This window comes from Eptesicus fuscus, chromosome 1, assembly GCF_027574615.1.
Source record: "Eptesicus fuscus isolate TK198812 chromosome 1, DD_ASM_mEF_20220401, whole genome shotgun sequence".
Lineage (NCBI taxonomy): Eukaryota > Metazoa > Chordata > Mammalia > Chiroptera > Vespertilionidae > Eptesicus > Eptesicus fuscus.
The window spans coordinates 53,624,458-53,768,636 of record NC_072473.1 but is presented as its reverse complement, the minus strand read 5'-3'; the positions used below and the strand labels follow the sequence as shown (position 1 = coordinate 53,768,636).

Genomic DNA, 144,179 nt, shown 5'->3' with positions numbered 1-144,179 from the left:
GAGACTAGGATCCTACCTTGCCACCACCCAGTCTGGTCTCGGTAGCAAACCAGGACCTTACAGCTGCTCTGGTAGAATACCTGCGACCACAGCTGCAGACCCAGGGACACCAAGACTCCAGGCACCTGGCTGCAGATTTCTGTGAGTCACAAAGCCAACCCCCCTCCCCCACTGCCCCCGCAGCAGTGGCATAGGAATCGCCAGACCCCGGCCGCACAATAGGGCTTTCTGCACACATACAGCAGCGGCAGCTCTACCTGACTTTGAGCCTTGGTGTCAGACACGGGAAGTTTGTTTCCTCTGACCAGCCTCCGCGCCCAGGCAGGGAGACTGTGCTGAATTTGAGCCTAAGTGTGCATCATTGGTGAGATTGTTTTCTGCAACCAGATCCCGTGCCCACGCAGGACAAGGAGACAGCACTGAATTTGAGCCTGGACATGCAAACTCGGGGAATTTGTTTCCTGTGACTAGGCTCTGTGCACAGGCAGGGAGACTGTGCTGAATTTGACCCTAGGTGTGCATCCTTGGGGAGACTGTTTTCTGCAACCAGATCCCATGCCCACACAAGGCAGGGAGACAGCACTGAATTTGAGCCTGGGGAGTTTGTTTCCCAAGACCAGACCCTGCACCCAAGCAGGAAGACTGCGCTGAATTTGAACCTGAACGTGCGAACCCGGGGAGTTTGTTCTCCACAACCAGAGCCTGTGCCCACACAGGGGGGCAGTGCTGAATTTGAGCCTGGGTGCATGGACACAGAGAGTTGTTTCCCGCAGTGCACACCCACATGCCAGACCCCACACCCACACTGAGCGGCAGTGCCACCTGACTATGATTCAGGGCAAGCAGAAGGCTGTTTTCCGCAGGGCAGGAGTGGAACTCCTGCCAACACAGTGTGACTGTGCAACCCGGTCTCCCAAGCAGATCGGGGATTCTGAATCTCCATGCAAGAGGCAGCAATGAGCACCAGTGACTAGACTGTTTCTCATTGTGTGCGCCTGGGATCCCTGATTCCTAGTACATTCACACTAAGAGCCAGCGACTCCAATTCTTGCACATGTGCACACAGAGACCCTGATTCTCGGTGCGAGGTAGCACCAAGCAACAGAGACTCTGATATTCGATTCTCAGGCAGACACAGGGAGCCTCTGTCTCCTGACACGCACTAGAGAACTTTGATTTTTGCCAGACCCCAGCAGGTTCTCTGTTTCAACATGACGCAGCCAGGGCCCCTGATTCTAGGTGCACACACGAGGCCACACTGAGTGCCTATGACTCTGACCCAGGGCGAGTGTGGCTCCCATAAACCCACAGCAGCTCTTCAGTGACACTTGGGGGAGGTGCAAAATTCCCACTGCACACGGCCCAGGGCCCTACAACTCGATATTTGAACTTTCTGGTGATAGTCAGAATGGAGAAAACAACGAAACAATCCCCAGAGGAAAGAAAAGGAGGAATCACCAAGAAAGGAAATAAGTGAAACAGAAGCATGCAACATGACAGAAAAAGAATTCAGAGTAATGGTCATACAGTTCATACACCAGATGGACAAGAAAATCAGCAACCTATACAAAAATCAGGAAGAAATGAAAAATTATATAGCTACAATCAAAACACCATGGAAGGCTTCAACAGTAGACTAGAAGAAGCAGAGAACCAATTTAGTGAATTAGAAGATAAAGTACAGAAACAAGCCTAATCTGAACAGCAACTAGAGAAAAAAATAAAAAGCTGGAGGAGAGCCTAAGGCAGCTTTGGGACAATGCAAAACGAAATAACATACATATAATAGCGTTGCCAGAAGGCCATGAAGAGCAGCAAGGGTTATAAAATTTATTTGAAGAAATAATGACAGAAAACTTCCCTGATATGGGGAAGAAAAAAGTTACACAAGTTACACAGAGTCCTAAGCAAGATGAATCCCAAAAGACCCACACCAAGACACACCATAATTACAATGGCAAATGTTAACGACAAAGAGAGAATCTTAAAGGATGCAAGAGAGAGACAGAGAGTTACCTACAAAGGATCCCACATCAGATTATCAAATGATTTCCCAAGAGAAACACATCAAGCTAGAAGGGAATGGAAGGAGATATACAAAGTAATGCAAAGTAAGGGACTGAATCCAAGCACACTCTATCCAGCAAGACTATCAATAAAAATTGAAGGGGAAATCAGGGACTTTGAAGACAAAAAAGGCTACGGGAGTTTATCACTACCAAGCCAGCAATGCAAGAAATGCTAGAGGGAATGCTGTAAAAAGAATAAATAAAAAGGTAAGAAAGAACACAGGCTCAAAAAAATAAAAATGACTACAAACAAGTATCTTTCAATAATAACTTTAAATGCAAACGGACTAAATGCTCCAACCAAAAGACATTGAGTGGCTGAATGGATTAAAAAAATATGACCCATATATATGCTGTCTACAAAAGACCCACCTCAGAACAAGGGACTCACACAGACTGAAAGTGAAGGAATGGAAACATATCTTTCAGGCAAATGGAGATAAAAAAAAGAGCTGGGGTAGCAATACTTATATCAGACAAAATAGACCTCAAAGTGAAGGCCATAACAGGAGATATGGAAGGCCACTACATAATACTAAAGGGATAGAAACAACAAGAGGATATAACCCTGACAAACATATATGCACCCAATGCAGGAGCACCCAAATACATAAAAATAACTCCTGGAAGATATTAAGGGAGAGATCGACAACAATACAATCATAATAGGGGACTTTAATACATCACTGACTTCACTGGATAAATCCTCCAGACAAAAAATCAGCAAAGAAACAGCAATCCTAAATGACTCACTAGATCAGATGGACTTAATTGACATCTTCAGAACATTTCACGCCAAAGCCATGGAATATACATTCTTCTCAAGTGCACATGGGCATTTTAAAAAATAGACCACATATTGGGTCACAAGCAAAGTCTCCCAAAATTCAAGAAGAGTGAAATCATACCAAGCATCTTCTCAGACAACAATGGCATAATATTAGAAATAAACTACAATAAAAACAATCCAAAACACTCAAACACTTGGAAGGTGAATAGCATGTTATTGAATATTGATTGGGTTACCAGTAAGATCAAAGAAGAAATTGAAAACATCCTGGAAACTAATGACAATAAAAACAAAACAATCCAAACCTATGGGACACACTGAAAGCAGTCCTGAGAGAGAAGTTTATAGCTCTACAGGCCTACCTCAAAAGACAAGAAAAAAATGGTAGTGAATCATCTAACTCTACAACTCAAAGAATTAGAAAGAGAGCAACAAGGAAAGACCAGAGTGACCAGAAGGAAGGAGATAATAAAGATTAGAGCAGAAATAAATGACATAGAGACAAAAAAAAATACAAAATATCAATGAAACCAAGAGCTGGTTCTTTGAAAGGATAAACAAGATTGATGAACCTCTATCCAGGCTCACCAAGAAGCAAAGAGAGAGGACCCAAATACACAAAATCAGAAATGATAGAGGCGAAATACAAAGGATTGTTAAAAAATACTATGAACAACTCTATTCCAACAAACTAGACAACCTGGAGGAAATGGACATATTCCTAGAAAAATACAACCTTCCAAAACTCAATCAGGAAGATTCTAAAAATCTCAATAGGCCGATAACTATGGAAGAAATTGAAGCAGTCATCAAAAAGCTTCCAGCAAACAACAGCCCAGGGCCAGACGGCTTCACAGGAGAGTTATACCAAACATTCAAGGAAGAAATAAAACCTATCGTCCTCAGACTATTCCAAATAATTCAAGAGGAAAGAACACTTCCAAGCTCCTTCTATGAAGCCAGCATCACCCTAATACCAAAACCAGATAAAGACAACACAAAGAAAGAGAATTATAGGCCAATATCCCTCATGAAAATAGATGCCAAAATCCTCAACAAAATTCTAGCAAATCGGATCCAACAGTACATCAGAAAGATCATACACCATGACCAAGTAGGATTTATCTCAGGGATGCAAGGATGGTACAATATGCGCAAATCAATAAACGTGATACATCACATAAACAAATTGAAGGATAAAAATCACATAGTCATATCAATTGATGCAGAAAAAGCATTTTACAAAATCCAACACCCTTTCTTGATAAAAATTCTCAGCAAGGTGGGAATATAAAGGATCATACCTCACCATAATAAAAGCCATATATGGTAAACCCACAGCCAACATCACACTCAATGGACAAAAACTAAAACCATTTTCCCTAAGAACAGGAACAAGACAGGGATGCCCACTCTCACCACTCCTGTTCAACATAGTACTGGAAGTACTGGCCATTGCGATCAGACAAGAAGAAGAAATAAAAGGCATCCAAATTGGAAAAGAAGAAGTAAAACTGTCCTTATTTGCAGATGACATAATATTGTACATAGAAAACCCTAAGGCAGTGATGGCGAACCTATCACACGCGTGTCAGCACTGACACGCGTAGCCATTTCTGATGACACACGGCCGCATGCCGAGGATGAAACATTTGCTGCTCCTGAGGATGAAACATATGCAACTAGAGTCTTGGAGTTAGTTTTTTCCTCAAAGTGACACACTACCCGAGTTATGCTCAGTTTTTTGGCGAAGTTTGACACACCAAGCTCAAAAGGTTGCCCATCACTACCCTAAGGACTCCATCAAAAAATTATTAGACTTAATAAATAAATTCGGCAATGTAGCAGGATACAAAATTAATGCCAAGAAATCTATGGCATTCTTATACACCAATAGTGAACTTACAGAAAGAGAGACTACAAAAGCAATCCCATTTACCATCGCACCAAAAAAATTAAGATATCTAGGAATAAACTTAACTAAGGAGGTAAAAGACCTATATGCAAAAAATTACAGGACACTGAAAAAAGAGATAGAGGAAGACATAAACAGATGGAAGAACATACCACATTCATGGATTGGTATAATCAACATCATCACAATGTCCATACTACCCAAAGCAATCTATAGATTCAATGCACTCCCATTAAAATACCAATGGCATATTTCACAGACTTAGAAAAAAAACTCTCCAAAAATTCATCTGGATTAAAAAAAGACCCCGAATAGCTGTAGCAATCCTGAGAAAGAACAAAGTAGGTGGGATCTCAGTACCAGATTTCAAGCTGTATTACAAAGCCACTGTTCTCAAAACAGCCTGGTACTGGCACAAGAACAGACATATAGATCAATGGAATAGAGTAGAGAACCCAGATATCGACCCAAACCACGATGCCCAATTAATATTTGACAAAGGAGGCATGAACATACAATGGAGTCAAGACAGTCTCTTCAACAAATGGTGTTGGGAAAATTGGACAGATACATGCAAAAAAAATGAAACTAGACCACCAACTTACACCATACACAAAAATAAACTCAAAATGGATAAAGGACTTAAACATAAGATGGAAAAACATTAAAGTACTAGAGGAATCCACAGGCAGCAAAATCTCAGACATAGGCCGAAGGAACTTCTTCACTGATACTGCTCCTAGGGAAATGGAAAATAAACAAATGGGACTACATCAAAATAAAAAGCTTTTTCAGAGCAAAAGAAACTATCAACAAAACAACAAGAAAGCCTACTATATGGGAGAACATATTTGCCAATGTTATCACCGAAAAGGGTTTAATCTTCAACATCTACAGGGAACTCATACAACTTAACCCTTTGCACTCACTTGCTTTTTTCTTGATTCCTTTATTCTACTCGGGATTTAATTTTTTAAATACCCCAGATTTTACAAACACGGCAGTAGAATAAAAAACTGGAGTTTCTTTTCATACAAACTTATTTATTTGGATTTTTTTATATTTCAAATTATTGATACATTCCAAGAGTATAAAAAGAGCTGCTACCGATGCTAACCGTGTCGAGTCACACTCAACATCCGAGTGCAAAAGGTTAAAAAAAGGAAGATAATCCAATCAAAAAATTGGCAATGGACCTAAATAGAAACTTTTCGAAAGAAGACAGAAGGAAGGCCAAGAAATATATGAAAACATGCTCAAAGTCACCAATTATCCGAGAGATGCAAATCAAAACGACAATGCTGTACCATCTCATACCTGTCAGAATGGCTATCATCAACAAATCAATAAACAACAAGTGTTGGTGAGGATGCAGAGAAAAAAGAACCCCCATGCACTGCTGGTGGGAATGCAGATTGGTGCAGCCACTGTGGAGAACAGTATGGAGTTTCCTCAAAAAACTAAAAATGGAACTCCCATTTAACCCAGTGATCCCACTTCTAGGAATATATCCCAAGAATCTAGAAACATCAATCAGAAAGGATATATGCGCTCCTATGTTCATAACAGCACAATTTACCATAGCTAAGATTTGGAAACAGCCTAAGTGCCCATCAGCAGATGAGTGGATTAAAAAACTGTGGTACATCTACACAATCGAATACTATGCTTTGCTAAAAAAAAAAAGGAATTCCTACCATTTGCAACAACATGGATGGAACTGGAGAGCATTATGCTAAGTGAAATAAGTCAGTCAGAGAAAGATAAATATCACATGATCTCACTCATTTGTGGAATATAATGAACAACATAAACTGATGAACAAAAACAGATCCAGAGACAGGGATGCATCGATCAGACTGTCAAACCTCAGAAGGAAGGTAGGGGAGGGTGGGGGTAAGGGGAAGAGATCAACCAAAGGACTTGTATGCATGCATATAAGCCTAACCATTGGACACAGACAACAGGGGGGTGAAGGCATGAGTGGGGGGAGTTTGGGAAGGTAATGGGGGGATGAGGACAAATATGTAACACCTTAATCAATAAAGAAATTTTAAAAAAATCTTCCAGCAAACAAAAGCCTTTGTCCGGACAGCTTTACAGAGGAGTTATACCAAGCATTCAAAGAAGAACTAAAACCTATCCTCCTCAACTATTCCCAAAAATTCAAGAGGAAGGCACACTTCCAAGCTCTTTCTATGAAGCCAGCATTACCCTAATTCCAAAACCAGATAAAGACACCACAAAAAAAGAGAACTACAGGCCAATATCTTTGATGAACATAGATGCTAAAATCGTCATCAAAATTCGAGCAAATTGGATTTAGCATTACATTAGAAAGATGGTACACTATGACCAAGTGGGATTTATTCCGGGAATACAAGGATGGTACAATATCCGCAAATCAATAACTGTGATACATCACATAAACAAACTGAGAGATAAAAATCACATAATCATATCAATCGATGCTGAAAAAGCATTTGACAAAATCTAACACCCTTTCTTAATAAAAACTCTCAGCAAAGTGGGAATACAGGGATCATAACACAACATAAACTAAACTCATTTCCCCTAAGAACGGGAACAAGACAGGGATGCCCACTTTCACCACTCCTGTTCAATATAGTACTGGAAGTGCTAGCCATAGGGATCAGACAAGAAGAAGAAATAAAAGGCATCCAAATTGGAAAAGAAGAAGTAAAACTGTCCTTGTTCGCAGATGACATGATAGTATACATAGAAAACCCCAAAGACTCCATCAAAAAACTACTGGACCTAATAAATGTATTTGGCAATGTACCAGGATACAAAATTAACACCCAGAAATCTATGGCCTTTTTATACACTAATAATGAACTCACAGAAAGAGAAGCGAAAAAAACAATCTTATTTACCATTACACCAAAAAAGTTAAGGTACCTAGCAATAAACCTAACTAAGGACGTAAAAGACCTGTACTCAGAAAACTATAAGACATAGAAAAAAGAGATAGAGGAAGACATAAACAAATGGAAGAACATACCATGTTCATGGATTGGCAGAATCAACATCATTAAAATGTCCATACTACTCAAAGCAATCTACATATTCAATGCAATACCCATTAAAATACCAACGGCATATTTCAAAGATCTAGAACAAACTCTCCAAAAATTCATCTGGAATAAAAAAAGACCCCAAACAGCCACAGCAATCCTAAGAAAGAAGGACAAAGTTGGAGGGATCACAATATCAGATATTAAGCTATATTACCAAGCCATGGTTCTCAAAACTGCCTGGTACTGGCACAAGAACAGACATATAGACCAATGGAACAGAACAGAGAACCCAGAAATTGACACAAGTCATTATGCTCAATTAATATTTGACAAGGAGGCAAGAGCATACAATGGAGTCAAGACAGTCTCTTCAATAAATGATGCTGGGAAATTTGGTCAGATACATGCAAAAAAATGAAACTAAATCACCAACTTATACCATACACAAAAACAAACTCAAAATGGCTAAAGGACTTAAATGTAAGATGGGAAGCCATAAAAATACTACAAGACTCCATAGACAGCAAAATAGCAGACATATGTCGTAGCAGTATCTTTACAGACACAGCTCCTACGGCAATGGAGACTAAGGAGAAAATAAACAAATGGGACTACATCAAAATAAAAAGCTTCTGCACAGCAAAAGAAACCATCAACAAAACAATAAGAAATTCCACTGTATGGGAGAACATATTTGCCAATGATATTTCTGATAAGGGTTAATCTCCAACATTTACAGAGAACTCATACAACTTAATAAAAGGAAGAGAAACGATCCAATCAAAAAATGGGCAAAGGATCTAAATAGACACTTTTCAAAAGAGGACATACAGAAAGCCCAGAGACATACGAAAACATGCTCATAGTCACTAATCATCCAAGAGATGCAAATCAAAACGAGATATCATCTCACACCTGCCAGAATGGCTATCATCAACAAATCAACAAATGACAAGTGCTGGTGAGGATGTGGAGAAAAAGGATCCCTTGTGCACTGCTGGTGGGAATGCAGACTGGTGCAGCCACTGTGGAGAACAGTATGGAGTTTCCTGAAAAAGTTAAAAATGGTACTCCCATTTGACCCAGTGATCCCACTTCTAGGAATATATCCCAAGAAACTAGAAACACCAATCAGAAAGGATATATGCACCCCTATGTTCATAGCAGCACAATTTACAATAGCTAAGATTTGGAAACAGCCTAAATGCCCTGATGACTGGATCAGAAAACTGTGGTACATCTACACAATGGAATACTATGCTGCCATAAAAAAGAAGGAATTCTTACTATTTGCAGCAACCTGGATGGAACTGGAGAACATCATGCTAAGTGAAATAAGCCAGTCAATGAAAGAAAAATTCCACATGATCTCACTCATTTGTGGATAATAAAGAACATTATAAACGGATGAACAAAAAGATAGATACAGAGGCAGTAAAGCATCATACAGACTGTCAAATTACAACGGGAAGGTTAGGGAGAGGTGGGGGAGATAAGAGATCAACTGAAGGACTTGTATGCATGCATATAAGTATAACCAATGGACACAAAACACTGAGGGGTGAGGGCATGTATGGGAGTGGGGTGGGGTGGGGGCAATGTTAAGATATGTACACATATAATACCTTAATAAAAAAAATGGAAAAAAATATAAAGAGGGAATATGCTAATTGAGCCTCACACCATTGCAAAGATGGCGGCGCCCACAGCCAGTAAGGAGGGTATATGCTAATTGACTGCCCTGCCCTCAAAGATGGTGGCGCCCACAGCCAATAAGGAGGGAATATGCTAATTAACTGCCACGCCCTCAAAGATGGTGGCGCCCACAGCCACAAGATGGTGGTGCCCAATCCCCTCAGCCCCGACGGGGCAATAGGCACGTGGCAAGGCTGGGTCCACCCCCAGGCAGGCCCGGCCGCTCTGCGCGCCTGCCTCCGGAGTCCTTTCAGCCCCCCAGCCACCCAGGGCAAGCCTGAGTTGCAGGCAATCCTCAGATGGTTGCTGCCCAGCTGCCCAGGGCTGCCCAAGGCTCAGGTAACCAGCGCCGGCTGAGGCTTGTGCTGCTGGCAGTGGCAGCAGCAGAGGTGTGATGGGGTGTCGCCTTCCCCTGATCGCCGGGTCGCCTCCCGCCCCTGAGGGTTCCCGGACTGTGAGAGGGGGCAGGACGGGCTGAGGGACCCCCCCTTCCAGTGCATGAATTTTCATGCACTGGGCCTCTAGTGCGGGGGCCTGATGCGGCGGGGGCCAGACATGGCAGGGATCTCCCTTTTCCGAGTCCCGTGCAGAAAGAGAGATGAACGAACCGGTTCTAAATGGAGGTGGCCAGGGATTGAGAAATATTAGAAATAAAGAAAACAAGATGCAGAAATAGATTCATGAAGCTGGGAGCTGGGTGGATCTTTCTGTGCCTGGCTGAGGCCACAGAACAGATCCAGACTGAAAAGCTGACGCTTTATTTATAATCAGGGACAAACAAGGCAATTAACAATGTTCTTGTAAGTTTCACTTGTTTTGGCAGCACTTGCTGCCCCTCCCACAGCCCACTAGCTACCCAGGAAGGATCTAGGGATCAGTTACAGGATTAGGCTTAATTATGCTGGGAGGGGTCTGCCCTCCAAACGAACTTGTTTGTGACCCTGCCACAGGTCAGTCAGAGGTTTAACCCTATAACCGCTTCCTACACTCTAGTAAATAAATAAAATACCTAGGAATAAATTTAACCAAGAATATAAAAGACCTGTACTCAAAAATTATAAGACACTGAAGAAAGATATTGAAGAAGATACAAAAAAGCATATATTGTGTTCATGAACAGGAAGAATTAATATAATTAAAATGTCCATACTACTCAAACCAATCTAGATTCAACACAATTCCTATCAAGGTACCAGTAGCATATTCACAGAACAGGAACAAATATTTCAAAAAATCTATATGGAACCACAAAAGACCTCGTAGAGCCATAGCAATCTTAAAAATCAAACAATCCAACTAAAAATGGGCAAGGATCCTGAATAGATACTTCTTCAAAGAGGACATACAGATGGCCAAAAAACATGTGAAAAGATGTTCAATGTCAGTAATCATCAGAAAAATGTAAATTAAAACCACAATGAGGTATCACCCCACACCTGTCAGAATGGCTATCATCAATTAATCAACAAATAAATGTTGGTGAGGATGTGGAGAAAAGGGAACCCATTGTGCACTGTTGGTGGGAATGCAGATTGGTGTAGCCACTGTGGAAAGCAATATGGAGTTATCTAGAAAAGTTTAAAAGTTGAACTGCCATGTGAATATATACGAAGAAATGTGAAACACCAATTCAAAGGAATATATGAACCCCTATGCTCATTGCAGCATTATTTACAATAGCCACGATTAAGAGGCAGCCCAAATGTCCATCAGTAGATGAGTGGATAAAAAAGCTGTGGTACAGCCCTGGCCAGGTAGTCAGTTAGTTAGAGCATTATCCCAATGTGCTAAGGTTTCAGGTTTGATCACCAGTCAGGGCACATACAAGAATTAACTAATAAATGCATAAATGAGTGGAACCACAAATTGATGTTTCTCTCTCTGGCTCAATTGGTTGGAGCATCATCCTATACACCGAAAGGTTACCAGCTTGATTCCCAGTCGGGGCATATATCTAGGTCCTCGATTGGGGCAAATATTCCAAAAATCTATATGGAACCACAAAAGACCCCAAAGAGCCATAGCAATCTTGGGGTATGTCTGAGAGGCAACCAATCAATGTTTCTCTCTATCTCTCTCTCTACCTATCAAATCACTAAACATATTTATCCTTGGGTAAGGATTGAAAAAAAAAAAAAAGAAGTAAATCATATCCTTTGCAACAGTATGGATGGACCTGGAGAGTTTTATGCTAAGTGAAATAAGCCAGTCAAAGAAGGACAAGTACTAAATGTTTTTACTTATATGTGGAATCTAATGAACAAAATAAACCAGCAAACAAAGTGGAGATAGACTCATGGATACAGAGAACAGACTGACAGCTGTTGGCGGGGGGGGGGGGGGGGGGCAGGGGGAGAGTGGGCACTGGATGAAAAAGGTGAAGTGATTAAGCAAAAAACACACAAAACAAACAGCTCATAGCCCTGGTCAGTGTGGCTCAGTTGGTTGGAGTATCATCCTGTGCACGGAAGGGTTGTGGGTTCAGTTCCCCGTCAAGGCCCATACCCAGGTTGTGGGTTCAATCCCTGTTTGGGGTACGTACAGGAGGCAACCAATTAATATTTCTCGCATTAGTGTTTCTCTCTCTCCCTCTCGTCTCCTTTCCTATCTAAAATAAATAAAAAACATACCCTTGGGTGAGGATTAAAAAACAACACCTCATAGACAGAGGGGGATGGGAAAGGTAGGAGAGGGTAAAAGTCGGATAAATGGTGATGGAAGGAGACTTGACTTGGGGTGGTGAAACACAATACAATATACAGATGATGTATTATAGAATTGTACACCTGAAACCTATATAATTTTATTAACCCTTGTCACTCCAATAAATTCAATTTAAAAAAAGAGATTTCACCTCACACCTGTCAGAATGGCTATCATCAATAAATCCACACACAGTAAGTGTTGGTGAGGATGTGGAGAACAGGGAACCCTCGTGCACTGTTGGTGGGAATACACACTAGTGCAGCCACTGTGGAACACAGTATGGAGGGTCCTCAAAAAATTAAGCATGGAACTGTCTTATACCCCAATGATGATTCCATTTCTGGGCATATATCCAAAGAAACCCGAAACACTAATTTGAAAGAATAGATATACCCCTATGTTCATTACACCATTATTTATAATATATAAGATATGGAAGCAGCCCAGGTGTTCATCAATAGATGAGTGCATAAAAATGTGGTAATACATACATACAATGGAATATTATGCAGCCATAACAAGAATGAAATCTTACCATTTGCAATAGCACTGATGGATTTAGAGGGTGTTAATTAGGCTAAATGAAATCTAAAAGATGAAAATAACAAACAAAATTGAAACAGACTCACAGACAGAAAACAGATTGATTGTTGCCAAAGGGGAGATGGTTGGGGGACTAGGTGAAAAAAGTGAAAGGATTAAGAAGTATAAGCTGGTAGTTACAAAATAGTTATGGGGATCTAAAGTAAAGCATAGGGTAGAGAGTCAATAATATTGCAATAACTATGTATGGTGCCAAGTGGGTACTAGAAATATAGGGGGGAACACTTGGTAAAGTATGATTGTCTAACCTGAAACTAATACAAAATAATATTGAATGTAAACTGTAATTGAAAAATAAAGTTCTTTTAGAAAAAGAGAGATTTTATTGTAAGAAATAGGCTTATATAGTTGTGGGGACTGGCTAACCAAGTCCAAAATTCATAGCGCAGTCTCTCAAAAAGGGCAGGCCGGAACTCTTTAAACACAGACCAAAGCTACTTACTATTCACAGGAGGAATTTCTTCTTCATCAGGGAAGCCTCAGCTCTGCTCTTAAGGCCTTTCAACTGATTGGATCAGGCCCACCCAGATTATCTAGAATCATCTCCCTTACTTAAAGTCAACTGGTTATGGATTTTAATCACATTGACAAAATATCTACCTGCACATGAAAATTAGTTTGATTCAATAACTGAGGACTAAGTGAAGTTTCAAAAGAGTTTTATTGTAAATAAATATCTAACAATAAAAAAATAACTATAGCCTAGCCAAACTGACATATCAAAATAACATCACAAAGTAGGAGGAGGAAGAGGGGATAGGGAAAGGAAAATAAGAAGGGGGAGAGGGAGAAAGAGGTGTAGTAAAAAGGGGTTTAGGAAAAAGGAGAGGGAAGATGCTAGAAAGTTAGCAGAGGGTTTCCATAACCAAGGTTATGATGATAAGTAAAAGAATGTGAAAAGAATAACAAGTTGAACCAGACACATTACACCACAGATATGAAGCATAAGCATTCTCCATAAAGATATTATACAGAACCACTAGACAAAATGTTTTATCACATACTCTGCAGAAGAGGAAGGATTCTGTAAGTAAAACAAAAAGAAGTGGAAACAGTTGCCCTTGGCAGCAGTAGCAGAAGTGGATGTGGAAGTGGATGACTTGCTGCCACGGTGTTCAATAATCACTGGACAGAGCCTCCTCATGGCCAATCAAAAGTCATAGTGCCACTATGCTGTACACCTGAAACTAATACAAAATAATATTGAATGTAAACTGTAATTGAAAATTTTTTTTAATTTTAAAAAGTCATCGTGCTATAGTCTTTGATCTAGAATTCCACTTCAAGGGATGTATTCTATATTTAATTTCTTTATAATCTATATATTATTCTATATATAGCCTATAAATACATGTTTGAAATGACACACGTACAAAAAGTATTCACTAAAACAACTGTTTGCAAGAGCTAAAAGTTGGAAGTAACCTAAAAGTCTACCAGTAAGAAATTGATTAAATAAACCATGGTACAGCTAGCAGTGTAATACTATGCAGTCACAAAAATGATGAGCAACTCTATATGGACTTACTTGGGAAGAGCTCCAGCGCATGCTGTTAAGTGAAAAAAAGCAAGGTGCTGCCCTGGCCAGTGTGGCTCAGTTGGTTGAGTGTCAACCCATGCACCAAAAGGTCACCGGTAAAATTCCATGTCCAGGTTGATACCTGGTGGGGGGCATGTGGGAGGCAACTGATAGATGTTTCTCTCTCTTGCTCCATCTCCCTTCCTCTCTAAAAATCAATGAAAAAAAAAGCAAGGTGCAAAACAGTGGGCATATAATGCTACAATTTGTGGGTTTTTTTTAAGGAATATATAAATATATGTTGATAAATGAATATTTCTGGAAGAATATTACAAACTGATAACTGTGGTTGCCTACAGGGAGAGGAAGTGAATTGAGGGATAGAAAGGGGAGGAAAACTTACTCTTTACCACATACCTTTCTGTAGATTTTATTTTTTTGTACTATACATTATGTATATAAAAATTAAATACTCTATGTAATGTTAAAAGGGGATGAGGTTGCTGTAAATACTGTGAATCTGCAGGATGTTATAGAATCAACCAAACTTTCTGACCTCTATCTGCTCCAAGTGCCTCATACACGATTGAATAGCACTTCTACAAGTAAGTTGCAAAGCACTTCTATGGAATGATGCCTGGACAAAAGTTGAAAACTAGGGAGCATATGAGGGCATTTCCATTTTCTCCTCCAACTGAAATCAGGGGTTCTGGGAGAGCAGGGAGGATATGAGCAGTAGTGAACGCAGAGCTATTTGATAGTGTCAGAGAGAACAATTTAGCCTCCTAAGATATTAGAATGAGAGGGTTTTTCTGTTACAGAGAGAGCACAATTCATAAGGGCTAGAGAGATTATTTACTTAGAGACATTCTAATCTGATTATATGGATTTTAGACAGAAAACAAAGAGTTAGAAATATGTTCAAGTGAAACTAAAATTGATTGTTATAGAGCACATTAAGAATGGCATTAAAGCCGAAACCAGTTTGGCTCGGTGGATAGAGCGTCGGCCTGCGGACTCAAGGGTCCCAGGTTCGATTCCGGTCAAGGGCATGTACCTTGGTTGTGGGCACATCCCCAGTAGGGCGTGTGTAAGAGGCAGCTGATCAATGTTTCTCTCTCATCGATGTTTCTAACTCTCTATCCCTCTCTCTTCCTCTCTGTAAAAAAATCAATAAAATATATTATATAAAAAAAAAAAGAATGGCATTAAAGCCCTAGCTGGTTTGGCTCAATGGATAGAGCATCAGTCTGAGGACTGAAAGGTCCCAGGTTCGATTCCGGCCAAGGGCACATGACTGGGTTGCAGGCTTGATCCCCAGTGTGGGACGTGGAAGAGGCAGCCGATCGGTGATTCTCTCTCATCATTGATGTTTCTATCTCTCTCTCCCTCTCCCTTCCTCTCTAAAATCAATAAAATATATTTTTTTAAAAAGAAAACATCACTATAGTAAAACATCATTAAAACACACACACACACAAAAAAAAAAACAAAAATGGCATTAAAGCCCGGGTCAGTAGCTCAGTTGATTAGAGCATCATCCTGGTACGCCATGGTTGTGGGTTTGGGTCAAGGTATATACAAGAAGCAACCAATAAAATGCATAAATAAGTGGAACAACAAATTATGTTTCTCTCTCTTAAAAAAAAACAAAACACAACACAACAAAAACCATCAATTAAGCCCTGGCCTGTGTGACTCAGTAGTTGGAGTGTTGGCCAGCACACCAGTCAAGGGCATGTACCTGGGTTGTGGGTTTGATCCCCGGCCCTGGGTAGAGCGCATGCGGGAGGCAACCAATCTATGTGTCTCTTTCACATCAAAGTTTCTTCCCTCCCTCTCTCTGCTTCTCTCATACCCTTCCACTCTGAAAAATCAATGGAAAAAATATCCTCAGGTGAGGATTAACAAAAAAATTTTTAGTCAATTAAAATAAATAAATAAATAAATAAATAAATAAATAAATAGAATGGCATTAAAGAAAGAGTGACAATACAGTAGTCCCCCATTATCTGAGGGGGTATGTTCCAAGACCCGCAGAGGATACCTGAAACCGCAGATAGTACTGAACTTTATATTCAGGGTGAGGCAAAAGTAGGTTGGTAATTGTGAGTAAAACACAATTTATTCTTGTATTATTATTTATTAATTATTGTATTATTTTCCATACAAACAACTGTAAACCTACTTTTGCCCCACCCTGTATACTATGTTTTTTCCTATACATACATGCCTATGATAAAGTTAAATTTATAAATTAGGCACAGCAAAAGATTAACAATAACTAATAAGAAAATAGAATAGTTATAACAATATACTGTAATAAAAGTTATGTAAATGTGGCCTCTCTCTCCCTTTGATCATCGATCTTATAATGGAGAGGGCTACTACATGTTAATAGGCTGAGAGCGTATACAGCGTATTTATGCTGGACAAAGGGATAATTCATGTCCTGGGTGGGACAGAGTGAGATGGCTTGAGATTTCATCACCCTACTCAGAACAGCAAACAATTTAAAAATTATGAATTGCTTATTTCTGGAATTTTCCATTTAATATTTTCAAACCATGGTTGGTCGCAGGTAACTGAAACCTCAAAAAGTGAAGCTACGGATAAGGGAAGACTGCTATAGAGAAGGTGTTGCCACCTTCACAAGACTGGAAAAGAAGTGAAAACTAATATTAGAGTCCAAGATGCTCTTTTTCCTCCACAAACACCCTCAACTTGTTTTTCTTACTGTTTGCTTTTCTCAGAGCCCTTTACACTACACTCTCTGGAGCTCCTGTTCCATGGGAAACAAACTATCCTACACCCTGATTTTCTCCATTGAACTTTACCTTCCATCCCTTGCTTTAACTGAACTGGGGTCCTCTCCTGAAGCTCCTGCTTTCCTGCATCTCCTCCAGGAGATTGCTTCTTCTCTCACACTGACTACTACAAAGACGGCAGTGGGGGTGGACAGATGAGGAAAGCTTTCTCCTCGCTCCTTGTTGCCAAGTCCATCACTCATGGGTAAATAATTTTTGTTCCTTTGAGGCTCATGGTACCTGGCTTCGTAACTGCCTACACAACTTTAAAACTATCATCCCAACCTCCTTGAATTTTTAAATCTAGCTTTCAGTTTTCCTTTCTGCCCTGTGTCCTGTCATCAGCTAAGACTCCAGAATTAATCTAGGTGACCATCTGACTCCTAGCTTCCCAATTTCTTTTCTTTTTTTTTTATTATTTTATTATTTTATTTTTTAATAAATCTTTATTGTTCGGATTATTACAATTGTTTCTCCTTTTTCCCCCCCATATCTCCCCATCACCCGGTTCCCTCCCCCCCGTTGTCCTTATCCATAGGTGTATGATTTTTGTCCAGTCTCTTCCCATACCCCCCACACAGACACCCCTTTCCCCCTGAGAATTATCAATCCACTCCCATTCTATGCCTCTAATTCTATTATGTTCACCAGTTTATTCTGTTCCTCAGATTTTTAATTCACTTGATTTTTAGAATCACTTGTTGATAGATGTTTGTTGTTCATAATTTTTATCTTTACTTTTTTCTTCTTTTTCCTCTTTTTAAAGAATACCTTTCAGCATTTCATATAATACTGGTTTGGTGGTGATGAACTCCTTTAGCTTTTTCTTATCTGTGAAGCTCTTTATCTGCCTTTCAATTCTGAATGATAACTTTGCTGGGTAGAGTAGTCTTGGTTGTAGGTTCTTGCTATTCATCACTTTGAATATTTCTTGCCATTCCCGTCTGGCCTGCATAGTTTCTGTTGAGAAATCAGCTGACAGTCGTATGGGTGCTCCCTTGTAGGTAATTAACTGTTTTTCTCTTGCTGCTTGTAAGATTCTCTCTTTGTCTTTTGCCCTTGGCATTTTAATTATGATGTGTCTTGGTGTGGTCCTCTTTGGATTCCTCTTGTTTGGAGTTCTGCGCGCTTCCTGAACTTGTAAGTCCATTTCTTTCACCAGGTGGGGGAAGTTTTCTGTCATTATTTCTTCAAATAGGTTTTCAGTATCTTGCTCTCTCTCGTCTGGCACCCCAAAAATTTGGATATTGGTACGCTTAAAGCCATCCTGGAGGCTCCTTATGCTATCCTCACACTTTTGGATTCTTCTTTCTTTCCGCCTCTCTGGTTGGGTGTTTTTTTCTTCCTCATATTCCAGCTCTTTGGTTTGACTCTTCGGGTGCGGTGGTCTACTCTGTATATTCTTTATTTCAGACAGTGTATGCATAATTTCCTACTGGTCCTTTTCCATTTTTTTAGTATTCTCATTTAGGTCCTTGAAGGTCTCTTCAAGTTCCTCAGCGGTTTTTAGAAGATTCTTGAGTAACCTTATAACTATGGTTCTGAACACTGTGTCATCCATTAGTTTGCTTTCATCTATCTCTCCTACTTGTGACATACTCCTATGTCTCCACATTTTGGCTGCCTCCCTGTGTTGATGGAGTGGCTTTGTGTGGTCGGTGACCTCTAGGGCCCGGTAGCTCAGCTTCCCCAATCACCCTAGGTGGTCGCTCTTGGTACTCCCCTTTGTGGGCTGAGTGGAAAGTCTTGGTGAAGTTAAAAGCCCTGATTGCTGTTGGTACACTGGGAGGAATTGACCTCCGGTCCAATTGGCTGTGAGGGCCTGCTGTCTATATAACGGAAGAATTGCTGTGCTGGAGACACAGTAGGGCTTTGGTGCTCACGACAGAAAAGTCACTCTCACTCTCCGACCGGCCGAGAGTCCCTCCCATAGTCGTCTGATTCCCCCGCGTGTCCCCAGAAACTGGAGTTCAGAGTGGTTGGGATTGTTGGTATCACTGGCGGGAGTTGATCTCCAAGCCAGTTGGCTGTGAGGATCAGCAGTGTCTCCACTGGGAGAGCTTCTGTGCTCAGCTTGGATGGGGCGGAGTCCCCCAATTTCTTAACTTTTTCAATTGCCATCAAGAAAATATCCAAATTCCTTAGTATGACAGACAGCATTTATTTCCTGACATGGCTTCTTAGGTACTGTATATTCCAGCTTTAGAAAATACTTCACAGTTCTCCAAAACCACTGTTAATTTATTCCTCGAAGCCTTTTATCATTCTCATGCCCCTGTAATGACAGTTTCCACCCCCACTTAATTTGTGTGTTGAGTAGAAATATGAATGATGCATTTAACAATCTAGCTTTCCATTTCCTACTCTGCCTTTACTCCAGGAACTTTGTTCTCCATTCCATTTCAGCCTCCACTCTCGGAGCCACATCCTGGACTTCATTGCCCAGAAAAATATGACATCTAAAATTTTAAACCCCCATCTCACAAAAAGCCAGAGAAGACTTTCAATTATGGCCAAGATTGACTAATTTATCCTCCTACCTAAAACAACAACAAATGGGCAAAGTATATGAAACAATAGTTTTCAGACATTCCACATCAGGCAGCACATAATAATGGTCACAGAAAGAGGAGAAACAAACAAGATAAGTCATATGATTGTCCTAGCATACTATCTGGAGATAGAGTTTAAGCCACAGGACAGATAAGTGAAACCCAAGTGGAGCCCAGCAGTCTCTCTGAGTTGAGAAGACATAGTTGGGAGTCCAGGGAGGGAAAGGTAGCTCAAGTTCACAGGACAGACTAATAGAGAGCAGAGAGATGTACAAAGAGAAAGCTCTGGAGATTTGCAGAGGATTCCCCTTGAGTATTGAGTAGCGAATGAAAGTAAAGAAACTACCTAAAGTTGGAGAAAGAACCACCTGAAAGTATTAGAGAGAAAAATACTCAAAGCTCACACAGGAACTAGATGGCTTGTGTTCCCACCAGTCCAAGTGAAAAAACTTACATAATTCACAAGACACTGGGTGGAATACTGAGAAGGGCTTTGCCTCAGTAGTGGAACAAAGTTAGCCTGAGACTAAAAGGCTGCTTTGATTCTGGATTTTTAGTCTCCATGTGTTTGATTTCTTTGGATTGTATTTATTGTAGTTGATTTCCAGTTTTATTCCACTGTGATCTGAGAAGATGCTTGATATAATTTCTATCTTCTTGAATTTGAAGAGACTTTGCCTGTGACCCAGCATATGGTCTATCTTTTAAAATGACCCATGTGCACTTGAGAAGAATGTATATTCTGTGGCTTTGGCGTGAAATGATCTGAAGATGTCAATTAATTCCATCTGGTCTAGTGATTCATTTAGGATTGCTGTTTCTTTGCTGATTTTTTGTTTAGAGGATTTGTCCAGTGGTGATAGTGGGGTATTAAAATCTCCTACTATGATTGTATTGCTATTAATCTCCCTTGAAATCCTCCAGGAGTTTTTTTAAGTATTTGGGTGCTCCTATATTGGGAGCGTATATGTTTACCAGAATTATTTCTTCTTGTTGGATTTCTCCCTTTAATATTATGAAGTGGCCTTCCTTATCTCTTGTTATGGCATTTACTTTGAGGTCTATTTTGTCAGATATAAGTATTGCTACCCCAGCTTTTTTTTCATTTCCATTTGCCTGAAAGATATTTTTCCATCCCTTCACTTTCAATCTGTGTGAGTCTCTTGTTCTGAGGTGGGTCTCTTGTAGACAGCATATATATTTTTTATCCATTCAGCTACTCGATATCTTTTGATTGGAGCATTTAGTCCGTTTACATTTAAAGTTATTACTGAAAGGTATTTGTTTGTAGTCATATCTATTTTTGTGTCTGTATTCCTTCTTACCTGTTTATTTCTTCTTTTTACAGTATTCCCTTTAGCAATTCTTGCATTGCTGGTTTGGTGGTGATAAACTCAAGGTGATAAACTCCTTGAGCCTTTTTTTGTCTGCAAAGCTCCTGATTTCCCCTTCAATTTTGATTGATAGTCTTGCTGGATATAGTATTCTTGGATTCAGTCCTTTGCTTTGCAACACTTTGTATACCTCCTTCCATTCACTTCTAGCTTGTGTTTCTGTTGAGTAATCATTTGACAATCTGATGGGTGTTCCTTTGTAGGTAACTCTCTGTCTCTCTCTTGCCGCCTTTAAGATTCTCTCTTTATCATTTATATTTGCCATTGAAATTATGACATGTCTTGGTGTGGGTCTTTTGGGGTTGATCCTGCTTGGGACTCTCTGTACTTGCGTAACTTTTATCTTTCTCATATCCGGGAAGTTTTCTGTCATTATTTCTTCGAATAGATTTTCTAATCCCTGCTGCTCTTCTTGTCCTTCTGGCAGCCCTATTACACATATGTTACTTCATTTCATGTTGTCCCGAAGCTCCCTTAGGCTTTCCTCCTGCTTTTTAATTCTTTTCTCCAATTGCTGTTCAGATTGAGCTTGTTTCTGTACCTGATCTTTTAACTCACTAATTCGGTCCTCTGCTTCTTGTAGTCTACTGTTGAAACTTTCCATGGTGTTTTTTATTGTAGCTATATCACTTTTCATTTCTTCCTGATTCTTGCATAAGTTGTTGATTTTCTCATCCATCCGATGTATAAATTCCACGACCATTACTCTAAACTCCTTTTCGGTCATGTTGCAAGCTTCAGTTTCACTGATTTCCTTTCTTGGCGACTCCACATTTTCTTTCCTCTGTGAGTTATTTCGTTTCCCCATTCTGGCTATCACCAGAAAGCTCAAGCTTCCGTTTGTGTGGACCTGGGGCGTGTGCTGTGGGGACTTCACTCCACCCGAGTTTCACTGAAGTGCTCTGACACTAGGATGTGTGGCTGCCTTTGGTTGGTGGGAACCAGACTTGCCCAGGGTCAGTGTCCCCAGTGTTCCGTGTGGTCTCATGTGCACACTTAGAATCAGGGGCCCTGTCTGCACCACACTGTTGGTATGTGCCGAAAATGAGATCCTTAGCATGTGCCAGGAGTCAGAGTTTCCCTGTGTCTGCACCAAGACTCGAGTGTCAGAGTCTCTGTTGCCTTGTGCGGTTTCTCGTTGAGAATCAGGGTCCCTGTGTGTGCATGCACCAACAATTGGGGTCGCTGGCTCTTAGTGTGAATGCGCTGTGAGTCAGGGATCACAGGCAGCTGTGTCCGGCATGCCAAATTCCCTGAAGTGGAGCTGCGTCCTGTGTGTGCTCTCTCTAATGAGCCAAACTGGCTAGGGCGCACACTCTTAATTTCCTGAAGGTGAGCTGGCTCCGTGCACTCTACCAGAGTCCCGGAAGGGGGGCGGAGTCTGTCCTGCGCGCCAAATTCCCCAAAGGGGAAGCCCCTCTGTGCAAGCTCTAAGATTCCCCGAAGGGGGAGCTGTGACCCGCAAGCCAAATTCCCCCAAATTCTCCGAAGGGGAGCCCTCTGTGCACACTGACAGATTTCCCCAACAGGGAGCTGCTTCTGTCCCGCGCGCGCCAAATTCCCTGAGGGGGAACGAGTCCCTGCGCAAAGTTCTGAGGCTTGGGCGAGGGGCAGGTCTATCAGTTAAAATGGCGCTGTCTGCGCGCCTGCGGGGAGGGGGATAGGCTCTTTGACTCACGGAATTCTGCCGGGACGTCTGGATTCTTGTTGTTTGTTGGTCTGAAGCTGTGATAGCAGTTCTCTGTCCCCAGTGGCTGCAGGGTCCTGGTTTGTGTCAGAAGCCAGGATCTGAGTCTCAGGCAGCTCTGTTTCTCAAGATGGCGTGGTCTCCGCCTCCGCACCAGCCACCGAGAAGTGTCCGCTTTGTGCGCGGGGCTCCGCCGTCTAGGACTGCCCGGTTAGGCAGCCCCTTGGAAGCCCTGCAGAATCTAACTGACCCTAGCTCATACACACACACACCACACACGTCTACACTCTCCTCTATGGGTTCCTCACTCACACTCTCTCTCTCCCTACCTTCCTGCCGGTCGCCATCTTCTTTCCTCCCTGTTCAGTCTTAAATAAGGTGGTTAGGGAAGGCCCTAAAAGGAGACATTTGACATTTGCACAAAGACATGAATGAGGTGAAGAGTGAGCCAAGTGTATGTCAGAGGAAAGAGGATCCTTCAAGGCAGAAGGAACAGCAAATGCAGAGGGGCATGGCGACGGTGGGCCTGGTGGGTTTAAGGAATATCACTGTGACGGGAGGGAAATGATAGGGGGAGGAGGGTGGGAGGGGATAAGGTTTGAGTAGTAGAGGGTGTGTGTGTGGGGGGGGGGGCCCTAAGGGTGATTCTGGATTTTTAAAAAAGCTTAAAAGCTAGCCTCAGATAAAATTGGCCTGACTGGCATGGCTCAGTGGTTGAGTGTCAACCTATGAGCCCGGTCAGGGCATATGCCCAGGTTGTGCGCTCGATCTCCAGTGTAGGGTGTGATGAGGTAGCCGATCAATGATTCTCTCTCATCATTGATGTTTCTATCTTTTTATCCCTCTCCCTTCCTCTCTAAAATTAATAAAAATATATTTCAAACAAACAAAAACTAGGTATGCCTGTAACCATGTTCAGACTTACTACATGTCAAAATGTATCCAAAGTGATGGTACACTTCTGTAGCAAGATTTCTATTGCACAACCTCAACAACACTGGTGTTACCAGACTTTGTAATATTTGTCAGTCTGATAAGTATAAATGATCTCATTGTGGTTGGACTTTGCATTTCCCTGATTACTGATGAGATCGCTCATTTTTTCAATATATATATATATATATATATATATATATATATATATATATATATACATATATATATATATATATATATATATATATATATATCTTTTGGTCAACTTTCTATTGGGTGGCTTGTCTTTTTCTTATTGATGTACAATAGTTTATATATATCCTGAATATATATATATACTCAGGATAGTTATCCTTTATCAGTTATATGAATTGCAAATACCTTTTGCCAGACCATGCAGCCTGTTTGTCTTTTTAAAAAATATATATTTATTGATCAATGATGTCTTCTAACAGAAGTTGGTTTTTTAACACCGTCACAAATATATCAAACTTTCTTTTATGGTTTGTGCTTTTAAGGTTTTGTCTAAGAAATCCTTCCCTAAACTGGGGTTACAGAAATATGCTCTCATATTTTTGTCTAAAAAGTAAAAAAAAAAAAATTTGCCCTAGCAAGTTTGGCTCAGTGAATAGAGCGTCGGGCTACAGACCAAAGGGTCCCGGGTTCCATTCCGGTCAAGGGCACATACCTTGGTTGCAGGCTCCTCCCTGGTCAGAGCTCGTGCAGGAGACAACCAATTGATGTGTGTTTCTCTCACATTGATGTTTCTCTCTGTCTTTCCCTCTCTCTTCCACTCTCCCTAAAAATCAATGGAAAAATATCCTCAGGTGAGGATTAACAAAAAAACAAAGTAAAAAAATTTTGCTTAGCATATCGAAGTCCTTAATCTATTCAGAATTGATCTATTTCCTATTCCTACCACTCCATTGATCTCCCAATTGCCAAATTCAATGGATACTTTTCAGTTCTTACTTGACTTCTCTGTTGCATTTTAAATACTGATTATTCCTTCATTTCTCACATTCTCTTCCACCTCTGGCTTCTGGTCAGTACACTCTGAGGTACTCTAGCTCCAGTTTTTCCAACACACCAACCTCTTTTCTGCCCGAGTCTTTGATTTTGCTGTTTCTCTTTGCCTAGAACAGTGATGGGCAACCTTTTGAGCTTGGTGTGTCAAACTTCGCCAAAAAACTGAGCATAACTCGGGTAGTGTGTCACTTTGAGGAAAAAACATTATTTCGCAAATGTTTCATCCTCAGGAGCAGCAAATGTTTCATCCTCGGCATGCGGCTGCTTCAACGGCCGCATGTCATCAGAAATGGCTACGCGTGTCAGTGCTGACACACGTGTCATAGGTTCGCCATCACTGGCCTAGAACGACCTTCCTTTGGCTCGATAAAAAGCTGGCTCTTTCTCATTTTCAAGTCTTAGCTAAGATGCTACCACCTCATTAGAGACCTTCCTGTATATCCTATCTAAAACAGGACCATCCCCAAAACAACAATGTGGTACCATCTCACACCTGTCAGAATGGCTATCATCAACAAACCAACAAATGACAAGTGCTGGCGAGGATGCGGAGAAAAAGGAACCCTCGAGCACTGCTGGTGGGAATGCAGACTGGTGCAGCCACTGTGGAGAACAGTATGGAGTTTCCTCAAAAAACTAAAAATGGAACTCCCATTTGACCCAGTGATCCCACTTCTAGGAATATATCCCAAGAAACTAGAAACATGAATCAGAAAGGATATATGCACCCCTATGTTCATGGCAGCACAATTCACCATAGCTAAGATTTGGAAACAGCCTAAGTGCCCATCAGCAGATGAGTGGATTAAAAAACGGTGGTAAATACTACGCTTTGGTAAAAAAGAAGTTCTTACCATTTGCAACAACATGGATGGAGCTGGAGAGCATTATGCTAAGTGAAATAAGCCAGGCAGAGAAAGAAAAATAACACATGATCTCACTCATTTATGGAATATAATGAACAACATAAACTGATGAACAAAAACAGATAAGAGACAGAGAAACATCGATCAGAACGTCAAACCTAAGGCAAGGTAGGGGAGGATGGGGGTAAGGGGGAGAGGTCAACCAAACGACTTGTATGCATGCATATAAGCCTAACCAATGGACACAGACAACAGGGGGGTAAGGGCATGAATGGGGGGGGTGGGGGAGGGTAAAGGGTGAATAAGGACACATGTAATACCTTAATTAATAAATAAATTAAAAATAAATAAATAAAACAGGACCATCCCCACCCTAAACCAGCTACAACTACTAATATATCACCTTCTTTTATTTTTAATATATATATATTTTTTATTTCAGAGAGGGAGAGGGAGAGAGATAGAAACATCAGTCTTGAGGGAGAATCATTGATTGGCTATCTCTTGCACGCCTCCTACTGGGGATCAAGCCCGAAACCCAGGCATGTGCCCTTGATCAGAATCAAACCTGGGACCCTTCATTCCGCAGTCCGACGCTCTATCCACTGAGCCAAACCGGCTAGGGCTCACCTTCTTTTATTTCTAATCTAGTATGTGTTGTTTGTTGTGTGTTTTTATAAAATATGTTTTTATTTATTTCAGAGAGGAAGGGAGAGGGAGAGATAGAAACATCAATGATTAGAGAGAATCATTGGTTGGTTGCCTCCTGCACGCCCCTCACTGGGGATGGAGCCCACAACCAGGGCATGTGCCCTGACCAGGAATCGAACCATGACCTCCTGGTTCAAAGGTCAACGCTCAACCACTGAGCCACGCCAGTGGGGCAGTTTGCTGTTGTTTTTTTAATCCTTACTGGAGGATATGTCTTATTGTTTGTTTTAGAGAGAGGAAGGGGGGCGAGGGAGAGATACCATTAATGTGAGGAACTTCAAATGGTTGCCTCACATACACTCCCTGACGGGGAATCAAACCTGCAACCTAGGTATGTGCCTTAACCAGAAATCAAACCCACAACCTTGTGATGCACGGTACAACGCTCTGACCAATTGAGCCACCCAGCCAGGGCTATGTTTATTTGTTTACTGTATGTCTCTTTTCCACTAGGGTAGAAACTCCATGAGAAGAAAAATTTTTAGCCATGTTTGTCACTGCTATGTCCCAGTGCCTGGCACTTGGTAGGCACACTATAAATATTTATTGACTGCATGACTGAATCCTATATGCCTCCTTATTTCTTGCCTCCTATAACAATTAAGTCACCAAGCATGGTTGAGTGTACTTCCTACATATCTCCCAAATATATCCCATCTTCTTCAACCCAAGTATCATTGCTTTACTTAAAGTCCTCATCACTTCTCACCTGAGCTAATGCCATAGCCTTGTAACAAGGTAACAATGATTTTCTCTGGTGGTGGGATTACAGGTTTATACCACCTTTTTGCTTATTTATAATTTTCTACAATGAGCAATAACACTTGAACAATACTAATTTTTAAATAAAAAAACATATACTTTGTACAACATCACTACTATCAGGAGAAATTATGCAATTGTGAGAAAGAAAAAGACTTGGAGGTAATATGAAAAAATAAAAATGGTTGTTGTATGTGAGAGGAGGCAGGGGGAAGGCAGTGCCGCTGAAGTGCAGGGACCCATTTGCCCTCCCTGCATCCTCTAGTCCCTGCTCCAGCCCTCCGGCACCACCTATCCAGGATGCAGGATGTGAGCACCGTGGCCTCACCACTGACCCACCCGCTGGAGGAGAATGAGAGTCTGAAGGGGTGTGAGCTGTACGTCCAGAAGCACGGTGTTCAGCAGGTACTCAAGAACTGCATTGTGCATCTCCAAGCCTGAGCACCCCATGAAGTTTCTCTGTGAGCACTTCTAAAAGCTGGAGAAGAGGCCTCCTGTGGACACAGAACCTTGACCCATAGGAATGAGTTTATTTCTTCCCTTTAAAGCAAGTTCTTAAAAAACATTTTTGAGCAATGCATACCTTTTAAAGAAAAAAGTTTCAGAAGTAGAAAGGAGAAACAAAATTAATTTGACGCCCTCTTAAAAAAGAAACAGTTATTGTGTTAGAGTAGTGGGATTATAACTGACTTTTTCTTTTACCAAAATTTATTTTCAGTATTTTTATGATAAAAGTATGTTTTTTATAGAAAATTCTCCACAGAAAAATTTATAAAATGAAAACCACCTTCATCCCATTGTGAAGATATAACTATTATAAGTTTCCTGTATTTCCTCCTAGACTTTTTCTATATTTATTTAATTTTTTAAATCCTCACCAGAGGATATATTTCCACTTTTTTTTTTTTTGAGAGAGAGAGAGAGAAAGAGAGAGAGAGAGAGAGAGAGAGAGAAAAGGAGGGGGTGAGACAGAGAGAAACAGTTATGTGAGAGAGACACATCAATTGGTTGCCTCCCATATGCACCCTGACCAGGGCCAGGGATTGACCTTGCAACCTAGGTACATGCCCTTGACTGGAATCGAACCTGGGACCCTTCAGTCCACAGGCCAATGCTCCAACCACTGAGCAAAACCAGCTAGGGCTATATTTTTTTAAACAAAAAACATGGTCATCCTTAATTCTGTATACTGCTTGTTTCACTTGACATTGTATCATTTGAGCATTTTTCCATGTCCATCTTGTGGCTGTACCGTAATTCTTTATTGTAATTTAATCTTTTATTGTTGAAGACTCATTGTTTCCAATTTTTAATACTAAAAATAGAGTACTTTGATGAGCATATATTATTTCTTAGAATGTTTTTATAGAAATGAAGTTACTTAAGATGAAAATTTTTTTAAAATATTTTTTTATTGATTTCAGAGAGGAAGGGAGAGGGAGAAAGAGATAGAAACATCAATGATGAGAATCACTGACTGGCTGCTTCCTGCACAACCCCCACTGGGGATCAAACCCGAAACCCAGGCATGTGCCCTTTGTTGGGATCGAACCTGGGACTCTTCATCCACTGAGCCAAACCAGCTGGGGCAAGATGAAAATTCTTTTTTAAAAAAAATATATTTCATTGATTTTTTTACAGAGAGGAAGGGAGAGGGATAGAGAGTTAGAAACATCGATCAGCTGCCTCCTGCACACTCCCCACTGGGTATGTGCCCGCAACCAAGGTATATGCCCTTGACCAGAATCAAACCTGGGACCCTTGAGTGCAGGCCAACGCTCCTGAGCCAAACCGGTTAGGGCAAGATGAAAATTCTTAATGCTCTTGATGCACAGGGTCAAATACCTTTCATCAAAGTCATACTAAGTTACACTCCCACACACCGTGTGTCAGTCAGTGCCTGCTTTATCACATCCTCATCACGACATTTTTTAAAATCAGTATTGTGTTGGAGACTTCCATTCAAGATGTTGGCATAGGTAAATGCAATATTCACCTCTTCCCACAACCACATCAAAACCACACTATAGAATAATCACCATGCAGAACCACCTGAAATCTAGATGAATGAAAGTCCTACAACTAGGGAATTAAAGAAGAAGCCAGTCCTAGCCGGTCTGGCTCCCTGGATAGAGCGTAGGCCTGTGGACTGAAGGGTCCCGGGTTAAATTCCTAGTCAAGGGCACATGCCCAGGTTGCGGGCTTGATTCCCAGTGGGGGGCGTGCAGAAGGCAGCTGATCAATGATTCTCTTTCATCATTGATGTTTCTATCTCTTTCTCCCTCTTCCTTCCTCTCTGAAATCAATAAAAATATATTTAAAGAAAAAAAAAGAAGCCATATGGAGACTGGTAGGAGGGGCGGACACACAGAGCGGGCTGGCCCCACACCCACATGTGGCAGATAAAAATCAGACGGACATCTCAGCTACAGAGGTCCCCCCTGAGGAATGAGGAGTCCCAGCCCCATACCAGGCTTCCCAGCATAGGGTTCCAGTGCCAGGAAGAAAAGTCCCCATAGCTTCTGGCTGTATTGAAGCTGAGGGAGATGGAGGGCTTCTGGAGTCCCAGGCAGTTTCTCTTACATGGCCCATGCACAAGACATACTCGGGACTTACTCAGACTCACTCTCTCTGAATTCCAGTGATGGGGCAGCAGCCTCAAGGGCACCAGAGACATACAGGGAGGAACTGGATTGTTTGGCAGCAGGGCGAGAGCTGGAGGGGCAGCTTTCTCCTAGACAGAAGTGCTGGCAGAGAGACTCTCCTTTGATGAGACTCCTCCCAACAGAGCCAGCAGGTGGGTGCCATATATGACACTCCATCAACCTGGTTCACACTGTTTGCCCCACCCTGATGATCCCTGCGGCCCAGCCCCACCCAAATTTTGGGCCAACCCAAGCTGTTTCCAGTGGCTTTCCCATACAAATGGCCTGTCTTGGCTCAGGCTTCAGGTTTTCCTAAAATCTCTCAAACAAGCAGCATCTGGCCTCAGCATGCCTCATACCTCTCGATAAGTGGTCCCAGGCCCAGCACTAGCAGCAGCCAGCCAGCCTTGGTTCCCAGCGTGGCCTCATCTAGGCACCTCCAAGTCTAGTGCAAGTAGCAGCCATCTGCAAATCGTTTTGTAGTGCATGCTGGGTGGCCCTGGACAGAACGCAGGTGGTAGTTGACCTTGGCCTGCACCTCCCAGGAAGCCCCAGAGCCAGCATACTCAGTGGACAGCTTAAGACCATGTCGAAGCACCACCACCTAACTACCTCCACAAGCAACACGCCCAAAGGGCAGACTCAGTGGGCACCAGAGCCCCAATGAAGTAAGTCCTGTTCTGTGGGGTGGGTCCTTCACAGCTGATCCTCCACAGTGGTCAGAGGTTGGTGGTCCTTGCAGCTGATTGGCCTGGGGGTAAATCTCTCTCATTGACTTGCCAACAGTACTCAAGGCTCAACTACAAGAGGAAGGTGTACACAGCCCACACAAGGGGTTTGGGGGGCACAGGTGCACTTTAAGTGCCCAGCTTGGGTGATTGGGGAGACTGTGCCACTGAACCCTTACATAACATCTACTACATTAGGCCACTCTACCAAGGCTGGAAGATGTAGCAGCTGTACCTAATACATAGAACAAAATACAGAGAGGCTGACAAAATGTGGAGACAAAGAAATATGTTCCAAATGAAAGAGAAGAAAGCACCAGAAAAAAATTACAAAATGGAGACAAGCAATTTACTAGATGCAGAGTTCTAAACAATGATTATAAGGATGCTCAATGAACTCAGTGAGAACCTCAACAGCATGAAAAAGGACCAGTCAGAAATGAAGGCTACACTAACTAAAATGAAGGATAATTAACAGGGAATCAACAGTAGAGTAGATGAAGCCAAGAATCAAATCAGCGATTCGGAATATAAGGCAGTAAAAAGGACCCAATCAGAACAACAAAAAGAATTCAAAATGAGGGTAGTGTAAGGAGCCTCTGAGGGTGCCAGAAGGAGAAGAAAGAGAACAATAAATTGAAAATCTATTTGAAAAAATTACAGAAAACTTCCCTAACTTGGTAAAGGAAATAGACATGAAAGTCCAAAAGCGCAGAGTCCCAAACAAGATGAACCCAAGAGGACCACACCAAGACACATCATAATTACAATGCAAAATTTTAAAGACAGAGAATCTTAAAAGCAGCAAAAGACAAGCAGTTAGTTACCTAAAAAGGAGCACCCACACGACTGTCAGCTGATTTTTCTTTTTGTTTTTAATTTCTTTATTGATTAAGGTGTCACATATTTGTCCTCATCCCCCCATTCCCATCCCCCACCCCTCCCCATGGATGCCCTCACCCCTCTGTTGTTTAGGCTCGTATGCATGCACACAAGTCCCTTGGTTGATCTCTCCCCCCTACCCCCACCCTCTCCTACCCTCCCTCTGAGGCCCGACAGTCCGATTGATGCCTCCTTGTTTCTGGGTCTGTTCTTTTTTTTTTCTTCATTTGATGCTTTTATTTTATTTATTTATTTTTTAATTTCTTATTGATTAAGGTGTCACATATTTGTCCTCATCCCCCCATTCCCATGCCACACCCCTCCCCATGGATGCCCCAACCCCCTGCTGAACTTAACCATTGGTTAGGCTCATATGCATGCACACAAGTCCTTTGGTTGATCTCTCCCCCCTCCCCCCACCCTCCCCTATCCTCCCTCTGAGGCCCGATAGTCCGATCGATGCCTCCTTGTTGCTGGTTCTGTTCTTGTTCATCAGTCTATGTTGTTCATCATTTCCCCTAGATGAGCGAGATCATGTGTCACTAGAGATATACTTATAAGAACCGAATGTGAGACGAGCAATAATAGTTATGCTGACAGGCAAATGAATCAGTCTGTAGTGAGTTTCTTTCTGGACCAACAGTTCTTTTGAGACCCAATATCAATGTCCACCAGTTCCTTATGTGTACATGTCGGCACTGACCCCTCAGCTCTGGATGGTGGACAAATGGTGGTAATGCAGGTCCGACTCCCTCTGGTTTGGTCTCGGCCGGACCCAGGGGCACGGCTTCACCCGGACTCAGGGGCATGTGGCCTCACCTGGACCCAGGGGGCGCGTGGCCTCACCTGGACCCAGGTGCGCACGGCCTCACCTGGACCCGGGACGCAGCCTCACCCGAACCCAGGGGCGCGTGGCCTCTCCCAGACCCAGGGGCGCGTGGCCTCACCTGGACCCAGGGGCGAGTGGCCTCTCCCAGACCCAGGGTCACGTGGCCTCACCCTCTGGGTCTGTTCTTGTTCATCAGTCTATGTTGTTCATCATTTCCCCTACATGAGTGAGATCATGTGTTACTAGAAATATACTTATAAGAACCGAATGTGAGACGAGCAAGTAATTATGCTGACAGGCAAATGAATTAGTCTGTAGTGAGTTTCTTTCTGGACCAACAGTTCTTTTGAGACCTAATTTCAATGTCCTCCAGTTCTTTATGTGTACATGTCGGCACTGACTTTTCAGCTCTGGATGGTGGACAAAAGGTCCGACTCCTTCTGGTTTGGTCTTGCCCGGACGCAGGGGCGTGGCTTCACCCGGACTCAGGGGCACGTGGCCTCACCCGGACCTGGGACCCAGCATCACCCAGGCCCCGGGGCACGTGGCCTCACCAGGACCCAGGTGGGTGCGGCCTCACCCGGTCCCGGGATCCAGCCTCACCCGGACCCAGGGGAGCGTGGCCTCACCCAGACCCAGGGGCGCGTGGCCTCTCCCGGACTCAGGGGCGTGGCCTCTCCCGGACCTGGGACCCAGCCTCACCCGGATCCAGGGGCGCACCGCCTCACCCGGACCCGGGATCCAGCTTCACCCGGACCCAGGGGCGCGTGGCCTCACCCAGACCCGGGACCCAGCTTCACCCGGACCCAGGGGGCGCGCGGCCTCACCCGGACCCAGGGGCGCGCGGCCTCACCCGGACCCGGGATCCAGCTACACCCAGACCCAGGGTCGTGTCAGCTGATTTTTCAACAGAAACTTTGAGGCCACAAGGGAGTGGCAAGAAATACTCAAAGTGATGAAAAGCAAGGACCTACAACCAAGATTACTTAATCCAGCAAAGCTATCATTTAGAATCTAAAGACTATATATAGCGAGTTTACAGAGCGGAGAGAGTGAGGAGGCTGTGTCTGGCTCCTGCTCTCACAGCCATTGCAGTACAATGAGCTCCATAGAGACAGTGCCGGGGCAAGTGTGAGCCGGCCGGGCACTGGGTGAATGTGTGCTCACTGAGGGAAAGTAATTAAACATGGGCAAAGGAGATCCTAAGAAGCCAAGAGGCAAAATGTAATCATATGCTTTCTTTGTGCAAACTTGCCAGGAGGAACACAAGAAGCACCCAGATGCTTCATTCAACTTCTGAGTTTTCTTAGAAGTGCTCAGAGAGGTGGAAGACCATGTCTGCTAAGGAGAAAGGGAAATTTGAAGACATGGCAAAGGCAGACAAGGCTCATTATGAGAGAGAAATGAAAACTTATATTCCTCCTAAAGGGGAAACAAAAAAGAAATTCAAGGATCCCAATGCACCCAAGAGGCCTCCTTCGGCCTTTTTCTTGTTTTGTTCTGAGTATCGCCCAAAAATCAAAGGAGAGCATCCTGGCCTATCCATTGGTGATGTTGCAAAGAAGCTGGGACAGATGTGGAATAACACTGCTACAGATGACAAGCAGCCTTATGAAAAGAAGGCTGCTAAGCTGAAGGAGAAATATGAAAAGGATATTGCTGCCTACTGAGCTAAAGGAAAGCCTGATGCTGCCAAAAAGGGAGTTGTCAAGGCTGAAAAAAGCAAGAAAAAGAAGGAAGAGGAAGAAGATGAGGAAGATGAGGAGGAGGAGGAGGAAGATGAGGAAGAAGATGATGATGATGAATAAGTTGATTCTAGCGCAGTTTTTTTTCTTGTCTATAAAGCATTTAACACCCCCACCCTATACACAACTCACTCCTTTTAAAGAAAAAAATTGAAATGTAAGGCTGTGTAAGATTTGTTTTTAAACTGTACAGTGTCTTTTTTTGTATAGTTAACACACTACCGAATGTGTCTTTAGATAGCCCTGACCTGGTGGTATTTTCAATAGCCACTAACCTTGCCTGGTACAGTATGGGGGTTGTAAATTGGCATGGAAATTTAAAGCAGGTTCTTGTTGATGCACAGCACAAATTAGTTATATATGGGGATGGTAGTGTTTTCATCTTCAGTTGTCTCTGATGCAGCTTATACAAAATAATTGTTGTTCTGTTAACTGAATACCACTCTCTAATTGCAAAAAAAAAGTTGCAGCTGTTTTGTTGACATTCTGAATGCTTCTAAGTAAATACAATTTTTTTAAAAAGACTATATATATAGAGTTTCCCAGACAAAAAAGGCTAAAAGAGTTAATCACTACCAAACCACTATTACATGAAATGTTAACCCTTTGTATGCCATAAGCGTCTATAGACACAAGCAGCAGACCTTACCCACACACCACGTGTGTCTATAGCCGCAAACCTCGCATATCAACTCTGGTCGCCCAATTTTAAAATCAGACTTGTTAGTGACATCTCTGGGTTTGTAAAGAAAATTATGGTAACTTAAGTTCGTAAATATTCCAGCACATATGGAAGAAACAGGGATGGTTTCCATTTTGGACGCATGGCAGTTAACTGATTGAAGGGTCTTCTTTAAGAAAAGGGGAAAGAAAGATTAAAAATATTAAGAATTAAATGGCAATAAATACATATCTATCAAAAATTGAATCTAAAAAACAAAATAAATGGTGGGGCCGGTGGGGCTCAGTGGTTGAGTGTTGGCCCATGCAACAAGAAGTCACTGGTTCGATTCCTATTCAGGGCACTAGCCTGGATTGTGGGCTCAGTCCCCAGTAGTGAGCCTGCAGGAGGCAGCCAATCAATGTTTCTCTCTCACTGATGTTTCCATCTATCTCTCCCTTCTCCCTTTCCCTTCTTGTTTCTCTAAAAATCAATAAAAACATTTTAAAAATCTACAGACAAGCAGAACAGAAAGAGACAGATAGAGAGAACATTTTGACATTTGCCAGATGGGATGGGAGTTGGATGGATGGGTAAAAAAAGGTGAAGTGATTAAGAAGTACAAATTGGCCTGGCTGGTGTGGTTCCATGGTTGAGCTTTGACCTATGAACCAGGAGGTCATGGTTCAATTCCCTGTCAGGGCATATGGCCAGGTTGTGGACTAGGTCCCAAGTGTGGGGCCTGCAGGAGGCAGCCCATCAATGATTCTCTAATCATTAATGTTTCCCCCTCTCTCTTCCTCTCCCTTCTCCTCTGAAATCAATAAAAAAAAATATTTTTTTAAAAAGTACAAATTGGTTGTCACAGAACAGTCATAGGAATGTATAGTACAACAGAGGGAATATAGTCAGTAATCCTACATAATAATCCTATATAATAAAAGGGTAATATGCAAATCGATCAAATGGTGGAACAACAGGTCGCTATGATGCAGGAGCTGCCCCCTGGTGGTCAGTGCGCTCCCATAGGGGGAGCTCCGCTCAGCAAGAATCGGGCTCACAGCTGGTGAGCACAGCGGCAGTGGCGGTGGCGGGAGCCTCTCCCACCTCTGCAGCAGCGCTAAGGGCTCCTAAATGGAGAAGCAGGCCTAAGCCAGCAGGTGGACATCCCCTGAGGGGTCCCGGACTGCGAGAGGGCGCAGGCCAGGCTGAGAACCCACCCCCCCACCCCCCACCCCTCCCCCTACATAAATGTCATGCACAGGGTGGAATGACTGGTCGCTATGAACTGACCACCAGGGGGCAGATGCTCAACATAAGAGCTGCCCCTGGTGGTCAGTGCGCTCCCACAGGGGGAGAGCCACTCAGCCAGAAGCCAGGCTCACGGCTGGTGAGTGCAGCAGCAGCGGCAGGAGCCTCCGCAGCAACACTAAGGAGCAGCGAGCCAAGAGGTAGGAAGCAGCAAGCAGGTGGATAGTAAGGAGCAAGCTGTCCTGGACTGCAAGAAGGCACAGGCCGGGCTGAGGGACCTACCCCCACCCCCAGTGCACTATTTCATGCACCGGGCCTCTAGTATTCTAATAACTATGTATGGTGTCAGATATGTACGAGATTCATTGGGATGATCATTTAGTAAGTTAAGTAATGCCTAATCACTGGGGTGTATACCTGAAACTAATATAATAATTGTATCAACTGTAATGGAAAAAAATGATTTAAAATAAAAGCAGTATTGTGTTAAAACATATGGGTTTTAGAAACAGATAGACCTATATCCAAATCCTGGTTTTACCATTTATAAATGTGACTTTAGGAAAGTCAATTATTCTCATCTGTAAAAATGGGCATAAAGCCCTGGCTGGTTTGGCTCAGTGGACAGAGCGTTGGCCTGCGGACTGAAGGGTCCTGGTTTCGATTCTGGTCAGGGGCACATGCCTGAGCTGTGGGCTTGGTCCCTGGTGGGGGCTGTGCAGGAGGCAGCCTATCAATGATTCTCTCTCATCACTGATGTTTCTATCTCTCTCTCCCTCTCCTTTCCTCTCTGAAATCAATAAAAATATATTTAAAAAAAATATGGGCATACTACCACCTACCCTCAGGGTTATTGAGAGATTAAAGAAGATAATGTATTAAGCTGAACCATATGAAATTGCCTATATTCAATCTCATTTTTAAAAAATATATTTTTATTGAGTTCATAGAGGAAGGGAGAGGGAGAAAGAGAAACATCAGCAATGAGAGTCATTGATTGGCTGCCTCCTGCATTCACTCCCCACACTGGGGATTCAAGCCCACAACCCGGGGATGTGCCCTGACTGGGAATCAAACCATGACCTTCTGGTTCATGGGTCGATGCTCAACCACTGAGCAACACTGGCCGGGCTCATCTGATGTACAAAAATGTTTTCATATGGTTCAATCTAATACATAAAACATGATATCTGTCATATTACATGGTCAATAAATGGTAACTATTTAAATTATTATGAAAGCGGAATAATAGAAATGAATGGTATCCTTATGGAAATTCCCAACACTTAGAAGAAATGAGAAGAAATAAACTCTTGAAGAAAAACTTCAAGAGGCTTCAAATATACGATAAAGGTAGAGGAGTTATTTATATTTGGGTTTTATCCATAATAGTTACACACTGAAGAATTTACTGGTAAAATGCGATGTCTGGGATTTGTTTTGTTGTTTTTTAAAACAATTTTACTTTATTATTATTATTTTAAATTTTTTTTATTGATTTCAGAAAGGAAGGGAGAGCGAGAGCTAGAAACATCAATGATGAGAATCATTGATAGGCTGCTTCCTGCACGCCCCCTATGGGGATTGAGCCCGCAACCTGGGCATGTGTCTCTGACTGGAATTGGACCCGGGACCCTTCAGTCCAGAGGCTGACGCTCTATCCACTGAGCCAAACCAGCCAGGGCTGGGATTTGTTTAAATACTACAGCCCCTCTTACCTCCCCCACAAGAAAGGGGATAGGACAGGTGAAAGGACTGACAAAATGTTGATCATTGTTAAAACCAGCTGAGGGGTTCTTTACTTTTAAGCATGTTTTTTTAAAACATGATGAGAATCATTGATTGGCTGCTTCCTGCACGCCCCCTACTGTGGATCGAGCCCAAAACTTGAGCCTGTGCCCTTGACCAGAATCGAACCTGGGACCCTTCAGCCCACAGGCTGACGCTATCCACTGAGCCAAACCAGCGAGGGCTACTTTTAAGCATGTTTGAAATTTTCCATAGTAAAAAGTTAAAAGTAAAAATCTAGCTTACTGTCCTGGTTCTAATTTTCTCCTCCCTGACTGAGCAACATTCTTATTACAATGACTTCTCATGTAGATCTGTCAACTAGTAGAGAATGCACTAATGAGCAAATATAAGTACTTGCCTACTTGTTAAATTTCTCATTGTTGATCAATGAATTAGTAATTGTTCATTTCAGTTTGATTTAAGGTATGGACACAACTGATTGTTGAGACTGAGACCATGGTTGGGATGAAGGTCAACTAACTAGGTGGTCAACTGGTCTTCCTGGAGTGGACATACTTACTTCTAATAGTTTTGCATTCACTGATTTAGCAGCATGCTTACTTTTCTACTTGAAGTAGAACACTGACAGACTGTGATTTAGGAACTGGAGAACTGTGTAATTAGAACACCTTCCCTTTACTGAGTGCTTACTACGTGCCAGATATTATTCTAAACACTTCACAATATATTTCATTTAATTTTTATGATGATCCTACTATCCTATATTTACAAATGAGGAGACTAAGGCCCAGGCAACTTGCCTAAAGAGCCAGTTGAGCATAGGAGTTTGGCTTCAAATCCATAATTCTTAAGCACTATGACATATTATTTTAATTTGAAAACAATATCAGAAGTCTATTTTGTAAATCCTGCACATGAGCATTTCTGAACTGTATCTAGACTCCGAAGCACCGTATTACAGACTGGTGGTAAGCATGTCCCTGGAAAAATGCACAAAGATAGCAAATGTTGGAGAACAAAGGAGTTCATGGAAATTCAGTTATTATTTTGTAATGAGTACTGGAGGGATGAGAACTGAGCAGCATAGCCTTTTTGACCTATATGTTGAGAGACTATCTTCCAAGTCTTGGGACCCTGTCTATAGTAAGATTTGACACCTAGGGAAAGCTCCAGGCAGTCCTCTTTACACAGCTCCTACTGACATAAAAAGCAGCTTAAGTGCTTAAAATTTTATTAGAAGTTTGCATGAAAAAAAGACATCGAATTTATGTTATAAAATGAGGAGCCCTTGGAAACTAGAAGTCAATTAACTAAACTGAGATATAAAATGTGTATTAATTGAATGGATGTATTACTATGTAATAACTTCTAAATAATGATTTAAAAAGTCATCATGCTAGGATGGAGTCAAAGAGAAACTTCTGGTTTTATTGTAAGAAATTTCATCTTTCCTTTTTAAGAATTTACATTACATTTTCTGGTAAACAAATTCTGCCCAGTTTGATATTTATTGCTCAAAGTTAGGAGAAGCCATACTTATTTGGTGATCTAAGAGTTAAATCTGATAACTTTTAATTTTAAAAAAAGAAAAAAGAAATCTTACAATGAAAATATGAGAAGCAAACCTTTTAAAACCCAAAATTTGTATTCTAAACTTGAATTTTGGAAACACATCAAGAAACTTGGAACAAACGCTAAAATATTTAAATTACAAAACTTAGTGCTAAACAAATTCTTATGGCTTTTTCACATCTGCAATACAGTTTGTATTATAGTATTTGGAGCTGTAAATCATACACGGAGCTGTCTAGAGCCTTCAAGTATTTGTTTTACTTTTATTTGTGTCATAAAGTTTATTTTAAATAAAGGAGTGCCAAGTAAACTGAAAGGTTCTGTTTTCTAGCCATCCCAGGATGGGAGATGAAGTCAACGTGTGGTTCTGAAGCTTTCCCCCTCCCTTTCCATATTTTCACCTGTAGCAGTGCCACCCCCCCTCCCCCCAAAACCAGGGCACTGGCTTTCAGCCAAGGGGATAATATAACACTGGGTGGTAGTAGAAGCAAATCTGAATTCGGGGAAGAAGATTAATGAGGATAATGGGAGTTCAAAAAGTTTCTCAGGTAATTCTGACAAACCCTCCTATCTTGAGGATTTCTACTGAGTCAGGAATGCAAAAAGACTAACTGGTATTTGGAATTTAACATTAAGGTTTCACTTCCAGGAGTTAGAACAACTTAAATTGGTCTGAACTATGAACTACTGTTTATTCAAAATAGCTAACATTTACTGGGTGTTAGGTACTGTGCTAAGCAATTCATATGGTAAATTTCCTTTATTCTCATTACAACCCTGTCAGATAGCTGAGAAAACAGAACCTTAGTTAACTGCTCAAGGTCTCATACTAAGTTGTGGAAGCCACAGTATGACACTCATGCCTGTATTTGAAACCACCACACTACTTTCTTAAAACACTTGGATCTGAAATGTGAGCTTTTGTTTAAATGATTTTTTCCTCCACAAAGAGATTCTACTGTAATCTGGGAGTTACAACTGGCATTTAGAAGGTTGGAGTAAGTGCAATGAATTGTAAATTCACCACAAAAGAGTGAAAATGTGCTACCCCAACTTTTCTACTGGAAACAGACAATCCCACCTGTAACTTGCTTATGATTTTTTTCTTAAGATTTAGAAGTATTTAAATTGGGCTCTATTGTGCCCTGGTCGGGTACTCAGTTGGTTAGAGCATCATCCCCATACGCCAAACTTGTGAGTTCAATCCCTGGTCAGGGCACATACAAAAATCAACCAATGAATGCATAAATAAATAGAACAACAAATTGACGTCTCTCAAATCAATAAAATAAAATTATGCTGTATTATTTGAGACTTAGACACCTTTCAAGAGAGAGTTACTTTAAACCTCTCTTTTAAAATGTGTTTAACGAGTCCAAGAAACACTTGATATTATAAACAATACTTTTATGTATTTATATTTTTTTTTCTGGAGGGAGAATTCACAGCTTTTACCATGTTTTCAAAATTGTCCCTTCCATGTGCACCACGCTCTAACCATCCCTAACTATTTAGTCACATGCTCTTTTCTCTGCCTGGAATGATGCCCATTGCCTACCACTAATGCCTTCTTTGTCTGATTAACTCACACTAGTCATCTCTGAGTCGTTCTGTCTCTGGTAGTTCCAGACTTGGGGGTACATGCCCTCCTCTGTACCTTTACAGGAAATTGCATTTACCATTTCACTTATCGCACTCGTGTGGACTTGTCCATCTCCAACACTGTATTCACAGCACCCATCAGTGTGCTTGGTACAGAGTAGTCACGAAATGGTTATTGAGGAGAGATTAAAAAATGGCAGCAGAGCCCTAACTGCTTTGGCTCAGTGGATAGAGCGTCGGTCTGCGGACTCAAGGGTCCCAGGTTCGATTCTGGTCAAGGGCATGTACCTTGGTTGCGGGCACATCCCCAGTAGGGGGTGTGCAGGATGCAGCTGATCCATGTTTCTCTCTCATCAATGTTTCTAACTCTCTATCCCTCTCCCTTCCTCTCTGTAAAAAAAATCAATAAAATATCTATTTTAAAAAAAAGAAAAGAAAAAACACCCAACCAGAGAGGCGGAAAGAAAGAAGAATCCAAAAGTGTGAGGATAGCGTAAGAAGCCTCTGGGATGGCTTTAAGCGTACCAATATCCGAATTTTTGGGGTGCCAAAAGAAGAGAGAGAGCAAGATACTGAAAACCTATTTGAAGAAATAATGACCAAAACCTTCCCCCACCTGGTGAAAGAAATACACTTACAAGTTCAGGAAGCGCACAGAACCCCAAAAAGGGGAATCCAAAGAGGACCACACCAAGACACATCATAATTAAAATGCCAAGGGCAAAGACAAAGAGAGAATCTTACAAACAGCAAGAGAAAAACAGTTAGTTACCTACAAGGGAGCACCCATACGACTGTCAGCTGATTTCTCAACAGAAACTACGCAGGCCAGACGGGAATGGCAAGAAATATTCAAAGTGATGACTAGCAAGAACCTACAACCAAGACTACTCTACCCAGCAAAGTTATCATTCAGAATTGAAGGGCAGATAAAGAGCTTCACAGATAAGAAAAAGCTAAAGGAGTTCATCACCACCAAACCAGTATTATATGAAATGCTGAAAGGTATTCTTTAAAAAGAGGAAAAAGAAGAAAAAGGTAAAGATAAAAATTATGAACAACAAATACATATCTATCAACAAGTGATCCTAAAAATCAAGTGAATTAAAAATCTGAGGAACAGAATAAACTGGTGAACATAATAGAATCAGAGGCATAGAATGGGAGTGGATTGATAATTCTCAGGGGGAAAGGGATGTCTGTGTGGGGGGTATGGGAAGAGACTGGACAAAAATCATACACCTATGGATAAGGACAACGGGGGGGGGGGGAGGTAAGGGTAGGGGGAGGTGGGAACCGGGTGGTGGGGAGATATGGGGGGGGAGGAGAAACAATTGTAATAATCTGAACAATAAAGATTTATTAAAAAAATAACTCCCTCTTTTAGCTCATATAGATTTTCCTCACGATTTATAACAACTGCATTTTTTTTTTTTTTTTTACTGAATGGATGTACCATAATTCAACATCTCTGCTACTGAGGGACATTTAGCTGGTTTCCAGTTTTTCTTTATCTTCCTCAGTATTCAAGCTGCCATCCCACTTTCACTTTTCTCACAAGGATGATCTTATCTATTTCACACAGGAAACTGAAGCTATGAACTATGAACTTCTTTGACTTCCTATCTCCCTTAGCTACACACTGAATTATAACTACTTCCATCCTTTCCTCTATCTCAGGGAAAGATCTCTTCTCCTACAGGAAGGAACAGTAACTAACATGCCCTCCTGTTTTCACAAAGGTCTTTCCCACAATTGTCCTCTCTTGCTTTTTTCTAACCTTTTCTCTATTGTGTTAAATCCTAAGCCGATGTAAGCAGGCTTATTTATCTTCCATCTTAAAACTCTCCCTCTTTTATTCCTCACAGCCTAGCTTCTTGAAAGAGTAGAGTATGATCTCTGTTGTCATTTCATCTTCCACCTGTTCCTCACCCTGCTTCTGGTTGATTCCAGTCACTATGACTCTACAGCTGCTTTTGCTAACTAAGCTCACCAGGGACTTCCTAGTTACCAAAACCCAAAGGCTGTCTCTCAGGATTCATTGTATTTCACCTCTCTGCGGAATATGTTGTCTTTCTTATGCTTTAAAACTCCTTTCTTGGGTTGAGAGCACTCTTCAGGTTTTCCTTCCATTTCTCACCACCCATAAATATTGGTCTTCTACAGGATTCTGTCCTCCATGCTCTTCTGACTCTACACATGCATCCTGGGTGATCTCACCTACTCCCAAGGTTGCACAAACTCTAAATTTTATACCTATCACTAGAGACCGGGTGCACGAGATTCGTGTACTCAGGGGAGGGGAGGGGTACCTCAGCCCAGCAGTCCGGGAGCCCTCGGAGCCCTCGGGGAGATGTCCGGGGATGGGGCCTAAGCTGGCAGTTAAGACTTCGATCTCGCAGTCCCGGACCCCTCTTCTTACACCTGCCTGCAGCAGAGGTGGGAGAGGCTCCTGCCACTGCCCCTGTGCTCGCCAGCCATGAGCCAGCTCAGGGCTTCTCGCTGTGTGGTGCACCCCCTGTGGGAGCGCACTGACCACCAGGAGGCAGCTCCTGTGTTTAGGGTCTGCCCCCTGGTGGTCAGTGCGCATCATAGCAATAAGTCGTTCCGCTGTTCAGTCGACTTGCATATTGGCATTTTATTATATAGGATACTTTAAACCTACAAGCATTCAATCAGGCTTAACTATTTCTCCACCTTCCACCCTCACCCTGCTCAGAGAATGGCACCACCATTTACCTAGTCACCTAAGTCAGAAACTTAAGATTCTGTTTACTTTCCATTATCCAATCAGTCACCAAGATATACTTCTCATTCCCCCTACTGCCAATGCCTCAGCCAGTTTAAGTTTCTGTTATCTTTCCTCCAGCATCACTCCTCCCCAGTCCACCCATTTTCACACTGCTGCCAGAGTAATCTCTCTAAAATGAGGATTTGATCCTGAGCCTTGTAATCACCATGCTACATATGTTCTCTATATTCCACATCCAAAACTACTTGTCCCATGAACAGACCATGTAGTTTCTTGCCCCTAAGCACTGTTCCCTCTGTCTGGAATGCCCTCTTCCCTTCCCTCCTTCCTATTCTTCATAATCCATCTCAAAAGTCTCCTTTTGAAGACTTCCCATTCTTACTCCATAAGCAGTTGGTAATTACTTCCTCTCACCACAGAACCTTGTAAATATGTATCGCAATGATCACTTTTTATTACTTGTTTACATATCTACCTCTTATTCTAGACATAAGTTCTCTGCAATTAGAAACTATATTTTACTTCTGTATCAGCATCTAGCAGATTGCTTGATAAAAATAGGTGGGTTGATAAATGTTGAATGTATGAATACCCTGAACCTACTCACTCTCCCAAACCAAAATTCTAAAAGCCACCTTACACTCCTTGTCTTCTTCCACCCCCAGTGCTAATTGGTCATCAAGTTCTACTGATTTTACCCCCTAAAGATCTCTCGAATTCATCCTGATCCTCCCATCTTAATGCCAAAGCCTTAGTTTGGGCCCCATTACTCATTACTTGAACTAGATTTGCTCCCCTCCAAACCACTCTCCACACTACTGCTTCATTTTTTAAAAAACATTTTTATTACAAAAATAATACATACTTGTAAAAAATTCAAACAATACAGAAATAAAAGCACAGTACCCAACCCAGCATACATACAACCATATATACCCCCTCACCTCCAATCTCATTCCCCAGGTTATCACTGTGAACAGTTTTAGCAAATATCCTTTTAGACCCTTTCCTTTGCACACACAAATATATATAAACACATATAAATATACACACGATTTTGTCTTTTACAAAAATGGGACCACACTTGTTACATGATTCTTCAATTTCTTTCTTCATTCAATATACAGAAAATTTCTAAAACACAAACCTGATTATATCACTCCACTAGAGCTCCTCATTTCCTATAAAATTCATATTCATTAGCATCAAAATCAAAGCTCTCAATATGCTTACTGCCCATCTTTTAGTCTCCTCTCTAGCCAATCCAGCATTAAAGGACTGGAACTAAACCATCTTAAATCCTTTCTGGAACAAGGCAGGTACAAACAAACAAACAAACAAACTAGGAACACACTCTGCCATTTCTAGACTTCAGCCTTTTCACTTCATGTTACATTCTGCCTGGACTTTCCCATCTGGCAAGCTCCTACTAATTCTTCAACAATCAGCTTATAAATTACCTCTAGGAAGACTTCCCTGACTTTTTCAGACATGATCACTCCTCTATTTCCTCCTATACTTTATATCTAGCTCTTGCACTTCTCTCGAAGAACTGTAATGCTTTATTAACATGTTTTGAATTTCACTCCCCTTCCCCCAACTTGATGGTGAGCTCTTTGGGTAAAAGGAATGTGTCTTATTTAGCTTTGCATCCCAAGGATCTGATAGAGTGCTTATGATGGAGCAGATGTTTAATAACAAATCTGTTGAGAATTTTATGATTCTAAGAACATTTACGGAGTACCTACTATGCACAGAACCATATCCTAAGCATGAAAAGAAACAGAAGACACAGTCTTTGCCCCAAGGAACTTACCATTTTCCTATCATTTCATGTGGGGGTGGGGGACAGAACACATTTACATGGCAACATATCATTTCTGACATACAGGCTGTTTCAAAGATTTATAATCATTTGCCTCAAAACCCATTTAGGAATAAGGCATTGCATAATCAAATAAATAATAAAATAATGGGCAGTTTGTTCAATAGGTTTATGTTTTCAGTGTGGCATAGAGACCACCAGAAAGAACCCAATTCCCTGTCCCAGCAGGGGGGCTGTCACCTGTTCCAGCCTGCTAGAAAACTGAAATGATACCATGCTTGGAAAATTTCTAATATACCAAGAGGACATAAAGCTATTAGTCCTTTTATAATTTCTCCTCCTTCCCCAGGGAAAAATAATACAAAGAGAAATAAATGAAGTTAAAGGCAGGCACTGAAGGAGGAGGAGATTGCTCTATTTTTATCAGTGGAAGGGGGAAGGGAGTTGCTTGATTTTAATTCAAAGGGTGACATTGCCCCAGGAAGATCAGGAGAGGCGATTAGTTCATTATTATTTACTTACTATTTTTTAAAGGCTAAGGTGTTAATCTGGTGATTTCAGGATCAGACACTGTACAAATATAAACAAATTGAATCACCTAGGCTGGAGAACAGGGAAGGCTGACCAAGGAGGCCCAAAGGAAGCCTCATTCATCAGAGTCCAAGTCACTGTCCCCAGCAATGGAGTGGAAATCCTCACTGTCCTCCTCGTCCTCTGACAGCTGGACCTGGCTTAGCACGCTCGGCCCAGAGCGCTGCTCTTCCTCCTCATCTTCTTCCTCCTCTGATACCTCATACCCACCGATGCTGCTGAAGCTTGTGTCTTGGGTGTTCGACTTGGGATCAGGCTCCTCATAGCTCCCATAACTGAGAAGAGAAACATGTCATCTCTCAAGCTCGGGCATAATCCTCTAGCTGACCAGTCCCGTTCTTGGTGCTACCAAGGGATCAGCCCATCTCACCTCCCATGGACACTAAAATGACTAGTTCTGGACTGTTCTACTTGTCCCTAAGAGAAAAGTGATCCTGTTCAAAAACGTCAACTTGCCAACTGCATATACATAAGAACCTGAATGAAAGAAACTCCCCTATGCCTGAACAACACACTGCCAGCTTATGTGACCATAAATGCTCTGATAGCCTCATAGTTTCATCTACCACTTATTGCTTCACTCATATACATTTCCAATTAATCAACAGTCCTAAAGAGTCTACCTTTTCAATATATCTTGTCTTTATCCCCTTCTTCCCATCCCTACTCTGCATGCCTTGCCTTAATCCTTTGTTATCTCTGGCCACCACCACTGAAAACAGTCTTTATGCCTCTAGTCTTACTTTCCTCCATTTAATCACACTTCTGCCAGAGTGTGCTTTATTTTTTGTTTGTTTGTTTATTCTTAATTTTACTTTTTTAAAAAATCACATAAATAATTCACGTTCACTGGTTTAAAAAAAATTAGAATACACAACCAGAAAAAAAGAAGAAGAAATCACCAATAACTCCACTACCCAGAGGTAATCTTTTGGTATATGATCTTCCAATTTTTTTTCTATGCACTTCACTTAAATGTTTAAACATTTTTTATTTACAAAATTAAAATACTCTATATACTCTTTAGGAATCTGTTTTCACTAATGATTATAATGAACATTTTTATAAACATACATCTACAGAATCATTTTTATAGATGCAAGGTATTCCACTGTATGGCTGTGACAGGATTTATTTAACAGTCACTCACTAAGACATTTAAGCTGTCTCTAATTTTCCCACTATTAGAAACAATGCTGTGATAGACATCCTTGTACAAACATCCTGATGGTGTTTAATTATTCCAGTAGCATTTCCTAGACATTAAATTTTGGGGCCAAAATGGATGCATACTTTCAAAATTTTTTATTTCTGATTCAGCTCAGTTTCCTTCTCTAACCAGCTTCCCTATCCCACTTCTCCCCAAGTCCCAGAAAAATCCTGTGGTTGCCTATCACAGCACTTTCCATGTCAGTCATCTGTTGACCTGTTTTAGGTTCCCCATGAACTCCACAGAGGAAGGGATCACATCATAGTGACTTTTGTACTTGTGATAAATATTTGCTAACTGAATAAATTAAGACTCTACCGGCTTCCTGGCTACCTCTGACTAGATGTATAATATGTATGTATCTTAAATCCAACATGTCCAAACACTAATTTTTTCCTCCTTTCCCACCCCACCTTATATGCCTGTTCTTCCTCTTTCCCATCTCAGTGACATACCCATTCATTATATACCTGATGTCCTAAATCCAGTCCATCTACCCTCTAAATAGCTCTTGAATATGTCCCTTCCTCCCCTGTCTCTAACAGATCCCAGTTGAGATCCTTATCATTGTCATAGAGTTATTTAACACACAAAGTTGATGTTACTTCCTTTTCTATAAATGAATCCCATTACACCAAATCCAAATGTTTTAGCAAGCCATTTAAGGTCTCCTGCAATATAAAATGTTGCTACTTTTAGAGCCACATCTCCCAACAACCTCCCTTCACTCTGGAACATACTTTGTTACATTTCTGTGCCTTTGAACATATTACAATGCTAAGGATCTCCTCACCTGCTGCGACTTATCTACTTAGTAGACTATTATTCATCTTGTAAGGCCCAGTTCAAATGTTCCCTGTCTGTGAAACTTTCCCTGATTACTCCCAAGCAGGGTGAGACACCTCCTCCTCACGGGTGACTTGACACTTTGTACTTAAATTATGTTATAGCACTTATCACAATGTATTTGTAATGATTTTGTTTGTATCAGTCTCTTCCACTAGACTGTGAGCTCCTCAAGGGCAGGATAAATCTTGCTCCTCTGTGTATTTCCAAGGGCCTACCACAGTGCCTGGCCCTTGTAGGCGCTCAGGAAATGTTTGATAGATGAAAGTAATCTGACGCTGGGCCCTTTGACATCATAGCTGGGCACTGATGCCACAGCCCTGTAGCATGTTGCTGTCGATTACCTGATGTTGCTATCCTCCAAACCATGAGAAGCCTCCCCACCGTCTCCCTCATAGGACATCATGCTTTCTTCATTTTCCATGCCCATCCTTGTGTTCTCCTGAAGCATTCGGGGCTGTTTGGATATTATCCCACCAGATCCCACATCAGAGTCACTTCCACTTTCACTCAGTTGGATAGCTGTGAAAAGAGATTCTGAGATAAGCTTGACAGAATTAACATCTTTGGCTTGGTCTTCCAAAACTAGTTACCCCACACATCTATATAGGCATCTTGCCTGGACTTCTCACCTCACCTAGGGTCAACAATGGCAAGATCTGTAGTTTAGAAACTGAATCCAAATAACCTTTTCTCTTTTCCATCTCAGTCCAATCTATCTGTTTTACTCCTGTCTTGTTCTCCTATACTTTTCTCTTGCCATTGCCACTGACACACAAAACATCTCAAAATGGGATCTTTTTTCTTAATTTTCCTTCCCTATTGCTACATATAACACTTGTTTTCTGTTTTTATCAAGTATTCAAATAAAAGGTGCTACTTAGGCACTGTCATCTTTTGTATCTCCTGTGTTTTATTTCTTCACTTCCTCTAAGGATCAGCCTACAACTGAGTGCTCTGTACTCTGAGGTTTATTAGAACTTCATTAAAAGAGCATATGTGGCCAAGAGCTTCTTATCCAGTCCTGAGGGTGCTATGGTGAGCTACCCAGTTACAAAAGCAAAGGAGCAAGACTTACCAGAGAAAGGATTATCTCCTTCTTCATCACTCCCAGCATCTTCCTCATCATCTTCTCCTTCAGACATAAGCAAATCCTCATACAGGACACTGGCTTGAGGCTGTTGCACGGTTCCTTCCTCTTCATCTGCAAGATCACCATCTGCATCTTCACCTTCCTGAAAAGGACCAGTTGGGGGTTCAAAATCCAATTAATCACCCAAGTAAGAGACTAGATGCCATCAGCCCCCCTAGCTGCCTCACAAGAATTAAAGTCAGACCGAGACTCTGATATTGCCTTGGGATTTGGCCTGCCCTCTACTGGTTGGGCTCCTACCATATAAAGGTATAATATAACCATAAGCTTTCTGTAAGCATACTCACTGGGGCTGGAGTCTTAGGTTTCCCATCCTCCTCCTCATCATCATCATACCCTTCAATATCTACATCAGAGTCTTCCTCGCCCAGCCTACCTCGGCCCTGGCGCATCTGAGTAAGGAACACAAATAGCACATCATTGAGGGACGTGCCTGTAGGAGGAGTTAATGAGGGCTCTCACCCTGGATGGATGCTCCTCCCTGATATCCTAGCCAATCCCACAGCTAGTGGGGGCTGTTAACACAGCTCAAGACATATGCATTTCCCCCCATTCATTCTTTGGAAATCGCAGATAGGGTAAAAAAAACAATGAATAGGAAGGTCCTTGGTCTACTCTTACTATATCATCAAAAGGAGACTCTTCCATTCTAATCCAAACTTTCCTTAGCTTGAGTTGAACTCGTTGAGATAGAAAAAAATCCTTTTGGGTTTTGCACTCTCCAGTAGAACCCTGACTGAGATCAGCTGATAGGATTTCTGGCTTCAGATCAGAAGTATCTTCTGCCCTGGCCAATTTGCTCAGTGGATAGTGTCGGCCCATGGACCAAAGGGTCTCTGGTTTGATTCCTGGTCAAGGGCACGTACCTTAGTTGCAGGTTCTATGCCCGACCTCGGTCAAGCGGGAGGCAACCAATTAATGTGTCTCTCACGTTGATTTTTTTTTCTCTCCCCCTCCTCCCTCCCTTCTATTCTCTCTCTAAATCTCAATGAAAAAAATATCCTCATGGTTAAGATTTTTAAAAATTAATAAAAATAAAGGAGTATCTTCTGATACCATTAGAAACGGCCAATTTTAAAAATTTAATCTAATTTCATAAATAATTTTAATTTAGATTATAGCATACATACAGTAGAGTAGCAGAGCAATTATTTTGAACTCTGTCTCTGAATACAGCTGCTCTTTTTAGTCACCTGTCAGGTTGCTCTGATGTATCATATACTTTTGACACCTGTGCCTTCCCTGAAGTTCTGCTGTCTGTCCCCTGGGGACACAGTAGAGAGTAATTTTGGTGGATAGACTTACTTATCTAGTTTGAAGGATTAAAGTCAGATTGGGACTCACTATGGAAACTCTCTGATATTGCCTTGGGATTTGGCCTGCCCTGTACTGGTGAGGCTCCTATATCATATAAAGGTATAATGTAACCAATAGGGAATCTTAGGTTTCCCATCCTCCTCCTCATCAACATTATACCCTTCAATATCTATATCAGAGTCTTCCTCAACCAGCCTACCTCAGCCCTGGAGCATCATGCGACCTACTACCTTCCCACCTTGAAAGCACATTCTTAACCTGCATTCCCAGGGCCAAGGAGCTCAATTATCCTTGACACATGTCATATATCACCACCACCACTCCCCCACACTGAACTATACTACCAATCTCACAAAGAGAAAAAGAATATCCTACCTGTATCGCCTGCTTTTCTGGAGTGGTAGTGGGAATATCCAGGACAGACATACTGCTCTCATCTTGAAATACAGAGGCATCTCGAGACATACTGAGAGATGTGTTGGTATCATATAAATCAGGTGGCTGTGGCACAAATCATATAACTTAGCTTCTATTTAGGAAAGGGAGTAAGAACTACAGAGAACTGCCCTTTAGAGCACTCACTGAATAAAAAGGTCATGCAGACCAATCCATTTATTGAGAAAACACAGCTTGAAACAACTTTATCAACAGGTTTTGGGGAATCTTACAAATGTTACTCTTTCTAATAAAGAGGCATCTAATGTGTATGCTCATTAGATGCCTGAAGCAGAAAGTATCAAAGTTATGGGACAATTCTATGTCCTCACAGCCTTTCTGATCAACAACCTAGTTTCTTCTAAGCCTTGTCTTATTGCTTTTAGGGCCAGGGCTTCATACCAGTGCTATTTTGATTGGTTTAGAGATATCTAATAGGAAATGGGATTAAGAAATTTCAATACCAATAAGAGCTCATCAGAGGATGCTATGAGGCAAAATGGTATGAAAAATCATGAACTCTGAAGTAAACTGCCCTGGGTTTGAGTCCTGGCTCCATCACTTGCTGAGTAACTTTAACAAATTACTCAATCTCTCTAAATCTTGGTTTCCTCAATTGTAAAACATGGTTGTTGGAAGATTTAAGAGATATGTATAAGCTCCTTACCCAATGCCTGGTATTCAATAAATTATAGATACCTTCTTCCCTCTCCTGAAGAGAACAAGGATTTAGCAAATAGACTTATTCAGTGACGTTAGGGCAGGAAGGACCAATAATGAACAGGCTGGAGAAATAGGGAAGCGTTCTCTGAGGGTAAAAATATTATGCTATTAAAAAAATCATTTTTTCAAAGACTAGTTAATAAAATAATGTATTTGTAATATAATGTGAAGTGAAAACAACAAAAGCCAAAACCATCTTGACCAATTTTATTTTAAAAGTTTGTCTATAGGCCTGGTTCGTGTGCTCAGTGATTGAGTATCATCCATGAACCAAGAGGTCACTGGTTCAATTCATGGTCAGGGCACATGTCCAGCTTATGGGCTGGATCCCCAAATAGGGGGTGTATAGGAGGCAGCTGATCGATGTTTCTCTCTCAACGATGTTTCTATCTCTCTATCCCTCTCCCTTTCTCTCTAAAATCAATAAAAACATTTTTTTACAGTTGTCTATAGCCCTAGCCAGTTTGGCTCAGTGGATAGTGTCGGCCTGCAGACCGAAGGGTCCTGGGTTCCATTCCAGTCGAGGGCACGTACCTCGGTTGCGGGTTCCTTAGAGGCCCAGGCCCTGGTCAGGGCACGTGCAGGAGGCAACCAATCAATGTGTTTCTCTCACATCAATGTTCTCTCTGCCTTTCCCTCTCTTCCACTCTCCCTAAAAATCAATGGAAAAATATCCTCAGGTGAGGGTTTAAAAAAAATGTTTGTCTATAAACACACACAAGTGCATGTACACACACATATCACAGATTTGAAAGAAACACACCAAATGTGCACAGTGGTTAGCTCTGAGTAGTGAACTTTATTTTAGGGAACTTATTCTTTATATTTTCTAATTTTTTCCCAATGAACATGTTAATTTTATTTAACAAACCAATATGTTACTTTGTGGTGGTGTTTTTTTTTTAACAAGCAAGGCTGACTGAGAAGAGGGTTTTGGAGAAAGGTAGGCCAAACAGAATTTAAAGGATTACAGAGCAGATAAACTAATTATGGAACAGAAGAGAAAATCAAGAAATGAAAAGTAAGCAGTTTTAAATAAAGCATTAAGCTGAATGTATGATGCAATACAAGCTAGGCAGAAATGGCTGAGTGAAAATAAATTATTGACTATCACCATTTAGAGCTGGAAGTAAAGTATGATTACTACAGCCATAATTGTATTATGACAGGTTAAACTTATGCAACACTCTAATAACACTTGGGTTTAAGAATAGTAATGAGTAAGGACAATCACTCATGTGCATCTTCCTGAGGTAATGAACTGGGCTTATTATTTTAAAATTTGTATATATGAGTAAAGGCAATGATGAGAGGGTGAACTGGAATAATGAAGAGGAACTATCTATACCCTATTCTTCATAGAAGACCCTCTAATTGCACCAAACTACAACTACTGCTCAGGAGGGAGAATAGTTGCCAGGTTTTCTTTAGTCATTTGAGATAGGGTGGGAGGGGTAGAGAAGAAAGGAAGACTTTCATGTCTAAGGCTCTGACTCACCAAAGAACTAGGCCCATGCTGTCATACACTAGGCAAACCATGTGCCACTTTGTGGCTAGAATATCCTGGGGAAGGATGGCTAAAACCCAGGCTTTAACTTACCAGAAAGCACCTGTGGAAGCTGTAGGCCTATTAGCAAATAAGGCCTTCCTGGGCAACCTCACTCACCCAAGCCCCCTTGACCCAATCTGCCCAACACACTTCAAAAGCCTTTTCTTGTTCTGGGCCTGGAAGAAATATCTTAGAAGTCTTTATACATGACCCCTCAGTAACCTATGTTTTGGAATGAAAGAGAGTAAAAGATAGATAGGACAAGTGCATGAATGATATAGACAGCAATAATCCAACAGAAATCATTTAGGTTGCATTATCAGTAATTAGCAAAATCTGAGTAGAATGAAAAAAAGTTTTTCAATGGGAATTGAGAAAATTTTGCATTAAAATATTTGGTTAGCCCAGCCAGCGTGGCTCTGTGGTTGAACTTCGACCTATGAACCAGGAGGTCAACAGTTCGATTCCTGGTCAGGGCACATGCCTGGGTTACAGGCTTGGTCCCCAGTGGGGGGCGTGCAGGAGGTAGCCAATCAATGATTTTCTGTCATCATTGATGTTTCTATCTATTTCTCCCTTTCCCTTCCTCTCTGAAATCAATAAAATTATTAAAAAAATAAATTTGGTTAAATTTGAAAGGGCCTTTGAAAACTTTGTAGACAACTTTTGTAAAGATAAGAAAATAAACATTTACTGAATGTTTACTTAATGTGCCAGGCCAAAATTAATTCATTTCATATTTATAATAATCTGGAAAAGTACATTATAGAGAAAAGGAAACTGAGTTAGGAGATTAAGTTAACTTCCCAAGTTCACAAAGCTAAAAAGTAGCAGAGCTAAGATTCAAACCCAGGCCTACTTTATGTCAAACTGCATGTACTTTCCACTTTACCTTAGTGCATCCAATATAGTAAGCAAGTTATATTCTGGGTAAGTTCTATTCTTCAAATATGCCATCTCTCTAAGAGTATAGTATTGATGAAATATACTTATTATATTCAAGGGTAAGAACACAATCACTAAAATTTCTTATTAATCCTACTCTCTAGTCTTTGGGCTTATAATTTAAGATGATAAATATTACCTGTCTCATTTACGAAGAGTGGGAATCAATCCAGGAAAATGGGTGACATCTAAGCTACACTAAGATACTTTTGAAGGAATGAGTAATCAGGCATATATAAGGCATAGGAACAATGTGGCCCACATTTATAATTGAGAAGTTTATACTCTAGGGATGTGCCAAAGCCCCAATTCATAGGTAAGGGAGCTCCAGAGACTCAAGAGGAAGGCCTCTGGCCACAGTAGTCAGGAATCTGGTATTCCTTAATACTGCTTAAACAACTAAAGACCCACCCCACTCATTCATCTGACACCTGCCTCTTCTGAATTCAGTAAGGCCACCAAGACCCATGGCCCTCACTCACCTTAGCCTTTGAGAAGACAAGAAAGCACACGAAAGGCATATGAAGAGGAAGGACAGAGAAGAAGGGTATCTCAGTAAATACAGCTGTTAACATGCTCCCAATTTCCCAAACCAATAGAACTATAAGAGGAGGTTCCTACAAGTATCACATGATCTCACTTATATGTAGAATCTAATTAACAAAATAAACTGATAAACAAAACAGAACCAGAGACATTGAAGCATGCAATAGACTGACGTATTTCAGAGGGAAGGAGGTGCAGGTGGGAAGAGATTAAACAAAAAAATTTATATGCATAACCCATGGCCACAGACAATAGTGCAGTGAAGGCATGGGGAGGGGGCGGGAGCAGGGTGGAAGGGGCCAAGGGGAGAAAAAAAGGAGACATCTGTAATATTTTCAACAATAAAGATAAATTAAAAATAAAAAAAGAGGTTCCTAGTCCTCAGACTCACCTGAGGTGTATAAGGCCCTGGGGTCATTGGGTCCAAACTGTCTAGTTCTGCTTCTTCCAAAGCTGCTTCTTTAGCTGTACAAATATCCTTCTCAAGTTGAGTCAAATGCTCATCATACTGAGAAATAAAATGAATTCATTCAAAATATGTTTTAGGCACTAGGGATACAAAAGTAAACAAAAGGAGTCTTTATACATGGCCCCTCAGTAACCTATGTTTTGGAATGACAGAGGGAGTAAAAGATAGATAGGACAAGTGCATGAATGATATAGACAGCAATAATCTGTCTATATCAGACAAAAATAGCAGACAAAAATTTGTCTTCATGGAGCTTCTATTCTAGAGGTAGGACACATGACAATTAAATAGTTATAGGGTGTCCCAAAAAATGTATACCCACTTTAATAGCTGATAGCTCAATTTTTAAAATGAAATGTATTTTAATAAACACTGCCTTTATAATTATTTCAAGTGTGTGTACATGTTTTTTTGGGACACCCTATATATAGTTTATTAAAAAAGACATTTAGTTCTAGGTAGGAAAATAAAGCAGGGAAGGAAGTGACGGCTATGGGGTGAGGGTGGGGGGAGCATGATGTTACATTTTAAAATAGGATAGGCAGAGAGCCTGCTCACTCAAGGGAACAGTGGGATTCCATAAAGCTAAATCCCAAGGGGACCTCCTCTTTACCACCTACCTCAGTCAATGTCTGGTAACAGACATTCACAATCTCCTGAGCAGTCTTAGTATACTGACTTTCAGGCCCTATAAATGAAAAATGAAAATGCCATTACCTTTATAGACTTCAGTTCCAGAAATTTACATTCTTTCACCAACATTGGTATTCCATTATTATCTTAGACCAGTGGTCGGCAAACCGCGGCTCGCGAGCCACATGCGGCTCTTTGGCCCCTTGAGTGTGGCTCTTCCACAAAATATCACGTACCTTAATTAAGTTAATAACAATGTACCTACCTATATAGTTTAAGTTTAAAAAATTTGGCTCTCAAAAGATGTTGACTAATGAGTTTGCCGACCACTGTCTTAGACCCCAAATATCATGCTTCAGCCTTAACTTGGACTCTTGCTTTACTTTTGGAGGTAGAAAATTTCAAACGTGTTAAAAAACAAAGATTCTGCTTGCCAGCGTGGCTCTATGGTTATGTCAACCTATGAACCGGAGGTCACTGTTTGATTCCTGGTCAGGGCACATGCCCTGGTGACAGGCTCGAGCCCCAATGTGGGGCGTGCAGGAGGCAGCCAATCAATGATTCTCTCTCATCACTGATGTTTTCTCTCTCTCTCTCTCTCTCTCTCTCCCCCTTCCACTCTGAAATCAATAAATATATACATAGACATTAAAAAAAAGATTCTAATATAATGAACTACCATGTACCCACTACTCAGCTTCAATGATTATCAACACATGGTAAATCTTGTTTCATTTAAACCTGAACTTTCACACTCCTCCCAAATTATTTTAAAGCAAATTCCAGTATCATTTCATTACATCCATAAATTGTTAAGTATGCATCTTTAAGGACTCTTTTTAAAAATAGGTATGTATAGCCCTGGCTGGTGTTTCACAGTGGTTAGAGCATAGATTCCTGGTCCCAGTTGGGGCACTGGTGGGAGGCAACCAATCGATGTCTCTCTCTCACATCAATGTATGTCTCTCTTTCTCTCCCACTCCCTCCCTTCTTTCACTCTCTCTAAAAATTAATGGAAAAATATCCTTGGGTGAGGATTAACAACAAAGAAAGTATGAATGATACTATAATGCTGTCAAAACCCATAGAATGTACACCACCAAGATGTAAACTATAGGCTTTGGGTGGTACAGATGTATTAATATAGGTTCATCGATCATAACAAATGTACCACTCTAATGCAGGACGTTGATAATTGGGGAAGCTGTGCATGTGTTGGGACATATGATATATAGGAAGTGGCATATAGGAACTCTCTATACCTTTAACTCAATTTTGCTCTTAAACTGCTTGAAAAAAATAAAGTCAATTAAAAAATCCAACTATATTACATCTAAAATAATGAACAATTCTTTAACTTTTTTAAACAGCCAATCAATATTCAAATTTCCTATAATTTAATAAATGTTCACTTATATTTGATTTCTTTGAATCGTAATCCAAATAAGGCCCACACATTACATTTGTTTGATGTGTCTCTTTAAGACACTTACTTATTAGGTGATTTTTAAAAAATCTTTATTGTTGAAAGTATTACATATGTCCATTTTCCCCCCCATTAACCTCCCAGTCCGCCCCTGCCCTTATAAGGTGATTCTTTTTTAAAAATATATATATTTTTATTGATTTTTACAAAAAGGAAGGGAGGATAGAAAGTTAGAAACATCAATGAGAGAGAAGCATCAATTAGCTGCCTCCTGCACGATCCCCACTGAGGATCCAGCCCATAACCAAGGTACATGCCCTTAGCTAGAATCGAACTTGAGACCCTTCAGTCTGCAGGCCGATGCTCTACCACTGAGCCAAACCAGTTAGGGCAGGCGTCCTCAAACTACGGCCCGCAGGCCACATGCAGGTATTTTTGCCGTTTTGTTTTTTTTACTTCAAAATAAGATATGTGCAGTGTGCACAGGAATTTGTTCATAGTTTTTTTTCAACTATAGTCTGGCCCTCCAACGGTCTGAGGGACAGTTAACTAGCCCCCTGTTTAAAAAGTTTGAGGACCCCTGAGTTAGGGCTATTAAGGTGATTCTTAACTAAATTACAGTTTCCTATATGGCCTTTGTCATAAGTGCAAACTGGTGGCTTACAGGTCAATCCAGTTTTGTTTGGCCCATAAAAAAAACTGTCCAGTTTGTGAAAATGGGTTGATCTATACACCCATTATATATACACTTTTTGTATGTAAATTATACCTCAATAAAGTTTATCAACAATAAAGAATTATTTTAAAAAACAGTTTTTTTAAAATCTGAATTTGCAACATTTAACAATAGAAAGATTTCAAATAAAAACACAAATATCTAATTCCTCTTAAAAACTGAAAAGATCTGGCAACACAGGGTCAGCATGACCACAAGGCACCAATTGGCTGGAATTGAGTAACAGCTGCCCTACCAAGTCTGCTTAACTCATTTATGTCTGGATCCTGAAGGCATCTGAGTTTTTAATCCCTGCCTTGAGCACTTTATAATATATTTTTTTTAAATATATTTTATTGCTTTTTCACAGAGATGAAGGGAGAGGGTTAGAAAGCTAGAAACATCGATGAGAGAGAGACATCGACCAGCTGCCTCCTGCACACCCCCTACCTGGGGATGTGCCCACAACCAATGTATATGCCCTTGACCGGAATCGAACCTGGGACCTTCCAGTCCGCAGACCGACGCTCTATCCACTGAGCCAAACCGGTTTCGGCTACATAATATTCTTTAATAAACTGTTTACTTACCCATTCATAAAACATTCTGAGTACCTCCTATGTGCCAGGCATTATACACAAAAATGAGTAAGATATAGACCATATCTCTTCAATGGTATGGGACTTAACCTTTATATAAGAATATTTATATCTTGGCCCCAATCTCAGAAAAGACATTGACAGAAAAAAAGAATCTTATTATTAATGGACAGAGAGTAGTCGCATAGGATAGACTTAGAAACTAATATAGTCATGTGCTGCATAACATTTTGGTCAATGATGGACTGAATATATGATGGTGGTCCCATTAAGATTATAAAGGAAATGAAAATTCCTATCAACTAGTAACGTAGCATGACGCATTACTCATGCATCATAAACAGCTTGGCAATACTTATTGGTACAGACTATGCAGTTCATTTAAAATCCAATCAAACATTTAATTAGTAAGGTCTCTCTCTCTGCCTACTTAATCCTATGGCTTTGTCAAAACTGGCAAAAAGTTTGGGTTGTGTTTTTCAGAAGGAATTTATTTACCTGTATGACTCTCCTTTCACCCACATGGAGTACTGTGTGCCTTTTGCAACTATTACAAATAGCTTCAATCCCAAGTTTTGGGTTTCCCTGATTATTAATGTTCTTTTGAAACATTATCCTATCTAATAAAGAGGGGATGTGCAAATGGACCATCACACCATAACAAGATGGCTGCACCCACAGCCGAGGCAGGGATCCCGTAACACAAGATGGCTGTGCCCACAGCGGAGGCCGAGTTCCCCTAAAGAGCCTTAACGAACAATCAGCAGGGACCTGAGGCTGCGTGGTGCTGGGCTGGGGCTTGACGGGGGACCTTAAGGCACGGCCCCCCGCCCCAGAACTGGGCCGGGGGACCTGAGGCTGCACTCCCAACCTGGTGGGGCTTGACGGGGGACCTCAGGCCGCATCCCCTGGCCCAGGCCAGGGGATCTCAAGATGCGCCTCGGCCCAGGGACCACGGGCTGCACGCCGCCCCCCGGGCCCCAGTGCCAGGCCAGGCAAACTGAGGCTGCGCCCACCACCCAGCAGGGCTTGATGGAGGTGGGGCCGGCCGGGCCTGGATCTAGCCCAATGGGGGTGGGGCCAGCCAGGTCTGGGTCTCGCATGATTTCGAGGCACACGTGGGTGGGCGGGGACTTGACTCTGGTTCCCATGGCATGTCCCAGACTCCGAAAGGAAGATTTTCATATACATTTTACTAATTTTCTTTCATCTGTGACACTTCTATTATAGACAAAGGGCAAGTAGCAGTATTAAAATATTTCATCTAGTTAATTCCCTTTTAATGTGCACGAATTTCATGCACCAGGTCACTAGTTTGAACATAAACAGAAGCTCTGAGATTGATTCAGTACCTATGTGGTAGCTGGAAAGCATAAGGGCTTGAACTCTATTATAGTGTGCAGTCCCACCACCACCACTTAAGTACTAGACCAGTGATGGGCAACCTTTTGAGCTTGGTGTGTCAAACTTCGCCAAAAAACTGAGCATAACTCGGGTAGCTAATGTTTCATCCTCAGGAGCACCAAATGTTTCATCCTCGGCATGCGGCCGCCTCAGTGGCTGCGTGTCATCAGAAATGGCTACGCGTGTCACTGCTGACACGCGTGTCATAGGTTCGCCATCACTGTACTAGACTGAGTCCTCTAATATGTACTGCATACTTCCAGGTGAAGTTTTATATGCAGTGTTCCTTATCTTCCACTTGTTGCCTAAGGACCCTAATCTTAGTGCTAGGAATCTTGGCTATCCTATATAATAAAGAGGTAATATCCAAATTAACCCTCACACCATCACAAGATGGCTGTGCCCACAGCGGAGGCGGGGTTCCTGTAACAAGCAATCAGCAGGGACCCGAGGCTGCATGGCGCCTGGCCGGGGGACTGGAGGCTGCGCCCCCCGCCTGGCAGGGCTTGATGGGGGTGGGGCTGGCCAGGTCTGGATCTCGCCCAATGCGGGTGGGGCCAGCCGGTTCTGGGTCTCACGCAATTTCGAGGTGCGCACAGGTAGGCGGGGACCTGACTCTGGGTCCTGCAGCGCGCCCCAGACTCTGACAGGAGTAAGATTTTCATATACATTTTACTAATTTTCTTTCATCTCTGACACTTCTATTAAAAAGGGCAAATAGCAATATTAAAATATTTCCTCTAATTAATTCTTTTAAAAAATATATTTTATTGATTTTTTACAGAGAGGAAGGGAGAAGGATAGAGAGCCAGAAACACTGATGAGAGAGAAACATCGATCAGCTGTCTCCTGCACACCTCCTACTGGGGATGTGCCCACAGCCAAGGTACGTGCTCCTGACCAGAATCAAACCTGGGACCTTTCAGTCCACAGGCTGACGCTCCATCCACTGAGCCAAACCGGTTTTGGCAAATTAATTCCCTTTTAATGTTCACGAATTTCGTGCACCAGGCCACTAGTATATAATATACTTCATGGGCTACATATGTGATAATACAGGTAAGTCAATGAAGGTATGCTATGGAAATACTGTAATATTATACATGAAGTATCAGAGTCAAAATAATGTTAACTAGAGATACAATTCCACTAATTTTTGTCAGTAAAATTGGGAATAAACTCTACATGGACTTTGTTACTATTAATTAAAAACAGAGATAGGCTCATATCTGGCCAAATCAATAAAGTCTGAAGCAAAAGTATTATTTTGTGGCGCGGCCGGTATGGCTCATTGGTTGAGTGTTGATCCATGAACCAGGAGGTTATAGTTTCGATTCTGGTCAGGGCACATGCCCAGGTTGTGGCTCGATCCCCAGTAGGGGGCGTGCTGTAGATGCTTCTCTCTCACCATTGATGTTTCTATCTCCCAGTCCCTCTCCCTTCCTCTCTCTGAAGTCAATTTTTCAAAAGCTTATAAAAAATATATTTAAAAAATATTTTTATATATTATTTTGTATATAGTACTTAATATTAAGAAACATCTCATATGCACGTTCAATTCCACAATGGATGCCCCTTCAATACAAAAGATGTCACATTTCATATCATATGACACCACTAATACAGCCCTATTCAGTCAGAAGTTTCTTATACCCCTATCCACTGGTTAAGGAAGGGCAATTTCAGCCTTACAGGCTCTCCACTGCTGCAACCAAATCATTATTTACTTTCCCTTGGAGAAAAAGAATATCTCTACTTTGAGGATCATTTTCTACTATGCTAGAGGTTGATAACCAGCTTCCTTGGAGCCAGATTTGGCCTCTAGATAGATGTTTTTATTTGGCTCACAGAGTTTAAAATTTTTTTTAATGTTTTTTTTTTTTTATTTTAGAGAAAGAGGAAGGGAAAGGGATAGAGAGATAGAAACATCAATGAGAGAGAAACATCAATAGGCTGCCTCCTGCATGACCCTACTGGGAATGGAGCCGGCAATCCAGGTATGTACCCTGACCAGGAATCAAACCAGTGACCTCTTGATTCATGAGTTGACGCTCAACCACTGAGCCACAATGGCCTGGCTAAAAACTTTTAAAAACTATTAGCAAATGTGTAAACACTGGAATGAAAAAAAATGTCACAAAAAATTCAGATTTCCAGCTTCACTTGAAAAATTAAGAGCTATCAACACTGGATAGTCATTTCCTTAGGACAACAATCAGATTGAAGTACATGTCACTTTAAATGGAATATATACTGTTACAGGTTACTATGGCCCACTTCACTCATTTATAGTATTACCTGCCTGGCCCCTCCCTAAAGACCACTTAAGTTTGAGATCTCTGCTCTTCACCTTTACTCACTACCAATCCACTCACATTCACCAAGGACTTTTGCACCTAGTATAATCTTCCTTTTGGCTCCAAATCCCTCTAGTCATGGTGGGTTACTCTAAGGTTCATATGTACTACCTATCCAAAATCCTTACAAATCTTCATGATAATGGTTTGCACCTTTTACTCCCAGGCAAACATACCCCTGGCTATATCCAGAATGTTGTCTTTACTGCAAACTGCTTTGCCTCTGATGTTTCAATTCCGATATCCTTCTTTCCCATCAGTCTTGTATCTGTCCACGCTTTTTGCTCTCTCTCTGACCTCAAGGACACTTACAGGCCCATTAATTTGGGTTTCTCAGTCTATCAAGCCTCTCCTGGTTTTAGTTTCTTCCCTAAATAACCCCTATGCTTTGAAAAGTAAGGTAATGTGCAGTAGTATGCCAAAGTTAAGATATAAGATCATTGTAATATTTTTTCCTTCATCAGCGATTTTACTTGAAGATGGAGGTTGGGGGATATAAAATAGCGTAACAAATCTGAAACAGGACAAAATATAAACAGAGAAGCCTAATACTAATTTGCAAGATAAAACATGAATTACCAAAGAAATTACAAGCTTTTGTAGAGCTGCTTTGGATACTCTTCCAAACTAGAGACTATGCAAGTGGCAATCTTCTGCTACAAAGAGTTCTTTGGTGACAAAGTTTGAGAAGTTCAAACTTTTCCTTCTTGTTAACACCTTCAATTCTCGATCTTTCTCACATCCAGAAAGCAAAATCCCAATCCTGAATCAATGATGTAATCTGCTTTCTCAGTTCCCTAACTTGGTTTGATGAATACTGACAAAGAAAATTACACAACTGTGCCAACTGATGTTGCTATAAAAATTAAGTCTCCAATTTCAGCTGGACCCTCAAAGGCTGCTCAACATTTCTAAAATGTCCCCAAGTCAGCTCCATTTCAAATTTCCTACAACAGATAATTCAACCCCTAACCTACATCTCTCTTCAAATTCTCTCTCCCACCATCTCACCCACTCTTAGCGTAAGACCCTGTTTGCTACTCTAGAGAGAAAATGAGAAGCAGAAACTTTTCTCTTTGTCTATCTTGTCACTTCTACAGGAACCTTATCTCATCTAATTTTTCCTTCTCTTTCACCTATACAAAGTTCCCCTCTGTCCAACATATTGATTACAGTCTTCCTTCTTCCTGTCACAGGCAAATTTCAATTTCCACTTTCTTACTTCCTATTCATTCATATCCAAGTCTGGCTTCTGATTCCACCAGTTTACTGAAATAGTTCTTCTAATGACCATTCTCTTTGGTCTCCTCTATAGCACTTGACCTCTTCTTATAGCCATTTTCCTCTTCTGTTGGTTTCCAGGACATTGCTCTCTTCTTGTTTTCCTTCTTTCATTCTGGCCACTCCTTAGTAGTCTCCACCTGACCCCTTAGATGTTGGAATTTGTTATTCTCTTCTCATCCTACATTCTATCTTAACTAAACAGTGGCTCTTAACTTTTTTGGGTCACGTACAGCTTTGATAATCTGATCAAGTTTTGGTCTTTCTATCCAGAAAAACATACAGCCCTATTTTATTACAGCATCAGGGTGTTCAAGAAATGCACCCTTGGCCGACACCGGTTTGGCTCAGTGGATAGAGCATCGGTCTGCGGACTGGAAGGTCCCAGGTTCGATTCCGGTCGAGGGCATATACATTGGTTGCTGGCACATCCCCGGTAGGGGGCGTGCAGGAGGCAGCTGGTCGATGTTTCCCATCGATGTTTCTAGCTCTCTATCCCTCTCCCTTCCTCTCTGTGAAAAATCAATAAAATATATTTTAAAAAAAATGCACCCTATTCCCTATTTGAGCTCATCTACTTATATTTTCATATGCTGATAATTTGAAAAAATATCCATATTTACAGTACAAACTTCTCTTTTGAGCTCTAAACCTGTTATGTAGCTAGCTATCTCCTAAAAATATTCACTCAGATGTCCTACCCTCAATACAAAACAATTCTTCTCCAAAACCACTTCTCCTATACTTTCTATGTTAGTCTATGGCACCACCAGTTGCCCAGGTCAGAATTCTGGATGTCATCTGATTTATCCATCCTTCCAAAAGTGGAAACTTGTTTTTTAATTACAAAAGTATTGTGTGCTCAATTTGAATAATTCAAATACCTATATACAAAAAAAGTATAAAGAAAAAACTATCCTCATCTCTCCTTTTAGTAATCCTACTCTACGGCAACAATTGAGCTAAACAGTGACTGATCCCTTTAGGTGGGTTGTGTGTTCATCAGTCTCTATATTGAGCCCATTTCACTCATTTATGTCTGGCCTCTATAGTATCTGAACTTACAACCCCTTCTGTATATACTGTTGCGTAATCTAGTTTCCAATAATACATATACTATATCTATATATCTATGTATCTATATATCTATATAAAATATAGATATAAAATATATGTAAAGTAACTTTGATTTTTTTATTCTCACACGAGGATGTTTGATTTGAGAGGGAGAGAAAAAAACATGTGAGAAACATCAATCATTTGCCTCCTATTCACACCCCAACCAGGGATTGAACCCACAACCTAGGTATGTGCCCTGACCAGGAATCAAACCCGTAACCTTTTGGTGTAAGGGACGACACTCCAACCAACTGAGCAACCTAGCCAGGACTACACAGGATATATTTTGATATCAGCATATACAAATATACCTTATTTGTTAATCTACCATTTTGATAGCTAACCTGTATTCCATCATATAGATGCACCATAATTTATTCAACCAATTTCCTATTGTTGGATATTCAGAATGCTCCCACATTTTTGCAATTATGAACAATGTTGCAATTATAAACATATATGTATTTATACATGTGCCTCTGAAAACTTGTGTGGAGTATTCCCTGGAGGTAAAATTGCTTAGATAAAGGAATAAACACACTCCTCTAAAAAGTTAGTACCAATTTATGTTTTCACCATCAGAATTTGAGTACTTGGCATCATCTTGAATTTTCTGTCTTTTATCCATACCCCCAACTTTCAACCATTTATGAAGATATCAATTCTACTTCCTCAGTACCTCCTTTTCCCCCCCCAATTGATCTTAGAGAGGAAGGGAAGAGGGGAGGGGGAGGGAGACAGACAAAGAGAGAGAGACAATTGGCTGCCTCCCACCAACACCCCAACCAGGGATTGAACCACTAACCTGGATTACGTGCCTTGAATGGAAATCACACCCACCACCTTTAAGTGTATGTGACGATGCTCCAACCAACTGAACCACACTGACCAAGGCCTTCCTTAGTATCTCTACAATCTGTCCCCATATTTCCATTCTTATTGATACTTACCTTAGTTCAAGCCCTGTGTTTTTAACTTGGATTATTGTCAATAGTTTATTAGTCTCTATATCTCATTCCCTTTCAATCTATTCTTCAAATAGCTTCCAGTATGATCTTACTAAAATACCTAATATGGATGGCCCTCTTTCCTTTTACTTTTTAAATATGTATTTTTATTGATTTCAGAGAGGAAGGGAGAGGGAGAGAGAGATAGAAATATCAATGATAAGAGAATCACTGATCAGCTGCCTCCCACACACCCCACACTGGGGACAGAGCCTGCAACCCGGGCATGTGCCCTGACCGGGAATCGAACCATGACCTCCTGGTTCATAGGTTGACGCTCAACCAAAGCCACACTGGCCAAGCCTTCTTTAACTTTTAAAGACTTAGTATACATACTACGCCTTTCATAATTTGCCCACCTACCTTTAAAAACTCATTTCTTCCCACCAAAACTAGCTCCTACTCTGCAACCTAGACCAGCTCAACTACTTTTCACTTCCTTATCCAAGGCAATCATCTACTTTTGCATTTGTTCCGTCTGCCTGGAACGTCTTCCCTACCCTTCTCCACTTGATTATATGCTTAGGATAGTAGGTGATCAATAAAGATTACCTACTATAATCATCATCCTTTAAAATTTAGCACAAAGGTCACCTCTTCTAGCCCAGCTGGGTGGCTCAGTTGGTGGGAGCATCATCCATACACCAAAAAGGTTGTGGGTTCCATTCCCGGTCAGCACACATACCTAGGTTGAGGATTCCATCCCCAGTCAGGATGCATACAGGAGGCAACCGAATGATGTAGTTCTCTCTCTCAAATTAATGAACATATCCTCGGGTGAGGATTAAAAAAAGGTCACCTCCTCTAGGAATAGTTTCCAGTTTTCCTTACCAGTAGAAAACTTGAAAAACATGAAAGTGAAGATTATCCCAACCTTTTATCTCAGAAATAACCACTATTATTCATGTTTCCTTCCAAATTTTTATATATACATTTCTTTTTTAAAGCATAACTGAGATGAAATCAAGTTTTGTGTTCTGCTTTTCTCACTCAACATTGCGAGCATTTTTGTCTTGTGTTTTTTTTTAATTTATTTTTTATTTCAGAGAGAAAGGGAGAGAGAAACATCAATGCTGAGAGAGAATCATTGATCAGCAGCCTCCTGCACGCCCCCCTAATGGGGATCAAGCCCGCAACCTGGGTATGTGCCCTGACTAGGAATCAAACCATGACCTCCTGGTCCATAGGTTGATGCTCAACCACCAAGCCACAATGGCCAGGCCATTAGTTTGTTTGTTTTACAATGAGCTTTTAATCCTTATATAATAATCCATCACACAAATGGCACAAGAACTAAACATTCCCTTTACATTAACCATTCAGGTTATTTCTCATTAATATAAATAACATTATCGCCGAAACCAGTTTGGCTCAGTGGATAGAGCGTCAGCCTGCAGACTGAAGGGTCCCGGGTTCGATTCCGGTCAGGGGCATGTACCTTGGTTGCGGGCACATCCCCAGTAGGGGGTGTGCAGGAGGCAGCTGATCGATGTTTCTCTCTCATCGATGTTTCTAACTCTCTATCCCTCTCCCTTCCTCTCTGTAAAAAATCAATAAAAAATATATTAAAAAATATATATATATATATAAATAACATTATCATAAACATCATTGTCTACATCTCTGACTAGGATAGATTATCATCCTATCAGCATGTGCTAATAAGCACTCACATGCATCTTTTTATTTAATGGTCAAAATAACCCTCTAAGGAGGGCATTATTATTATTCCCATCATACATATGGGAAAGCAAAGGCTGAGTTACTTACCCTAAGTCACAATGCTATTAAGCAGTGGGGCCAATTTTCAAATTCAAGCCTACTGGACTATAAAGTCTGATCACTTAACAATTTTTAAGTCTCTCAATGCTGCCAAAGAGCTTTCCAGAAATGTCTTACAATTTAATACTGCCAACAGCAATATGCGAGAACACCTGCCTCACTAGCATTGAATATTCCATTTTCAAAAATTGAGCCTCAGCCCGGCCAGCATGGTTCAGTAGTTGAGCGTCAACTTATGAACAAGGAGGTCATAGTTCGATTCCTGGTCAGGGCATATGCCCAGGTTGCAGGCTTCATCTCCAGTGGGGGGCATGCAGAAAGTAGCCAATCAATGATTCTCTCTCATCATTGATGTTTTTCTCTCTCTCTCCCTCCCCTTTCCTCTCTGAAATCCATTAAAATATATATTTTTTTTAATTGAGCTCATCTAATAGGTGAAAAAAAGATATCTGTTTCAATTAGCATCTTCTGGGTTTTTCTTACTGCCTTACATAAGCTCCTCATATCTTAAGCCAGCCATCCCCTGGCCAAGTAGCCTTTCTGAAGACTCCTGCTTACTTATCATTTGTTATAGTCATTATTGAACATCTGTGAGCATACCAACACATCCATATTACCAGAATTCTGGCTGATTAGGTTTAGGTGTTTTTAGGAGACAATAATGGGTAACTGACAAAAGGGCATTTCCTCTAATTTCCAAAGCAGTAAGGAGATCTCAAGAGAGAAAGTACATTATTTTAAACCAACCGAGATGGAACAAAAATGGAAGGTTCATCTTCTACCACTTCCCTTGGTGAAATATACAGGTAGTAGTTAAATACAGTTCACCAAACTTGCCCTGTTCTTTCATTCCTCCCTGATATTGAACATTCTGTTCTCTCTGCCTAGAATGCCCATTTTTTCATCTGTCTTTCTGGTTGTCCCTCCTTTCACCTACCCCCTCCAATTCTCTTCCCTTCTATCTGGCAAACTTACAGCCAAACTACATGAGCTGCTAAGTATTGCTGGAGAAAAGCCCTACAATCATGTAAATTTTTAATTGAGATCTCAGTATGCTAGTCAATTCTCTCAAATGCCCTCAGCTCCCTCTTCTATTTTGCTTAATGAGTTATATGGGATCATCATTTTGCTACTTAATTCCTTCAATGTTCTCTCATTTAGGATAAAGTAAAAACTCTCCATTAAGTGTGTAATATGGCACACAGACGCTCTATGATTTAACTCCTATGTACCTCTCTACATCTAACCAGTCTTTTACCAACATGCACACTTAAAACACAGCCCAACAACTTGTTTTATAAGCTTATAATGTAATTTCAGGCCTCTGTGCCTTGACAAATTACATTTCTCTCTGTCTAGCAAATTCCATTGATCCTTTAGAATTTAAGCTGAAAACTTCCAGAAAGCTTCTTCTAATTCTACTGATTTAGATACCCTGTTTTTCTGTGTTTCTTTGGCACACTGCATGCATCTAGCATATTTAAGTTCCATAATTTTTCTTTTGTTTTGCCAACTAAACTATAACCAAATTGGGGACAGGGTCCATATCTAATGTGATTTTGTATTTGCAGCATCTACCAGTGCCAACACACATTAGATGCTCAACCAATATTTTCTTAACAAGTGAGTCATTCAAAACTGAAATTTATTGCCCAGCTGGCATGGCTCAGTGTCAACCTATGAACCAGGAGGTCACGATTCGATTCCTGGTCAGGGCACATGCCCAGCTCGAGGGCTCAATCCCCAGTAGGGGGCGTGCAGGAGGCACCAAATCAATGATTCTCTCTCATTATTGATGTTTCTATCTCTCTCCCTCTCCCTTCTTCTCTGAAATAAATTAAAAAAAAAGATATTAAAAAAAAAGCCTTCCCTAACCTTTAGGTGAAGGTGCTACTTCCTTTCCTCTAGTGCACTTGCTGCATTTTAACACCTTTCCCTTCAATTGGATTGTGAATTACATGAGGACAGTGACTACCAATAGATTAAGTAGCAGCACAGAACCTGGTATATATTATTCAATCAGTTCATATACTGAGCTCACCCTGATCTATGAGTCACATTTCCCTAAGCTCCATCTAAGGGCCTGGGGCATAGGTGAGTTTTCACATCCTCATGGAAAGCAGTGATGACTCAAAGTCCAAAGTAATATCCACTTGATTTTTATTCTCATCTCATTTTTCTGTACTTTTCAAAGTTTAAAAGAATAAATGTGCATTGCTTTTCCATCATTAAAAGCTATTAACAAACTTTACAGAACACATACACTAAAATATCAAAAAAAATTATTTAAAAATAAATAAACATGTGTGCCTGCTTTAAAAAAGCAGAGTAAACCCTGGCCGGTTGCTCAGTGGTTAGAGCATTGGCCCATGGACCAAAGAGTCTCAGGTTGGATTCCTGGTCAAGGGCATGTATCTCAGTTGTAGGTTTGATCCTCAGCCCAGGTCAGAGCCCAATGCAGGAAGCAACCCATCGATGTTTCTCTTTCATTCCTTCCCCTCCTCCTTCCCTTCCACTCTCTCTATAAATCAATGAAAAAAATATCCTCAAAGTGAGGATTAACAAACAAAAAACAGAGTAAGATACCTGACTGATTCTGCTGACTATCACTGCTCAAGACTTCTTCATGCACTTAAATTTTAATAATGCTAATTAATTAATGTTAGATGGGACAGACTGATGGAGAGAGAAAAACAAGGAGACATACCCACCATTGTACTTAACACTGTTAGCAAGGATAAGGTTGACATCATCTAGAAAGCTCTCTCGACTCTGATACTTGTGCTTGGAGATATTCTGTGATTAAAAGAATCAGGCACTTAGATACACATACAAAGTTAATTGATTCCAAAAAGACATATTAGAACAAATCACTCACCTTACGTATGGTCTCTAAATCCATTGGACTGACAATCACTTTATAATAATCTGGAACAAACTTCTTATTAACTGGGTGATGAAATGGCCAAGACTAGCAAAAAGAAAGCATGAGAAATTAAATAAAAACCATTCTTTATACTAGAGATTCTCAACCTTCATTGGGACACAGATATTCCTAAGACTGACCAAAGCTAATGATCCTTTTCCCAGAAAGACACATAACCACACAAAACTCTGTATGTAATTTAAGGTGTTCATGTATTCCTTTAAGGGTTCCTATGCTCTGAAAGAGTAAGAACCCCTGCTCCATACTCAAAATTTATTATTCCCTAGACCCGTGGTCAGCAAACTGAGGCTCATGAGCCACATGCGGCTCTTTGGCCCCTTGTGTGGCTCTTCCACAAAATAACATGGCCTGGGCGAGTCTATTTTGAAGAAGTGGCGTTAGAAGAAGTTTAAAAAATTTGGCTCTCAAAAGAAATTTCAATCGTTGTACTGTTGATATTTGGCTCTGTTGACTAATGAGTTTGCCGACCAATGCCCTAGACCCATCCAGAAGTTTTAATGCATTACACATATACAACACAAAAGGAAACTTAGATCAGAATACTTAGGCAGGATCCTTATAACAAAATGGTGCATTGAATTAACATAGTAGCTCTGTCATAAAGTTGCAAAAGACAAGAAATGAAACAAAAGACAACAAACACTGGATAATTATCAAACTGTCATTTTTCAAGAAGCAACTCTATTTTCAAAGCTTCTGTTGGCTGGCATATTAATTTCTCTCCAGGGCTATTCAAGAACATTCAAGTACTGAATGTAAATAATAGGAAGAAACAACCTCTTATGTCCACAGATTCCTGGCCTCTTTGATTTCAAAGACAATGCACACATAGAGCAAAAAAGTCAGTTTTGACATTTATATGCCAGTTTGAATTGACAAACACCACCCTCCAGCAAACTCCCCAACATACATACAACACATGTATACCCTATTATCCTTTCCTTTCCCCTGTACTAACTATCTTCACAATACTTAGTACCGAGACCACTTACATCAGGAACTGCCATCATTTTCTGGGTGACAATATTATCCAGAATAAAAGAAAATGCCACTTGGTCATCATCATCCAACAAGGGATTGATAGCTTTCTCTAAACGAGCCAATTTGTCTTCTTTCTGACATGAAACAAAGCAAAGGTTTCCCTGAGGTATGATCATCACAGAAAATTAAGGATAATTTAAAGTTCAGTTGTCTATTGCCGTTGCCGCAAAAAGTCTAAGAATTGTCGATTATTAGTTTCAGGCAAAAAGTCAAGATAAATGACATTCCAGTAAAAGGATCAAACAGGATGTACCAACCACTCCTTTAGGTATTCTGTACTCTCCTCTATATTCACCAAAAATATACATCCCTGGGCATCAATACCTTAGCTTCCATAATAGAAACACCTTTACCAAGTTAGATTTTACCATCACGCTGTTTTTGCTGTAAAACTATTGCTAAAAACACTGAACATATTACCATTGATTAATGACTTCTGTGTAAGGAAATCTAAATTAAATTAATTTCATACTTTACTGGGAAAAAGTTTATGTATCAATTATTCCACATCCTCACCAACACTTAGTATTATCAATCTTTTTTTTTAAAAGTCTTTTTAAAAATTTATCCTTTCTGGTGGATATGTAGTGGTATCTAACCATGGTTTAAATTTGCACTTCCCCAATAATCAATCAAGTTCAGAATCTTTTCATGTTTATTGGCCATTTGATTATCCTTTTATGAAGTATCTACTTCAGTATTAACATCATTATCATTATATCATCATTGTGTTTTTGGAAGCTTGTAAGGTGCCATATTTTTTTAGGTAAGAAGATGGAACATAGATTTCCTTTTAAAAATTAAAATTCCTCCCTGCCAAAACACAGCCTCTTAACTCAGATGACTTCCTGGAAAATCACTTTCCTTGGCCCTTTCCAAAGAGACATGTGAGTTATAGATTTTAATCCTAGCTCTACTATTTAAAAGTCATGATGCCCAGGACAAGTAATTTTCTTCTACGGACCTCAGTTTTTCTATCTACAAAAGGAATTGGACTATATAATTTCTAAGGTCCCTTCCAGACTCTTAACATACTAAAGATCTGCTACTTCTACATTTCTTTACTCTTTCTTCTGTTGCATTCCCTAATTCCTCAACCCTGCTACCCACCACCTTCTAATTCCACTGCCTTTCTCTCATTTTAAATGTCTTACCTCTTTGAGTTTTTCATCACAGAGATCCAGCATGGATTGAGAGATCTGGGTCAATGAGTGCTTTGGCCCTAAATTATAGAGCAACAAGAAGAAATTGAACTGTTAAAAATGGGAGGCAAGCCCAGCCAGTGTACCTCAGTGGTTGAGCCTCGACCTATGAACCAGAAGGTCACGGTTCGATTTCCAGGCAGGACACATGCCCAGGGTTGTAGGCTCGACCCCCAGTAGGGGTCGTGCAGCAGACAGCCGATCAATGATTCTCTCTCTTCACTGATGTTTCTATCTCTCTCTACCTATCCCTTCTCTGAAATCAATAAAAATATATTTTTTTTCAATGGGAGGCAAGAGCTGCCAACACTTCTCCACATTTACTTAAGCACCAAATATGTGCCAGGCACCAGACTAGCTGCTGGGTTAAACACATAAACCAGTCTTACCTTCATTTTTAGTGCCTAACAAATAGTAGATAAACAACAAATGAACAAACTAATTTTAACTCTCTTCCTTATTTGTGTATATCCACACATAGTAGTACAACTGTTGATACTGCTGTCTTTAATACCTTGAAAATGATACTATGGATGGAGAACAACAATATGTTTAAGGATGGCTGAGGAGATCAATACAGGATTTAAAATCTTTCCATACTTAGCATACAGAATTTGCCACTGTAATTTTTGTTTGCAGAACTGTTTGTGATGTCCTCCCAACATATGGCTAATCCAAAGCCTTCCTCATAAAAGAATCCTTATCTCACCTCAGAATACTATTTTAGTTTCCCTAATATCCATAACAAGAGCTTCAGAAACCATATCCTACACTCCCTGCTTATGGCTGCCCTAATTTAAGCTCACCAGGATAAAATATTTTCATCTAGACTAATAATTCTGACTACTTCCTTTCAGTACGTTTTTTCTTATCTATCCCTGTCTATTCTTTCGTGTGTTCCCCAGAGCCTAAACTTCAGCTCTTTTCTCAACCACTAAGTCATTCAGCATTCATTCATTTATTCATCAACAATGTTTAATGACATGTTCAATAAGAATAATGGGAAAATAAGACACCATGCCCCATGTTTACAAATGAAAAAACTGAGAAGGCTATAAGCAGTTAAAATAATTTATCTAAGGTGACTCAATTTGTAAGAGTCAAGAGCCATGACTCATATGCTACCTGTACGCTTTTTATTTTTTCTTTAGCTTCCATTGCCCTAGGAGCAGTATCAGTGAAGTAATTACTTCGGCATATGTCTGATATTTTGCTGCCTGTGGATTCCTCTAGTATTTTTATGGTTTCCCGTCTTATGTTTAAGTCCTTTATCCATTTTGAGTTTATTTTTGTGTATGGTGTAAGTTGGTGGTCTAGTTTCATTTTTTTGCATGTATCTGTCCAATTTTCCCAACTCCATTTATTAAAGAGATTGTTTTGACTCCATTGTATGTTCATGCCTCCGTTGTCGAATATTAATTGAGCATAGTGGCTTGGGTCGATTTCTGGGTCCTCTGTTGTTACATTGGTCTATATGTCTGTTCTTGTGCCAGTACCAGGCTGTTTTGATAACAGTGGCTTTGTAATACAGCTTGATATCTAGTATTGAGATCCCACCTACTTTGCTCTTCTTTCTCAGGATTGCTGTGGCTATTCGGGGTTTTTTATTCCAGATGAATTTTTGGAGAATTCGTTCTAGGTCTGCGAAATATGCCATTGGTATTTTAATGGGGAGTGCACTGAATCTATAGATTGTGTTGCATAGTATGGACATTTTAATGATGTTGATTCTACCAATCCATGAACACAGTATGTTCTTCCATCTGTTTATGTCTTCCTCTATCTCTTTTTTCAGTGTCCTGTAGTTTTCCAGGTATAGATCTTTTACCTCGTTAAATTTATTCCTAGTTATCTTAATTTTTTTGGTGCAATGGTAAATGGGATTGCTTTTTTATTTTTATTTTTTTATATTTTATTGATTTTTTACAGAGAGGAAGGGAGAGGGATAGAGAGCTAGAAACATCGATGAGAGAGAAACATCGATCTGCTACCTCCTGCACACCCCCCACTGGGGATGTGCCCGCAACCAAGGTACATGCCCTAGACCGGATTCGAACCCGGGACCCTTCAGTCCGCAGGCTGATGCTCTATCCACTGAGCCAAACCGGTTTCGGCTGGGATTGCTTTTTTAGTCTCTCTTTCTGTAAGTTCATTATTGATGTATAGAAATGCCATAGACTTCTTGGTGTTAATTTTGTACCCTGCTACATTGCCGAATACATTTATTAAGTCTAGTAATTTTTTTATGGAGTCTTTAGGGTTTTCCATGTACAGTATCATGTCATCTGCGAATAAGGACAGTTTTACTTCTTCTTTTCCAATTTGGATGCCTTTTATTTCTTCTTCTTGTCTGATCTCAGTGGCTAGTACTTCCAGTACTATGTTGAATAGGAGTGGTGAGAGTGGGCATCCCTGTCTTGTTCCTATTCTTAGGGAAAATGATTTTAGTTTTTGCACATTGAGTATGATGTTGGCTGTGGGTTTGTCATATATGGTTTTTATTATGTTGAGGTATGATCCTTCTATTCCCACCTTGCTGAGAGTTTTTATCAAGAAAGGGTGTTGGATTTTGTCAAATGCTTTTTCTGCATCAATTGATATGACTATGTGATTTTTATCTCTCAATTTGTTTATGTGATGTATCACATTTATTGATTTGCGAATATTGTACCATCCTTGCATCCCTGGGATAAATCCTACTTGGTCATGGTGTTTGCTCTTTCTGATGTATTGCTGGATCCGATTTGCTAGAATTTTGTTGAGGATTTTGGCATCTATGTTCATGAGGGATATTGGCCTGTAATTCTCTTTCATTGTGTTGTCTTTATATGGTTTGGGTATTAAGGTGATGCTGGCTTCATAGAATGAGGCTGGAAGTGTTCCTTCCTCTTGAATTTTTTGGAATAGTCTTAGGAGGATAGGTTTTAGTGCTACCTATACTCTTAACCCCTATACTAATCTGTGCTCAAGGACACAATGGAAACCAAAAAAGTTTATTCTTTACATGCAGAAGCTCTATTGTTTTCCCCCCTTTAAAGACTCAGAAAGAATTCTTCCTCCTTGCCTTTCCAACTTCTAAGCAAAGTGGACATATAACATCCCCTATAATAGATTTGTAGACCAAATCAAAGATTCACACAGAGCAAATATGTCACACACACATACTCTGCACAGGTTTCATCCACATTGAATGCTTCTCCCTTCTTTTTACCTAGGCCCACTTCTTAAATTCCTAGTACTCCCCATGTAATAGTTTCATTTCAACAGATACAGACTCCAAATTCTCCAGAGGATACATTAAAAAGTGGTAATAAAAAGAAGCAATATACAGTTGACCCTTGAACAATGCAGAGGTTAAGGGCACTGACCACTCACATAGAAGATCCATGTATAATTTAAGTTGGCTCTCTGTATATTCAGAATTCCACTACCAGTTGACCATTGAACAATGTGGGTTTGAACTGTGAAGGTCAATTCAAAAATCATATATAGCCCTGGCTGGTTTGGCTCAGTGGACTGAAGGGTCCCAGGTTAAATTCTGGTCAAGGGCACATGCCTGGGTTTCGGGCTCGGTGCAACATGCAGGAGGCAGCCAATGATTCCCTCTCATCATTGATGTTTCTATGTCTCTCTCCCTCTCCCTCCCTCACTGAAATAAAAAAAATGTATATTTTTAAAAATCATATATAAATGGACCCACACCCTTGAAACCCAGGTTGTTCAAGGGTAAACTATATATTAAATGACTAAAATGTGTAATATCGAATTTTCAAAACTACAAAATGCACTAATACATTTTTAGGACCTTTTCATCAGTCCTATATAGTCTGAACTTATGAGGACCTGAAAGGTGACTTCTTCAATCAAAGAATAGACGATTCTTACCATTGTAGGTTGCACTATTTTTCACAATGAGCTCCAAATGCTCTCTGAACTCTTCCCGAGATGGGTAGAGGCGTTTACGCACATTTTCACGGAGTGTCTGTAAGTCCATTGGCCGAGTAATAATTTTGTAGTAGTCCTTTACAACCTTTCCATTGACTGGAGTATGGAAAGGGTATGTCTGTGCAAACAAGAGCCAGCACCATCCATAAGCAAAGAACACTTGTCAGAGCCAATTCATGAAGATTCTTTCACCTTACCTCTCTACCTGTTCATCAACTCTCAAAGTATGTTTTCTAGATGGAGCAGGTCTGACTGTTTCCTCTACTCAATTGTTTTTATAATAAAACAAAAGAAGCAAAAAACTATAACCTAGCCCTGGCCAGAGTGGCTCAATTGGTTGGGCATAGTCCTATGCACCAAAAGCTTGCCAGTTTGATTCCTGGTCAGGGCATATGCGCAGGTTGCAGGCACGATCCCTGGTACAGGGCATTTAGGATGCAGCTGATTAATGTTTCTCTCTCTCTCTCTCTCTCTCCAAACATCAATAAAAATATTTTTAGCCCTGGCCAAGTAGCTCAGTTGATTAGAGCATTGTCCCGTACACCAAAAAGGTCGAGGGTTCAATTCCTGATCAAGAGTTTCAGGTTCAATCCCTGGCCCCAGTTGGTGGCATGTGCAGGAGGCAACCAAGCAATGTGCCTCTCTCACACTGATGTTTCACTTTCTCTCTCTCTCTCTCTCTCTCTCTCTCTCCAAAAAAAAAAAAAAAAAAGGAAAAAACGTCTTCAGGTGACGATTAACAACAACAAAAAGACAGAGAAAAAAATTTAATTTAAAAAATAACACTATACCCCAAATAATTAGGAGTTCCACATAATCTAGGACTATACTGTCCTCTATCTGAAATCACGGACAGAACAAAAAGCCTTTTTGTCTCTACTGTAGATATGAATGCAATGAACTCACATTTGGAAGATCTCTCATGTCGTTGATGATAGACTCCAAGATGGATGACAGAGTCACCATGGGGTCTGTCCGGCGCCGGTGGATGGACTTATGAGGTCTCTAAGGAAAAACAAGGAATCAGAATGCTTCTATAGATTAAAAAACAATACTTTCTAGCTAGACAAATGTTTAGGAAGTCTTACAATGAACAATACACATAATTTTCAGGGAAAGGACAAAGGGATTCAGAATCTATATCAGGACCATGGCTTAGAGGGCTATGGGAATTAATGAGAAGCTCATCTGGTCAGAAAGAAGCAATGCAAATACTCACATTCAAATAGTCACAGTGAACAGTGGTTCCAACTCGCCGTTTCTTCTTAGGAGGGAGTTGCTGTTTAGGGAACTTGAGAACCAGAGATTTTCTTCGAACCTCATCTGCACTGCAATCAATAACACTTTCATAGCATGCAGTCCCTATTTCTAGTCCCCAGGGATAAAAGCAACTATAGTGAAAAAGTCCAAAGTCCCTGAGAATAAGCCTGGGGAGGAAAAAGCCAAACTAAAGGCCAGACATCCACATTCTAAGGCTCAAATCAGGCAAGGCATCATAGGATCTCCAAGATAATAAAGAACTAGGCAAGCCACAATTTCTCCTCAGTTTCCTATTTAGAAAATAAGGGAACTAGCCCTAGCCGGTTGCTCAGTGGATAGAGCATCAGCCTGTGGACCAAAGAATCCCGGGTTCAATTCTGGTCAAGGGCATGTACCTCGTTTGTAGGCTCGATCCGGGCCCTTGTAGGGGCACATGCAGGAGGCAACCAATCAATGTGTCTCTCTCACGTTGATGTTTCTCTCTGTCTCTCCCCCTCCTTTCCACTCTCTCTAAAAATCAATAGAAAAAAATATCCTTGGGTGAGGAGGATTAACAAAAAAGATAAAAATAAACACAAAAAAGAATTCAAATATATTTTGAATACCCTGACTGTACAACTTCATTCTATAGGTTTGTTGTTTATAGTAATATTGGTATTGTAATTCTCAAACTATTTTGTATGTATCTTAGGATAAAGCAAATGTATATATTGATGTTGGAAGTCAGAGAAAAGATACAAATATGAAATGTAGGGAGATATGAGGAATAATCTATAGATACAATTTGAATCTCTATGAATTGTGCTTTACAATACATGTATACTACCTAGTTCTGTCCACTAAGAGCCTAGTAGCAATGGCATCTAGATGGATCCTGGTTTCTAAATAGCATTCCCCAATAAGTGGAACCAGGGCTCCTTTAGAAAAATGGCTGATTCTAGGTCTGGGACAGGGAAATTTCAAGGAGATCCTAGAACATCATGTATCAGAAAGCAAAGAAGTTATCAAAGATTCATAGGGTCATTTAAAAAAGACCCAGGATCTGGTATAAAGGGGAAAATTTGGGACAATAATGGAAATAAAAATTATTAATGAGGTTAAGTTTACAAAGGAAAGAAACTTCAGAATCCGTAATGGTACTCAAAAAAGGAGGGGAAGCTTTTCTTTATAGAATGCCATTTAATGTAGAAAGAATGCTAGAATTAGGGGAAAAAAACATTGTTTTGCGACTCCCCAATGTAATAATGGATCATCAATGGATGCCAAAACCATTGAGAGAATACCTGTTATGGATCAGGATATTCACCAACATATTCATTACAAAGGGAAAAACATTCCTTTATCATAGAGAAATCTGGGGATCACCACTTTAACAAGATGATTAAAATAGTATGGAAACCTGACAATATGAGCTTCCTGATGTGGTGTATTAAGTACATAATACCACCTATGTAGTAACCTTGCCAAAGACATTTAATCTGAATATAATCAATGAGAAAACAACCAGACAAATCCAGATTGTGGGATATTCTGAGACAATTGGCCTGGACTCTTCAAAAAAAAAGTCAATGTCATAAAAACTAAAAAGGTAGGGAAGGCATTTCTAGATCAGGAAAGACTCAAAATACTTAAATGTTTGAACTGGAACTGGATCCTGAATTTGAGGATAGGCAATAAAGTACTTTGAGATAACTAAGGACATTTGAATAAGAACTAGATGCAAGATACTACTGAATTAATGGTAATTATGTTCTTTGTTGTTATATATCATGTTGTTATGTCCTATGCTAAAGAATTTATAAGTGAAATATCATGATGCCTGCAAGTTATTTCTAAACAGTTCAGCAAAAGTTTAAATATATACAGATGAAACAAATGGGACAAATGCTTACAGCTGGTAAATTTAGAGGAATAGCATGCTGTAATAGTGTTTAAATTTTTCATAGGTTTGAAATTTTTAAACTAAAAAGGGGAAAATTTTTAATTTAAAAAATTCTCCGCTTCTCTATTAAATTCTCTGAGGGCATGAGACAGGTATGTATAAGCATAGTTTGTCTCCTTAAACTTTTTGGATGGTCCATAATTAGAACATTCCGAGATTAGGGACCTTACAAATATTGAGTGCCTGGAAAGTAAAATATGAAGAGCATCTACTATATGCCAGGCACTGTGCTTTATATAGTCTCTCTCATTTTTATCTCATAACTACCCTAGGAAGGGTGGTTTTATTTTGTAAACAAGAAAACTGAGACTCAGAAAAGTAGGTACATGCCCAAGAGCAAGTGGTGGAACTTAGTAAGTGCTTTGCAACAAAAGATTGTAATTTTCATACTGGAACAATTACAGAGGAAAATCCATCAAAGTTCCTATGCCCTTGGCACATCCACCTGCTGCCCATCAATATCACCAATCTCCAATAGATCTCTTCTGTGGCACTTCCTATCCCTTACCTCTCAATTAGCTGTTTCCCCAAGACAATCTTGGTCCCTTCAACCTTGATAAGTTCTTCATTATCATTATGAATGACTGTCTTTTCCAACTCCTCTTCCTGTTCCTCTGTCATGGCAACAGGATTGGAAGGTGGAGCATTTGTTTGATAATAGAGGGGGCAGAATTTGTTTGTCCTCATGTGCCCAATGGCTCCACAAGCCCCACATTTCAGCTGCAGGAGGAAAAGTACCAATGTCAGAGGTAAGAAGGCTGCATGATGTTAGCTTTAAGAAATATATACAATTTGGGTAGTTCAGCCTATGATCTTTCTGGAATAAAATTAACTTAATTTCTATGAAAATTATTTTGCATAGAAAAATAAAGTTCAACAAAAGTCTGCTGAAAAATACAAGGCAAGAGAGAAACAAAGGCAGGATCAGAACTTTGGTTTGAAAAGAACTGTTAAAACATCTTCAACCATAGGCATTGGACAAAAGTGCATATGTATGGAAAAGGCACATTAAAAAATACAGAGAAAGAACATTTCTATAAAACTCAAAGAAAGAAAACAGAGAGGATTTCCACTCCCAATTTAAGTTGTAAACTATGAAAATAGTAAATGTATAGAAGAAAGGCTGTTGGAAGCCCAAGGCTGCACTTGGCAACACAGGCAGCCAGCATGGGCATATTCCCATCTGTTTTGCAATTGACCACATGTTCATCTGTGAAATGGGGTCAATTTTTTTATCATATTTACATAAGATCACATACATTAAAATACTTTAATGACCTCATGTAAACAGCAGCTTAAATTTGTAGAAAATTTCATAGTTTATAAAGTGCTTCCCTTGTATTATATCACTTACTACAACAACACTGTGAGACAGGTATTGTATAGAAAACAGGTTTGAAAAGGTTAAGGTCACAGAACTATTAGATGACAACCAGACTTGAATCTACATCTTCTGTTTTAAGTCCACGGTTCTTTCCACTGTACCATAGTTGCCTCATTTTATGGTAAATATTACAATTAAACTGCACAGAAATATATGCAATCCTACCTAAGTTATGTAAAGCAACATGTATTTTATATTTATTTCTGTTGCTTCTTTAAATACATACAATTTAAAAACAAGATGTGTGTGTAAATGCTCACATGTACATAAATATACATGTTAAAAAATCTTGCCCTAGCCAGTTTGGCTTAGTGGATAGAGCATTGGCCTGCGGACTGAAGAGTGCCCGGTTCGATTCCCAGGCAAGGGCACATGGCCAGGTTGCAGGCTCGATCCCCGGTAGGGCTGGGCAGGAGGCAGCCAATTGATGGTTCTCTTTCATCACTGACATTTCTCTTTCTCTCCCCCTCTCTGAAATCAATAAAAATACATTTTTAAGAAATCCACCAAACCTATTTCAACTCCTAGAAAATATTTCCAATGGATGAGGTATGAAATGACACCCAATGGCACTAGATTAGGTCTGGTGGTATTGGTACCAGTCATACTATTACTGAAAACACCCAAGTAGCCATGTCAATTCAGACTAGCTTTTGACAATAGTGCCCTCGTCCCCAATAAGGGAGGATCCAAAAGCTGGGGGAAAAGTATGCTTTCTTTCTTTACTTTGTTAATTATGAACATACCACATTATACTTACTTTTAGGTCAGGACGCTCCTTCAACTTTTTTGGCTTTTTCTCAGGAGGACCCTTAAGCTTCTCCTTCTCCTGGTTCCGCTTAAGCCGCCTCAGCTGCTCTTGAATCCTCCGCCGTTCTTTTCGCATCTCTTCTCGATGCTGTTCATCAAAAAGGGCAAATTTTCGACTAAATAACAGGGAGAGGGGGGGTGTAAAAAAAAAAAATCACAGGACCATAAGCAAACCTAAACAAAGAAGACTGTTCTAATAGCTAAACATCTCCAAACTAAAGTAATCCATCCATTCTATATAATAGAAGGCTAATATGCAAATAGACCAAACGGCAGAACAACCGAACAACCGGTCGCTATGATGTGCGCTGATCACCAGGAGGTGTGTGCAGAACATGGTGGGCGTTGGCCGCAGAAGGATGGTGGAGCAGGTGAGTGAGGGTTCCAGACCAAGGTGGGTCACTGGTCACTGTCATCGGGGCGAGCCTCTGTGGTTACTGAAAATTCTTTGCTCCCACGCGCCATGATCCTGCCCAGCATTTACACCTGCTGCTGGCGCCAGCCCCATTCACACCCACTGCCGGTTCCAGAGCCACCACTCGCACCTGTTGCCGGTAACCGACACTGGTCCCGATCACTCAACACCATCAGCAGGTGCGAGGACCAGCTGCAGGCCCTGATCGCTCCTGAGGGCTTCTCCACCACCCCTGCTCCTGCTCCTGAAGGGCGATCGGGGCAGCAGCCACTGCTGCTCACACCTGCTGCTGGCGTCAGCCCCAATCGCTCCACGCCATCAGCAGGTGTGAGCGGGGCCAGCACCATTAGCGCCAGTGGCAGGAGCGGCACTGCCAGCAGGCAGGGGACCAGGGACTGCAGTGGGAGGGGCTGGGCAGGGGCACAGAGGATGGGCCAAGACCCGCCCCTGTCCCTACTGCAGCCTCATAGACCACAGTTCCTTTTAAGGTGCACAAATTCGTGCACTGGGCCCCTAGTACTAAAATAAAAGAGGTCACCTGGCATTCCCATCTCCCCCACTCATCAGCCTTTCAGTTGCAGAGTAGCACCTCTCTCAGAATGAGAGTAATCCCTAAGATTTCTGCCAGCCAACCAACTAACCAAAATGCAAAGGACTCAGGTAGAACTGAAAATATCTTTGTTTTGTGGCAAATATGGAATTCTCCCTGTGATTTGGCACTACTCGAACCCAAAGATCTAAAAGGAAAGATGGTTCCCTATTAGTGGACTTCTAGTGGACAACAGTGCAGAATCCTATCACTAAAACTCAAGCACTCACCCTCACTCCCATTCCCCACCATTTATCATTCTTAATCACAGTGGAAAGTGGTGAGATAAACTCACATGAACTCCTCATCTTTTGTGGTCCGTATGCGCACATAGGCATCTATGACAGCTGGCTTTCGGACTGTCTCACAGCGAACATATTCTTTCCCCTCTTCATCTCGAAATGTGCGATAAATCTTGAGACAACGGCCAGTGGCAGAAGAGTTAAGGCTAGTCACAGAGGCTGTATCATCATCTCTGTGATTGTTTCCTGCTGCTGCCGAACCTGCTGCTGCAAGGCAGAAAAAGATTTCCACACATTCCCCCTGCCACTCAAATGTCCATTTTCTTGGGGTTGAGAGAAAACCTCCAAGCTCAACATGCCACAAAACTATGGTTCTACAGAAAGTATAAAAGTTCCCACCAGCCCCCAAATTGTCCTTTTCTGGCTTCATTTTACCATTGCCAATGTTCCCATTTTTTTAGTACAAAGTTCTGAAAGGATTTAAATGAACTACATCTTCAGCCTTTATCCTCTCTCAGTATCTACATCCAAGTTTTCAACTGCCTACTTGAAACCCATACTGGGAAGTGTCATGGGGATCTCGAATTCCACACATTACACCTTCCCTTAATACTACTTCTTTCTTTGATATTTACTACTTTAATCAATGGTACCACCATCTTTCTACCAAGCCTAGAGTGAAATTTTAAGGTCACCTTGGTTTTTCTCCTCTTTTCATTCTAGTATCCATATCGCAAACCAGTTCAGGCCTTTATCATCCCCACCCTCAATTTCTGCAATTTTTGGTTGGTTATTTTAAACCCTTTTTAGGATCTATAACTCCTTTGAGAATCTTATGAAATTCATGGATCCTCTCCTCAGAAAAGGCACATTTGCACAGATTTTACATGTAATTTCTGAGGGTTCAAGAACAACACCCCAAATTCACCCATGGTTTCTGTATTAAAAACTCTTATCCTCTAGGACAGCGATGGGCAACCTTTTGAGCTTGGTGTTTCAAACTTCGCCAAAAAACTGAGCATAACTCGGGTAGTGTGTCCCTTTGAGGAAAAAACATTATTTCGCGATATTTATAGTTTAAATAACATAAATGTTTCATCCTCGGCATGAGGCCGCCTCAGCGGCCGCGTGTCATCAGAAATGGCACTGACACGCGTGTCAGAGGTTCGCCATCACTGCTCTAGGATGAATGCCCAGGAAGCTCACTTGATGGACATAGCCCTTGCTTGACCAGGCCTGGCACAGACAGAAGTAGTTAATAGATTGGCAGTATCTCTTCAATTTGTGCCCTATAGACAAACCTAAAGACCAATTTTCAGTGCTATCTACCTCATCTACAGGCTTTTCTACACTCATCCCCTGCTACTTCTGCCTCTGGTTTTGCCTCAGTTATTAGTCTAAAGTTATTTATACTTTTCCAATCCTTCTTTTTTGTCTGTTTGTAAAGCCACTACCCTCACCCAGTAGCATCCTCTGTAGTTCCTTCCGCTCCTGCTCCTCCCGTTCACGTGACAGCTGAGAGCTGGTTTTCTTATTCTGCAACATGTTCTCAATATTCTTTCCCATTTCTTCAAAGTCACTGTCTTCAGCTGAGCTGCTATCTGTATCAGTCGATAAGACTTCAGTTGATGACAAAACCCTAAAAAGAGAAAAAAATGTTAAAGACAAGGGAAAATATGAAAGTGTAGAAAGAGCTGAACATACACGGTTTAGGCAAGAGTAGGAAATTGTAAAATCAACTTTAAAAAGGAATACTCAATATCCACTAATTCATGGGACCCTACCAAAAAAGCTTTACAAAATTTTCCTAGCCTGGCCAGTATGGTTCAGTAGTTGAGCACTGACCCATGAACCAAGAGGTCGCTGGTTCAATTCCCTGTCAGGGCACATTGCCTGGGGTTGTGGGCTCAATCTCCAGTAGGGGGTGTGCAGGAGGCAGTCAATCGATGATGTTTCTCTCTCATTGATGTTGTGTCTCTCTATCCCTCTCCCTTCCTCTCTCTAAAAATCAATAAAAAAATTTAAAAATTTTTTCCTAGACTTGTCAATAAGGCAAGTTTGAAATATGTAGTAGTACAGCATTTCATATTCAGAATTCCTGGAGAAAGCCTGAGAAACTAATTAGCACATTGCCCATTTTTAATAGGGCATTACCATCCTCTCACAAGTAAGCCTTCAGACAGAAACACACCTGTCCCCTATTACCATTGTGGTGCCTGCCAGGTCCAAGTAGACCACAAAAGTTGCCATGGAACCAAAGCTCAAACCTAGCATGTCTTACTATTCAAAATATTTGCCAAGTTGTTTTGAAGGAGGTACTCTAGCAGTATTATGAACAGATACCACATTGAAATCTCAGACACCTGACTACCTAAGTCACATTATTAGGTGACCTCCTATTCATTATAAAATAGTGTCTAGGACCTCACCCCCTCTCCCAGCTTGGATTTTCTGCAGCACTAAAACAACATACTTGTTCTGTAGGTCAAAGATGCGTTGACATTCCTCTTTGTAGCGTTCTTGATGCTCAGCCACAGAAAACCTTGATCCACGGGCAAATTTACTCATTGGCCCTTCCCCAGAGCGGGCCTGTTCTGTTGACATTGTGCGTACCACATCAATCACTTCCCAGCGGGACAACTTTTTAATCTACAGGATATACACACACACACACACACACACATACACATACAAATCATTTGGAGATCTCAAAGAATAAATCAAGGCACAGTGGGAGAGGTAGACAAAATTTACCCAAAGTAGGTTAAACAGAAAGTTCTGGGAACATTAACTCCTGAAAAAAGTATACAAGATCCAGTCAGCTATAAGCTACCCCACAAAATTCTTCAGATTGTTCTCCTTACATCTGCCTCCTAGCTTCTCCCTCTTTATACAAAGCCCCTAGGAGCATTTAAGTTTCCTCTTCCACACCCACCTCTTCCTCAGGCACACCAAATTTACGTAGAAGTTGCTTGGCATTTTTCAAAGAGAGGCGACGGAGGTCTGCATCTGTTCCTGTCACTGTTTTCTTCACTGGCTGAGGCTCTTTATCATCCTACCTCAAAAACAAAATAAAACACGTAAGAATCCCAGTAAGTTGGATCTTTATAATAGGATCCAAGTTCATCCTGTCAACATAATTGCTTTCCAGATCCTCCATCCCATTCATCTCCACTATTTAACCTCCATTTCTTTCTCCCCCAATTTTCGCCTTCTAGAAATTCAAGTCTCACCTTCTGTTGTGTTGGTTTGTTTGGAATCTTCACATAGGAAAATCCTTCACCACACCCTGTGGGATCTGCCACACCAGTAACCTCCAAGAGACACTTGCCCTTCATGGCCGCAATGAAGGCCCTTGTGGTGTTCCAAGGAGCAGTGCGAACCTGAGGTATAGAAAAAGATCCTAAAGACTACAGGAACTTCTGCTCTATGTCTAACTATACTTAGATGGTTGAAATGATTACAATAATGTACAATTTGATGCTTTCTTAAACTGTCAACAAAGTACAATAGTTACATAAAGCTACCCAGTACTCAGCTTTTTCTTCTTTCCTATGGTACTTAAATTGTGTTATTAAATAGAGGTCAAGATCTCAAATAGTGTGAGGAGGAATATGTGGAATAGTGATACCCTTTAGCACCATATGTCTTGGGCTTAACTGAGAGTTTTCAGACACTGTTGACCACACCCCTTCGTGATGTACAAAGAGGTAAGTTAGATTGGTGATTTTATTTGATTGTCCAATTGCTCAAATGGCTTTAGAATGACCTATATAATCTCATAATCAAATGATAAGCATGCTTTACAAAGCACCAGCCCTAACCCCAGCAGCACTAAACCAAAGTCCATTCCACCTCTGCCAGTTTTGGTCAAAAAGGCCTGTCCTTGCCCTAGCTGGTTTGGCTCGGTGGATAGTGTCGGACTACGGACTGAAGGGTCCCGGATTCAATTCTGGTCAAGGGCACATGCCCTGGTTGCGAGCTCAATGCCTAGTAGGGAGCATGAAGGAGGCAGCCAATCAATGATTCTCTCATCATTGATGTTTCTCTCTCTCTCTCTCCCCCTCTCCCTTCCTCTCTGAAATCAATAAAAAAATATTTTTAAAAAGGAAGCCTGTCCTCTCCTAGGACTCTAAATATTGTTTACCAACCCAACAAAATAATCGAGGAATTAAGACAAGTAGAATGTGCTTATCTACAGAGGTCAGAGTACATGATTAGCTGGAAAGTGACCAATTCTCTATTCAAGACTCAATCTTGAAGGCCATGCGATAGAATCCTTAATTTCTGAAATTCTTAGACATCCAGTCATTTTTTCACTCCAACCTCAAAGGAATAGTACATCAATGCTTCTTTATTCATTCAATCACCTCATCTACAATCATTCCCTCAGTTATTGATTGATTGTATATCTACCACGTGCCAGCAGTATTTTTTCATGGACCTCATATTAGTGAGGAAGAGACAGTCAACCAACCAAATTCAACATTGCATTATCAGAGCTATGATAGGAAAGAAAAGTATTATCCTATATAATAAAAGCCTAATATGCCAAGAGTCCAGTTGACCCGTCGGCCATTCAACCAATCAAAGTGTAATATGCTAATGGTTATGCTAAGGCCACTCAACTGCTTGCTATGATGTGCACTGACCACCAGGGGGCAGACAGTCAATGGGTCGACCAGTCGCTATGACATGCACTGACCAACAGGGGGCAGACGCTCCAACTGGTAGGTTAGCTTGCTGCTGGGGTCTGGCCGATCCAGACTGAGTGAGACTGGCCAGACATGCCCATGGTCCCTCCCCGACTGGCCAAGCTCATGCGCCCCTCCCCGGCCCCAATTGTGCACCCGTGGGGTCCCTTGGCCTGGCCTGCGCCCTCTTGCAATCCGGAACCCCTCGGGGGATGTCGGAGAGCTGGTTTTGGCCCGATCCCGCAGGCCAGGCCGAGGGACCCCACTGGTGCACGAACTCATGCACCGGGTCTCTAGTATGTACATAAAGAAGGGAAGGTTGGTGAACTAATCTAAATGAAGGGTGAGAATCAGGGCAAGAGTTAGGCAAACCTTCCAAGAGAATGTAACTTGTATAAGAAAGACAAATGGTAGAAGAGTAGAGAGAAAAATATTCTAAGCAGAGGCAATAGCAGTTACAAAAACCTGGAATCCAACAGAAAGAAATTTAGGGAAATGATTGAGTTTTAGTATGTTTGCAGCTTAGAGTACAAGATGGGTAATATTACAGGAGATGAGAGGAGGTTAGAGTTATGTACACAGCACAAGTCATATAGATCTTTATAAATCATGTTAAGGACTTCTTCCTGAAAGAAAAAAGGCCCCAAAGAATGTCTTTGGGCAAGAAAGCAATATGATGAAATTTTTGTTTTAAAAGATTCAACTTTTTAACAAATGTGCTAGATTTATTGGACATGCATTTACATGCAAAAAAGAACCTTAATTTATCCCATGTGCCCTACCTACACAAAAATTAATTCAAACATTAAGATATAAAACTTTTAGAAGAAAACGTAAGAAAATCTGTATGATCTCAGATATAACACCAAACCAATGAGCAACAGAGGAAAAGACAGACAAATTGGACTTCTGCTCTTCGTAAGACACTGTTAAGACAATTAAAAGAGCTACAGGCCTTTTCCAGGTAGCTCAGTTGGTTATAGAGCATTGTCCCAATACACTAAGGTTGTGGGTTCGATCTCCGGTCAGGACATATACAAGAATCAACCAATGAATACATAAATAAGTAGACAAATAAATCCATGTTTCTCTCTCTCGCTCTCAAATCAATAATTTTTTTTTTAATTTAAAGAAAGAAGAACCAAAGCCAGGAGAAAATCTTTGTAATTCACATACCTGATAAAGGACTCAGAGCTAGAATACATAAAGAACTTTCAAAACTCAATAATGATAATAAAACAAGCAACTAATTAAAAATAAAAATGGGCCCTAGCCGTTTTAGCTCAGTGGTTAGAGCATCAGCCTGTGGAAGAAAGTGTTCCGGGTTCAATTCCAGTCAAGGGCATGTACCTTGGTTGCAGGCTCCTCCCCAGCCTGGGCCCTGGTCAGGGCGTGTGCAGGAGGCAACCAATGGATGTGTCTCTTTCACATCCATGTTTCTGTCTCTCCCCCCTTCCATTCTCTCTAAAAATCAATGGAAAAAATATCCTAGGGTGAGGATTAAAAAATGAAAAATAAATAAAAATGGGCTAAAGAGATGAAAAAACATTTGACCAAAGAAGATATCTAGATGATAAATAAGCACATGAAAAGAATCTCAACATCCATCCTTTGCCATTAGAGAAATACAAATTAAAACCACAATGGGAGACCATTTCACAATTTCTAGGAGGGACATAAAAAACACACCGAAAATAACAAGTGTTGACAAAGATGTGAAGAAATTGCAACTCTCATACAGAGGTGGCAGGAATGTAAAATGGTGCAGCCACTTTGGAAAATAGTTTGGCAGTTCTTCCAAAAGTTAAACATAGAATTACCATGATACAGCAATTCCACAAGCAAAAAGGAAACATATCCACACAAAGATTTATACATGAATATCAAAGCAGCTTATTCATAATAGTAAAAAACTAGGAACAACCAAAATGTCCTTCCATGGTCTATTAAACAAAGTATGGTACATCCACCCAGCCAGAGTGGCTCAGTGGTTGAACATCAACCTATGAACCAGGAGGTCACAGTTCGATTCCCAGTGGGGCACATGCCTGGGTTGCGGGCTCGATCCGCAGTGTGGGGAGTGCACGCAGGAGGCAGCCAATCAATGATTCTCTCTCATAATTGACGTTTCTCTCTCTCTCTCTCTCTCTCTCTCTCTCTCTCTCTCTCTCTCCTCTGCCCCTTCCTCTATGAAATCAATAAGAACATTTTTTAAAAATGAACCAGCCCTAGCCAGTTTAGCTCAGTGGCTTGTGGGCTGAAGGGTCCCGGGTACAATTCAGGTCAAGGGCACGTGCAGGAGGCAACCAATCCATGTGTTTCTCTCACATCGATATTTCTGTCTTTCCCTCTTTCTTTCACTCTCTAAAAATCAATGAAAAAATATCCTTGGGTGAGGATTAAAAACAAAAAGAATCAAAGACCTAAACATAAGAACTAAAAGCATGAAACTTAAAAAAGAAAACAGGGAGAATATTTCATGACACTGGATTTGGCAATGATTTCTTGGATGTTGAATAAAAATAAAATTAGATAAATTTGACTATCGAAATTAAAAACATCTCTGCATCAAAAAACACAACAGAGTGAAAAGGCAACCTACAGAATGAAAGAAATTATTTGTGTATCACAACTAATGCAAGGTTAATATCCAGGAACATATAAAGAACTCCTAGTCCTGGCTGGTGTGGCTCAGTTGGTGAGAGCGTCACCCCATACACCGAGGTCACGGTTCAATTACTGATCAGGGCACATACCCAGGTTGTGAGTTTGACTCCCAGTGTAGGCGGTATGGGAGACTACCAATCAATGTTTTTCTCTCTCTCTCCACCCTGGCACTCTGTCTAAAGATCAATTTAAAAAAAAAAAAAAAACTACACTCAACAACAAAAAACAAACAATCCAATTCAGAAATGGGCAAAGGACGTGAATAGACACTTTTCGAAAGACATACAAAAGGCCAACAAGCACATGAAAAGATGCTCAACATCACTATTTATTAGAAAAATGTAAATCAAAACCCCAATGAGGCAGCTATCATGGGTCAATGGTTGAGCATCGACCTATATACCAGGAAATCTAGGTTTGATCCCAGATCAGGACTTATGCCCGGGTTGTGTCCTCGATTCCCAATGTGGGGTGTACAGGAGGCAGCCAATCAATGATTCTCTCTCATCATTAATGTTTCTCTCTCTCCCTCTCCCTTCCTCTCTGAAATCAATAAAAATATATTTTTAAAAAACCAATGAGATACCATCACACACCCATTAGGATGGCTACTATAAAAAAAAAAAAAAAACACAGTAACAAGTGCTGGCAAAAGTGTGAAATAACTGAAAGTCTTACATATCATTGATAGGAATGTAAAATGGCGCAGCTGCTTTGAAAAACAGTATGGATGTTCCTCAAAAAAACTAAAAATAGAACTACCATATGATTCAGTAATACCACTTCTGGGTATATATGCAAAAGAATTGAAAGCAGGTTTTGAACAGATATTTGCACGCCCATATTCATAGCAGAACTATTCACAATAGCCACGAGATGGAAACACCTGTCCATCAATGGATGAAGAATCAAAATGTAGCATGTATGTCAATATATACAATGAAATATTTAGCCTTAAAAAGAAAATTCTGATACAGACAAATCTTGAGGATATTATGCTACAGAAAATACACAGTCACATAAAAACCAAAACTGTATGATTCCAATTAGGTGAAGTACCTAAAGTAGTAACATTCATAGAGACAGAAAGTACAATGGTGGTTGCCAGGGGCAAGAGAAGGGAGGATTGGGAAGTTATTGTTTAATGAATACTAGAGTTTCAGTTTTACAAGATGAAGAGTTCACCCTGGCCAGTTTGGCTCAGTTAGTTGGGCATTATCCCATGTACCAGGAAGTTGCCGGTTTCATTCCAGGTCAAGGGCACATGACCTGGTTGTGGCCTGGATCCCCGGTAGGGAGTGTGCAGGAGGCAGCTGATTGATGTGCTCTCACATCAATGTTTCTCTCCCCCTTCCTCTCTCTCTCAAAATCTAAATTATTCTTTTTTAAAAAATGAAGAGTTTGCCCTGACTGGTTTGGCTCAGTGGATAGAGCGTCAGCCTGCTGACTCAAGGGTCCCAGGTTCGATTCCTGTCAAGGGCATGTACCTTGGTTGCGGGCACATTACCAGTAGGGGGTGTGCAGGAGGCAGCTGATCGATGTTTCTCTCTCATCGATGTTTCTGACTCTCTATCCCTCTCCCTTCCTCTCTGTAAAATATCAATAAAATATTTTTTTTTTTAAAAATGAAGAGTTCTGGAGATTGGTTGTACAACTAAATGTACTAACACTACTGAACTGTATACACTTAGATTAAGATCGTAAATTTTATATAAGGTATATTTTAACACAATTAAGAAAAGGATGTATACTATATGATTTCATTTATCTAAAATTCTAGAAAATTAAAACTATAGTGACAGAAAGCAGATTAATAGTTTAACAGGGTATAAGGAGGGTGGAGAAAAGAGAGAAAAGGATCTCAAAGAGGCACTAAGATGAGGATTTCATAGGTATAAACATACGTTAAAACATACCCAATAATATACTTTAAATATGTGCTATTTATTCAGTGTCAATCATATCTCAATAAAGCTGTTTTTTAAAAGGATAAATGGGCGTCCTAGATGGTCTTGCTGAGTGGCTAGAGCGTCGGCCTGCGTACTGAAGAGTCCTGGGTTCGATTCCGATCAATGGCACATGCCCAGGTTGTGGGCTCGATCCCCAATAGGGGGCGCGCAGGAGCCAGCTGATCAATGATTCCCTCTCATCACTCATGTTTCTAACTCTCTCCCTCTCCCTTCCTCTCTGAAATCAATACAAATATATATTTTTTAAAAAAGGATAAATGGGATGTGCTAATAAAAATTAGAGTAAAGCCATACCTCATCATCAATCTTCATCTGGAAATCTTCCTCATTTTCTTCTTCTGGAGCAAAAAAGGACTTCTCACCATAGCCAGCATCCTGGAAGAGAGGACAAATCATAAATCAATCAATAAGTTAAAAAAACACAAGTTTCACTGAATACCAAGTACAGAATATCAAAGCCCAGTTTGCATACAGTTTGTATAGTTTTTGCTGTACCTACCACCATTTTACATTCTTAGGCTATCAGAACATAAAGGAAGCTAAATAGAAATACTCATTAACTCGGAATGACTGAGTTGTACTATCCCACCTGAGCTAGATCTTTTCTATTTTCGCCTGGTAAGGATACTGTGCTTCTTCCCTTTTTCCCCATTTTATTCATTTATTTCGATTTCAATACTGTGCTTCTTTAAACCACATGCATAGCACCATCATCTCAACCCACTTGGAAAGCTGTGGAAAACAACTGAGAAGTACTTTCCCTGTTTACATACCTGTCTTGTAAAGAACAAAGTTTAAAGTTACCACCCAATGGATGAACAACCACTTTCAAGGCAAAACAATCTGCCCTAAGTCCCTCATTAAGCCGTCCCACCAATATTAGCTACACTGTAGTTTTCTCCAGAACTGATGATACACCTCATACGCTAGAATTTTCAAATAACTGGTAATAATCTAGTAACCATCATTTCTAAACCAGTGAAAATAGTCTTCATCCTCCTCTCTCTGAAAAAACACCCACAAGCATAGGCAGTGCCCAAAAGGAAGATGTTCACCTTCAGTCGCTGCTCTGCAGCTATCATACTGTAATAAGCACAGCACTGTTCTGGAGACACCATAGCTCTGATCTCCTCTTCAGTTGGTAAACGAAAATCAGACTTCAGCACCCACCAATTTGAGTCCATCCCTAGAAAAGATACAGAGAGAATAAGACTGTTCTGACTTCCAAAGGCCCTTTTATTGACAGCAACAGGGACAGCAAACCAAGACTGAACCATGAACCAGGCAATGTCCTAGGAGGTACCAGGCCTAGCCACAGTTAGCCTGATTAGTCAAGAAAATCCCTACTGCTAGGTTTCCTACATCTCATGTAAGACATCCACCACCCTAGCTGGTTTGGCTCAGTGTTTGGAGTGTCGGCCCACAGACTGAAGGGTCCCGGGTTCAATTCTGGTCAAGGACACATATCTGGGCTGCCAGCTCGATCCCCGGCCCTGGTCGTCGGGGCTCGTGCAGGAGGCAACCAATCGATGTGTCTCTTTCACTTCAATGTTTCTCTCTGTCTCTCCCCCTCCCTTCTACTCTCTCTAAAAATCAATGGAGAAAACATCCTCGGACGAGGATTAACAACAACAAAAAAAAAGATATACACCAATCACTTTGAATTTCCTAACAGGAAAAATCAAAATGCAATCCCAGCTTCCATAAGTAAAAGATCTGCTACTTCCTCCTTTTGATGACTATCAATTTCTATTTTATTAACTGTATGCTTATCCTTTAACTGAAAGCCCTAATTCCTTTTTTGGAAAGAGGCAGAGAGGACAAATAATCAGTCACAATTGATGACCTGTGCGTTTGAAGTCAGCACAAAGCTTTAGCCTCTTCCGGATACTGCTTTCTGAATGAGAGGGAAAGGCTTTTTTTATATCTTCCATTCGGATTCGCCGTGGCCGATCTGCACTCTTCCAGAAGAGGCGGTAAATAAAAACCTGCCCAACAAACCAAATATATTTTATGTGGCAAAATAAAGAATAAAAGTTACCAGGGACCCTCCCTCTACTACACCCGTGTTTTGATTTTTCCTGATGTGCCCCCAATACACATATCCTTTTATGTGTATCCTGATCCCCTCCTTATTCTCTCCTTCTTACCTGGAGAAAATCTCGAATATGTGTATTGGCCCTTTTGGAGTTGGGCCCAGGAACTTCAAACAAGGGGCACTGCTGGCCAACCACAAAGATATCCACTAATTCCCGAATGTAGTAACCTTGCCTTGTCCGAATGATAAGGAAATCAGTTTCTGGCATCTTATGAAGATAAATTGGGGCACGAAAAAGGTTGTTCTCAAACGCCTAACAAAAGTAAAAACACAAAAGTTATATATATGTACATGTATATAACAAAAGTTATATATATATACACTGAGTGGCCAGATTATTATGATCTCTGAACGCATAATAATCTGGCCACTCAGTGTACTTATGTACAAGGGAAAGCTTGCAAATCTTGATATGCCAAGGGACCAGGAGATAGTGACCCCCAGCCTCTGGCTAGTAAGTCCTCTGCTTCTTTCTAACTACCCACAATGCAGTTCTTATACATGGAAAAACCTTATTTTAAAATCCCAACTCTGGTCAGTCTACACTGAGTGGCCAGATTATTATGCGTTCAGAGATCATAATAATCTGGCCACTCAGTGTATACACACACACACACATACACACTAGGAAATTTAGTCAACTAATGATAAAGGAAAACCACAGTAATATGCTCTCATCCCCATTATGCCATCCACCCAGCAATATAAACAAATTATAATATGGAACATTGAATGGAATTAGACAGATAATTTCCTCCCACTGGTTATTTTTAAGAATCAACAGTGGGGAAACTAAAGGATTTGGATTCAAATGACATGGACTGCTCTGCTACTATTCACTGTATGATGTCAGATTAAGTTAGTATCTCTGAGCTTAATTTTCCTCATATACAAAACTGAGATATTGAAAAAGCCCAACACCTCACAGGATTGCTATGAAGATTACATATGAAAATCACTTTAAAAACTAACAAGTACTATGCTAGCTACCCTAGACCCCCCCATAGACCCTGACATAATACAGGTGAGATCAAAACATTTATTAAATAAATTTTTTTAAAAACCAACAAAAACAACTAATGAAGTAGAAAGTATTCTAGAAAAGACATTAAACACATAAGACAAAAACATTTGAGCTTAAGTAGCAGCCAGATGGGGATCACCTGTTACAAAAAGCCTGTGATTCTAAGGAAAGACTTCTCAGAAAACCAGAAAAATGAACAGAAAGATCTTCAATATATGGGTGTGATAAGAAAATTCTAAATGTGAAATGTAGAGAGAAAAAAACTATAGAAGATAAAAAAGTATCTTTAAGAAACTACAAAAGCCACAAATGAAGAGGATGGATTGATTGAAAATCTCAAAAGGAAATTACAAGGCGAGAATGCCAGGAACAATATAAAAATGACTAGAGGCCCGGTACAGGAAAATTCCCAGGGGATCAGGCCTAAGCTGGCAGTCAGACATCCCTCTGGCAGCCTGGGAGCTGTTAGTCGGACATCCTTAGCGCTACTATGGAGGCGGGAGAGGCTCCCACCACCACCACTGCGCTGGGCAGCCATGAGCTGGCTTCTGACTGAGCCGTGCTCCCCCTGTGGAAGTGCACTGACCACCAGGAGGCAGCTCCTGCATTGAGCGTCTGCCCCCTGGTGGTCAGTGCGTGTCACAGCGACTGGTCATTTTTCATTAGGGTCAATTTGCATATTACCCTTTTATTATATAGGATACTCAAAATACGGTGGGAAATGGACTATACCTGTAAAGGATAAAGAAAAAAAAGGCTTTGAAGAGGCTTTAGAAAAATAAGCAATAATAATAATGAACTCAGTACAAGAGTAAGGCAAGTGTTAAGATTGCTAAGAAAAATGGAGTGGAGAAAAAAAGAAAAGTGCTAGAGATTTCCTCACATGACACTTCCCCTTAATAAAATATGTAAAAGCTAGGTTACCAGAGGGCCTCTCTACATCTATCAGGATAAAGAGGGGGTAAAAAAAAAAACGCTTCACTATGTGGCTGAGGACTATAAGGTTCAGGTGTGGTTCAATACTCAAAATGACAACTAATACAATTAAAACATACCAATTTGACACACAAAATTAACTACAGTAAATTATCAATCCAAGGTTGATTTGCCTATACCACCCAGATGCTTCTGGACTTCTTATCCAGTGTGTCTTTTCAAAAAACTATTTTAAATTTACCTTGTGAATATCATAATTAGGAGCCAGTTTTAATAAAAAGATCAAAACACTATTTGGATTATAATGATCTTCCCCATATTTGGTGTGAAAGTAGTTATCTGAGCTTACTAGCTACTCATTTTGTCAATTTCCTTAAGAAAGAATTATAACAGGAAAAAATTCCTCACCTGCAGCAACTGGCCAGGATGGAGAGAGCCCAGGAAAGGAGAGGTATGGCAGTAAACAGTTTCTCCATATTTACAATCTGGAGCCCCGGGATCTTTTCCAGGTTTCTATAAGGAACACAGCAGACCCAGTCAATACCAGAGAATATAATCAATAAACCTGCAAAAATAATTCATAAACATGGCATTTTACTAATATTACGAACTACAAAAAGATACCATTCTTTGCTCTCAAGAAATTTATAGTATAAAAAAGACAAAATACATGTTCACAGATTATCACTAGATATCTAACTACAGCTGTATTAATAAATATTTTCTGAGCAGAGACTCACCCGCTTATAATAGTTTTTTATCTTGGTTGCCATGCCAACCTGCATCATTAACGGTCCATTTTCCTCACTGTATTCTGCTAGAATAAGATCTCCATCTTTGCCTGTGAGGTCCTGAGGTGTGCGCATAAAAAACATCTCTCCACCACCTGAAGCTTGCCTCTCTTGTTCTCTCATCTGCCCAGAACAAAGAGATACAGTCCAGCTCCTCATAGAATACAAACTGACATAGTTCATTCCAAGACAATGACACCAAGAACAATTTACCTTGCCTTTTCAATTTCATTGAAAAAAAATTTCAAACACATGAACATTTATTATCCCACATCCTAGATACAAATGTTTATATTCTACCATGTTTTACCTGTAACTATCTCTCTACAGATTTTGCTGAACCATTTTTGAAAGTTGCAGTCATCATGACACTTCACGCTTAAGTATTTTCACATGCATCTCCTAAGAATAAGGATATTCTCCTAAATACCGACAGCATTCTAACACATTTGAGAAAAACAATAATTCCCTAATATCATCTAATAGCCAGTCCATTTTCCCAATTAATACTTTAATGTTAACTTTTATAACTTTTTTTCTAACTAGGATTCAATCATACCTTAGCCTTCTTTTTTATGTGCTTTAGCAAGGGTTGGACTGAGTGGGGACCTGGCTGAGACAGTGCCCCAAAGGAGTACTTCTTCAGAGCTGGGCGATGGAATTGCCGGAGTTTGATGGGCCCCATATGGGTGGGAAAGAAGGGCTGCCGTAATTCCACAGCAGGAATTGAGTGCTAAGACAGAAAATACAAAGATTCAAATTATAAATACTAACTCCAGCCTAGGCAAGATTGACTCATAAGACCCAACAAAACAAAGCAGTGGTTCCCATCATCCACAGAAAAAATGCTTTTACCTGGATAATATTTCCTCCAAAAGTGCCTCGAAGACCCTGTTGCTTGGGGTAGTAATATTCATCATTGGAGAGATTCCATGGATCTTTCACTTCTGGTTGAGACATGTTCTAATGACAGGACATCAAATAAACCTTAGTCACACTCCCCTTCTCCATTACCTTTCTTTGTTCTTCTAAACACTAACACCCTTTTCCCTTCACAGACCTGCTGTGGTTCCTCCTTGATGACTCCTGTTTTCCCTAAGAGAATTCGACTCTTCTTCAGAGATGATTCCTTTTTACTCTCCTTGGAGGGGGAATTAGATGTGGCCTCTTCCTTCTCATCAGGAATTTCTGAGGATGAAACAAAATCTCTGGAGTTGCTATCACTGAAGATTCACCTTTCCTACTGATGCCCTTGCAGTTCTGAACTAGATCTCTTACCCCACCCCAGACCATTTCTACTCCATGATTCACTCTAACCAAACTATACCCCGACATATCAAAAGTACTACTTTCCAACATTTCTACCTTATGTGTTTTCCCTAAACAATACATAAATATCAGAAAATGACCACAACTTTGATCTCTCAAACTGCTACCTAGAAGCTTCTAGATTTGACCTTCCCAAAACTTTTGATTTATTCCTGCTCCTTGACATTAGCTGCAAGCTGTCAATTATGAAAGAGAAACATTGGTCCCTGCCAATATCATACCCAAAATGAGATTCTCATCATTGGGATCAAGTGTCAAAACAGGAGGCTCCAACAGCCGGGGCATGGCCTGAGCATCCCAAATGATGTTGTCCTCCCAACGTCCATACACCAGCTCTTCATTGTCAATGGGAAAAATGGAGTACCATGGCTTATCATCATCCAGGGTGGCTGTAAAACCTAGTCAAAACAGAACACTCAATAGCAGACAAAACATTTATGTTCCTTTCAATCATGATTCTAGCAAAAGGAAAAGGAGCAAATGTTAGTAAAGTTAATCATGTGACTGAAAAGTTACTCGTGGTACTGAAAAGAAACATAATAGAGTGTATTTCTCATTTTAATAAAATATTGCAGACAAAGTGTTCACTGCATTATTTTTGTAATAGTCAAAATATGAATGACCAAATAAGGGACTGGTTAAATTATGGTAATAAATAATATGGTAAAATATGCTAACAATAATAGTAAATAAATTGGAAATATAATAATTTTTGGTAAATTATCAAAACATCCATATAAGAATACCATACAACCAATAAAGCATTTAGACAGAATGGAAAGAAGGAAAAAACTATTTCTTAGATTTAAAGATAAGACATTTATTTTCCTCCAAATTATAAAAGTAATCCAGGTTAACTAAGAAAAATTTGGAAAATAGAGAAAGGTATAAAAAAGAAAACTGAAGTTTGTGATATGACAAACCAGAAATAACCACTAAGTACCCCATAGTATATATTCTTTTAGTCAGCTTTCCACATTTATATAGTTTTTTTTTCATTTATACAAACAGGATATTCAATATATTACTTCATATTTTTCCATTTAAAATGAGCTTCCCATGTCATTAAACATTTTTGTGAACTTTGAATGACATAGAATATTTATGTTAAGAGAAAAGCACAGCATACAAAACTGTACCTACAGAGATAAGTTTACCTACATACACATACAGAAGATAGAAAATCGAAAACAAAATACACCAAAAAGTTAAAAGGTGATCATCTCTGGATAGGATTACCAGTGATTTTTGATACTGTATTACATTTTCAAAGTTTTCTACATGGCATACGATTTTTGTGCATATTTAAGGAGAGAAAAAGCAAATTCTAGAATGATAAAGACAAAGGGGCTTTGGAAACAAAAACAGACTATAAAGATAAAGAATTATTATAGTGCAGAAAGATCTTTAACTTCAAAGTGGTTTTCACATTTTTCTAATGGTGATTCCCATCCTAGCTTATTAATGTAAAAAAACTATTACAGACCAGAATCAGAGTTCAGATCCAAAACATTTCACTATACCTCAGCAGCAGCAAAGCTCACAGCTAAGCCCACTTAGGATTATTGAGATGCAGGGCAGTGTGCTGGACACAGCTGGCAAGGAAGCATACCTTGCTGAACATTGTAAGCCATGGCATTTCTAGTCATGCTGGAAGGAAGCCAGCCTGCCAGGCTTGCACGCTGAGGTTTTGTCCCTTTGTGTTTGACATCCTCCCCATCCCAGATGATATCATCCTCCCAATGCAGTTGTGTCACCATCAGAAAGTTTTCATCAGCCAGAAGATCAGTGCCACTGCTTTCCTCAAATTTCCTAAAGTCCTGTAGAAGCAGGGAAGGAACAACAAATTCCTGAATAGTCATGGATCAAAGTTCCCACTCCAAATCCCACATCAGATACATCAAATATGGACCTTGACTTGAAAGAAAAACCTGATAATGAAGGAGTATCTGCCTCTTCCTACTCCTAGTTAATATAGCACTCATTTCACAAACAGAATTCTTACAATGGTGCCTAGTTGCCAGGGTTATATACCATACCAAGCAAAAGGCTTAGACACATAAATTTCCCAAAGAAACCCCCAATATCTTCCCAATTGAAAAGTAAAACTAATAGGACCTTCGTCACACCGATTCTTTTCTTACACACCAGTGTTGCTTACCTCTATCATTCTACCTTTTATCACAGGTTCATGTTCCATCTTTCTCAGTTTGAAGCCATAGTCAAACCCACTGCCATCTTCAGGGACACCCAGCATATCATACCACAGTCGGGCAGGCCCATAACGCCACTCAGCTACTCTTGGTTTGGTATCTGTCACTTTATCTATATCTCCAGTAGACTGGGAAAACTTGGACTCCACAGGAGCCATCATTGTGATCTGCAACAGATGAAGTAGAAGGGGAAGAGACTTTCCTAACCACAGATGTCATAAGAGGAGTCATAAGGATACTTCTTGAACAGAACTGGAGTTAGAATACAAACAATGAAGGTATATCATGGCACACTGCCTATCATTTAAACTTTCTTATTCACCAATGTGTATATTACCATTTGCCTCCCCCCAATACTTTTCTATTACAATAGAGAAGGGGCAGCCACTGGGATTGAACCCATCATTACTCATTGATAATCAGCACAGGACTCAGCCTGCTAAGATGTTATATCCAATTTAGACATGAGCTAGGGAAAATTCTTTTGTCCCCTCATAAATCTTAATCCCAGGTCTATTTTGCCTACTTCATCATCAGAGAGACACTGCTCTGGAGGTGGTGGTGGTGCATAGTCGTAGATCCATAAAGACTTCTGGTTGACTTCTGATTCTACTGAGCACTCCACCTCCTGAATCTGCTCTTCCTGTATCAGCTCACGGTGCTTCTTTTTCCTCTTTCTCCGAGCACTCCGCCAAACAGATGGGACATTCTTTCCTGGTCCAAAAAGACGTAGGAAGCGTAACACCTAGAACACAGAACATTTTACTGTATCAGAGATTCATGTCAGATAGAAAACAGCAGCATCTGGGTCTGGAAATTCCCTTGAGGGGTCTATTCAACCGTCAGAGAGGGATTAAGGAGTGCTGAATTCAGATTTATAACATCTATCCAAAAAGTAAAGAAGTGTCCCTTAATAATTTGGACTAATTCTTTTAAGACAACAAAGACAATTTATAGTGAGAACTATATAAATCACACGTACTACAATATATACAACTTTTTAAAAAGACCTGATACAATGTCATTGAATAGGGAAACCTTTAATCTTATCCATTCTATCTTCAGCATTTTAACAACAGAATTCAGTATTTAGAAGAGGTCAGTGGTTTTCAATGTAGATATTCTCCAGAGAAAGTACCTTCCCAGGCCGAAATTCTGGGAAAAGTTCTGTGACACTCGGCAACAGCTTGGTGGCATCATGCTGCATAATCCCAGCCAATGGTAGGGTCAGCTTTCCATCCTCAGATTCTGCCTGTGTTGCTTCCTGAGGTCCCATCTCAGATTCTGAGTCAGAGGAACTACTGAAGTCCACTTTCTCTGAGGCCAAAGAGGAAGGGGCAATGATGGAGGGCAAGATGATGCCTTCTCCATCTTCAGACACTGCAACAAGGAAGAAAAACCCCCTTGGCATGTAACTGTGAGCATATTTCCTCAAATTCAGCCAACACCAACTCCAGGTACTATGCATGGCTCAGTGGCAGGGGATATAGTTCCAAGCACCCAAATTACTAGCAGTATGCAACCCAGAAAATTCATTCCAACTCAGTATCTCCCACCATCCCCAACTCACCTTGTACCTGGTACCCTAGGGTTGTGATGAGAGAAAACAAACACTATTACTACATTTACTACTTTCTGTAAGTATGTCAGGTTAAAGTATTATAACCAATAGCAAACTTATGTAACACTTTTATACCAGTCAAACCTTACCATGTCCAGTTCAGGGACCCATAGCTGGAAAAAACTTTAAGTCCACAAGATAATGAAATTATTTAGCATAAAATAAGATCTATGACATAAAGTTAACCAATGCTATTTAGCCTGCAGACTAAAAAGAAATGACTTAAAGCTCTAATAGAAATTTAGGTTAACATAAACCTCAAAATACAGGAAGATCAAACACACTGCTCTTCCCAATCTACTGTTGCAGATATAGAAATAGGTGAGAGGATCCCTGAAGATCCTGCCTTTGAAATCTATGAACCTGATAACTAGCTCTATATGATCCATACACACTATAGGGTGCCTTCTCTATTTAACTATTTCTTTTCAAGAGACTCATCTAAACAAGTAGTTCCCAAATACCATTATGCAGATAAGTTGCTTCAGAAATTACTCTGGAAATGTCTTTAAATTCCTAGGGTCTACCCCAGATCTTCTAAATCACACTTTCCAGGGGAGAGTCAGAAATTTGTATTTTTAAAAAGACCTGCGGTGATTCTGACAGGCAGGCAGATTTGAGAACCACTGACCCAAACATTTTCTTAAATGCATGCTAAAATACTGCTGTCAAACGTTTTAAAAGTAAAACTTCCCTTTAATATGGAAATTGAAAAACTGTATGAGTCACTTCTGGAAGTTATAGCCTTTCCCAGCAGCTTAATTTTAACAGCCCCCTATGTGTGCCAAAGCCTGGATTTAGGAATGGAACTTGTTACTTAGACAAAAGTAGACTGTCTCTGCTTACCACCAGTAATAGCATCCTGGTCCTTATCCTTCTTTAATGGTCCTGAGGGTGGAGGTGGAGGAGGCATCAACTTGCAATCAATGTCTTCACAATCAGCATCATAATCATCATCATCATATTCTACTAAAAACAAGGTGATCTCAATATCCAGAATGTCAGAAAATAACCCTGAACTCCCTTGTCACTCAAGATTTTAAAGTACCACATGAAGCACGATGCAAATTCCTTAAAAACACATAGAAGATGCAGCTTCTGCCTTCAGAAAGAGATGATGTGATATCACCAAATGCTGTAACACTACATATAACTCATATTGGTGAGGGAGCTCACAAGAATTGCTTGGAACCTTTGCTCCTGCTCCTGATCAAATCCTATTTTATTTTTTATTTTCACCCTGATCAATCTCATAATTGAATTTAACATTCTCTGTTGGTTTCCTTAAAGCCAGGACTTTCTTCTCACCTCCCAAATCTTTGAAACATTTTTTTTCTGTCTACCTTCTGCAGTTTATTATTCTCTTCAATGGCATCACTCAACACTTGGTCCCGAACACTCTACTTTTATTTCTCTATACACTCTCCATTCCCTTTTCTCAATAATCACCTTTTCCAGATTTAACCCAAATCTATGTCTTGCCCTGACATACCCCTTGTACAATTACAACACATGTTCTGCTGCCTAAAGAACCTTCCCACTCAGATATTCAAACTGCATCTCATATCACACTGAAATATCCTTCACCTCTTTTAAAATCCCTTTGGTTATTATTAATACCACCTCCATCCTCATTTCCCGAGCTTATAATTTTAGTCTCCTTCACCAATCTCTTACCAACACACCTTTTCTAATCAATCATTAATAGTCATTATAGCAATGTCCATTTATTGAGCTCCCATAATGTGCTAGGTATTTGTAGCCATTTGATCTATAATCCTCCCAATAATGCAACAATGTAGAATTATTCTGAGATATAGAAGTTAAGCAACTTAGGATCATATGGTTTTAAGTGACAAAGTCAGAATTCAAGTCTGGTTTAACAACAGAGCCTGTACTCTTTCAAACACATTTTCTCATTCACCAAGCCCACTGATTCTTTATCAGCAACTCTCAAGCTTGAACCTGCCTATCACTTTCCGATCTGTCACTACTCTAGTCCTTGATACATTAGCCTGCAAGAACAATCTCCAAGTAACTCTGCCCCTTTAGCCTTTTTCTAACCAAATCCCCAAAGTATCAACTATCACTTTTCATTTTCACTTAGGAAGGCGACTAACATTAACAGAGATCTATCACGACACTGTATTATGCAGGTGCTTTCACACCACTGATAATGATCTTAAATTTCCCCACCAAGAGCCCTATTAATGAGGTAGGTATTATCACCATTATTGCAGACAGAAAAACTGAGGGATTATTACAAATGAGAAGTCCAAACCTCAGAGAATAAGCAACTTTCCCAGGGGCAAACTAAATATGGAGTTGGGATTTGAACCTATGATATGCTGACTCCAAAGTCCATTTTCTTTTCATTATACCACCCTACCTCTTACCTAACAATCTATGTTGGTTCACAATCCTTTAGGGCCGTGGTTGGCAAACTGCGGCTCGAGAGCCACATGCGGCTCTTTGGCCCCTTGAGTGTGGCTCTTCCACAAAATACCACGGCCTGGGCGAGTCTATTTTGAAGAAGTGGCGTTAGAAGAAGTTTAAGTTTAAAAAATTTGGCTCTCAAAAGAAATTTCAATCGTTGTACTGTTGATATTTGGCTCTGTTGACTAATGAGTTTGCCGACCACTGCTTTAGGGCATCAATTCCCAAGTAATACATACAAAAAGGTGCCATCGAATTGCTCTATCCTTGATTCTTGCTATTTGGCAGTTTTCCATCCCTTTCAAGAAAACCTGCTGGTCAAATTCCCACACACACGATTTCTATTTTCAAACCTTTAGACAAGCCATGTTTCCAAACCAATATGCCCCGCTGCTTCCCCTCCATCAAACCTTGTCCTTCAAAATTGTACTTAAAATTCACCTCCGTGAGGCCTTTTCTAATGACCTCCACCCACTTCTAATTATTCCAAAGTAACACCCTTGGAAATCAAGCTGTGTGAAGAGGCCAATGCCAGGGAAGGAGGAAGCTAAGAGCATAGATAAAGGCATCCTCAGAGGACAAATGAACTTAGAAAAGAACATGTCAGAGTACTAAGACTCTACCTAACGCAGCATCATCCTTTCCAGGTCAGCTCATAAAATCCAACTAGGAAACCCCTACCTACCCTCTTCCTTACCATCCGTAGCCAAGACAATAAATCCACCTGAAAAGTACAACATCCTCTAAAAATCAGAGCTGCTACCACCTTTTCCTTAGCCTAAATCAGGATGCTCAAAAATAATAGTTATGGCCCAGCCAGTGTGGCTCAGTGGTTGAGCATCAACCTATGAACTAGGTGGTTACGGGTTTAATTCCCAATCAGGGCATATGGGTTGTGGGCTGGATCCCCAGTGTGGGGCATACAGGAGGCAGTTGGCCAATGATTCTCTCTCATCATTGATGTTTCTCTCTCTCTCTCCCCCTCTCCCTTCCTCTCTGAAATCAATAAAGACATATGTATTTTAAATAACAATTATGCTATTTGACTTAGCTATTTTGGCAGCTCCTCAAAACTAAATATATAACACTCTATACAGAAACATGAGCTTGTAGCTGGTTTATGTCTTCTTATGATAACTTTGCTTTGCACTCATTTATTCCACCTTCCCCAAATGATAACAATATCCCTGAAGGTAAGTCTATATTTTCTATTTTTCTGGGTTACTCCTTCTGTCTGTGGTGCAGTTACTTCTCTTTATACAAGCAGCATTCAAATCCATTAACTGGCCCTGAAGAAACTAAATTCAAGTACTTACCAAGGTTTTATCTACATTTCTCAGCAGCCTGAAATCTAATTCAAAGAGGTGGACAATGAGCAACTTCATATAAAATTTCCAAGGAGGAAGAGGTAGTGTGGGGCTGAGGAAAGCATGAACTATGACCTAGGTTCTAGACCACAGAACTGAGCTCAAGGTCAGAATATGGATTTTATTATCTTTGTAGCACACTGTCCATCACAGTTTATAGCACATGGCAGGTGCTCAATCAAAGTTTAATAAACTGAGTTGCTGAATTAGTCCAGGTCTGCCACTAGCTAACTGTATAACTTTTGATAAAGTTCCACATTTTACTAAAGTTCTCTAATATTCAAGTTTTACTAATCTATGATGAGGTTAAGAATAATCACTAAGACCCCTTCCAACTCTGACATGATTCTATAATGCAGCACATTACATATGTGGTAAGCATTAAGTGCATTGGGTAAGCATACAGGTAGTAAATGATTAACAGAAGTTGAGTCAATAAATACATGCGCTCATTTATATGACATTGTAGCCTTAATCCTTCCTTAAGGACAAAGACTGAGTTTAAATAGCATCTAAAACAGTGCCATGAACGCTTTAGTGACTAAAATACCAGATGATAAAAAGCAAAGTATTATCATCCTTACTTGGCATTCATCAAGAATGTGGGATTAATGAGTATGAGAAATAAAAGCCTGAGTATGGTGACATACTCTGCCCCAGAACTGAGCTCAAAAAGGGAGAGAAGCAGAACAAAAGCACAGAGGGCAAGAACAATGACAGAAACCACGTATAGAAACAAATTGGACTACACAGCAAGAAAATGCGCTGGAATGCTCTGATGATGACACCGAAGAATCACCTGAGTGGCAAAGGGGCTGCAAGCTCCCCATTGTCTGCTGGTATCTTCGACTTTCATCTTCTGCTACCTCACTGATGTCTGAATAGTCCACAGCATCTTCTGTGCTCCTGATCCATCCTATAAATAAAAGCGGGAGGATACAGCTCAACAAAGAGCAAGTAACTCTCTCGCCCTTAGGTAATTCCCACTGGAAAGTACATGTATAGTAAGTGGCTAGCCTCCTCCCCCGCCTTGCGCCCCATGACCCACTTCACCTTCATCATTTACCAGAGCACCGTCATTCCCAGTCAATTCTTCATTGGCCGTGAGTTCAGTGATCAGGCTGCCCAGACCCAAAGCCCCCAAGCCTGCCAAGTGCTTCTTACACTCCTGAAAAAGGACAGCACCAGAGTGGAAGACAACAACTAAACTCGAGCTTCCCACACCACGAGGCTTATTTCCCTGGTCTGCATAGCTATAAATACACAAGAAAAATGACTATGCTGCACGCTAAAAGGAGCATCCGTCACATTTAAGACTGTAAGGTAAATCTTCCTTCCACTAAACTCCACGCTGATCAGACCTTTATTAACATACGCCCAATTTCATCACCATGCTTTAAAGTAACCTAAGAAAAGATAACTTAAAGAACCACCACCAAAACTAAATTAATGGAACAGTAGTTCTATGCATAAAAGCTAAGGCAACTGAGGTCATGTTGGATTATAGAAAACAAGGCAAGAACTTTTTTTGCTAACGTGTGTGTGTGTGTTGCAGGGGAGGAGGAATATTCAATATTTCCTCCAAGATAAAATGAACCTAAATACAAGTAACTGAGTTTCAGTTGGGCACGTGAAACAATTTTATGGATGTCAGGGAACACTGGGAAAACTACCCAAGGGGTGCACTGGGGCCACAAAAGGTCTGCCCCAGATGGCTGGAACATTCCCTGTCCTAAGAAATGGGGCCTGAACCACACGATCTGTTGCGGGTTCTGTTCAGTCCTCTAGCTCTGAGCCACTTCAGTGCAGCCATGTCAGAAAGCAGGCAATTTCAAGAATCCCCAAGAAGGTTCTCATAGCAACGGTTTGAAAGCAACTTCACTAGAAGCTGAGCTGCTATTTTTCCTACTGCCTGGTCAGGAAAGTTATTTCCAAAGCCACCCACATCAGTACCCCTGAACTTACAAGGGCTTACCTACCATTCTCGCTGCTCCCCACCCTCGCCCAGAACTGAGCCCCGCACTCTAGGTTACTGCACGCTCTACTAGGCTGGTATCTGCTTGTCGTTCCCTCTCCTCTAACATTACATTGCCCTCCGTTCTCCGGCCCTAAGCACCCTCTGCTCTTCTCCACTTCCTCTCCCAGACCTAAGCCCACGCCAATCCCCTCACATCGTCCAAGACGCTTTCCCCCTCCAGCTGCCCGGCTCCATTGATGTTGCCGAAAAGGAATCCAGTTAAAGAAAATGGGCCGCCCCCAGTAGACTCTTCATCGCTGTCCGTGTCTGACATGATGGCGGCCGTGGTACCCGCAGAGGCTGCGGGAACCAGCAAATCCCTGCTTGGACCCATGTACCGGATATACGAACATTAGTCGCCCAGAAGTGACTCAAGGTGCTCCCTGACCTTACCCGCCCCTACCGGAAACGGAATAAGGGGGGGAAGGGGAGGAAACCCGGAAAGACCGGTTTTCCTACAAGAAAGTAGAATTGGTGTTACTACTTTACTAACGGCTTTTGATTCGACCATACACGATCAGGAGGCTGGATATGTAGAGAGCGATTGGCCAAGGAAAATGTTTGGTCCTGCCCCTTATATTTACCTGCGCAGGAGCATTCTCATTGCACCGGATCTTCCACCAATCGGAAGGAGTGGCCTGGATCACGTGGCTACGTCAGGTCACACGTTAGACAGTACTCGGAAGTAATGATGAGAACCGGTGGTATTCGCGTGCTGTCCGCCACTTCACCGCTCAGTCCCAAAAAGAAATCGGCTGTAAATTGCACTGTGCCAGAGGTACCTTTGTAAGTTGGTTTTTGACATTTCCCCCACAAATGGATTTTCCCTCCGTTTTATTTAGGGAAATGTGAAAGTAAAGCATGAGTAAAATGAGCAGCCGACCCTTCACCTAGATTCACAATTGTTAATATTTTGCCGGGTTTTTTTCTGAACCATTTGAAAGTGGGCTACAGATACCGTGATTCTTCACGCCTAAAAATACGACATTTTCTTACATAACCACATAAGCACTATCACATTTAAAAAAATTATCATTGCCCTAGTTGGTTTGGCTCAGTGGATAGAGCATGGGCCCGCAGACCAAAGGGTCGGAGGTTCCATTCTGGTCAGGGGCAGGTACCTCGATTGCAGGCTCATACCCAGCGGCCCCCGCCCGCCTTTCTCCACCCGCCCTCCTCCCCCGTTGCCGGAGGGAGGCAACCAACCCATAGATGTTTCTGTCTCTTCTCTGCCCACTCTAAAAATCAATGAAAAGATGTCCTCGGGTGAGGATTAACGAAACAAAAATTGCACCATTAATCCAGTATAATTTAACATCCGGTCCATATTTAAATTTCCCCAGTTGCCCTCTAATTGGAACATTTTACATTTCGATCCATTCAATCAAGGTTTCTGCATTGCACTTGGTTATCTCCCTTTAGTCTTAATCCAGCCGTTTTGTGTTGCATGACATTACATTTTTTTAAAAGAATCCAGGCAAGTTGTCTTGAGAATATTCCATATTCTGAATTCCTCTGATTGTTTCTTCAAATTGATTCAGGTTAAATATTTTACCAGCTACCGGAAGACACCAATATGAGTGATGCTAAATTTGATCACATAAAAAAAAAAAGGTTACCACCAAGGTCTTTCCATCGCAAAGGCACATTTTTTCTTTTGTAATCAGTAAGTAATCTGTGGGATGATACTTTGAGGTTGTGTGAATATTGTTTCCCATAGCCCTTGGCACTCAGTTTTAGCATCTATTGATGATCTTTGCCTGAATCGATTATATTAGGAGAGTGCAAAAGGGTGATTTTTCTAATTCTTACATTTATTAACTGGACTTTATGAGTAAAGAACTAACCCCTTTTATAACCTTTCTCACATCTTTAATGTGTTATAATATAGCACCATCCTTTTCCTTTTTGATGCTCAAACTCTCCCTAATGTGTCCAATGGGAACTTCACTCTGGCTCCTATGCCCTTTCAACACAACCCACTAGTTTTTGAGCACTTCTTTATTTTTTGGCACAAGATGTTCAAAGCTTACTTTGTACATTCTCTGCCCAGGACCTGAAATAAACTATTTCTCCAAGTGTTATATTGTAAATCAGAAGATGCCTTAATCAATAAGCCAAATTAATTTGGAGTCTTTTATTATTACGATAGCACTAGCGGGCTCAGAGTATGTTGTCTCTGTCAAATTCTGGGCCCCAACATAGTGAAAGTCTTCCCTATTTATACTTTTTTCAGCTCTTTGTCTTCCAAATTTGGAACAAGACTTCCGGACCTTCTGAGAAAAAGTCCTGTGTGCTGGGACAGGACCATGAGACCATGTCTCAAGGCCTGGCCTGGGGCCAGCACTGACAACTCTGTCTGGGGCATAGTTTATGGCCTCACTGGAATGGGAGTAGTCTTATTTTTCCCTATTATTTAAGCAAGCAAACGTTTACAGAAGCCAGAATAGCAGGGTTAAAATTTCAAACAGCAGTTTTTACACAAGATGGAGGTCACTATGCTTCATTGAGCCCTGCTTCCTTTTAGTGGGAAATGGTGTTTAGAAACTGGGGTATCATTGTTTGTATGCCCTCTCTGGAGACAGAGCTAAAAAATAATGAGTTTATACTAAGGTGATCAGACGTCCCGCTTTTGGCGGGACAGTCCTGATTTTTAACAATTTGTCCCACGTCCCGCGGCGTTTTAAAAAAGTCCCGATTTTTGGAAAGAATGCACGACAAGCTAGGGAACGGCGGGAGAACAGGAAGGGAATATACGGTTTTCGGCGGCCTTGTGGCTATTTGGCCAGGATATGAGTTTTATATTATTTTTGTTAATTTTATAATGTTAAACTTTAATAATAACAAATAATTGTTGAGAACTGATTATCGAGAACTGCTTATCAAAGTTCGCATTGTTGATCAGTTGTTAGAATTTGACCACCATTGTTTGGACTTAATGAACAATGGCATTTTTGGGGATTGGCAACGACGAAAACATTTTGTAACTGTCTCTCAGACGATACACATCGTACTGCGTGCTAGTAAGCTAGTTAAAAAAGTGATGTCATTGCAAATCAGCTATTCAGATAATTTAGGTAAGTTATTTATTTATTTCATAAATACATACATTTTCTTGAATTTAGCAGACAGTATTCGTATTATTTATATTTTATAGTGGCAGCAAAAAGTCTAGCGCCGGCCTTGAAAGTGACACGACTTACGTTACGGCAAATTCATGACCTTTTAAACAACGACAGCAATCTACTAAAAAAAAATTCACTCAAATGAGAAATATGCCAAAGAATAAAATAATACTATACATAATTTTTTATTTATTATATTTGTAAATTGTACTTACGTTGAAATTTAAAATAATATATTACAATACTATTTTTGCGTTCTATGAAAATTTTTGTTGCTCCATATAGACCAAATTTTTAATCAAGACCCCCACCTCCGGTCAATGGTGTCCCGCTTTACCAATGTTAAAATCTGGTCACCTTAGTTTATACTAATATCTCCAAATCTAATACCACAAGGTTCTCCCTCACTTTTCCCTATTTCATATTCATATCTTGCTTTTCTTACAATGAAAATTCTGGTTCCCAACACCACTATATTTACTTATTTCAAAATTACAAGGCCCATACCACTCCAATAAACTTTAGTAGATTCTTTTCCATTTTCTATCCTCCGAATACATCCTGCTGAAAATATACTAAAAGTTACTTGAATCATTTTCCCCCCTGTGGAGTTGTTGCTGTTTATATTCAACTTTAGGATATTTTTATTACCCTTTTTATATAATTTTGTTTTTAAAGTATGTAAACCTTTGCATGGTTCAAAGTCAAAACTATAGAGTGGATAGAGCGTCAGCTTGCGGACCGAGGGTCCCGAGTTTGATTCCAGTCAAGGGCACATGCCCGGGTTGCGGGCTCGATCCCCAGTAGTGGGTGTGCAGGAGGCAGCCCACCAGTGATTCTCTCTCATCGTGGATGTCTCTATCCCTTTCTCCCTCTTCCTTCCTTCCTCTCTAAAATCAATAAAGATATATTGAAAAAAAAAGTCAAAACTATAAAAAGCTATTCCCAGAGAAGTTTTGCTCCCATGCCTATGCTCTGTAACACATTCCTACCCACTCCCTATAAGTAACCATATACATTGATTTCTGGTTTATCCTTCTTGTGTTTATTATTTTCTATTGCGGTATAATTGACATAACATATTAGTTTCAGGTGTACAACATGTAGCCAAAAAGTAGAAACAATCCTATGTCCCTCAACTATGAGTAGATAAAATAGGGAAATCATATAAATGTAATATTATTCAGCAATAAAAGTAAATGAAGTATCAATATATGCTACAAAATGGATGAACCTTGAAATCATTATGCCAAATGAAGGAAGCAAGTTCCAAAAGACCACATATTGTTTGATTCCATTTATATGAAATCTTCAGAAAAGACAAAGTAGATAAATGGACTGATGGGTAAGAACAGGGATTAACTGCATGAGGGGTCTCTTTGAGGTGATTGAAATGTTCTAAAACTGGACTTTAGTGATAGTTGCAGGACTCAATAAATTTACTAAAAATCATTAAATTATACTCTTGAAATGGGTGAATTTTATGATATGTAAGTTATCTCAATAAAGCTATTTCCAAAACAAAACAAGTTTTTACTCTTCCTTACTAGTACATTTAATAGTGCACCAGCACTATGTACAATTACCAGCCAGGATTAGTTAATTTTTATAGTAAACAGGAAGAATCTTTTCCTGAGATAACTGGGAGAGGCAAAGGACATTAAACAATATGTCTTATTTTATGATCCCAGACCCTAGTACAGTACCTGTAACACAGTAGGAGCTTGATAATTGTTGATTGAATATAGTGTAATGAGAAAAATCCCCTACAGTGAACTAACTGCTCCATCGTCAGTGAAAACCAGAAAATGAAGTTAAATCCTAGAAATGAGTGGGGGTGAGGGGCAGGAACTAGAGAATCAATGTTAGCAGGGCAGCCAGTTCCATACACTGTCTGATGTAGAAAAAGAAGTACAGTTATACACAGGTACAGTGTTCAATACAGCAATTATAATTATACTATCCTTTGCAAGTTGACAACCACCACCTGGGGGTTGTCAGATTACCCGGTAAAGCACTCCTCAAAACTCAAAATGGGGCAATAGACCCAGTAAAGTCAGAAAAGTGTATTACCATCCATTATGAATAACTTAAAAGTGATACTAGCATGTTTAGTCTTCATACAAATTCTTTTTAAGTATAAAAATCAAGATGTCAGTGTATGCTTAGGATCATCAAATCTCTCTCAGTCTTGTCGCTCACACCTCCATTTATTAAAGGACACAAGTTTGCCCAAACCAAACCTAGGCTTACATTTTGGAAATTGCCAGGCAAGAAGAGGAGGCACTATTAAATTAAAAGCTACTTAGCCAGCCGAAACCGGTTTGGCTCAGTGGATAGAGCGTCCGCCTGCGGACTGAAAGGTCCCAGGTTCAATTCCGGTCAAGGGCATGTGCCTTGGTTGTGGGCACCTCCCCAGTGGGAGGTGTGCAGGAGGCGGCTGATCAATGTTTCTCTCTCATCGATGTTTCTGGCTTTCTATCCCTCTCCCTTCCTCTCTGTGAAAAATCAATAAAATATATTAAAAAAAAAAAAAGCTACTTAGCCAACCGGTGAGTGTAACTCAGTGGTTGAGTGTCGACCTATGAACCAGGAGGTCATGATTTAATTCCCGGTCAGGGCATATGCCTGAGCTGCAGGCTTGATCCCCAGTAGGGGGTGTGCAGGAGGCAGCCAAGAATGTTTTTCATAATTGATGTTTCTATCACCCTCCCTTCATCTCTGAAATCAATAAAAATAGATATATTTTTAAAAGCCACTTAGCCCATCTGGTGTGGTAATGATGGAGGAAAAACAAAACAACATTTGAGTACCTGGTGAGTGAAAAGGAAAACCAGAAGAAAAGCAGGAAGACTAGAGAGTTGACATAATATTTTATCTTCTATCAATACTTGATTTCTCCTTAGTTGTGGCCTGGCCAGGACAGGAAAGAACAGTGGTTGGTGGTGTTTCTTACAACTTTGATGGGACACACACATACTTAAACCCTCCAAACGGTTAAGACCAAACTGCAGAGCAGCCAAGTACGGACTCATTCCTCCAAAAGCTGAGTAACCTGGAGCCTAGGGTTTCCAGGAAAAGAGACAAGTGGCTCTGCTGGCATTATTAAATGATGTCAAAAGAATCCCCCTTATTCTCCTTGGATTCAGTCCCTAAGTACCACTCCAAAAACTATAAGAGGACACACTTCTTGGTGTTCTTCTTTGTGGCAGGGTAAAGCACAGCCCAGTTTCTGAAAATACCTCATGTACCCCATCCTGCATCAGGGCAGAACATTCCAGATACTTCACCTACTTAGCCAGGTACATGCCTTGCTGAGGAATTATGGGCCCTAGGCTCTGTTCCTTCAGCTTCTTCACTATCTCAAGGTCACTCCACAAGTCCCTCTTGGTGCCTACTAGCAGAACAGGTACATTGGGTCAATGATGGGAGACCTCTATGTGCCATTTACGCCTCACATTGGCATAAGAGGATGGGTTGCCAATGGAAAAACAAAAGACAAAGATACTGGTCTGGGGATAGGAGAGCGTTCTCAGTCGGTAATATTCTTCTTGACTAGCTGTGTCCCACAGGTACAGGCAGATGATTTGGACATCCACAGATATCTGGGCACTATAATTGTCAAACACAGTAGGGATATATTGTTCAGGAAAGGCATTTGTTGTATAACTGATGAGGAGGCAGGTCTTAACCTACAGCCCCATCTCCCACAACCACACATTTGATCATCTGCATTCTTCCCTTTGGAGTCCTATGTATAAGAGAGAAATGAAGAATGTTCCCAGATGCTTGGTTAATTAAGGGAGCCTAAGGTTCATAAATATTTGTCTCTAAGGAGAAAAAGAGGAGGTGAGACCTTCCCCCACACACACACTGCCCATCCCCTTTACACCATAGAAAAATCAACTGGGAAAGGTGGTATACAGCAAGTTCTTACCTTGGACTCCTAGAGGACAGGCTTCAGTAGGTCCTAAAAGCCTCCTCTGAAGTTGTGTGCAATCGTATATGTATGTACCTAAGTGAAATTTTTTGGAAAGAAGATGCATATACATATACATAGGTATTTATGCTACATTGTTGTCATAAGATCTGAAGATATTGTATCAAACATGCTAAAATATAGTAGGTGCTCAATAAATGGTAACTAATTTTTTAAAAAGTAGCCCTAACTGTTTTGGCTCAGTGGATAGAGCATCAGCCTGCAGACTGAAGGGTCCCCGGTTCGATTCTGGTCAAGGGCATGTACCTTGGTTGTGGGCCAAGTAACCAGTAGGGGGTGTGCAGGAGGCAGCTGATAGATGTTTCTCTCTCATCGATGTTTCAAACTCTCTATCCTTCTCCCTTCCTCTCTGCAAAAAATCAATAAAATATATACATTTTTTAAAAGTATAGAAAGAAGATTCCCAAAGTTTAAACAAAAGAAACAAGGCTCTCACTTTGGGTCTGTGGCTATAAATTCAGCAAAGAAACCTTGGTTCCTGAAAAACAGCAAAACTTACTACTGGAATGAAAGGTGAGCCAGTCAGAATCAGACATACAGAGAAGTGGTTAAGAGTGCAAGCTCTGCCCTAGTCGGTTTTTCTCAGTGGATAGAGTGTCGGACTGGGGACCAAAGGGTCCCAGGTTCGATTCCAGTCAAGGGCACATACCTTGGTTGCAGGCTCCTCCCCAGCCCTGGCCCCAGTGGATGTGTTTCTCTCACATCGATATTTCTCTGTCTCTTCCACTCTCTCTAAAAATCAATGGAAAAATATCCTCGGGTAAGGATTAAAAAATAAATAATAAAGTAAAACTTATTTAAAGGGTTGGGAACTCTGAGAGAAGACTAGTAGTTAGAAGAGAAAAGCAGAAAAGCAAATACTCTGTTCATCACCTATATGAGAAAAGCTTGTTTACTTCAGTTCCAGGATCCAGCACAATGCTGTCCCCTCCCCATCACGACCACTATCCATACTCCCAATACTACTGTGGGCAATGAACTGCTAGGAGGGACTCAAAAAAGGGAACACAAAAAGAAAAAGAATGCTAGAAGCTTACCGTCCTGTAGATAAAGGCAGGACTTATAAAAAGGCAAATAACAATACACAGTAATGCACAGCTTGGGAGCGGGGGAGTTGCAATGGGGAAGCAAAGAGAAACTAAAATTTGAGAGCTTGCTAGAGGCATTGTGTACCAGTATAGTACTTGAACCTATCTTCCCTTATTTTAACCTTGTAGTAGCACTGTCAAGTAGACATCAGAATACCTCAAAGATCTTTAGGATGCCTCTAGGATTGGAAATTGGGTGAGGCCTGGAGAGGCAGACACCAGCACCCCAGAAGGCTTCCTTCCATGTTAGTAATTCACTACTAACCTTGGAATTATAGTTTCTTCTAAATCTTCCCGTCTCATCTGACAGTATCCTTCTTCACATGCACAGTCTGCACAGCAGTCAATTTTCTCCTAGGTTGGACACATAATTTAGAAGACCAGAATGCAGCTGAAAGTACTACTGTTTGTAGCTCATTCTCCTCCAAGTCTCACCCTTTCAGCAAGTCTCAGTTTAATACACTGGAAATCACTCTCTGAGACAAAAACAATTCAGCAGAAGACCCCCATTTTTATTAACTACTTTCTGCAACTTAGTTATTTTATAAATTGGGGGAGTTTTTTCACATTGAAGACTGATTTCTTTGGTTCAGGTGCAAAGAAGACTTCAGACAGCTGGGACCTAAGGAAGCCCTGTGAACACTCCCCAACAGGGAGCCAGGAGTGACTAACCAACGCCTGGCAACTTCACAAGAGACAATCCCAGGAACCCATCAGTAGCCACCACAAGCCCGCTGGGCACATCCCTCACATCCCTCTCTCCAAGGGTGGTGAGTTCTGGGACTTCATCTGGACTCGAGCCTGGGACAGAGGGGTGCCCTACATTGGATTCACAAATAGAGCTGGCTCACCCTCCTCTGTTACACATACAGCCCATGCCACATCCCTTTCTTCCAATGAGTGGCTCATATACTAAGGACCCAGGGACAGGGAAAGTCGAGAAAAGACCGGAGGTGGGCACCGCCTGGCGGTTGTCAGATTACCCGGCAAAGCGCTCCTTGTCCTGCGCGGGTGAACCGCCACTGCCAGCAGAGCCTCCCAGCGTCTCTCGCCCGACCCGGCAGCAGACTTAGCACCACATCCGGATAGCCTAGCGACCAAGTCCCATCCCGTCATCGGAGGCCTCCTGGGAAGTGGAGTCCTGGGGCCATCCTCACCACCTGCAAGTCACAAGATCCTAAACTATACCTCCTGGTAATCAAGGATTACTTAGATCCTGACCTCAGGACCAGTTTCTTGGTTTCAGGGTCCCTTGGCCTCACCTTCCCCTTGGCAAAGTGAATTCACCCCTTCCGCTCCAAGCCCCTGTTTTTCCTCAGCATCAATATTAACATAAAGAGGCAATCAGGGAACTGAGAAAAGTGTTAGGAAAAATGGAGGCGATAAAAGAAAATGAGGTAAGTGAACTAATTAGGGTTACTCTCTGCACCATATATTAGTTTGCATTTTCTAGAGTTTTCTATAAATGAAATCATACAGTACGCACTTTTAAAAGAATAAATTTTTATTGATCTTTTAGAGAGAATGGGAGACTGAAAGAGAAATGTGGATCAGCTGCCTCCTGCACGCCCCCTACTGGGGATCGAGCCCACAACCTGGGCATGTGCCCTGACCAGAATTGAACCTATAACCTCTGTGCAAGGGAAGACGCTTAACCAATTCAGCCAGGGCCAGTATGCACTTTTAGTAACAGCTTTATTGAGATATAAATTCACATACCATACAACTCCGCCATTTAAATTGTACAATTTAACCCAGCCGCATGACTCAGTGGTTGAATATCGACCTATGAACCAGGAGGTCACGGTTAGTTTCCCGGTCAGGGCACATCCCCGGGTTTGCAGGTTCGATTCCTGTGGGGCATGCAGGAGGAAGCCAATCAATGATTCTCTCTCATCATTGATGTTTCTATCTCTCTCTCCCGCTCTGAAATAAAAAAATACATATTTTTTAATTAAAAAATAAATTGTACAACTCAATGGGTTTTGGTATGTTATATTATTTTTTTAAACTGTGGTAAATATATGGTATATAACAAAATTTGCTGTTTTTACCATTTTAAGTGTAAAATTCAGTGGCATTAAGTACACTCACAATATTGTGGAACCATCACCACTGTCTATTTCTAAAACTTTTTCATCACCCCAAAAGAAATTCTGTACCCATTAAGCAATAACTCATTCACTCCTTCCCATAGCTCCTGGAAACCAATCTTTAATCTACTTTCTGCCTTGATGAATTTGACTTTTCTGGCTACCATTCATTTATTGATGGATATTTGGATTGTTTCTAACTTTTGACTATTGTGAATAATGCTGCAATGAACCTTAGTGTACAAGAATCAGGTTTTGTTCATCTTCTCTATTTTTTTTCCTATTTCACTGACTTCCACTTTGTTCTTCATTATTTTTTCTTCTTATACTTCAAGTTTTACTTGTTCTTCTTCATTGTTTTGAGACCTTTCTGCTGATTTAATAATATAGCTGTTTAGTGCTTAAAAATTACCTGCTAACTACTGCTTTAGCAGAATGCCATAAATTTGTGCTTTCATTTTCATTAAGTTCAAAATATTTGCTAATTACCCTTTTCACTTATTTTTTGACCCATGTGTTATCTAAAAGTGGATTATTCAGTTTTCAAGTAATTGAGGATTTCCCAGAGAACTTTGTTTTTGTTTTTCTGATAACCCACTACCATTGGTCCAGCCTACTTTCTGTTATTGATATATGATTTCATTCCATATTTTCAGAGAATATACATATATTGTTTGACTTGAATCCTTTTGAATTCATTGAGACTTGTTTTATAGCCTAGAATATTTATCCTGGTAAATACCCCATATGCACTTGAAAAGAATGTGTATTTTGCTATTACTAGGTGGAATGTTCTATAAATGTAAACCAGGTCAATTTGGTTGATAGTGTTGTTCACTTCTACTATATCCTTGCTGATTTTATGCCTACTTGTTCTATCAATTATTGAAATCTCTGACAAGCATTGTGGATTTGTCTATTTCTCTGTGTAGTTTATCAGTTTTTGAGTCATGTATTTTGGAGCTCTTATATTAGGTGTACAAACAATTAGAATTATTATATTCTCATTAATTCACCTCTTTATCATTATATCACCTTCTTTATTTATTAGTGTTACCTTTACTCTGAAATCTACTTTGACCAATATTTTTTTCAGTTTTTTTATTTCAAGAAAAATGATTTTAAATATAATAATGTTACATGCAATAAACATTAATAGCTCAAGAAAAAAGATTTTAAATATGAAAATGTTACATGCAATAAATACCAATTATTCAAGAAAAATGATCTTACATATAATAATCAAATGCAATAAACATTAATATTTTAAGAATAAAAGGATTTTAAGTATAATAATATTACCAAAACTCTACTAACATAGTATGATATCACAAAAGTTGTAGGAAATATTAAAAATCTGCAAATAACAGGATTACTTCTATTATATTCTAGTATATATTTTCCCCCCTCTGGCTCTATTTTTGTTCATTAGTTTATATTGTTCATTTTATTCCACAAATGAGTGAGATCATACGATATTTATCTTTCTCCAACTGGCTTATTTCGCTTAGCATTATGCTTTTATTTTATTTTTTAATATATTTTTATTAATTTCAGAGAGGAAGGGAGATGGAGAAAGAGATAGAAACATCAATGATGAGAGAGAATCATTGATTGGTTGTCTTCTGCACCCCCCTACTGGGGATTGAGCCCACAACCCAGGCATGTGCCCTTGACTGGAATCGAACCTGGGACCCTCCAGGCCATAGGCCGATGCTCTGTCCACGGAGTCAAACCAGCCAGGGCTTATTTTTTTTTTATTGTTTAAAGTATTACAAATAGTAGTACATATGTCTCCTTTTTTTTCCCCCAATTGACCTTCCCCCAGCCTCCACTATCCCCCAGCACATGCCCTCACCCCCCTCCCAGTGTCTTGCATCCATTGGTTATGCTTATATGCATGCATACAAGTCCTTCGGTTGATCTCTTACCCCCCTCCCCCCGCAATCATCCCCATCCTTTCCACTATAGTTTGACAGTCTGTTCAATGCTTCTCTGCCTCTGTATCTATTTTTGTTCATCAGTTTATAATGTTTTTTATTATCCATAAATGAGTGAGGTCATGTGGTATTTTTCTTTCACTGACTGGCTTATTTCACTTAGAATAATGCTCTCCAGTTCCATCCATGCTGTTGCAAATGGTAAGAATTCCTTCTTTTTTATAGCAGTATAGTATTCCATTGTAGATGTACCACAGTTTTCTAATCCACTCATCTGATGATGGGCATTTAGGCTGTTTCCAAATCTTAGCTATTGTAAATTGTGCTGCTATGAACATAGAGTTGCATATATCCTTTCTGATTGGTGTTTCTGTTTTCTTGGGATATATTCCTAGAAGTGGTATTACTGGGGCAAATGGGAGTTCCATTTTTAAATTTTTGAGGAAACGCCATACTGTTCTACACAGTGGCTGCACCAGTCTGCATTCCCACCAGCAGTGCACGAGGGTTCCTTTTTCTCCGCATCCTCGCCAGCACTTGTCATTTGTTGATTTGTTGATGATAGCCATTCTGACAGGTGTGAGTGGTACCTCACTGTTATTTTGATTTGCATCTCTCAGATGATTAGTGACTTTGAGCATGTTTTCATATGTCTCTTGGTTTTCTAAATGTCCTCTTTCGAAAAGTGTCTATTTCGGTCATTTGCCCATTTTTTGATTGGGTTGTTTATCTTACTTTTGTTAAGTTGTATGAGTTCCCTGTAAATGTTGGAGATTAAACCCTTATCGGAGATAACATTGGCAAATATGTTCTCCCATGCAGTGGGCTTTCTTGTTGTTTTGTTGGTGGTTTCTTTTGCTGTGCAGAAGCTTTGTATTTTGATGTAGTCCCATTTGTTTATTTTCTCCTTAGTTTCCATTGCCCTAGGAGCTGTATTGTTAAATATATTGCTACAACAAATGTCTGCTATTTTGCTGCCTGTGGCTTCTTCTAAGATTTTTATGGTTTCCCATCTCATGTTTAAGTCCTTTATCCATTTTGAGTTTATTTTTGTGTATGGTGTAAGTTAGTGGTCTAGTATCATTTTTTTGCAAGTATCTGTCCAGTTTTCCCAACACCATTTATTGAAGAGACTGTCTTGACTCCATTGTATGGTCTTGCCTCCTTTGTCAAATATTATTGAGCATAATGGCTTGTGTCAATTTCTGGGTTCTCTGTTCTGTTCCACTGGTCTATATGTCTGTTCTTGTGCCAGTACCAGGCCGTTTTGAGAACAATGGCTTTGTAGTATAGCTTGATATCTGGTATTGTGATCCCTCCAACATTGTTCTTCTTTCTCAAGATTGCTGCAGTTATTCGGGGTCTTTTTTTATTCCAGATAAATTTTTAGAGAATTTGTTCTAGGTCTTTGAAGTATGCCGTTGGTATTTTAATGGGGATTGCACTAAATGTATAGATTGCTTTGGGTAGTATGGACATTTTAATGATGTTGATTCTACCAATCCATGAACATGGTATATTCTTCCATTTGTTCATGTCTTCCTCTATCTCTTTTTTCAGTGTTCTGAAATTTTCTGACTATAGGTCCTTTATCTCCTTGGTTAAGTTTATTCCTAGGTATGATAATTTTTTTGTTGTAATGGTAAATGGGATTGCTTTTTAAATTTCTCTTTTTGTGAGTTCATTATTGGTGTATAGAAAAGCCATAGACTTCTGGGTGTTAGTTTTGTATCCTGCTACATTGCTGAATTCATTTATTAAGTCTTGTAGTTTTTTGATGGAATCTTTGGGGTTTTCTATGTACAATATCATGTAATCTGCAAATAAGGACAGTTTTACTTCTTTTCCCATTTGGATGCCTTTTATTTCTTCTTCTTTTCTGATTGCTATGACTAGCACTTCCAGTACTATATTGAACAGCAGTAGTGAAATTGGGCATCCCTGTCTTGTTCCTGTTCTTAGGGAAAATTAGTTTAGTTTTTGCCCATTGAGTATGATATCAGCTGTAGGTTTGTCAGATAAGGCTGTTATTATGTTGAGGTATAATCTTTCTATTCCCACTTTGCTCTGAGTTTTTATCAACAAAGAGTGTTGGGTTTTCTCAAATGCTTTTTTGCATTTCTGATTTTGTTTATTTGGGTCCTTTCTCTTTGCTTCCTGGTGAGCCTGGCTAGTGGCCTTTCTTGTCTCTTGTTATGGTCTTCACTTTGAGGTTTATTTTGTCAGATATAAGTATTGCTACCCCAGCTTTTTTTTTTTTTTCATTTCCATTTGCCTGATAGATATTTTTCCATCTCTTCACTTTCAGTCTGTGTGAGTCCCTTGTTCTTAGGTGGGTCTCCTGTAGACAGCATATATATATGGGTCATGTTTTCTTATCCATTCATTCACTCGATGTCTTTTGATTGGAGCATTTAATCCATTTATGTTTAATGTTATTATTGATAGGTACTTGTTTGTAGCCATTTCTGTATTTTATGCCTGTGTTCCTTCCTCCCTTTCTATTTCTTCTTTTTACAGCATTCCCTTTAGCATTTCTTGCATTGCTGGCTTGGTAGTGATAAACTCCGTTAGCCTTTTTTGTCTGTGAAGCTCCTGATTTCCCCTTTATTTTGATTGATAGTCTTGCTGGATAGAGTATTCTTGGATTCAGTCCTTTACTTTGCATCACTTAGTATACCTCCTTCCATTCCCTTCTAGCTTGATGTGTTTCTGTTGAGAAATCATTTGATAATCTGATGGGGGCTCCTGTGTAGTTAACTCTCTGTCTCTCTCTTGCAGCCTTTAAGATTCTCTCTGTCGTTAACATTTGCCATTGTAATTATGACATGATCTGGTGTGGGTCTTTTGGGATTGATCCTGCTTGGGACTCTGTACTTGTGTAACTTTTTTCTTCCCCATATCAGGAAAGTTTTCTGTCATTATTTCTTCAAATAGATTTTCTAATCCTTGCTGCCCTTCTTGTCCTTCTGGCACCCCTATTATATGTATGTTACTTCACTTTGTGTTGTTCCAGAGCTCCCTTAGTCTCTTCTCCTGCTTTTTAATTTTTTTCTCCAGTTGCTGTTCAGATTGGGCTTGTTTCTGTATCTTATCTTCTAACTCACTAATTCAGTCATCTGCTTCTTCTAGTCTACTGTTGAAACTTTCCATGGTGTTTTTTATTGTAGCTGTATCACTTTTGACTTCTTCCTGATTTTCTCATAGGTTGTTGATTTTCTTGTCCATCTGGTATATGAACTATATGACCATTACTCTGAATTCTTTTTCCGTCATGTTGCATGCTTCCATTTCACTTATTTCTTTTCTTGGCGATTCCTCATTTTCTTTCCCCTGGGGATTGTTTCATTGTCTCCCCATTCTGACTATCACCAGAAGGTTCAAATGTCGAGTTGCGGGGGCCTGGGCCATGTGCAGTGGGAGCTTCGCACCCCCAAGTGTCACTGAGGAGCTCTGACACCAAGACGTGTGGCTGCCGTGGGTTGGTGGGAGCCACGCTCACCCAGGATCAGAGTCACAGACACTTAGTATGGCCTCCTGTGCGCACCTAGAATCAGGGACCCTGCCTGCGCCACGCTGAAACAGAGACCCCGCTGGCGTGTGCCGAAAATCAGAGTCCCCTAGTGCGTGTCAGGAGTCAAAAACCCCCTGTGTCCACGCCGAGGATCGAGTATCAGAGTCTCTGTTGCTTGTTGTGGCCTCGCACTGAGAATCAGGGTCCCTATGTGCACATGCGCCAAGAATTGGAGTCACTGGTTCTTAGTGTGAATGCACTGGGAATCAGGGTCCCTGATCTGCTTGGGGGACCGAGTTGCACAGTTGCACTGTGTTGGCAGGAGGTCCACTCCTGCCCTGTGGAAAACAGCCTTCCGTGTGCACTTGCCCTGAATCAAAGTCAGGGGGCACTGTCACCCTGTGTGGGCACGGGGTCTGGTCATGCGAGTGTGCACTGCGGGAAACAAACTCCCTGTGTCTGTGCACCCAGGCTCAAATTCAGCGCAGCCTCCCTGCATGGGCATGTGATCTGGTCGCAGGAAACAAACTTCCCGTGTCCGCACACCCAGGCTCAAATTCAGGTAGAGCCACTGCTTCTGTGTGTGGGCAGGAGGCCTGTTTGTGCAGAGAGGGTCTGGCAGTTCCTATGCCACTGCTGCGGGGCTGGCGGGGAGAGGGATTGGCTTTGTGACTCACAGAAATATGCAGCCGGGGTGCCTGGTGTTTTGGTGTCTGTGGGTCTGCAGCTGTGGTCGCAGGTCTTTTACCCGTGTGGCTATAGGGTCCCGCTATTGAGACCAGACTGGGTGTTGGCGAGGCTAGGATCCTAGTCTCAAGCAGTTCTGTTCTTCAAGATGGCATGGTCTCTGTGCCAGTGGTGTCCTCCCCGGAGTGTTTGCGGTGGCAGCAGGGTTTCGCCATCTAAGACTGCCCGGTTTGGCATCCCCTTGGAAGACCTGCAGGATCTAACTGTCCCTAGCTCTCACTCACACACACCACACACATCCACATACTCCTCTATCACTCCTTCTCTCTCACACACACTCTCCCTCCCTACCTTCTTGCGGGTCACCATATTGAATCTCAGCATGATGTTTTAAAGTCTATTTTGTTGGATATGAGTATTGCTACTCCAGCTTTTTTTTTTCTTTTCCACTTGCATGGAAACATTTTTTCCATCCCTTCACTTTCATCCTGTGTGTGTCTTTTGTTTTGAAGTGCGCCTCTTGTAGAGAGCATATGGTTGGGTGGTGTTTTTGTATCCATTCAGCTACCCTACACCTTTTGATTGGAACATTTAATCCATTTACATTTAAGGTTATTATTGAGATATACTTATTTATAGACATTTTAATTCTGTATGTCTAGGTTTCTCTCTCTGTTTCTTCTTCTCACCAATCCCTTACAGCAAACCCTTTAGCATTTCTTGTAATGCTCGCTTGGTGGTGATGAACTCCTTTAGCCTTTTTTTTTTTTTTTTTTTTTTTTTGGTCTAGGAAGCTCTTTATTTGACTGTCTATTTTGAATGATAGCCTTGCTGGATATAGTAATCTTGGTCTCAGGTCCTTGCTTTCCATTACCTTGAGTACTTCATGCCATTCCCTTCTGGCCTATAGAGTTTCTGATGAGAAATCAGTTGTCAGCCTTATGAGAGGTGCGTTGTAGATAACAGTTTTCTTTTCTCTTGCTGCCTTTAAAATTCTCTCTTTGTCTTTAATTTTTGACATTTTAATTACGATGTGTCTGGGCAAGGGTTTATTTGGGTTCTTCTTGCTTAAGGTTCTCTGTGCCTTCTGAACTTGTGTGACTTTTTTCTTTACCAGGTTAGGGAAGTTTTCTACCATTATTTCTTCAAACATCTTCTCTATTCCTTTCTCCCTTTCTGACTCTTCTGTAACACCTACTATTCTAATGTTGTTGCATTTCACATTGTCCCACAGCTCCCTTAAGCTGTACTCCTGTTTTTCAATTGTTTTTTTTTTTCTTTTTGGTTCTCTAATTGAGTGGTATTTTCAACTCTGTCTTCTATTTCACTGATTCAATCCTCAGCTTTCCCTAATCTGCTGTGTATTCCTTCCAATGTTGTAGGGAGCGGCTATAGGGTTAAGCCTCGGACTGACTTGTTAGCAAAGCCACAAACAAGTCCCAGCTTAGAAGGCACAGCCCTCTTAGCATAATTAAGCTTGACCTTATGATACTCCCTAGATCCTTCCTGGGTAGCTAATGGGCTGTGGGAGGTGCAGGAAGTGGTGCCAAAATAAGTGAAATTCCATAGCAGCACAATTTACAATAGCAAAGATTTGGAAACAGCCTAGGTGCCCGTCAGCAGATGACTGGATCAGAAAACTATGGTACATCTATACAATGGAATACTATGCTGCCATAAAAAAGAAGGAATTCCTACCATTTGCAGCAACCTGGATGAAATTGGAGAACATCATGCTAAGTGAAATAAGCCAGTCCATGAAAGAAAAATACCACATGACCTCACTCATCTATGGATAATAAAGAAAATTATAAGCTGTTGAACAAAAAGATAGATACAGAGACAGTAAAGCATCAAACAGAAGGTCAGATTACAGCGGGAAGGTTAGGGAGAGGTGGGGGAGATAAGAGATCAACCGAAGGACTTGTATGCAAGCATATAAGCATAACCAATGGACACAAAACTCTGGGGGGGTGAGGGCATGTATGGGAGTGGGGTGGGGGGGACAATGGTAAGATATGTACACATATAATTCCTTAATAAAAAAATGAAAAAAAAATAAGTGAAATTCACAAGAACATTGTAAATTACCTTGTTTACCTCTGACTATAAAATAAAGGCTCAGCTTGCAGTCTGGATCTTTTCTATGGTCTCAGCCAGGCACAGAAGATCCACCTAGACCCAGCTTATTCTCTTTGTCTGTCTTTTCTACATCCTTCACCGCCCCCTCTCAGGCTCGCTGAACCCTTGGCTATGCTGGTACGGCATATGTGGCACCCAACGCGAGCCTGAGTTTGGGGGAACTGCAATTGTCAGGTGAAAGGCGCTACAGTAAAGCACATGCAGAAAGCAAAAAGGAAGGTAAGGAGCAAAGTTTAGTGATATAACTAGGTGTAAAACATGGGAAATTCAGGATCGCATGGAAAGAATTATACATATCCATGCTTAAGGCTATGCTCCAAGCACAGGGCTGTTCTGTGAGGTATGAACAGCTTTTTGATTTGTTGGATTTTGTGAGTAAAACCTGCCCATGGTTTTCTGAGGAAGGAAAGATAAATATAGAGGCATGGGAGAAGGTAGGAAAACAACTTAGAGATCATTATATAGATGAAGGTCCAGAAGAAATGCCTGCCTCTACTTTCAGTCTGTGATCCCTGATTCGGGACTGCCTAGAGCCTGCTCCAGAAAGGGAGTGGATGAATATGGCAGGAGAATCAAGACAGATGGGGGAAGGCTGCCAGAGGCTTCCGACTCCACCTGTACCATTGGCGCCTCTGCTGCCTCTTCCAGTCCCTGGGGCTACAGCTCCTGTGGTCTCTGATCCTTGCTTTCCATTACCTTGAGTACTTCATGCCATTCCCTTCTGGCCTGTAGAGTTTCTGATGAGAAATCAGTTGTCAGCCTTAAGAGCCCTCTGGACAATGTGCTTCCTCCCAAATATGAGCGAGGATTGGAGGAAGAAAGGGAACAGCGCTGGCGGGTTTGGGATGATGGAGGTCTGATGCAAACATTTGGAGAGCTTACTGTTGCTCATAAACCTCTCCTTTTACCCCCTAAACAAGCAGAAAAAAAGAATGGTGCCTTTGTCTCTACTCCAGTGGACTCTGCATGAGGCCAGGCAGGCTGGGGAAGATACTTCAGGGGAAAAAATGGGGGAGAAGGATGTTATGTGTTACATTTTTTGAATTACAATGCAGAGAGTTGTACAGTGGCATCAGGCCTCCTGTACAATAGCCTCTGCCAGGTTAGCCCGGTGGAAAGATGCACAAACTGGACAATGGTTTGGACCAGATCCAGTAATGATGTGGGGAAGAGGTTGTGTGTTGTATCTTTCCAGAAGGAGCAAAGCAGCCAATTTGGGTACCAGAGCATTATGTGCGTCACCACAATGGACCCAGAGAAGCTCCTTGCCCTTCATTGAAAAGACTGAGAGTTGCCCTGATGACAGCAAAGTGGAAAAGGAAGATGACGAAGACCGAGGTGCCAACATGGGATCAGCTGAAGAAGTTAACAACTGAGGCCCAGCAGATGGTAGAAAAGCAGGAAGTGGAAGCTACTCCCTCAATCATGTTTCTGGCTATGCTACCATTGGTTAGCTGCCAGTCTTCTGCAAAGTCTTGCACAGCCAAGTCTGAGGACTCTGAGTAAATCAGCAAAAGAAACTTTCATTTAGTAGAAAAATGTTACGGTAGTTTGATTTCTCTATTGTTGTGTTGCATTGGCATTGTTTTGTTATTAATAGTCAGAGCTTTGTCCTTAATGTTTAAGTTTTACTTTCATTATGGTAGTTTAAAAATTTAAAAAGGGTGAGATGTAGGGAGCAGCTATAGGGTTAAGCCTCGGACTGACCTGTTGGCAAAGCCACAAACAAGTCCCAGCTTAGAGGGCACAGCCCTCTTAGCATAATTAAGCTTGACCTTATGACACTCCCTAGATCCTTCCTGGGTAACTAATGGGCTGTGGGAGGTGCAGCAAGTGCTGCCAAAACAAGTGAAACTTACAAGAACATTATAAATTACCTTGTTTACCTCTGACTATAAAATAAAGGCTCAGCTTGCAGTCTGGATCTTTTCTATGGTCTCAGCCAGGCACAGAAGATCCACCTAGACCCAGCTTATTCTCTTTGTCTGTCTTTTCTACATCCTTCGCCGCCCCCTCTCAGGCTCGCCGAACCCTTGGCTGTGCTGGCACGGCACACAATGTGTTCTTTATTTGTGTTATGTCTTTCTTTATCTCGGACTGTTTATTTTTCATAGTTACTATATCTTTTTTTCATACTGTTGAACATTTTTAACATCATTACTCTGAACTCTGTTTCAGATAATTTTCATATCTCTGCTTCATTTATCTCTTATACTGGAGAATTTGCTAGTTCTTTCATTTGGGGGTTGTTTCTTTGTTTCCTCATTTTGGTTGTCTGTTTGGGTTTGTGACTATGTTTTAGGTAGATCCTCTATACCTCTCAATCTCTAGTGCAGGACAGTGTTAAAGGCTGTTTCTGGCTGATTGGATCAGGCAAAGACTCAAAGCCTCCAGAGACCACCTCTGTCTACAGACTAATAGGATTCCGACTTGAATTGCCCCCAGGCAATCGTCCTCAGGTGTGGTGAGAGGTTTTTCAACAGGGTGGGGCAGTTGCTTCTGCCTGGAGGCTAATTGTTACTTTTTAAAAATATATATTTTATTGATTTTTTACAGAGAGGAAGGGAGAGGGATAGAGAGTTAGAAACATCAATGAGAGAGAAACATTGATCAGCTGCCTCCTGCACACCTCCTACTGGGGATGTGCCCGAAACCAAGGTACATGCCCTTGACCAGAATCGAACCTGGACCTTTCAGTCCACAGGCAGATGCTCTAACCACTGAGCAAACCGGTTAGGGCTAATTGTTACTTTTAATCCCTTAAGTGGCCTCAGGACAAGGTGTTTTCCAATAGGGTGTATCGACTGTCTTCCCCCAGACAAGGCAGATGTCTATGTGGGAAAGATGTCCTCTACTGTGTGAGGGAATGACTCAGCCCAGGAAACTTGGGGTGTCTGCCTTCTGAGCTCTATCCTCCAAGTCCCCAGTCCTGGGTTCTCTCACAACTCCAGTCCATTTCACCCTCCCTCTGCCAGAGCACAAGGTGGGTGGCTCCACAGGGACTGTTTGTGTGTTAGCCCTTTAAAAGGGTGCCTAAACTTTCAGCTGCCACTCCCTGGCAGACAGCATCCTACTGCTTTTCACAGCTAGATATTATGTGGGTACCCTCATCAGTTTGGTGCTCTCTGCTGGGGAGCCCAGCTTTGGGATTAGATCCCAGAGTTCTCAGTGGCACTCCCTCTCTGCCCCCGCACAGCTGAGATATCTCTCCAGGAATTCAGTTGCCCTCTGTGGGTGCCCGGCCAGCCCTTTTGCGGCTCTGCCACTGCTACCAGTCTCTATGCGGTCTCCACCTTTGGTCCTTGGGTATCAGGGTTCTCTCCTGTGAATTTTCATTGATTATTCAGGAAGCCTTTCGGTATTTCAGTTGTAATTCCAGCTTGTTCCTGGGAACATGTCCGTGCAGCATCCTGCTACTCTGCCACCATTTTATTTCATTTTATTTTTAAAAATATATATTTTATTGGTTTTTTTACAGAGAGGAAGGGAGAGGGATAGAGAATTAGAAACATCAATGAGAGAGAAACATCGATCAGCTGCCTCCTTCACATACTGGGGATGTGCCAGCAACCAAGGTACATGCCCTTGACCGGAATCAAACCTGGGACCCTTCTGTCCCTAGGCCGATGCTCTATCCACTGAGCAAAACCGGTTAGGACTCTGCCACCATTTTAAACCTCCTTGACCAATATTAATATAGCCCCTCTAACTTTCTGTTGACTAGTGTTTTCATGATATATTCTTTTTTTTCCATACTTTTATTTTTAACCTATTTGTGTCTTTGTAATTAAAGAGCCTTTCTTGTAGGCAGCATATGTTAGGATCCTGCTTTTTTTATTCAATCTGACATCTCTACCCTGTAATTGAGGTATTTTGACCATCTACATTTAGCATGATTGCTGATATGATTACATCAGAGTGTCACTATATTATTTGTTTTCTATTTTTCCCATCTCTTCTTTGTTCTCTTTTTCTACCTTCTTTTGGATTAATCTATATTATTTTTATTCCAGTTTATCTCCTTTGTTGGCCTATTAGCTATACCTATTTGTTTTGTTGTTTTAGTGGTTGCTTAAAGGTTTATTTTATACCCATAACTTTTCACAGTCTGCCTTCAAGTGTAATGGTACCACTTCATGAAGAGTATAAGAACCTTATGTTAATATACTTCCATTTCTCTCTTTCTGGACTTTATGCTATTGTCATGCATTTTACTTTTACTGTACAATATATTATTATTTTTTGTTTAAATTTCTTTATTGATTAAGGTATCACATATTTCCCTCACCCCTGCTGAAGGAGATCTCCTGCCTCCATGGCTGCTCAGCTTCACATGCCCAGCTCAAATCGGGACCCAGGTAACAGAGACTTGGCGACAGCAGATGCCCTCACACTGCAACAAGACTTGATGGAGATGTCTTGCACCCATGATCCGGGGAACTGGGGTCTAGGATATCTAAATCCAGCCTAGCACCAGGAATGCTCAGGGCCTACTCAAGAAGGCAAATAATCCTCTCCACTAATAATTACAGGGTATGCTTATCCCCGGAGGATGGCTGGTTAGCCAGAGACGGGTAAGATTCCTCAGGGAAGGAACAACCTAAGACAGGCACAGTCGCATAGGGGCCATCAGGAGAGAACTTGGGGGTCAACAGAGGTGGGGCACAGACCTTCACCCCCCCAAGTTTGCAGGGGCCTGAACCCTCACCCCTGCTGAAGGAGATCTCCTGCCCCCATGGCTGCTCAGCTTCACATGCCCAGCCCAAATCGGGACCCAGGTAACAGAGACTTGGCCGACAGCAGATGCCCTCTCACCGCAACAAGACTTGATGGAGATGTCTTGCACCCATGATCCGGGGAACTGGGGTCTAGGATATCTAAATCCAGCCTAGCACCAGGAATGCTCAGGGCCTACTCAAGAAGGCAAATAATCCTCTCCACTAATAATTACAGGGTAAAACAAGATGGTTGTTAGAGTATTAAATTTGACAGTAAAATAGTAGTCAAGTTTTCAGACTAATTTAAATTGGCCAACCAAAATAAGCAAATACTCTAGAAAAATCAATTGTACTGGACAAAAAAGCTGTTACTAAAGTGTTCACTAAAAATTTTTTTTAAATATATTTTACTGATTTTTTACAGAGAGGAAGAGAGAGGGATAGAGAATTAGAAACATTGATGAGAGAGAAACATCGATCAGCTGCCTCTTGCACACCCCCTACTGGGGATGTACCCGCAACCAAGGTACATGCCCTTGACCAGAATCGAACCTGGGACTCTTGAGTCCGCAGGCCGATGCTCTATCCACTGAGCCAAACTGGTTTCGGCAAATTTTTATTGGTAGTTCATCTCATGGTAAAATTGCGTAACATATAATGAACCTAAAGCAGTCACATTTTAGTGCAAAAAAGTAAAATTTAAAAGCTATCAAGATTACAGCATAAAATTTCCAAAAGCCTCCCAATATTTAAACCAAAAAAGGGGGGATAGTAGAAGAATATCATGTAAGGAAAAATATCCTGCACATAAATTACATTTAGAAAATTTTTACTTTAGAAAATTAACTTTCATTTGTAATGCTAACAGCAAGTCACCCAGGTAAAACATACATGGTGTCAAAACAAGCCAAAGGAAAATCATTTGGGCAAAAAATGAAAAAGGATCGCAAGTCAAATTTATAGAAAATATTCCTTTATTAACTTTTGGTCGAGAATATGTTTGTATATTTTCAGAAAACAACTCCGAGACATGTGGATTCCTGCAACAGAGAGGAATCGACAGGAGTGCTCCAGCCATGAAGTCAGAAGAGAAACAGTCCAGAGATGGAAGACGCTGACGATGCCTTGCCATACTAGCAGTCAGCAGATATGCGTCACTGCAGATTGCCCAGGACCAAACCAGAGAGGGTCGGACCTGCAATACCACCATTTGTCCATCATCCAGAACTGAAATATCATTGCTGTTATGAACACATAAACAACTGTTGGACATAGAAACTGGGACTCAAAAGAACTGTTGGCCCAGAAAGAAACTCACTATAGACTGATTCATTTGCCTCTCAGCATAACTATTATTGCTTGTCTCATTTTCGGTTCCTATAAGTGTATTCCTAGTATCACATGAGCTCACTCATCTAGGGGAAAAGATGAACAACATAGACTGAAGAACAAGAACAGCATTGAGCAGACTGTCAGACCTCAGAGGGAAGGTAGGGGAGGGTGGGGACAAGGGAGATAGATCAACCAAAGGACTTGTGTGCTTGCATATGAGCCTAACCAGTGATCACGGACAACAGGGGGAGGGGGGCATGCGTGTGGGGGGGTTTGGGAAGGGAACGGGGGGAGGGGGTTGATGACAAATATGTGATACCTTAATCAATAAAGTAATTTAAAAAAAAGGTATCACATATTTGTCCTCATCCCCCCATTCCCATCCCACACCCCACCCCACGCATGCCCCCACCCCCCTGTTGTCCTTAACCACTGGTTAGGCTCATATGCATGCATACAAGTCCTTTGGTTGATCTCTCTCCTTTACCCCCATCCTCCCCAACCCTCCCTCTGAGGCCCAACAGTCTGATCCATGCCTCCTTGTTTCTGGGTCTGTTCTTGTTCATCAGTCTATGTTGTTCATCATTTCCCCTAGATGAGTGAGATCATGTGCTATTAGAAATACACTTATAAGAACCGAAAATGAGACAAGCAATAATGGTTATGCTGAAAGGCAAATGAATCAGTCTGTAGTGAGTTTATTTCTGGGCCAACAGTTCTTTTGAGACCCAATTTCAATATCAAACAGTTCCTTATGTGTACATGTCAGCAATGACATTTCAGTTCTGGATGGTGGACAAATGGTGGTAATGCAGGTCCGACACTCTCTGGTTTGGTCCTGGGCAACCTGCAGTGACGCACAGCTGCTGACTGCTAGCATGGCAAGGCGACGTCAGCATCTTCCATCTCTGGACTGCTTCTCTTCTGTCTTTATGGTACATTATTATTTTTGTTTAAACAGTTAATTTTTAATAGACTATTTTTCAGAGCAATTTTAGGTTCACAGCAAAATTGAGCAGAAAATACAGAGAATTCCCATATCTTCCCTGCTCCCTCATTCACAGCTTCCCCCCCTTTTTTTAAATAAATCTTTATTGTTCAGATTATTACAATTGTTTCTCCTTCCCACCCCCATATCTCCCCTCCTCCCGGTTCCCACCCTTCCCTCTGCCCTTACCTCCCCCCCTCGCTATCCTTATCCATAGGTGTATGATATTGCCCAGTCTCTTCCCGTACCCCCCACACAGACACCCCCTTCCCCTGAGAATTATCAATCCACTCCCATTCTATGCCCCTGATTCTATTATGTTCATCAGTCTATTCTGTGCTTCAGATTTTTAATTCATTTGACTTTTAGATTCATTTGTTGATAGGTATGTATTTGTTGTTCATAATTTTTATCTTTACTTTTTTCTTCTTTTTCCTCCTTTTAAATGATACCTTTCAGCATTTCATGTAATACTGGTTTGGTGGTGATGAATTCCTTTAGCTTTTTCTTATCTGTGAAGCTCTTTATCTCCCCTTCAATTCTGAATGATAACTTTGCTGGGTAGAGTAGTCTTGGTTGTAGGTTCTTGCTATTCATCACTTGGAATATTGCTTGCCATTCCCATCTAGCCTGCATAGTTTCTGTTGAGAAATCAGCTGATAATCGTATGGGTGCTCCCTTGTAAGTAACTAACTGTTTTTCTCTTGCTGCTTGTAAGATTCTCTGTCTTTTGCCCTTGGCATTTTAATTATGATGTGTCTTGGTGTGGTCCTCTTTGGATTCCTTTTGTTTGGGGTTCTGTGTGCTTCCTGGATTTGTAAGTCTATTTCTTTTACCAGGTGGGGAAACTTTTCGGTCATTATTTCTTCAAATAGGTTTTCAACGTCTTGCTCTCTCTCTTCTTCTGGCACCCCAAAAATTCGGATGCTGGTACGCTTGAAGTTGTCCCAGAGGCTTCTTACACTATCTTCTACTTTCTGAATTCTCTTCTCTTCTTGCTTTTCTGGAGGCGTGTCCTTTGCCTCTTTGTATTCCAAATCTTTGACTTGATTCTTGCGTTCCTCTAGTCTGCTGTTGGGTCTATGTATAATATTTTTTATTTCAGTCAGTGTATGTTTCATTTCTAGTTGGACCTTTTTCATATCCTCGAGGGTCTCATTAAATTTATCGGCTTTTTCCATGAAATTCTTGAAAAACCTTATAACCGTGATTTTGAACTCTATGTCCAGTCGTTTGTTCTCCTCCATTTCTTTCGTTTGGGATCTGTTTCCTTGCCTCCTCATTTTTGCTGCTTCCCTGAGTTGGTAGGGTAACTTTGTGTCCTATTGGTTCAACGGCTCAGCCTCCCAGTTACCTGAGGTGGACGCTCTTGGTGCACCCCTTTGTGGACTGTGTGTACAGCCTTGTTGTAGTTAAGTCTTGATTGTTGTTGGTGTCACTGGGAGGATTTGACCTCCAGGCCAATTGGCTGTGAGGACCCGCTGTATCTGTAAAGGAAGAATTGCTGTGCTGGAGACACGTTTATGGGCCGGGACTTGTTCCAGTAGGGCTTTGGCGCTCACTGAGTCTGCCTCTTGAATGTGTCCCTTATGCGAGTGGTTGAATCTGGTGTCATCTCACACTGACCACTAGATGCCCTCGTTTCTGGGTCTCGAATGGGGTGCAGGTCAGCTACTGTCTGAGGCCACTCAGCAGGAGTTACAGCAAAAACTGCAGTTTTCTCCTCTTTGCTTGAGTGGTTTTGGAGCAGTCTGACTGGAGCTGCAGTTTATTTGGTTAAGCTGCCACAGGGCAGGCCATTTATACACAAAAGCTGCTGTTTGAAGCCTGGGCGGGTTTGTAGAATGTGTGGGGCAGGTCTCAGGGCGGGGCAGGGTCTCAGGGCGTCACTAGGCTAGGGAGTGGCAAACAGCAATGGCTGCTAGTCTGCCTTTTATGCCTTTCCACATTTCCAGCCCTGCATCCCGTGCTCCAGTGCAGTAAACACTGATTGCTGGGCGCACCTCTGCAAAAAAATCACTCTCACTTTCCGACACGATGGCTGAGAGTCCAGCTTCTCCCCGTAGGTGTCTGGGTCCCCCGCACGTCCCCAGAAACTGAATTTCAGAGTGATCGGGAGCTTATCTCCCTTTGGGTTGGAAAAAAAGCCGCGCGTCCCGTCACCCGCCACCAGCCCGATTCACGCGCCTCCGTACCTCAGCCCTTCCGCGTTTGTTCTTTCCTTTTCCTTCTTAGTTGTAAATCTACCATTCAGCCAGCTTTCCCGTGGTTCTGGGTGGTAGACGCTTTGTCTTTTAGTTGTATTTTTGAAATTGTTGTGCGCAGCGCAGTTTAGTTGTTTAACTTTGCCGCCATCTTGGTTCTCCCCCAGCCCACAGCTTCCCCTTCTATCTTTTTTTTTTAATTTCTTTATTGATTAAGGTGTCACATATTTGTCCTCATCCCCCCATTCCCATCCCACCCCTCTCCCCACGCATGCCCCAATCCCCTGTTGAACTTAACCGTTGGATAGGCTTATATGCATGCATACAGGTCCTTTGGTTGAACTCTCCCCCTCCCCCCTCCCTTTCCCTACCCTCCCCTATCCTCCCTCTGAGGCCCGATAGTCCGATCGATGCCTCCTTGCTTCTGGTTCTGTTCTTGTTCCTCAGTCTATGTTGTTCATCATTTCCCCTAGATGAGCGAGATCATATGTCACTAGATATATACTAATAAGAACTGAATGTGAGACGAGCAATAATAGTTATGCTGACAGGCAAATGAATCAATCTGTAGCGAGCTTCCCCCGGGACCAACAGTTCTTTTGAGACGCAATTTCAATGTCCAGTAGTTCCTTATGTGTACATGTCAGCACTGACCCCTCAGCTCTGGATCGTGGACAAATGGTGGTAATGGAGGTCCGACTCCCTCTGGTTTGGTCTTGGCCGAACCCAGGGGCACGGCGTCACCCGGATTAAGGGGCACGTGGCCTCACCCATACCCAAGGGGCGCGTGGTCTCACCCGGGCCTGGGACCCAGCCTCACCCGGATGGATCCAGGGGCGCATGGCCTCACCCGGACCCAGGATCTGGCTTCACCCGTACCCAGGGACGCTTGGCCTCTCCCAGACCCAGGGGCACGTGGCCTCACCCGGGCTTAGTTGCACAAGGCCTCACCTGGATCCAGGGACACATGGTCTCTCCCGGACCCAGAGACGCTTGGCCTCTCCCAGACCCAGGGCCACTTGGGCTCACCCGGGCCTAGGTGCACGAGGCCTCATCCGGATCCAGGGACGCATGGTCTCACCCGGACCCAGGGGACGCTTGGCCTCTCCCAGACCCAGGGGCACGTGGCCTCACCCGGGCCTAGGTGCACGAGGCCTCACCCGGATCCAGGGACACATGGTCTCACCCAGACCCAGGAACGTTTGGCCTCTCCCAGACCCAGGGCCACTTGGGCTCACCCGGGCCTAGGTGCACGAGGCCTCACCCGGATCCTGGGACACATGGTCTCACCCGGACCCAGGGACGCTTAGCCTCTTCCAGACCCAGGGTCACGTGGCCTCACCCGGGCCTAGGTGCACGAGGCCTCATCCGGATCCAGGGACACATGGTAGCACCCGGACCCAGGGACGCTTGGCCTCTCCCAGACCCAGGGCCACTTGGGCTCACCCGGGCCTAGGTGTACGAGGCCTCACCCGGATCCAGGGACACATGGTCTCACCCGGACCCAGGGACGCTTGGCCTCTCCCAGACCCAGGGCCACTTGGGCTCACCCGGGCCTAGGTGCACGAGGCCTCATCCGGATCCAGGGACGCATGGTCTCACCCGGACCCAGGGACGCTTGGCCTCTCCCAGACCCAGGGGCACGTGGCCTCACCCGGGCCTAGGTGCACGAGGCCTCACCCGGATCCTGGGACACATGGTCTCACCCGGACCCAGGGACGCTTAGCCTCTCCCAGACCCAGGGCCACGTGGCCTCACCCGGGCCTAGGTGCACGAGGCCTCATCCGGGTCCAGGGGCACTTGGCCTCACCCGGACCCGGAGTCCGGCCTCACCTGGACCCAGGGGCATGTGGCCTCACCTAGACCCAGGGACTTGAGGCCTCACTTATACCCAGAGGCGTGTGACCACACCCGAGCCCAGAGGCGCGCAACCCCGCCCGCACCCGGGTCTCAGCGGGGCCCCGTCTTCCCGATCCCAATTCCTGCTGGTCAATCCCCCCTCAGCAATTCCCCTGGCCATCCTTCCAGAGCTCCAGTATGGCTGCTGCAGAACTCGTCGGGCGGCGGCTCGGCGAAGCTCCGGTGCGCCCGGTGCATGGCGGTGGGCCAGTCTGGCGTCGCTGCGTCGGCCCTTGGGTCTGCATCGGTGGCCGGTCGCCGAGCATGCGCACCTGGCCGCTTCCGGGGCGTTGAGATTCTTGACGGACTCGGAGGTCAGCAAGCGCGGAGTCTCCCAACCCATGTCTCATAGGGGCTCGTCTGTCCATGCTTGGCTGCAGTGGAGCCGTCCCCTCAGCCGGAGACCGCCGGGGGAACTGCGCCGAGCACGTTCCAGGCCGCTGTTGTATCGCCTGAGCCATAGTTCTTTTGTGTCACCTGAGCCGTAGTTCTTAAAGTGTGGTCTTTGGGTCACCGGCATCAGCACCATCCCACATACCCCTCTTTTATTCTAGTTGTAGAGCATCTACTCAGCCAGCCCTATGGTGGTCTTGGATGGTGTCTGCTCTGCTCTCTTGTCGTAGTCTCAAAGTTGTTGTGGTAGGCAACAATCAGGCTTCCGCCCTATGCCTCCATCTTGGTCCTCCTTTGTATAGTTAAGTCTTGATTGTTGTTGGTGTCACTGGGGGGGCTCTCTTTGTCTATAAAGGAAGAGTTGCTGTGCAGGAGACACGTTTATGGGCCGGGTCTTGGTGCGGCAAAGCTTTGGCGCTCACTGAATATTCCTGTTGAATGTGTCCCTTATGCACGTGGTTGAAATCTGGTGTCATCTCCCACAGACCACTATATGCCCTCGTTTCTGGGTCTCCAATGGGGTGTAGATCAGCTACTGCCTTAGGCACTCAGCAAGGATTACAGCAAAAACTGTAGTTTCTTCCTCCTGTCTGAGTGGCCCTGGAGCAGTCCGACTAGAACAGCAGTTCATCTGGTCCGCTGCCAGAGAGCAGGCCACCCACATGCATAAGCCGTTGCTTGGGGCGCAGGTGTGCCTGCAAGACTTGCGGGGCAGGTCTTCAAAACGTGCGGGGCGGGTCCCAGGGCGGGGCGGGGTCTCAGGGCGCCAACAGGCCATGGTGCGGCGAGCCGCGATGGCTGTGAGTCTGTTCCTTCTGCCTTCCACGTATCTAAGTCCCCTCGTTCCGCACTCCAGCGCAGCAAACACTGATTGCTGGGCGCACCTCCGCAAGAGTCCCGCCTCTCCCCGCAGGCATCTGGGTCTCCCTCGGTTCGCCAGAAGATGGATTTCAGGGTGATGGAGAGCTAATCTCCCCTAGGTTTGGAACAAAAGCCCCTTTCCCCCGCCACCAGCCAGACCCACGCGCCTCCACACCTCATCCCCTCCGATTTCGCTGGGTGCGAGGCAACAGAACAGCCTTTAACCTCCGCCGCCATCTTTTTCAAACTTCCCAATTCGTACTTCTTAATCCCTTCATTTCAGTCAACTCTACTGAAGTCTAGCGCCGCCGGGAGGTGCACGGAGAGGGCGCCCGGGCCTCCGTCCGGTGTGCGGGGCGCGCGGCCCGCGGCACCAGGCGCGCGGGGGCTGCGCAGCGGGGATGGGTGCTGGGAGGCCGCTGGGCTCTGGGCGTCCCCAGCGTCCCGGGCCGGGCGGCCTGCGGGGGCGGCGGAGTTGCGAAAGTGAGTGAGTTTCCCAGGGTTTCGCCCGGAATGGGGTTCAGTGCAATCGGAGCCGGCGCTCAGCGCACTCCGGAGCCTTTATCTCCTTCCTGCCAGTGAACGCCGGCCAGGTCATCAGCCGCCCCTTCCTCTCCGGTTCCATCCTCCCCGCAGGCGCGTGTGCTCGTGTCTCTGCCCGTTTCTCCATACCTTAGGCTTTTACAGCTTCCCCGACTGTCCCCGTGGCCTTCTCCTTCCCCCCAGCTGTGGGCATTTCAGTCCACCAACTTTCCTGTGGTTCTGGACAATGTCCGTTCTGACCTCTAGTTGTAGTTTTGAAATTGTTGTGCCCGGCTGCAGGTTAGGTGTTTAACCTATGGCGCCATCTTGGTTCCTCCCCCCCTTCTATCTTAATAGCCCACATCACCATAGTGGCATATTCATTATAATTGATTAACCTAAATTGACAAATAATTATCATCCAAAGTCTGTAGTTTACATTAGGATTCACTCTTGGTGTTGTACAGTCTGAGTTTGGGGTTTTTTTGGCTAAAAAACTGCAGTTGGTTCGTTTCATCTTTTCGAGTTCTCAAAGAAAAACTTCATCAGCTTAAAAATAGATGTCAAATTCACTTGAAAAACTAAGTTGGGTTATTTTATTATTAAATCTTGGGAATACTGCAACATCAAGTATTTACTGATTTTGCAAGAGAAACAAAATTGGCAGCTCCATCTTTACATTATTACTTAACATAGGAACATTTTTAAGAGTAAAAAACTGTGACATAACATTCCATATGGACAACCTAAAAAAAAATGAAGCAAGGGATACTGTCCTTCAGCACATTTCCCAGAGAATTTACTATTAGGATATTAGCTGTGTGTGGTAAGAGAGGAAAAATAAATATAGTGTCCCAGTCTGCTGACCAGGACAAAAAGGCTCTGAAGAGGACACCATCTTCATTCTAGATAAATCTCAAGTTTAAGAATTCTCAAATGCTTAAAATGGTGGTCTTTTCAGCTACCCATCTTAAGAAGTCAAGTACAAGCATGCAAGTAAATTCACAGGCACAGAGGATCCATGTTAAAAACAGTTAAAGTAGCTGTGATGCAACACCAACAATTTGAATGGTCCTGACACACTCAAAATATTACCTTAATTATTCAACAAAACCCTGAAGCAAACTCTTGCTATTCTGGTACACTGCTAAATACTAAAGTAGCATGTTTTTTCCATGGTTTCGCTTAGCTCAAAGAATTTTTATACTATTAAGAAAAAAAATTAAAGTATTTCCACTTTTTATTTTTTATTTTTTTAAATATATTTTATTGATTTTTCACAGAGAGGAAAGGAGAGGGACAGAGAGCTAGAAACATCGATGAGAGAGAAACATCGACCAGCTGCCTCCTGCACACCCCCCACCGGGGACGTGCCCGCAACCAATGCACATGCCCTTGACCGGAATCGAACCTGGGACCCTTCAGTCCGCAGACCGACGCTCTATCCACTGAGCCAAACCGGTTTCGGCTATTTCCCCTTTTTAAATTTACACAGACGTTTAATTAGCTTTATTTACAGAGCAGGGATTTTTTTTTTTCAGTCTCCAATGGTGCCTAGATAACATCATTAGGCAAGAATGCCAGTTTAAAAGAAATCTATGGAGAATCCTAAAAATAACAGATGTTCAGGCTCCTCAAGAAGGGGCAAGGAGAAACCAAGATGGCGGCATAGGTTAAACACCTAACCTGCAGCCGGGCACAACAATTTCAAAAATACAACTAGAGGTCAGAACGGACATCGTCCAGAACCACAGGAAAGTTGGTGGACTGAAATGCCCACAGCTGGGGGGAAGGAGAAGGCCACGGGGACAGTCGGGGAAGCCGTAAAAGCCTGAGGTATGGAGAAACGGGCGGAGACACGAGCACACGCGCCTGCGGGGAGGATGGAACCGGAGAGGAGGGGGCGGCTGACGGCCTGGCCGGAGTTCACTGGCAGGAAGGAGATAAAGGCTCCGGAGTGCGCTGAGCGCCGGCTCCGATTGCACTGAACCCCATTCCGGGCGAAACCCTGGGAAACTCACTCACTTTCGCAACTCCGCCGCCCCCCGCAGGCCGCCCGGCCCGGGACGCTGGGGACGCTGCCGCAGCGGCGGCACCCGGAGCCCGGCGGCCTCCCAGCACCCGTCCCCGCCGCGCAGCCCCCGCGCGCCTGGTACCGCGGGCCGCGCGCCCCGCACACCGGACGGAGGCCCGGGCGCCCTCTCCATGCACCTCCCGGCGGTGCTAGACTTCAGTAGAGTTGACTGAATTCAAGGGATTAAGAAGTATAAATTGGGGGGACGCCGCGGCGGCGACGTCCGGAACGCGGCGATGGCGGTGCCTGGAGCTCGGCGGCCGCCCAGCGCCTGTCCCAAACGTGCGGCCCTCGCGCGCCTGGTTCCGCAGGACGCGCGCACTGCGCACCGGACGGAGGCCCGGGCGCCCTTTCCGTGCACCTCCCGGCGGCGCTAGACTTCAGTAGAGTTGACCGAAATGAAGGGATTAAGAAGTACAAATTGAGAAGTTTGAAAAAGATGGCGGTGGAGGTTAAAGGCTGTTCTGTTGCCTCGCACCCAGCGAAATCGGAGGGGATGAGGTGTGGAGGCGCGTGGGTCTGGCTGGTGGCGGGGGAAAGGGGCTTTTGTTCCAAACCTAAGGGAGATTAGCTCTCCATCACCCTGAAACCCATCTTCTGGCGAACCGAGGGAGACCCAGATGCCTGCGGGGAGAGGCGGGACTCTTGCGGAGGTGCGCCCAGCAATCAGTGTTTGCTGCGCTGGAGTGCGGAACGAGGGGACTTAGATACGTGGAAGGCAGAAGGACCAGACTCACAGCCATCGAGGCTCGCCGCACCATGGCCTGTTGGCGCCCTGAGACCCCGCCCCGCCCTGGGACCCGCCCCGCACGTTTTGAAGACCTGCCCCGCAAGTCTTGCAGGCACACCTGCGCCCCAAGCAACGGCTTATGCATGTGGGTGGCCTGCCCTCTGGCAGCGGACCAGATGATCTGCTGTTCTAGTCGGACTGCTCCAGGGCCACTCAGACAGGAGGAAGAAACTACAGTTTTTGCTGTAATCCTTGCTGAGTGCCTAAGGCAGTAGCTGATCTACACCCCATTGGAGACCCAGAAACGAGGGCATCTAGTGGTCTGTGGGAGATGACACCAGATTTCAACCACGTGCATAAGGGACACATTCAACGGGAATATTCAGTGAGCGCCAAAGCTTTGCTGCACCAAGACCCGACCCATAAACGTGTCTCCTGCACAGCAACTCTTCCTTTATAGACAAAGAGAGCCCCCCCAGTGACACCAACAACAATCAAGACCTAACTATACAAAGGAGGACCAAGATGGAGGCATAGGGCGGAAGCCTGATTGTTGCCTACCACAACAACTTTGAGACTACGACAAGAGAGCAGAGCAGACACCATCCAAGACCACCATAGGGCTGGCTGAGTAGATGCTCTACAACTAGAATAAAAGAGGGGTATGTGGGATGGTGCTGATGCCGGTGACCCAAAGACCACACTTTAAGAACTACGGCTCAGGCGACACAAAAGGACTATGGCTCAGGCGATACAACAGCGGCCTGGAACGTGCTCGGCGCAGTTCCCCCGGCGGTCTCTGGCTGAGGGGACGGCTCCACTGCAGCCAAGCATGGACAGACGAGCCCCTATGAGACATGGGGTGGGAGACTCCGCGCTTGCTGACCTCTGAGTCCATCAAGAATCTCAACGCCCCGGAAGCGGCCAGGTGCGCATGCTCGGCGACCGGCCACCGATGCAGACCCAAGGGCCGACGCAGCGACGCCAGACTGGCCCACCGCCATGCACCGGGTGCACCGGAGCTTCGCCGAGCCGCCGCCCGACGAGTTCTGCAGCAGCCATACTGGAGCTCTGGAAGGATGGCCAGGGGAATTGCTGAGGGGGGATTGACCGGCAGGAATTGGGATCGGGAAGACGGGGCCCCGCTGAGACCCGGGTGCGGGCGGGGTTGCGCGCCTCTGGGCTCGGGTGTGGTCACACGCCTCTGGGTATAAGTGAGGCCTCAAGTCCCTGGGTCTAGGTGAGGCCACATGCCCCTGGGTCCAGGTGAGGCCGGACTCCGGGTCCGGGTGAGGCCAAGTGCCCCTGGACCCGGATGACGCTGGATCCCGTGCCCGGGCGAGGCCAAGCGCCCCTGGGTCTGGGAGAGCCCACACACCCCTGGGTCCAGGCGAGACCATGTGTCCCTGGATCCGGGTGAGGCCGCGTGCACCTAGGCCCGGGTGAGCCCAAGTGGCCCTGGGTCTGGGAGAGGCCAAGCATCCCTGGGTCCGGGT

The 144,179-nt window shown here is 41.7% G+C and overlaps 1 protein-coding gene and 2 pseudogenes across 2 annotated transcripts; 1 reads left to right on the top strand and 2 right to left on the bottom strand.

The window, feature by feature from the left end:
• The first annotated feature begins 33,337 nt into the window (after positions 1–33,337).
• Positions 33,338–34,018, top strand: LOC103300707 (high mobility group protein B1-like; annotated as a pseudogene).
• Positions 34,019–44,332: 10,314 nt separating this feature from the next.
• TAF1 (TATA-box binding protein associated factor 1) lies at positions 44,333–108,707 on the bottom strand. 2 transcript variants are annotated; one of them, XM_028134062.2, is made up of 38 exons: positions 108,528–108,707; positions 107,410–107,524; positions 107,156–107,272; positions 103,400–103,522; positions 102,071–102,312; positions 101,459–101,677; positions 100,881–101,099; positions 100,332–100,539; positions 98,941–99,117; positions 98,451–98,578; positions 98,246–98,353; positions 97,950–98,123; positions 97,340–97,513; positions 97,008–97,112; positions 94,692–94,892; positions 94,388–94,529; positions 93,597–93,727; positions 92,836–92,916; positions 86,444–86,593; positions 86,146–86,265; positions 85,684–85,859; positions 84,671–84,849; positions 83,264–83,477; positions 81,915–82,080; positions 80,279–80,490; positions 77,788–77,896; positions 77,475–77,573; positions 76,509–76,686; positions 72,576–72,643; positions 71,373–71,495; positions 70,312–70,404; positions 70,145–70,229; positions 55,731–55,798; positions 55,033–55,149; positions 50,819–50,944; positions 49,052–49,208; positions 48,318–48,495; positions 44,333–46,192 (listed from the first exon to the last, which is right to left on the bottom strand). In XM_028134062.2, exons 1-38 carry the CDS (start codon positions 108,705–108,707, stop codon positions 45,973–45,975), a joined length of 5,682 nt encoding a protein of 1,893 aa, XP_027989863.2. In that variant the 3' UTR covers positions 44,333–45,972. The 2 variants fall into 2 exon arrangements, with proteins under 2 accessions (XP_027989863.2, XP_008155827.2); XM_008157605.3 differs by having other exon boundaries at positions 103,400–103,519.
• A 5,610-nt stretch (positions 108,708–114,317) lies between these two features.
• On the bottom strand, positions 114,318–117,638 carry LOC103300705 (rho-related GTP-binding protein RhoG-like; annotated as a pseudogene).
• Between the last annotated feature and the right edge of the window lie 26,541 nt (positions 117,639–144,179).

What these genes read in the sequence shown, in the direction of transcription:
- TAF1 (XM_028134062.2), bottom strand. Translation starts at nt 108,707, where the DNA reads ATGGGTCCAAGCAGGGATTTGCTGGTTCCCGCAGCCTCTGCGGGTACC. An exon ending in CAGAATTTCGGCCTGGGAAG is followed by an intron (nt 101,678 to 102,070) that starts GTACTTTCTCTG and finishes TCTGTGTTCTAG; the next exon opens with GTGTTACGCTTCCTACGTCT. An exon ending in ATCCTGGCCAGTTGCTGCAG is followed by an intron (nt 94,893 to 97,007) that starts GTGAGGAATTTT and finishes TACTTTTGTTAG; the next exon opens with GCGTTTGAGAACAACCTTTT.